Source organism: Anabrus simplex, chromosome 8, assembly GCF_040414725.1.
Source record: "Anabrus simplex isolate iqAnaSimp1 chromosome 8, ASM4041472v1, whole genome shotgun sequence".
In the NCBI taxonomy this organism is placed as follows: Eukaryota; Metazoa; Arthropoda; class Insecta; order Orthoptera; family Tettigoniidae; genus Anabrus; species Anabrus simplex.
Window position 1 is genome coordinate 28,980,575 of NC_090272.1, and position 144,179 is coordinate 29,124,753.

Here is a 144,179-nt window from a genome sequence, read left to right on the forward strand (position 1 = left end):
CATTCGCCATTGCAGAGGTGGTAGGTTGTCATCTTTGATGAACACAAGATCTCCAATTCGAAGATTAGGATGTTTCTCAGTCCACTTGTGGCGCTGCTGCAGAGTGTTAATATATTCCCTATGCCATGGTTTCCAGAAATCCTGGGTCATCTTTTGAAGATGTTGCCATCTGGAAAGTCTGTTTATGGCACAGTGAACAAGGTCATGATCAGGAAGTGCAGTAATTTGTTCCCCAATTAGGAAATGAGATGGGGTTAAACAAGATAAGTCTGTAGGATCATCGCTGAGTCTTGTTAGAGGACGAGAATTCAGGCAGGCCTCTATTTGGGAAGAAAGGGTAGTTAATTCTTCAAAGGTAAGCACCGTGCTACCCATAGTTCTTCGCAGATGGTACTTGAAAGATTTCACCATGGACTCCCAAACTCCGCCGAAATGCGGTGCTGATGGAGGGATGAAATGCCAGGCGATCCCCTTTGTGGTTGCAGCTTCGACAATATTTCTGTTTTGATCAGAATCTTGGAGAAATTCTTGCAGTTCTTTCAGCTCCCTTGCAGCACCGACGAAGTTAGTGCCATTGTCGCTATAGATATTTGATGGACATCCTCTGCGTGACGTGAAACGTCGCAGTGCGGCCATGAATGCATCCGTTGTAAGGTCTGAGACAACTTCCAAATGTACAGCTCTTGTGGCAAGGCAAGTGAAGATGGTGACGTAGGCCTTGCCAGTTCGTTTGCTTCGCAGTGTTCCAATTCTTATAAAAAATGGACCAGCATAGTCTACCCCCACGTTCAGGAATGGTCTTGCAGGGGTGATCCTTTCTTTGGGAAGATTTCCCATCTTCTGTTGATTTGTTGTCAATTTTAATTTGTAGCATGGCAAGCATGAATGAATGCACCCTTTAACGACTTTTCGAATTCTTGGAATCCAATATCTCCCACGTAATGATGATATCAGGAGTTGGGGTCCAGCGTGGAGTAATCTTTGATGTTCACTTAAAATAATAAATTTCGTGAGGTGATGCTTGGGAGGTAATATAAGTTGATGTTTAGCTTCATAAGAGATGGATGATGCATTGTACAGTCTTCCACTAACACGAAGATAGCCATGTTGGTCCAGAGTCGGGCTTAAATTTCTAATTTTGCTAGCTGAGTGAATGTTCTTTCCTTGCTCGAGGCAACGAATTTCTTCACGATAGGATATTGCTTGAACAATCTTGATACATACATTGAGGGCATTACTTATTTCTTGAGGCCTTAACGGGGACATGTCGCGATCATCGGGGTTTCTCCTGCAGTTTGAAGCAAATCTGAGGCAATAGCTAATCGTCCTGAGTAGTCGGTTTAACGAAGAGGATGTGTTTAGAAATGAGTCGTTATGTTGCACAATAACAAGTGAAGTTAATATTCTTTTGTCTGCTATCTTGTTAGGGTCGGAGATAGTTTCTTGTTTCGGCCAAGCTGAGGGGTCTAAGCATAGCCAGGCTGGACCGTGCCAAAGTTGTGTCTGCCGTATCAAGTTCTGAGCTCACAAAGCTTTGTATGCGTGTTAAACCGGCTTTAAGAACGGATCTTTTCTTCATTAGAGCTCTCTTTGTATCGGGATCCATGTTGCATTTGGAGAGATTAATACGAATGACTGGTGTCGTCTTTACGTGTCAATTCCGTCTAATTTCCGCCTTCTAAATCATGTGGCACGAATGTAACCATGTTAGAATTTCCGTGCCATGGATATTAGTTCTCATATGTCACACTAGATGACGCTACTTGTCATGATAACGATGTGCAATCCGTTGTTTTGTACAGGTCGCTTATTCTCTTTGGTACAGGTTAGTTTGTAAACACTACGGTAGATGTCATAATCGAAATGTCCAAGGCAATGCATTGAAATACACAAAATCAACATGTTTCACAAAATTGATGCAGTAAGTAATAGTATTTCATTAGATTATATCCTTTGATACTTTGTAAATACCAAAACTTGCCAGGTTCATGGAGTTTGCCGTTGAAATCCATATCCAGCCCGGAGGACCAATATTGGGAATGTATCTTCGAACACCATATTTATTAACATTCAACTGTTTGATATATGTACCAACACAAATATTTACAAGAAAAGGTAAAAACTTCCCAAACATCCTCTATTCATGAAAAATATAACAAAAACTAGTTACTACATAGTACCACAAACATGTAGTTATAAATAAGACTATAACAACTGCGAGCAGGAATATTAGGTCTAAGTTATACTTCATATATTATATGTTATGCTTGTGCCCGTGGAAGTTAAGGGCTTAGATAATTTCGAACGAACGGAAACCCTTGCAGTATACGGGCTTCGGCGTTAGAATGCCATAACCGTAATATTAAAAGAAGCGTTTTGACAGATTGGGCTGGGAGAAGAAGAATTGCACGGTGTCGCCACATTTCTACATTCCTTTCTCCTTCTCTTCGCTTCCGGCTCACTTGTTCGTTCGTTGAGAGCACTGTGTTTTGTTTAACGTAACTGAGCAGGCTTATGTCCATGGCAACCGCAGTGGGCCCACCCACATTTCCTTGGCAACCATAGCTCCTACTCCCTTCTTCCCACCCAGGCAGGCAGTAAACCGACCTCCCTCTAAGAACTGATATAACGCATCTTTCAATATTGCGACTATAGTTGGCACCTATCAGAAAGTCTGCATCTCAGTAGTGAGACCATGTGATCATTATTAAAGTATTTACGCATGCATTGGCCTTACCTTGCTTTCAAGGCGATGAATTTTGGATATAAAATCTTGGAATTTCATGTAATGATGAAAACAGAAACAGAAGTTTCGGGAGATATATCAACGTCACAAATTCCTACATTCCCACTACAACCGAGGCTAAGATACCTAATGGTACTGTTTTTTATACAGTGGTTTGAGTTTCCCCTCCCCTCCTCCATCAGTATTTGATTAACTGGTCACTGTCGGTGAAATGTGGGTCATGTAATAGCAGTGACTTACACTCGGAAGGTTAAATTACAAGTGGTGCGTTATGCGCAAGAGAATAGAAATAACCTGACAGGACGAAAATTCGGCATCCATGAAAGAAACGTACGAAAATAAGTTTAAGTGAAGACAAAAGTCTCAAAATCAGCGATTTTTTCGGTGAAGAACGCGAAATATCCTGAGCTAAAAGCCAATCTTCTAGGATATGTACGCAATAGCAAATGTATTTACGTTATCTGTTAATGATTGAAGGCTTGAAGATAGCAGTGAATTTAAGGGAAGCTATGGCTGAGCAAGACGTTTTATGGCACAACATGATCTCGTGATTCGGAGACGAATATCAGCGGCTTTCGGATGTACAACTATACCAGGAGAAACTACTCGCATTTCAGACACGTGTCCTAAAGTAACGAAAGACACACGACGACAAAAGTGGGGCAACTCGAAATGCTCATGAAACTCCCGTTTCTGTTCCACGTGCCAGGTGAAAGTATGGTGCTAAGGCAGGCAATAATATTATGGCAGTGCAGAAAATCAGCATTGTTTTGTAAATAATTCTATGTCATTTTGAAACGAAAAACAGTGTTACAGGAAACTCCGTATCCTGGAGTTTCTGCAAGAGAAATGGCGGATGACGAAAGACTTGTACAGGGATTGGTTGAAATGAGTGTGGTTTCGGCATCCAGGTGCACTCCTACGTTGGCGCCCTATGCTGGTGTTAGTTCTATGGCACATTTTACGAGACATGTGAAAGTGAATATGAGGCGGGGAAAGTGTGATATGGTTGTGATATCAGGAGGACTGACCGGTATACTACAAACACTCGACGTCTCCATTAGTCGGTCTTTCAAAGCCAAACTTTGGGGTTACGGAAATGATACCTACTGGCTTCAAGGAACTTCATACCAGAAGCGACATCCATTTCCAGGGTGATCGGCGGGACTGAAGACAACGTGACGCGATGAGACTCGTGGTGACGATGTATCAGCAAACCTTGTCAAGGATTACGTATTTTACAAGACAGGCTGTGTTGAATTAATTAAGTGCAAACATCTTCATTTTAAAAAACCTAATTCCTTGTTTTTTCGAATATAACCCGCACCCGATTACCCCCCTCCAATTTTAGGTGAAAACGTGCGGTACATAGAGTGGTCTAAATTATACCGACAAAAGATCAGGGATGCTCTTCGTGTTGTATAAATAATGATGGCGCAATAGGTTTGGCGATGTATTTTCTCATTCCGAGATAATGAGGTTACTTCCGGGTGCACGATTCAAACTGAGGAACTCGCCGTATTTGCTGTGCTCTGTCTCCGTCTATCATGCACCTCACTTCCCCTCCCTTCCCTGAAGCGGGCAGCAATATGCGCTCTGGCACAGCAAACACGGCGATGTCACGCGCCCGGAAGTAACCTCATTATCTCGAAAAGAAACATTCACTTCTCGAATTCGATTGTTCCACCGTTATTTGTATGACACGAAGGGCATCCCTGATATAGTTTAGCTACACTGTCTACACAGGCGTAAATACGTTTTTATCATCGTGTTATTAAATTTTGCAGTCGAATGGCCGCTTAAAGTATCATCATGCATTCCTATTCGCGATCCTTTTCTTGCTTTCGAATAGCTCTTCATCATTTCACATCGCAATTTCCTCCTCAGTTCCTTCGGAAAACCTTGAATTCTTGAATATTGTTTTGGCTTGTATTATATCTTCCGTTACCCTGGAACTTTCCACGTATTTCTTTATTACTTGAATCCACAGGTTACTATTCTTAATTCGTTTTGTAATTGTTATCGATCTTCATTATGTGACCAAATAACCTTTCTGATCTTGTCTGACATCTTTTCGTCTTCTTCGCCCGTTTATAGGGTTTTATACGTCTAAACTGTTCTTTACGTTATTATGGAATATTGGACTCTCCTAACACTGTTCTGAATGCATCATCTATCTTCAGTCTGGTCTTTTCGCCACTGGCATCGGCTACATGTGCTCTATGACAAGCAGGAGTCACAAGGCGGCTGCACTTGACGAGTGTACGTTGTTTTCGTTGTATTTCTTGGAATGCACAGAAGAAATGACACAACAAAACTAATCATAAAATCGTTTTCTACCTCAGTAAACAACATCAGAGGCGAGCTTCGGGTCGGAATTATTAACATTATCAGGACTTCCTAGACCAGGGATGGCGAATCTTTTCCAACTAGTGTGCCATTTTAAGTGTGGTTTATTATTCTCAACTCTTTACTGTGCCAGTTGTTATTTTCTTTGGAATGGCTACAAACCCCCATCTCCGATTTCTATCCTTAATTCCAAATTATGCTTCATACTACGTTATTACATATATAGTGTAAAATAATACATTTAATTCCAAGTTCCGTGGTCGTATTTCGCCAATCCGCAAAAATACATTTTTAAGCATGTAAGTTTTAAGAATCTTCTTCTTCTTATTCTGTTTACCCTCCAGGGTCGTCTTTTCCCTCAGACTCAGCGAGGGATCCCACCTCTACCGTTTCAAGGGAAGTGTCCTGGAGCTTCAGACTTTAGGTCGGGGATACAAATGGGGAGAATGACCAGTACCTCTCCCAGGCGGCCTCACCTGCTATGCTGAACAGGGGCCTTGTGGAGGGATGGGAAGATTGGATGGGACAGGCAAGGAAGAGGGAAAGAAACGGCCGTGGCCTTTATTTAGGCACCATCCCGGCATTTGCATGGAGGAGAAGTGGGAAACAACGTAAAATCACTTCTAGGATGGCTGAGGTGGGAATCGAACCCACCTGTACTCAGTTGACCTCCCTACGCTGAGTGGACCCCGTTCCAGCCCTCGTACCACTTTTCAAATTTCATGGCAGAGCCGAGAATCGAACCCGGACCTCTGGGGGTGGCAGCTAATCACACTCACCACTACACAGCAGAGGCGGACAAGTTTTAAGAATACCCAACATTATTTGTATAAAAAGAAATATTAGAAGCGTCCATTGTAACACCCTTCGTCATTAAGTATTAATAGATATATAGGTAAGGTAAGGGTTATTCTGCCCGAAGGCAGGTCCGAACCTCCTCAGAGGTGTTCCTGAGCCGGAGTTTACGTGCGGTAGGGTGGCCAGTTCCTTTCCGCTCCTCCATTCCCTTATTCCCCCCCAACAGCGCGTGGAAACCCATCCAACTCCTGACCACGCCCAATGTTGCTTAGCTTCGGAGATCTCACGGGATCCGGTGTTTCAACACGGCTACGGCCGTTCGCAATAGATATATAAATCAAAAATATTAATATTGTAAAAAGACTTTAAGTGGAATATCGTTCTCAACTTTAGCGTGAAACTTGTTGAATCTTCGTAGCCATGTCAGTTATGTTACGTTCTTAACTTGTTGCCTTCAATGACACGCAAGAAGCACTTAGGTCTGAACCAAGACATTGCTAACTGTTGATTTTACAATGTTCATTGTAGAAAACTGCTACTCGTAGGCGTACGATGACCCAAATAAAGTAAGCAGCGCTGTAGCAAGTTTCTTCATGGCCGAAAACATTAGCAGGAGGCTGTTCCACTATTCAAGTATTAAGTTCTCCGGCGTCTGGAGAGAGTATTCACCATCAACAGCACACTCGATTTTCACCAATATACGAATTTGTTCACCCATAAAATGCTTGCTTTAAATTCAGTCAACTTCACTGTTTTTTTTTTTAATATTGGTTTTAAGTCGCACCGACACAGATAGGTCTTATGGCGACGATGGGATAGGAAAGGGCTAGGAGTGGGAAGGAAGCGGCCGTGGCCTTAATTAAGTTACAGCCCAACCATTTGGCTGTTGTGAAAATGGGAAACCACGGAAAACCATTTTCAGGGCTGCCGACAGTTGGGGCTCGAACCCACTATCTCCCGGATGCAAGCTCACAGTTGCGTGCCCCTAACCGCACGGCAAACTCGCCCGGGTCTCCACTTGTAAAATGTCAATTTCTAACAACACGAAAAAATTGACCTTAATATTCCTCATTTGTGCAGTGTGAGGTTTTGAAATAAAGTGCGAAATTTCCTCCAACTCTCGAAATTGGGATAATCTTTTTGCAACTATTTATCTTAAAAAAATTCAAAACAAATAAACGGTTAGGCCTACTCTCTAAGAATAATTACGCGCTACTGGCAACACAAGCCAAAGTTCAGTAATTGACTGATGTAGGCGAGCGAGCGGCTCTCCGGCCGCATCTGGCATTTATCTCACTTGACATCCGGACCTATCAGTGTTGCCATAATGCACTTCCGAATGGAACTAGAATTTATATTTTTGGTAATTATTTCTTAAACCTGAAACACTATGACTGTACGATGCACGAGATTTGTATAGTCTATAATACATGACGTATATAAAAGTGTTAATGCGTGTATGTGGTGTGCCACCGAAATCATGTTCGTGTGTCATCTAGTGACACGCGTGGCATAGGTTCGCCATCACTGTCCTAGACCGTTGTAGATATTGTGCCATATCATGTGTGCCCCAAGAATATATAATATTGCGTAATACTGTGGACTCATTGCAAGAGGGATGGCTTAGTGTAGGAGGAAGTTGCACAACGCAAGCTTTCCGGACCACGTGGAGTTGGAGACCAGCCGTTATCTTGCATAGCAACAGCGAGCAGTTTTGATATTTCAAATACGTTACCTGGGAGTAACACGAAATCGCCTGAGTGCGGTATATTTGAGAGACCAACCGTGAGCTTGGAGGAGGATTTTTTGACTGCAGAGACCCACAGAACAAATGAACTCAGAACTACCAACTTCGATTTCTACAGTGCTGGACATCGTCGTTTTACCTAGGCCATACTCCTCGGTTTTTTATTTACACAAGAAGTAAATTATGAATTTATAACTACCTGTAGACAGGAATCTTCATTAATTTTTATCAAGTATAGAAATAACATATTTTAATGAATTAGCGCTTTTTGCCCAGTAGGCGGCTGGACCAATGAGTCATAGTATCAATGGAATTCCCCGCGTTTGAACAAGGACAGGAAGTCTTGAGGAAGCATGTAGCGTGGGACGCGATCTCACACTCACTCTGTTCCGGATTCTTGGATGTGCTGGTCGGTAGTCGGTGTGCCAGTCACATGTTGAAGTTTTGTACTATTACAAGTGACGCTTTCTTCAAACTAAGTGTAAAGAATTATATATCGCTAATTGTGAGACGTTATTTCAACTAATAATATGAACTATCCCTGTGCAAGTGATTTTAATTAAATACGGGAGTGAACAGTACGATTTATGAAGCAGTTACCTCTGTTATGTGTGTTACGTTGCGGTGTGCCAAGGTGCGGGCTTGGCACAGGAACAATTAACTGAATAAGACGGTATATGTTATCGGTATTACAAAGCCCGTGGACTCAGTTTGCATTCGCGTAATGCATAAACTCTAATCGGATCGCGTGCCGTGGTCGCGAGAAGTGAGTGATCGTTAATTACCGCTCTGTATAATAATACTATGTTGGAACTCGAACCCTGAATTGACGGTGAGAACGGGTATATTTCTTATGCCGGCTGCTACTTAAAACCAGCCGTTCGTGTTAACATACAAAGTATACGTTTACTTAAGCGGAGAAGAGAACATAACAACATTTTCCTTGTAGGAGCACCACATTTCAAAGACGGTGATGACAGTAACCAGAACGAGCAGTGTGTTTTGTAACGCCATGCAGTGTGTTGCAATGATGGTGTAAACTACGAGGACATGGCGGTCTGGGGACCGTTATAGAAGCTGAGATCGACACAAGTTAAGTTCATCATAAAATTATAAGCATGCCTTAAATGAAAGAATTAGCCTAGTTAAAGCCTAATTTAAATTTAATTGTAAGTGTCAGTCTTTTTGTGGCTGGGCTGTGTTTTTATTTAATGTAAAATAATGATTGATTTCAGGGGATTTGCATGTTCGAACCCTGGATTTATCTTGTTATTAATTTTACTTTTTATTAGATGGGAAAGAGGGAAATTGTTAGGTATAGGTAGGAGTGTGTGTCTGTTATATTACTGTTTATTCCAATATGTGTTATAAGCTGAAGGATAGCATATTTATTGAGGAGGCCCCGCAGCCTTAAGATTGAATGGGAACATATTTCAGTAGGGAGATTATGGTTGTTTTAGTGCACGAAGTATGATTTACATGTGAAATGCATGACAGACGTATCCAGCATGAAAGTGCATCGTTGTTGAGTTAGTGTCTTTCAGTTAGGCAAATAGGACCAGCTATTTGGGAATATGATGTTAGAATATGAGAGAAAGGCGAGAAAAGCCTGAGAAATTGAGATTTATTACAGGTGTGTTAACACAAGACTGAGATGCCTGGAACATATAATAATGGGGAAACGTACTTGCTATAGCTGCGTAAACAGAGAAGGGCTTGATTTGCCTAAATTACATTTGATTAATTTGTTTGTAGTATGAATATTCAATGATGTTCTTTGATAATAAATTCATCTTACCCCCTATTTTGCATTTTATTCACGGTATTATGTTGCTGTTTCCCGTTCATATACTTATGGTTCAATGGTAATGCAAGAGTCGAGGTGTAAGGCTGGATGTGCCGTGTGTCTTTTAATGTAGCTGTGTTGAATTGGAATGTGTGATTGAGGCCGTATTAATGCCTAATGAAGAGCATACAGTTGAGCAGAGGCCTAGTTATTTTATGATGAAAAGAGCAGTAATTTGCAGCGTTAAATGTGTACCCCAATATGTTAGATTCTCTCAGGCAAGCAATAAGAATCCCATAAGCCGATGTCATCTCTTGCTAGGCAGGCCGTGTTACAGCTGGAGTAATAAGAAGTGTTAGCAGATATATGCCATGACGTGCTAAGTGATGTGATCTACCCTCGACGTGTATGTAACTGGGTCAGGATCTCCCAGTGGTATCCAATAAGAAGAAGTGTTTTATTTCATGTAGAATTTTATTTCAGATCCGGATACACAGTGATTTTCTCCTGGGTTGATTTTAGAATTTTATTTACAGGTTTCAATTGAGTGATTTTGTGTTTACATTTAATTGTGTACAAGTTATTTTACTTCTGCTAATGTGTCATTGTCAACGTTGTTTAAATACCTGTATCTTAAATATGAGCCCGTAGCTCACTTTGATGGGATGTCAGATTTCTAGCTGTCCAATTTGCGACAGAACGGTCTGTCTGTAAATTCAGTGTAGCTTTAAGTTAGGAACTCCTAGATAAACTTGATTTGTTGATAACGATTGTATATAGATATATGTAATTAGGGATCGGAGCTAGTTTAATTTTCTTCTATCGTGGTATGACTTAGAGGACGTGTATTTAATGCGAAACCCGTACGGGATTAAATATGCTGACTGAGCTTAACTTGGTCGACTCAAGGCGAAGTGTAGTGTTCTCCAAGATTCAATTGTATATATTTTGTCATTAATTCGGGACATTGCCCGATTTTCCATGTAATTTGTAATTAATTTGTTAACGATGTGCGCGGCACATATATTATGTTTTGGCAATTACTTGAACCTATTCCAAGCGTTTTATTTGATTAATTTGTTTGTAGTATGAATATTCAATGATGTTCTTTGATAATAAATTCATCTTACCCCCTATTTTGCATTTTATTTACGGTATTATGTTGCTGTTTCCCGTTCATATACTTATGGTATTCATGTCCTGAGGTATTTGATTTATTTATTGCCCTGATTTTCTTTATGAACCGTTAATATGCAGCTCTCCGACGGCGCCGGTAGACTTTTCTAGGACGGGAACGGTACAATATGATTACCACTCTGTATCCCAAAGAGCTTGTGACCGGGTGAATGGAGGAGGGGGGTAGAGAGTTGGTTACCACAGTCAGGAAAACAACCGCAAGACAGAAAATGTACGCATTAGTTTGTTTTGAATATTGTGAGTTCAATCATGTGAACGAATTTTGTTTTTTCTCTTTAACTTTTAATGAAAATGTTATTCAAACAAATTCGCCCTACAGAAGAAACTCGTTAGAGCAGTGGCGTACACTGGGCTAAAAAAATACTCTGCATTCAGCTCACTTCCAATGAGGGTGGCCTTGGAAAGAGTTGCACAATCAATCAATCAATCAATCAATCAATCAATCAATCAATCAATCAATCAATCAATCAATCAATCAATCAATCAATCAATCAATCATTAATGATCTGCATTTAGGTCTGTCGACCAGGTGGCAGATTCCCTATCAGTTGTTTTCCTAGCTTTTTCTTAAACATTTTCAAAGAACTAGATAATTTATCGAATAATTGGTCATTTTGTCAATCCCTTATTCCTTGCCTATAAATGAATATCTGCCCCGATTTTTCCTCTTGAATTCCAACTTTATCTTCATACTATAATCTTTCCCAGTTTTAAAAGCTCCATTCCAGCTTATTTGTCTCCTTATTCCACGTCAACTCTCCACTGACAGCTCTAAACATACCACTTAATCGACCAGCTCCTCTCCCAAAGTCTGCAACATTTTAGTAACACTTCTCCTTTGTCGGAAATTACCCACAAAAAACCCAGCTGCTTTCCTTTGAAATTTTTTCAGTTCTCGTATGAAGTAGTCCTGGTCAGAGTGCCATACATTGGGGTCATACTTTGACTGCGGTCTTACGAGAGACTTATACGCCCTCTCTTTTACATTCTTACTACAACTCTTAAATACTCTGATAGCTACGTGAAGAGATCTGTAACCTTTCTTAGCAACCTCGTTAATATGATTTCTCCAATTGACGCAAGTATTTATTTATTCGTGTCAGAGGTACCAATATATACAAGAAAGAGATACTGAATATGAAAAATGTACAAGAAAAATTATCGTATATAGTTATGAATCAAGCACTTGACAAATTTGCATATTAAATATAAGAAATGGAAGAACATACATAAATATCAAAAAGGAGAAAGCAAGTATTATATGAAAATATCTACATTATATATACATTATTTACACAAGTTGTGACCAGTATTTGGCTACATTGATGGCATTGTTTCCAGCCAGTGCTAATTCCAACCCTGTACATGAATCTGGACATAGACGACAGTACAAGAGTTGCCTAGAAGTCTGTTCCTCTCCACATTCGCACAATGTGTTCCCATCATGCACGATGCCCCATTTCATAAGATTGTCCGTAGATCTTGCAACGCCGGTCCGCAGTCTGTTTAACGACTTCCATATACACCATCCATCTTCGTGACCAGGTGGCAACTTTTCTTCAATTTCAACACGTTCCGGATGATCTGGGCACCTTTGTTTCCATAGCTTAACCCTGGCCTTTTTTGGGTCAGAATCAAGTGGAACAGAAGACTGTAGAAAACTCTTCCTGGACTTCAGTCGAGCTGGTGGTGGCTGATGTTCTTGAAGGGGATGGGTTGAGATACTGCAAACCTTTTGTCTCTCGATATTAACGGACACCTCACGTCTGATATCAGGTGGAGCTCTACCTGCAAGTGAATACAACTTCTGTGTGGGTGTTGGTTTTAAACAGACTGTGATTAGCCTACAGGTTTCATTCAAGGCAATGTCGACTTTCTTTGCGTGAGCTGATTTATACCACATGGGACTAGCATATTCAGCAGCAGAGTAGCAGAGTGCTAGGGCAGTTGTCCTTACTGTCTGGGGATGGGCACCTCATCCAGAACCAGTTACCTTACGCAGTAGACAGTTTCGTGATGAAACTTTTGCCTTGAGTTTGGTGCATTGTGTGGTGAAGGTCAGTGAACGATCCAGGGTAACACCAAGGTAAACTGGAGTATTGCTGTGTTCCAGCTCCATTCCTTTCCAATTCACACGCAGCTTCCGCAGGGCTTCTTTGTTCTTTAAATGAAAGGCGCACACATAAGTTTTCGATGGGTTTGGCTTGAAGTGATTTTCCTCATAATAATCTGAGAGCATCTTCAAAGCAGCAGTGAGGTTTTGTTCCACTTGCTCGAAGTTTTTACTCTGAGTTGCCAGGGCCAGGTCATCTGCGTACAGGAAGCTCCTTGTGTGAGATGGAAGAGGTTGGTCGTTGGTATATATGTTAAATAGCATTGGTGCTAGGACACTGCCTTCTGTACTCTCCATCTACTCCGCTGTCCTTGGAATTCAACAAAGAAACGTCGGTTCTGCAACAGCGTGGCAATAATCGTTGTGAGCCTGAAATCCATAGTAAGATGGTAAAACTTCCTGAGAACTATCTGGTGTTGTACAGTATCATGTGCTGAAGAGAGATCAACAAAAGCCACTCCAGTAATATCACCACGCTGAAATCCGTCTTCCATGTGCTGTGTCAGATTAAGGATGTGTGTACATCAGTTCCTTCCTGGTCTAAGTCCAGAAGTACCAAGACGCAAGTGTAATAGACTGATATAACTTGAAAACAACATTCTTTAATCCATGAGTAAATAATAAAAATATGGAGCTCGAATCATTATTATTACCGGTATTATTATTATTATTATTATTATTATTATTATTATTATTATTATTATTACTTGCGAGATATGGCCATGAAGTGTTTACATCCATTTATTAGTATTATTATTTACGTAGTAAGGTACGGACTATCATATTATTTGTGAGGTTATGTCATGAAACATGGGCTGTATATATATTAATGTGAGTTTAGTTAATGTAAGAACCCGTTATTGACAGTATATAAATTATTATTACCTGTATATATGATGTATAATCCACTAAAATATTGTGCAACACACTGTAATATCCAGAATAAGGTACTAGACGGTTGTAGAAAGTTCTTTACATTGTAACTAGGCGATTAGACACTCTAGAATTTACGAGAAGAAATGTTGTGACATATCCATCTATAAGCCTGGCCAGGTACTTATATAAGGAGTCGGTCTTGATGGTGGAGTTGAGTTATTGTTTAGTTGGAGTTGTTTTCGTGAGCTCGTGGTGTGATTCTGACGGCATGTTATTGTAACAGTCAAATGTTTCTCAAGATGGCAGTTGCATCCTTCGTGTTTTGTTTATGATGGCAGTTAATTAGGTTATGTGTGTATAATGTGATAAGTGTACACAAGTGACAGCATTTTGTGAGCGTCTTTGTGGATACACCACAATGAAGATCATTCCTTACATCAACTCCTATACCCGTAACATTAAAAGAAGCGTTCTGGCAGATAGGGCTGGAGGGAGGAGCATTACACAGTGTTGCCACATTCCTGCATTCCTTTCTCCTTCCCCTGGCTTCCGCCTCACTTGTTCGTTTTCAGAATGCTGTGTTATGTTGTACATCGCTGAGAAGTGAGAGGTTTGGCAACTCCAGGCAACATGAGCAAGCCAGCAGGCTATCTCCACGGTAACCGCAATGGACCCACCACCGTTTCCATGGCTACCATACCCCACTCCTTCTCCCCGCCCACGCAGGCAGTAATCGTTCCTCCCTCTAAGAACTGTCAGAATGCTTCTTTAAGTATTACGACCTTAGGTAACTACATTGTTCCCCATGATGTACTATCACCCCATCAACACAATAATTAAAACTGAGAGGACTTTTCATCCCATTTACATTCATGCCATTCTCTGCTGTCCATCTCACTACATTGTTTAAGTCCTCTTGCAGTCACTCACAATCCTACAACTCATTTACTACCCTGTACAGTACTACATCACCTACAAATAGCCTTACCGTGATGCCAGTTCTTTACATATATCATTTATATATATAAAAAACATAAAGATCCAATAACAGTGCCCTGTAGGACCCCCTATTGATCATTACACGATCAGATAACGCTTTGAGGATAAGAGGACACCTTACCTTACGTTGTATAAACACATTTATTTTGTGTTTCTTAATTTCTCTTTGGGAAAATAAAATGACCATAAAGTAATACTAGAGGACGCGTACTGCTCCGCAACATTCATTATAAGTAGTTCAAATAACGTGTTTTGGTATGAAATTGTTCCATGAGTTGCCCGGGAATATTTTGAATGTTCACTATTTAGGATTTGTTATTGGATCTTTATGTTTTCTTATATATATAAATGACATATCTAAAGAACTGGCATCACGATAAGGCTATTTGTAGGTGATGTAGTACTGTAGAGAGTAGTAAATGAGTTGTAGGATTGTGAGTAACTGCAAGAGGACTTATGTGTTAAGTGAATTTTTGTAGATTTGTTTACTGTGGCGTTGACTGATAATTCACGAAATATTTTGCAGTTTTAGAGTTATCGTTGTGTGTTTAATTTGAAGTTTCGTATTATTTCATTTCGCGTTCAAGTTTCAGCTCATACTGTCTGATCCCTTGAGTCAAATAATAAAAATAAGTGACAATAATTTACGCGTCGCGCTATGGATATGATGTTCACGGCTGCAATTGTCGTTGGAACTTGCGCCATTTAGCCTAGCAAACACGAGAACTGTGGATTCAACACTTCTGATCCAGACCAGGATTACTTGATTCAAGAACTGGAAAGAACCAGGTGATTTCCGACAAAAGAGTAGCGTTACAAGAAATGGTGCAACGTTTGGGCTGGGAAGACTTGGGAGAAAGGAGACGAGCTGCTGGACTAAGTGGTATGTTCCAAGCTGTCAGCGGAGGGATGGCGTCGAATGACATTACTAGACGAATAAGACACCATGGTGTCTTTAAAAGTACGAAAGATCACAATATGAAGATAAAGTTGGAATTAAAAAGGACAAACTGGGGCAAATATTCGTCTATAGGATGGGGATTTAGGGATTGGAATATCTTCCCAAGGGTGATGTTCAATAAATTTCCAATTTCTTTGAAATAATTTAAGAAAAGGTAAGAAAAACAACAGATAGGGAATCTGCCACCTGGGCGGCTGCCCCAAATGCAGATATGTAGTGATTGATTGATTAATTGATTGATTGGTTGATTGATTGATTGATTGATTGATTGATTGATTGATTGATTGATTGATTGATTGATTGATTGATTTATTGATTGATTGATTGATTGATTGATTGATTGATTGATTGATTGATTGATTGATTGACTTAGAAATGAAGGCTGAATTTGAACGTGGACTTAAACGGCTTCCAGAGTGTCAGGTGGTGGTGGCGGCGGCGGCGGCGTTGGTGGTGGTGGTGATTATTGTTTTAAGAGGCAACCATCTTCTATTCCAGAGTATCACAGTTCATCTCAGCGAGCATGAAAAGTATGGATTCGACACAAGACTAGCTGATTTTCGATTATTTCTCCATGTCACTCGCTTCCGACTCCACCTCCACAGGTACTACCGGTGTCTTACCCCCTCAGTATTTTTCTGCAAGTAGTATTAAGTCAGACGAGTACAATGTTTGTCTGATAGTACAGGTTTGTCTATAGACGCCCGTAGTTTTTAACCGTTTAGCCTCGCCGATATCTTATCGTACAGATATTGCTTCTTAACTGAAAGCAACTCGCTAAATACAGTGATTACTGATTTGATTTTACGATTGCTCAACCTATTCATGTGTGATGATCCACCGCAGGTAATTCTGGAGAGAATAAAAAGAGAATGAAGCAACTCGGTCGGACAGGACAAAGGACAAATTAGGGCCAATATTCATTTATAGAAAAAGGAGTCCGGCTAATGGCCATGATCATTAAGGTGTTGAAGTCTGAACGGTCTGACATCGTGGTCTGAAGTTTATCGAACATGTCCTTGGGAAGTTATCGCAATCCGTAATTCATTTTCCTATAAACGAATGTTTGTTTGTTTATCCAGCCCTTGTCCCGTTTCTCTACGGGGTCGGGTTTGAAAGGAGATGAATCTGTTGTGGGGGGTTTTATGACCGTATGCCCTTCGTTTATAGAAAAAGGAATTACGGATTGCAATAATTCATCGGGGAAATGTTCAATGAATTTCCATCCTCTTTGAAACAATTAGCAGGGAATCTGCACCTGGGCGAGTAGTTTATTTAAATTCATTTTGAGAAGGTATTTTCGGAATGGAGTGGCTTCGCCTCTTAACACGCTATGGCTCTGGAGCCAAGCTCTGCACTAGTGAGACGCGTGGGTTCGAACCCAGAATAATTTCTGCTGAAAGTATAACTTAAATTGACCATGACCGCATGAGAACTGACTAATAGTTCTCCGTCAACGGGGCCCTTCAGATATTCGACTGGAGAGTTGTATGTTCTTTAATCTTTCTTTCACGCATGAAGCTCTGTTGTATGGAAGTTCCATCGTACAATTTGCAGCTTCTTTCTTTAGTAGATCTGATTTTTATTTCCGATTGTCCCTACGTGGCCACGAAACCTGGAGAGACACGCGGACGCACGCGTGGAAGCCTTGCTGAGTTACTGATCTTATGTCTGCAATGATGGGGCTCATACTGTATTTATTATTTATTGACATCAGTGCTCTCTGTTATCTTTACACCACTGTAGTGAATAGCAAACAGATAATTCCTGGTTTTATAAGAATTTTTATTTATTTTTAATTACTTTTCCTTCATCATCATCATCATCATCATCATAATAATAATAATAATAATAATATTCTTCTTCTTATTCTTCTTCGAAGTTGTCTCAAGGCCGGAGAGTGCCTCTGCAGTAAATATGAATGTTTGGCCAAATTACGTAAATACAGAATATAAATATACTGTATATTGAGTCCAAAGGAATTTTCTACGGGCCGTAGGCGTGTTACATGAACCCTTTAGTGTTGAGAGAACAATGCCTGATATATTAATTAATCAACGATGTATTCCTCGATCTATCAAATAAAAGTAAAGTAAAATGGTAACGTCGAAGTGCCCAGAGAACCTCCCACAAGAACAGCATTCCCAACATATAAATCTTCTCTTTATCCAAATGACACTTTATAATGCGCTCGCTTGGGGATTTCCGCGGCATACGAGCGGAAGTGGGAAGTCTTAAATTGTACTCCCTGTATTTTGCTATTATGTGCGCATTTAACTAAGCAATCGTTGTTAATTTACAAACTTAATGGGATATATACTTTCACGCAATTTGTTTCCTAGTGTTGTCGGCACACCAGAGTCTCAAATAGCTTAGGTCAGCTGTTTTCATGGCCATCGCTCATTTAAAGACGTAAAAATGTTCTGTTCCATCCATGATCCTTGCTCACTAGGCTGGTAGGAAGCTTTTGTGGATCGTGATAGTAAAACTGCCCATCTATCATTTAAGTACCTCACGCTTCCTTGTGAGTTCATACAACCTGTGTCTGAAAAGTTCGGTGAATGGTCTCATGCAATAAAGACAACATAAGTTACACTCAAAACTCCTTTACTGGCCTTCAAAGTAATCTCCGTTAGCTACAACACACTTTTGACAGCGACTGTAAAGCTGCTGGAAGCTGGCAGCAAACGCTTCTTTTGGAATCTCCCAGAGAACCCTTGTCACGCATTGTTGGATACCTGCTACACTGTCGAACCGGTGGCTTTTCAGGGCTAATTTAAGACGGGAGAACAAAAAATCTGCCGGCGCCAAATCCGGAGAAAACGGAGGGTGTGGAAGAACAGTCACCTGGCGTTCAGCGAGAAACTGGGTTACACCGATCGCGATGTGCGGACGGGCATTGTCGTGGAGAAGCGTTCACTGTCGACTCCGGTACAGTTCAGGCCGAACCCGTCTGATGTGTTGCAGTAACCGTTTCAAAACTCCCTCGTATAATTCCGCGTTGACAGTTGTACTCTGGGGTACAAATTCATGATGAATGACACCACTGCTGTCGAAAAAGGCGATCAGCATTGTCTTAATCTTTTACTTTGTGCGCCGACTTTTCTTGGGAGGTGGAGAAGACGCTGAACACCACGCCATTGACTGTCTCTTGGTCTCCGGATCATACTGGAAGCACCACAACTCGTCTCCTGTAATGATGGTTTTCAACACCTCTGGATTTTGGTCACAAACGTCAATGAAATCTCCCGACGTTTCCATCCGAGTTTGCTTCTGTTCATCTGTCAGCTCGTGCGGTAAAATCCGGGCAAAATATTCAGTTTTTTCAAATGTTCATGAACAATGGTCCTTACACTGTCCTTGCCTACACCCACTTCATCTGCTATCATTCGTAAGGACAGTCGCCGATCATTGGCAAGCATCTGTCGCACTCGTTCGAAGTTGTCTGGAGATGTGTTTGTGGTTGGTCGACCCGAACGCGCCTCGTCCTCAACACCTTCCTTTCCATCTCGAAAGTGTTTAAACCAGTCATAAACGCACTTTTTACTCACTGCTTGAGCGTTTTAAACTTGCACTAACATTGTGTGTGTTTCCGTTGCCGTTTTGTCTAGGTGGAAGCAAAACTTAATGTTAACGCGTTGCTCCGTTTTCGTTTTGCACTCCATTGTGCAATGACACGAGTCCTCACGCTGACTCCGTGCGATGTGTTGCAGAGTTGACCGATAGGGGGCATGTCTCGCAATGCGCATGCGCGAGCGCATCGTCCGAACTAGCACGGGAACCTAGGCGACCATTCACCGAACTTTTCAGACACAGGTTGTATTTTCCGTTATGGCCGTGTGGAGTAGCTCAGCCACTAGATTTTTACTGGCGGGTTCGATTCTGGTATTTGATGGTGCTACGCCAGAACGGAGAGGAGGATGGGGACGCTGGCTGCTTGGTAACTCTATATTCTTTCGCTTAGCATCGTGTGGGTCAAACCCTTGAGGATTGGAGCACAGAGAGGGATTATCACATCGCATCAATTCGAATTCAGTGGAACGAAGAATGCTGCTCAGAGCATTTAACATGCGAATATTAATTCTGTGACACATAATTCGCACAGGTGAACTGCCGAGCAACACAACCGCTTCGTGATTTAAAGCTCGCTATGAAATGCATTCGTAATAACAGTAAAAGTAAAATTATATTGTACTGTGAATGTGTGATTTATGTATGTTGCAGGAGCTTTGTGAATGTAGGTTAAAATCGTGCCACTATGTTCATGTTCCGGTTCACAAAGGCGTTGAGAATGGTGAACAGCTGTGGTCCAGTGTCACATGTTGCACTTAACTGGCAGTGTTTTGAAGTGGCCGTAAGGCTGCTCATCCGCTGGTCACTACCAGGTCGTCTGATGTAAACGTCGTCCACTGCAGACGAATTATTTGCGACACATACAGAGTGTGTCAGAAATACAAGGACAAACGACGATTATTACAATGATGCTTGTTGTTTGAAGGGGTCCAACATGTAGGTCATCGGGCGCTGGACAAACGATAGGAGTGGATGTCTCACAACAACAAAACAAACAAACAAACAAACAAACAAACAAACAAACAAACAAACAAACAAACGAATAATATCTTATAAACGTACACCCTAAAAATGCTTCAATTTGCAAATAATAATAATATTATTATTATTATTATTATTATTATTATTATTATTATTATTATTATTATTAAGTGTGTGTTCGAGGTACACATCAACAACGTAAGTGTGACATAATAATTTATTGCGTCAGATAATCGAATGTGTTAACGAAAGCTGGCGGCAGGTTGGTGCGTGGTTAGCGAGTTAGACCCATAGCTCCAGTATCGCGGGTTCGATCTCGGAAAATGACAGCGTTGTTTGCGCCGTTTAAAGAATGGGAGAAAATGAAATGATCATGAATAAGTCTTACGCCTAGTATATGTCTCTTGGTTATGACCGTTCATCAACCGTTGCTAATATCAAATGACCATCCATCCATACCTTACATCACAGCCTGCACGGTAGCTAGGTAACATTGTTTGGCCATCCATCTATACCTTACATCACAGCCTGCACGGTAGGTAGGTAACATTGTTTGACCATCCATGCATACCTTATATCACAGCCTGGACGGTAGCTAGGTAACATTGTTTGGCCATCCATCCATACCTTACATCACAGCCTGCACGGTAGCTAGGTAACATTGTTTGGCCATCCATCTATACCTTACATCACAGCCTGCACGGTGGCTAGGTAACATTGTTTGACCATCCATGCATACCTTACATCACAGCCTGCACGGTAGCTAGGTAACATTGTTTGACCATCCATCTATACCTTACATCACAGCCTGCACGGTAGCTAGGTAACAATGTTTGACCATCCATGCATACCTTACATCACAGCCTGCACGGTAGCTAGGTAACATTGTTTGGCCATCCATTTATACCTTACATCACAGCCTGCACGGTTGCTAGGTAACATTGTTTGACCATCCATGCATACCTTACATCACAGCCTGGACGGTAGCTAGGTAACATTGTTTGATCATCCATGCATACCTTACATCACAGCCTGGACGGTTGTTAGGTAACATTGTTTGACCATCCATGCATACATTACATCACAGCCTGCACGGTAGCTAGGTAACATTGTTTGACCATCCATCTATACCTTACATCACAGCCTGCACGGTTGCTAGGTAACACTGTTTGGCCATCCATCTATACCTTACATCACAGCCTGCACGGTACCTAGGTAACATTGTTTGGCCATCCATCTATACCTTACATCACAGCCTGCACGGTAGCTAGGTAACATTGTTTGGCCATCCATCTATACCTTACATCACAGCCTGCACGGTAGCTAGGTAACATTGTTTGACCATCCATGCATACCTTACATCACAGCCTGCACGGTAGCTAGGTAACATTGTTTGGCCATCCATCTATACCTTACATCACAGCCTGCACGGTAGCTAGGTAACATTGTTTGGCCATCCATCTATACCTTACATCACAGCCTGCACGGTAGCTAGGTAACATTGTTTGGCCTTCCATGCATGCCTTACATCACAGCCAGCACGGTAGCTAGGTAACATTGTTTGGCCATCCATCTATACCTTACATCACAGCCTGCACGGTAGGTAGGTAACACTTCCGTCACACATTTTGTTACATGACAATATTTCTCTTACACAAATGTTTTGATGACGCCCAGCTCTAAGACACATTCCTTACATGGTAAAAGGGCAGTAGGCCGTTGTCACAGGGCAATGCACCAAGATCCGCGCTCCGGTTCCCACCCCCAGGAGTCGCCACTGTGGCTTTTTCTGTTGTCGGCTGGTAACAGGTACACGGACATGTTGAACATTTTGTTTGAGTTGTAAGGATATTCTAACATTATAATTTCTTTAATCATGTCCCTCTTAATATGTAAACAGAACTGTTTGGACCATTTGTCCATGTAGTCCTGTAATGTGCTCTGCACGTGATTGGTCTATCTCCTCCCCTTCTTGGTATTACTAACGGGATACGGATGACCTTGGTGACTGTTGGGGCGTAGCCATTTTGCGAGTCGTTGCCTGATCTTTCTACGAGTTAGACGTGCGATGTAGTCCTCGTTATATTTTCGTGGTTTATCCCGGTTTTCACCTCCTTTTGGGGTGGGAATTTTATAAGGTTTATTTATCTTACCTGCTGTTTATCTGATCGGCATGTAAACTTATCGTTTGATCTGCATTCTCCGCCAACCTCCCATGAATTTCCGGCATTCCGGTTAGTTTATATTATATTGTAAGCTGTGTCTGTTTCTTAATTTCATTACTGACTCTTTTTCTAAAACTCATTATTCTTCTGGTTTGTGGATTTAAGTACTTTCCTTGGTCAGTCATTTCCTATACGTCCTTCCGTTTAGGAGGCATTCAAACTTGTACCCTTCCATTGGTAACTCTGTATATTTTATTACGCTGTTTTTAATTCTTCTTATGTCAGGTACTATTCGTATAATATTATGTTTAATGCACACTTTCGGCCGATTCTTTAGATTGTATTACTTCACCTTGATTTTAAATACCGTTGGGGTTTCACTTAGTATACCCATCTGTTCGGTAAGCTAACCTTGAACGTAATTCACCTTGTGATGGTAATCATTAATTGTAATTAAGTATCGTTATGTTATGTATTATTCTGGTGATTTGTCACATGTTTTGATGGCATGTCGTTATTTTTCTCGTCGTCTTGGTGACTCTTTTGTGTGTTGTTTGGTTTTTGCAATGATAAATCTGGGTCTGATTTGATTTGATGCTGTGACACGTTGGTGCCGATTTCGCTTGCGTCCTGACCTGTATATTCTGGCTTGATATTTAATAATTACTCATTTAATCCAAGCTTGTTCTGGATTATCTGTGATAACCTCTAATTCTATTCGGTTACGTTCTTTCAAATATTGAATTAAGGAGTGTTACCTCCTTTCAATTAACTTCGGCCTGGATGATTTGTTCCCATATTGGATATCACCACTTAATGAGTGACTTACTGTGTCAATCATTGGGATTCTGCTGATTTTAAATTGATACGAACCGGGCGAGTTGGCCGTGCGCGTAGAGGCGCGCGGCTGTGAGCTTGCATCCGGGAGATAGGGGGTTCGAATCCCACTGTCGGCAGCCCTGAAGATGGTTTTCCGTGGTTTCCCATTTTCACACCAGGCAAATGCTGGGGCTGTACCTTAATTAAGGCCACGGCCGCTTCCTTCCAACTCCTAGGCCATTCCTATCCCATCGTCGCCATAAGACCTATCTGTGTCGGTGCGACGTAAAGCCCCTAGCAAAAAAAAAAAAAAAAAAATGATACTGAACCCATGACCTTTGTGCCCTAAGAACATTATGCATAGTGTAACAAAATAATTAAAAGTTGGATTCTTGATAGCATGGATTTGACACGTGACGAGGGGGTGATTACCTTCGGTCCCACGCTCTGGGGTACGTGACGTCAACCACACGTGTCGACGGCGGAAGAATCTCAAGTAATTTTTATGAACTATTTCAAAGCGCGTGTACACGGCGTGACCACGCCAAGTCAAAAAAAATATAGTGCCTATCAAAGGAGGTCGATCATCTCACAAATCGAACCCGTAAAAATTTTAAATGTCCATGAACACTACCGCCAGAAATGTAGCAAGCATGTAGTCACTTTCAAAACTCTTGAAATTGCAGTTTAGGTAAGTCAGAAAATTTATAGGAATTTTCTTGGCGGCAAAGGGAGAGATCCGAAGAGAGGGGGTAACTGCTATAAATATGAAGGGACGCCATGACGAAGCTTCCTTCTCCGGCATTTGTGATACAAAGCGGACGAAATTGTTGAGTTGTTCCGCGAAATCAAATCAACGAAAGTAGACTGAGTTCGACTGCAGATTTTAGCCAGTGTGGCTAAGTCTTGACTCCGTGGGGAGATAGTTTTCTTGAGAGAAATAAGTGTATCAGATAGGACGGTCAAAGTACTGAAATATTCTAATGTGATTGAGTAATTCGTGTGCGGGAATAATTGAAATCCATTGTGTGCGCCCAGCAAACAAGTGAAGGGTATTTTCTTTTTTTTTATGCTTTATTCCAGGAAACCTGAAGAAACATAATGAGATGTACAGCCATGAATGTAAAGATGGCTAAATAAATGCCAGGGTCACAGGTGAGCCCTAAGACGAATACTGGCGTGGACATGAGGTAGGTGGCTTTCCATCTTACTACCTCTTATATCTTGTCTCGTGATTTCTTGTATTTGAATGGGGATATACGACGCAGTGGTCGCCCTACTAAGTTTTGTAAATGTGAGAGTACGACTAAAAGAGTCATTGGTTTTATTTTCCACTTGGATAAATTTTGAAGTCTTGCGAAAGCCGTATAATGTTGTAAAAAGTTATTGAATAGGGTTCCGAAGTGATATCACGTCCAATGTAGATCGTCATCCGTGTGAGTGTACTGCCTATATTTTGTGATGTCAAAGTAAGATGTTCATTCGACGTAAAATTCTTCTGACTGCAATTTGACGTTAATAATAATAATCCATGGTTACTCATTTTCAATCGAGAGGAAGCGCGCTGTCGGGTGAGAACCTAGGGGATGAATTTGGTCACGGAGAGAAACGTTTTTCTATGCCCATTTTAAACTGTGTCTGACTGACAATAAAAGATCTAGTAGAACGTTTCAGTCATTTCTCGTAAAAATCAAGTTATTAAATACGATATCATTTATGCAAAGTTATTCATGAGTAATGCATTGTGCGATATTAGATGTTGGGATTTCTAGTGAGGATTTTATTCCAGTTCTTTGTCGATGATAATTGTGGAGCTGGGAAACAGAGGTTAGTTTGTGAATCAGGTTGGACCTGTCATTGAAGCCGGGATACGGAAGCCCGAGGAATGTTTTATATGAGTTGAGATGAGATGTGCGAATCAGGTTAGAGTCCTGTCATTGAAGCCGGGATATGATAACCCGAGGAATATTTTATAATGTTGAGAATGGAAAGAAATTCATAGAAATCCATAGCGGTATAATTGGCGACGCGTATAATTAGTGTGGGCATCTTGAAGCATATCTGTGCATTTTGTTGGTTAGAATATCGTATTTGTTTAATCATGTCGGCAGAGTTTAAAGGGAGCATTTTGAGAAGTCAGTCAGGTAGAACGAACCGGGTGGTTTATGTAACTGCCGAGCGAGCATGGGGTGAGAGACCTAAGCGGACAGCGGGGATAATAACGGGAATAGGAGTGGAGTCGAGATTGTACTGTATTCTCGGCCAGGAAAACGTTAAATGCTGGATTTAGTTGAAATTTCATAGCCGGTATTGATCTAAGTATTGCGAAATACTGTAATTGGGGACGGAATGAACATTTGAAACCATGAACTTTGAGTATAGGGAACAGAGTAACCCAATTTCAGGATTGTCCAAAATATAGAGCGATGGTCGTGATGATCGATTTGTCTGCGAGGGGTGTGCAAAATTCAGTGATGACGAGATATGACATCGTAATGATATGGCGAGTTGTTTGGTTTGTACGTAGATTATTAGGATATCCAAGTGTTAATAACGGTTAGGACTAGATTAGATTTTGAGCATAATATCACGAGATGAGATATATAGCTGGACCTGAATGATGTAACAAATTCTTTTCCAGCCAGATAAACATCGCAATATTGAATTTACATCACAGCTGCGTAGAAAGTTGTGAAGAAACCAGAGTCCGCGGAGATAAAATTTACTGTTCTTTAACATTTCGATAAATCATTTAAATTTATTAAATTATTAAATTCAGTGAAACCGCATTTTGAAATAACTTTAATCAAGCGAATAACTTGGAGATGCATTCTGGAAATTTTAGTTTGTTTTTCTGGGGAATATTAACATGTAAAGTAACGATTAAGGGGACATATCCGAAGGAAATGGATTTTACTGCCACAAAGTTTGTGAGCATTGTTGTTGTTGTGATTATTGAACTTTGATTGATTGAGCAGTGAATGTGCTGGGGATAGTAAAGTGGAAACTTTGGTCATCAACCGATGTAACTTAATTGTGTTTAGCCTTCAGCCTAGAAACTTGGATGGTCAGGGGGTCATCAACCTCAGTGACTTAGATTAGGGCCATATGCCATTGTAGCATCATTTCCTTGCGGTCATCATCCACAATGACTTTAAAGTAACTTAGAAGATTAGATGTCGGTCCATGACATAGACGCAGGTCACATCGATTCAATTAAGGGTCCATGCCGTAGAACCACTGTGTGGCACACACCGATTGGACGGCCTTAATTATACTCAGAGTCCAGAGTTCGTGTTACGAGGGCTGGACCATAACGAATCACTATGATGGTACATGTAGTCTCACATGGAAGCCGAATTTAGGGATTTCCAGACTTTCCTTTCTTAAATGATTAATAATTGAGATAATGGTTTCTAGTAAGATTGCCCATCAGGCAGTTACGTTAAAGTCTCACACCAGTGTTCTGACATTTATGTAAAAATGATTGTGGTGTCCAGTGGACACAATTGACTATGACATCGTTGACATAGTAAATTACTTCAGAATTTTCCTGAATAAATAGGAATCCTTTAAATAGACCTTTCATTCCAGTAGATAGATTAGAATTAATGAACCCTACCTTTACCTCAGCAAGTGACGAAGAACCCGAAACGACCCAAGAGACAGATCTCATGAACTTTGCTGATAGGTAAGGAAGGTAGGTATCCCTCAATATGGACCTAAAGGGTTCAATACGAAAGATTGAATTTAGGAGTGTTCACTCCTTTGGCCTTGATGTGTCCATGACTATATTTTCAGACCTTGTTTTAAAATTTCCATTTCTTTAACTAATTTCGCGTATTTCCCCTTTGCATTCCTTGTACGGTTTCCGGTTACGTGAACGATGTTGATCCACGAAATATCACTGTAATATTTGTCACAAACGAAAGGTAATCACTGATTTACTTAAATAAAGTCTCAAATCCCAGGTTGATTAAGAAATAACATCGTTACTAGCAAGAAATATGTATACGTATTTACTGGCTGTAAATAGGAGTCCATGGTCTTGCATTCCGCTGCTCGCGCCGTCGTTTGTTTTTTACTTGAGGTCCACAGCTCTCTCTCTAGCGAATGGGAGTGCGGGTATTTTGTTGAAAAATAGCATGATCCCTGGACCAATAAATCGTTTAATGAATCAGTTAATGCACATGAAGTGATAGCCCATCAAATTACATCGAATGAGAAAAATCAATAAAACGACACCAAAGAACTTCAGTGTGCACAGACATATCAGACGACAGTGTTGGATAAACAAAACACTCACGGAAGCGCTACGACGTAGCAGAAATAGTTGTTGTAAGGCAGTGAAGTTTGTATTCTCTAAAATAAAATATTTCGTACTATTTCTTAATCAACCTGGGTTTTGAGACTTTATTTGAGTAAAAGCATTTACCGTCTTCCATTTGTGACAAATATTACAGTGATATTTCGTGGATCAGCATTATTTACGTAACCCGGTTTCCTGCTCCAGTGATACTTTAATGTATTTTCACCTTACTAAGATACTGGTTTCCTTTCTCTCTTAACTTCTCTGTTAATTTAACCAATTGTTCCTTTTCTTGCCAATTTATCTTAAAACCAACGTAGATCATTCATCCTTGTAACCCTTATATACCCTTATTAAATTTGTGTTTCCAAAAACTGTGTTATCCTTTCGTGTCAACCGTTGGTATTAAATTCTAAATTTTGGTAAGCTGGTACTGATACATGATCCACTCTAGCTCGCTCTCCACTCATTTACCCCTTTGAGGTAAGTTTTTGTTGTTCTTGCATGTTGATTTAATATTTACTGTTTAAATTTGACTTGAGGTTGGTGACACCATTGTGGGTGTAAGTGTAAACACTGTGTGTGCTATCCTTAACCTAACCTGAAACTGGTACTGGGTAGCACGTTTGTGTTCACCCCTTTAGTCAGTGAATTTAATGTGTATCCTGTTATTATTTACCAAGCCTCTGTGTTATCTTTCATTCTTATAAGTGCACGCCTCAGTGGTTACATTTGATTCATATATACCTTTTCACGTGTTTTCTGTATCATTCAGATATTCACTGCCCGGCACGTCACAGTGTTTTAATTCTTATTTCTTCTTCTTCTTAATCTGCTTACCCTCCAGGGTTGGCTTTTCCCTCGGACTCAGCGAGGGATCCCACCTCTACCGCCTCAAGGGCAGTGTCCTGGAGCTTCATACTCTGGGTCGGGGAATACAACTGGGGAGGATGACCAGTACCTCGCCTAGGCGGCCTCACCTGCTATGCTGAACAGAGGCTTTGCAGGGGGATGGGAAGATTGGAATGGATAGACCAGGAAGAGGGAAGGAAGCGGCCGTGACCTTAAGTTATGTACCATCCCGGCATTTGCCTGGGGGAGAAGTGGGAAACCACGGAAAATCACTTCCAGGATGGCTGAGGTGGGAATCGAACCCACCTCTACTCAGTTGACCTCCCGAGGCTAAGTGGACCCCGTTCCAGACCTCGTACCACTTTTCAAATTTCGTGGCAGAGCCAGGAATCGAACCCGGACCTCCGGAGTGGCAGCTAATCACACTAACCACTACATCACAGAGGTGGACTTAATTCTTATTTACTGCACGCTAATGTGTTTATGACGGGAGAGTTGGCCGTGCGTTCAGGAGCGCGCAGCTCTGAGCTCGCATCCGGGAGATGGTGGGTTCGAACCCCACTGTCGGCAGCTCTGAAGATGGTCTTCCGTGGTTTCCCATTTTCACACCAGGCAATTGCTAGGGCTGTACCTTAATTAAGGCTATGGCCGCTTCCTTCCCATTCCTCGGCCTTTCCTGTCCCATCGTCGCCATAAGACCTATCTGTGTCGGTGCGACGTAAAACAAATAGCAAAGAAAAAAACAAAAACAAAACAGGTACGTTACAGAGTGCTGCCAATGTTAAACAGGTAATGTGTCATTGTAAAATGTTCTTTCAATAATATTTTTCCTTTGTCTTGGCGTGAGGATCCCACCGGACGTTTATCAAAGTATATTTGATACAGCCTTCTTACTGCCATTCCATCATTGTCACATCTATTTTTTTCATTTTTTTTTTTTTTGTTAGTGGTATCAAGTCGGCTGTGCCGCCATACACATTTACTTTAAAATGCCACAATAATGTGCGTTAGCGGACACTTCCTAAGAACATTCATAAGTACGTACACGAACAGACGTGAAAAAATATCAGAAACTTATTATTATCGATAATAATACATACCTTTGCAGGTGTTTTCTGTATCATTCAGGTATTCACTGCCCGGCACGTCACAGTGTTTGAATTCTTATTTACTGCACGCTAGTGTGTTTATGAACGGGCGAGTTGGCCGTGCGGTTAGGGGCACACGGCTGTGATAGTGGAGATAGCGGGTTCGAATCCAACTGTCGGCAGCCCTAAAGATGGTTTTCCGTGGTTTGCATTTTCACACTAGCCTGTACCTTAAATAAGGCCACGGCCGCTTCCTTCCCAATCGTAGGACTTTCCTATCCCTTCGTCGCCATAAGACCTATCTGTGTCAGTGCGACGTAAAGCCAATTGCAAAAAAAAAAAAAAAAAAAGAAATCGAGAGAGAGAGAGAGAAAAAAATAATCGTGTAGTTTCAGCTTCCGCTCATTCCACTTTTGTGACCGGTTGGTAACGCGTCGTCTACTGTTCAAAAGATTTACGGGCTCAGTTCCGGGAGGGCTGTGAAATTTCATCATCTTTCCCTTCCCTAAACTCTACTCGTATGTCCCAACCCATTTCCAATTTGCCTTCCTTCGAAACCTTAGTCGAGACCCCCCTCCCTTAACCAACTCCTACATGATCTACACCCCGCTTCCCCACACTTTATCCAAACTTCTCTACATCTTTGCCGGTCCCTCCCCACACGCTTAATTGCGATTTATTATCCTCCCATGTCACACACAAATAAAAACTAAAATAATTTTTTTTTTTGCTATTGGCTTTACGTCGCACCGACACAGATACGTCTTATGGCGACGATGGGACAGGAAAGGGCTAGGACTGGGAAGGAAGCGGCCGTGGCCTTAATTAAGGTACAGCCCCAGCATTTGCCTGGTGTGAAAATGGGAAACCACGGAAAACCATCTTCAGGGCTGCCGACAGTGGGGTTCGAACCTACTATCTCCCGAATACTGGATACTGGCCGCACTTAAGCGACTGCAGCTATCGAGCTCGGTAAAAGAAAGAAAATTAAACTGGGTTATATGATCCACAATAACAATTATTATGGGAAACCTTGTATTTCAATTATGTTAAACAGACACCTAAAACCAAATGAATCGTTTGTTTCAGAAACGACACTTCTCCAACGTAACAAATTGTTCAGAAAACAGGAAAAACTGCCTGTAGAGTGTAATGTCATTTCTATCCTTCCCATATTTATTATGCTTATTCTACTGTTGAAATGACTATGACAGATAGGTTGTTTGTATGAATTAGTGCAATACGTTCCTTTACAGACTTTCTTGAAAATGGTGGAGACGTGCTGTTTCTTCAACAAACACCATTAATATAAGAAAGTGTAACATTGATTTTAACGTCATTTCAATTTCAAAAGGAACTTTATATGTACTGAGGAAATAAAGTGTTTAAACCCATTATTTAATAGTTATTTGTAAGACTTACTTATTTGCACATATGATGATTAGATCACATTGTATAGACAAATAAACAGAAGAATAGTCCTTTTATGTCCCTTTCCAAAGTTAAAAATATATATAAAACAAAACAACACAATATAATACAAGTAACATGTAAGTCTCTTATCTTTGAACAATGCTTCTCACTTCTATTGCGCTGATGTTGTCCATGCAAACAGTTCATTATAAAACTCATTGTGTTCTTCTGGTATGTAAGATTCCAACTTCTTTATGTCTGCTAATTTCTTTTCATTTAATGGATGACAGCCTTGTGGATAAGCAAGTCTAGTTGGTAACACAGGGAGACGGGTTGCAGAAATAAGCAACTTGAAAGTATGAACGCACAGTCCATCAATACAGTATTTTCCTAAGACATGATTTGCCTCATACTGAAACTCCATAAATTGATTTATATGAAACGCGACTTTTGCATCTCTTTTCACACCTCTTCCTAGCGACTCAAGTGAAAGAACTGACACGACTACTTTGTGAAGCGGGCTGGTTTGAAGTAAAAACAACACCTGTCCGGGATAAGTGTTCTTTCTGCACAAAACGGACACTTTCATTCGCGACTGACAAGCAGTGATATATGGTATAAGTGTTTATTCTGCACAAAATGGTAGCCCTTCGTGCATTAATCATGGCAGTATTAATAACTCATACAGTGTCAAAACGTGGAGAAGTGCTGTTTCTGCAACAAACGATTCAAATGTACTCTGAGTGGCCAAAAGCCATGGTAAGACAGTAAATGTGATGTGAATAACGAGTTTCTCTTCCACGAGCCCTCAAAGCGGCAGCACTACGGCGAGGCAAGGTGATCTGGATCCACGCATCTTGCAATACTACTCACAATTAGTCTTGCATAGTTGATGCCGGGTTCATGGAGCGTACACCGGCATCGACAGCGTACCATAAATGCTCGATTGGATAAAGATCGGGGGATCTGGAGGGCCAGCCCATAGTCCTAACTGCACAAGAGTGCTCCTCCCACCAGCTGCGTGCCACGATAGAGCGGTGGCATGGCGCATTGTTCTTTTGAAACATGGCATCTCCATCAGGGCACTCTAGGGCCAAAAAGGGATGCAGATGATCTGAAAGAATGTTCACATAAGGTGCACCTGTCAGCACTCCTGTAGACGGACAATGGGGCCTAATTGCGTCCACGAGAACGCCACCCAGAGCAGAATTGAGCCACCTCCCGCCTGGACACAACCTTGTTGACACGCAGGATCCATAAATTCATGAGGCATACGCCACACTCTCACGCGCCCATCAGCTCGATACAACTGGAACCGGGATTCATCGGACCATACCACACGCCGCCACTGTTCCATGGTTCATTGCCAACGTTCGCGGGCCCACGCACGAGGTTGAGCTCTGTGTCTAGGTGCCAGCAAAGAGACACAAGTTGGTGGTCGGCTGGTGAAGCCTAGCAGTGCAGTTGCCTCCTTACATTCCTGGTAGAAATAGGTTCCTGACTCCCATTATACAAATGGGCGGTGATCTGACTCACAGTAGCCCTTCGAGCGCCCATAATGGTTCTGCGAAGGAGACGTGATGTTCGTTGGTTAAACACCTGTGGTCTTCCCGTGCGGTGATTCGCAGGTGGTAACATTCTCTCTGCTATATTGAAGATCCGCCCTCGACACTGTCGATCTCGGAAACCCGAAATGTCGTGCGCCGATGATCATCCCAAAAATCGATTGACTCGCGACGTGTTGCCATCTCCAAGGTAATGGTGTCTGTGACTGACTGCTAAGCTACGCCGCAGCTAGCCGCAACGCTCAGGGGTCATACATGGCATAATTTTTAATGGGACCCCCCTTCCCGTAACTTTTGCCCACTCAGTGTACTGATAAAACTTAAATTATAAATAATCCTCACTATGTACATTGAATAACAATAACATTATTAAAAGTACAGATTAAAAGAAAGGAAAAAAGAAAAAAACGTATACGATTAGCCAATAGGCCAAACCACTTCCATCTCTTTACGTTTACATACCCGCTATCCAACTCCTCACTTCAGCTTTAACCCGCCTGTATCTCCTGGCCAGAGAGGAGGTGGCCAGCTCCCCGTTCAGGGGAGGAATGAAAACTTGCTTAATATTAATAATGGGATTTTATTTGGGGGTAGGAGCAGCGGATCTAAAATTTCTGCGCCCCTATACTCAATTTTAGCTTGCCCTTCGACCCACCAAAATAAGAGATAAGAACGATAGTCAAGTAGTGTTGTAACTGTACAACAGGGATACACATGTCATTCATCATTTATTATCATTAATATCATTTATTGCCCTGATCATTAGATTTTATATTCTGATTTTCATTATTTAGACTGTAATATAATTAGGTATCACGCATATTACGTAATTTAATCATAGTATAAGGAAATTCTGTTTGTAATTATTCTGTATATTAATAAGTGAGATTTGTTGGTTTGAAATAGTCGTACTGTAACTTGTAACTGGCCAGATGAGCTGGCATATTTTTTTGGAATCGAGGCTATGTTTAACCGAGACTGTATTAGGCAAGTACATTTTCCACTGACACATGCTATATAGTCATCGTTTGTCCGCGTTGGCAAGCTAACATGACACATGACTGATTTCGTAAAGTGCGTGGCCACATGGTTTCGATCGATTTTCTGTATTCGCTAGCTACCGTGTATCGATGTGGAAGGCATGACCAGATAGCAGGGAGATGACTTGTCATCACAAGTTTATAAAAGTAGAGGTAATATTAGTTGCCCCGTCTAAGTGTTCTAAGTGTAGTGGTCAGGGCTAAGAGGTGTTTGAAGAGGTCTGAGAATCGTCGAAGAGGTCTACGAGTAGTGGTCTGTGCTGATAGTGAAGCGTCATCTACTTGTGAGGTGGAACTTCGTAATGTAAGTTTATTTCAGTAGATTCATCAGAGATTTAGTGTCGTGGTTTGCAGAAGTATAGGAAATATATATATCGAATTTAAACAACGAAATGCAGTTAACAGTCGTCATGGTATTTCGAATTCTTTATTGAATTCTACTATGCAATTCCGAACTTTGTTCGAGAATTGAATCTTACGTAGATACGTCTAACATCACATAGCACTGTTGTATTTATTTCAACAATCTCTATTTTGGTTATCAGGACGTTTGAAACTAGATAGTATGCCTGGATATTACAGGTTCTTTCGGTAAAGTTTTCCAATTTCTTACAATCTATTGAGTGGACGTAACTGCATTGGAGGTCACTACACTCGGACAGGCAATGTAGGTCAACTCCAGGTTACATAAGAAGATAAGATAAGAGCAGGCGGCTTCCGACTTCAACTCACTGGTTTTCCCAGGAATTTCAAGTTCAACAGTGGTGTGTGCAGACATCAGGTAATTATAGCATCAGACATGTTATGCATTAATATCAAGAAGAAGAACGTAATCACAGGCGATATCATATTTCACTTCAAGTTCATGCCAATAGCTTTCTTTATTTAGGTTAAATTTTCTGCTTCTGTAACAACAAATCTCACTGGGTATATTTTTTGTGTTAAATGAAAGTACGGCATTGCTAGTTCATTGTGACGTAAAGTATGTAATACATTCATTATTATTTGAATAATAATAATAATAATAATAATAATAATAATAATAATAATAATAATAATAATAATAATAATAATAGATTCTATTTCCAAGTACAATCCTCAATTGTGGAAATGCAACCGTAATCTACAATTATCCTGATCCGAATTCCTGTATATTGCCAGATGTGTGAGTTTATCACCTCACGCTTTGAGATAATTGAGATGAGGCATGCTCTCCGAATTTTGTTGCTTATTACAGCAACTGGCGCTCAATTTTATTTTGCTAGTAGCTTCACGGTGCACCGACGCAGATAGGTCTTATGGAGACGATGGGATAGGGAAGGCCTAGGAGTTGGAAGGAAGCAGCCGTGGCCTTAATTAAGGTACAGCCCCAGCATTTGCCTGGTGTGAAGATCGTAAACCAAGGAAAACCATCTTCAGGTCTGCCGACAGTGGTATTCGAACCCACTATTTCTTGGATCCAAGCTCACAGGCGCGCGCCTCTAACCGCACGGCCAACTCGCCCGGTCTCAAAAAATGTAAAGTATATTGTGTCAAGGAAATTAATAGTAAGAGTAGTGGTAGGAGTAGTTATAGTGTATTTGTAATAATTTGAGACCTTACACGTAATATTTAAAATTACACAAAACCAGATTATTCGGAACCCGGTAATTAAATAATAATTTCGTGTGGCTATTTCCAGGCAGGTTCAACCCTTGTAAGGCAGACCTTGCAAGGAGGGAGGGTAGCATCTGCTGTGTATTAGAAACTATGTATGGGAAACTACGTGTTATTGTGGTATGAGAGTTGCAGGGATGTTGGGGGACAGTATAAACACCCAGTCTCCTACCTAAGAGAATTAACGATTTAAGACTGAAGTTTTAGACCGAGCCGGTGATCGAAACCGGGGTCCTCTGAAGCGAACGCCATTACGCTGATCATTCAGCCAAGAAGCCAGGGTAGTCCAGAAACATGGGGCCTATTTGAGAACGACACAGAAAACACTTCACCTCAAATCTCCTGGCCAGAGAAGAGGCGTCACCATCTAAGTGTCCTGCCTTACCCCTTCAGGGCAAGGAATGAAAAGACGAAACCCGTCTTCAGTAGCGCTGTTAGTGTCAAGCAAAGGACGTCATTGCCGGTACATATTTTATGATAATAAACGGCTTATAGGTGGAAGGTTACTCTAAAAGAACATTTTCATGCAGACATGTGCTTCGAGAGTATTCTAAGTAAGATGACTTTGAGAGTGCCCTACAACAGTTTACATATGAATCACTTTATACCTCACCGCAAGAAACAAGACAAATTACACTTAAGGTGTTTTATGTTCGAGTGGGTGTTTGTAGTAACCGCACTTGAATGTTTGTTAGGAAATACACATCACCATTGCGAGCGGGACTTGTACTGAGCAAACCCAGCAAGTGGCATATCAGCTTGCATTCGAACCGTACTGTCGACAGCCTTCAACGTGGTTTTCCGCGGTTTCCCATTTTCACCTTAAGGCCACGACCGCTTCCCACTCCTTGCCCTTTCCTATCCCATCGTTGCCATAAGACCTGTCTGTATGGGCGCGACGTAAAGATTGAAAAAATAAATGAGCAAGTGCGTGATCTGTTGGAAACGTTAAACAGTAGGAGGTGAGTGGGCACCAAATAAGACAGCAATGTTGACAAGTTCCGTGATGCGGGATCAGTCTTATGTCAGCAGGAGAGGACAGCAGGGCGCACACGAACCGTCACCACAAACGAGAGTCTTCAATGCGTAATTTACGACGAACATCGCTGAATTTCGCTTTGAGGGATAGGTCTGTTCGGTAGATGTTAAAGCAGAATGGATTTGGATACGGTACCGAATTCAAGTTGCTCAGCGTCTTACAGAAGGGAATACTCTGTGGATGGGGGTGGTAGAATCCCGTGTCCGCCGTAAGAGGCGACTAAAAGGGCCCCAGGTGCTCTCAACATGAGAGCGTGGGTTGGCGATCATGAAGCCCTTAGCTGAGTCCCAACCTATTTTCCACTTGATTGTGCCAAGCTCCTCACTTGCATCTATCCTATCCGACCTCCCTTGGTTATCTTTTCTTCTTTTCCGACCCTGACGGAGTGTTCGATCCCTTCCTTTTTTCTTTCTGATTACTTTTAATGAAGGATGGATGCCCAGTTGTGTTTCTTCTTTTAACATTATTCACCACCACCACAATCACTTACAGAATGGGTAAACAGCCCGATTACAGTATTGGAGACGAATGTTGTCCATGTCGGATGAGGATTCAGATTTCTTTTGCATCGTATGGATTTTTTGTTAATTTGTTTTGCTAGTTGCTTAACGTCGCACCGACACAGATAGGTCTTATGGTGACGATGGGATGGGAAAGGGCTAGGAGTGGGAAGGAAACGTCCGTGGCCTTATTTTAGGTACAGCCTCAACATTTTCCTGGTGTGAAAATGGGAAACCACGGAAAACCATCTTCAGGGCTGCTGACAGTGAGGTTCGAACCCACTGTCTCCCGAATGCAAGTTTACAGCTGCGCGTTCCTAACCGCACAGCCAACTCGCCCGGTACGTATGGTTTCAGAAGGAAACCTTATTTATCTTGGTGTCTATATCGACCGAGAAACAACTCGTTTTCTAGGGTATGAACGGCCTTGAACGTTATACAGAAACCATTTCACAGTGCGCGGGTTACGATTTAGTGCCTCGTGTCCGGCCACGGAATATTGGGCTCCTATTTCGTCGTGGATGTAGCACGGAATCTAAAAACATGGATCAGGTAGTCGTGCGAAATATTTGCTTTTTTATTTTTTTGTTGTGTTAGAAACTTGACTCTCCAATGAAAATGGATGAAGCTACAGCCTACATATTGGGGGAGTCACTTACCAACGACACTGTGGAGGTCGTCTAACTCCATTTCCGCACCCTTCCTGGCGGTCCCCGATCCCTACACGTTGAAAGACTCAATTTTCAAGACAGATGACCCACCTACAAATATTCCCGAATTACGCGAGAAGATAACGTCATTTTCGTGGGTCTATGGGTCTATTGTTCATCAACATGTTTAATACGAATCTTCATAAACCTTATGACCAATGTGTGGCTCACATGTCAGTGTCGTCTGTTTGCCACATAGGCTGGCGCTTGTTGCAAGAAAAGGCACACCTGTCACACAGCGGATGTTCAACGTCTTCTACAGCTTTTTCCACACTTGTGAGGTCGTGGGTCCGAACTGTATGTGGATTTGGACCTATTTTACGGCCGGCTGACCTTCCAGACGCAAAATTTATATGTAGGAAGGTAATCACTATTGCATGATTCTGAGGTGGTGGCTAGTGTAGTGTGTTGTGTGAATATGAAGAGAAAAGTTCTGGGACCAACACAAGAATCCAGAAGAATTAATCAGACGCGATTAAAATTCCAGACCCGGGCGGAAATAGAACCCGGGACCCTCTGAATCGAAGGCCTCAACGCTGACTATTCAGCCAAGGAGACCTCAGCGCATGTTCAACGTCTTCTCGTATAAATATTAATTCACAATGGAGGGTATAATTATCACATACTAGGCTACTGGTGACAACTTGCTTGAAAGACACGCGAGACTAGAGTAAAAGAATTGGCAGCAGATCCTTAACACTGATCAGGGGGGAAATGGAAAGGATCCGACACTTGGGAAAACGGAGGTATCAGTAAAAAAAAAAATGCCCACGAAGGGCGTGAAAATGAAAGACTCTCTACACCTCGTCGCAGTTGGAAAAGGAAAATAGTTGAACAAGGAAGGCCGAATAGCATAGATGAGAGTGAGGAGCCTGCTAGGACTCAGCTCAGGATTCCATGGTCAACAAATCACGCTCCCCAGATAAGAGCCCTGGGGCCATTTTAGTCGCCTCTTACGACAGGCAGAGGATACCGCCCCCTCTCACGGAGGGGAGACATCTGCGTGACTGAAAGCGTGCAGCCAACTGGGACACTACAGGAACTGTTAATGCACTCGTTTGAGATCGACTCTCATTGGCAGTCGTATTTTCATCTCTTTTATACTGGAATGCAAAATAGTATTTATAACGTATTGAGGAAGAAGAGCTGTGTGGGTGGAAGGCCAGCTGCATGTGATTTACCTCAAACAGGCCGCAAATTACCCGGCCTTATGTAACACTGACGTAACCCAATCAAGATAAAACGGATGAGAGACACGAGTCCAGATATGAACCAGTGGGCTGCAACGGAAGTTAAAGCTACACAGGTTCCTCGGAGAACACATTTTTTATCTGTAAACAGTGAAAATCAAAGTTGAGCAGAAAATACGACGGATGATATTTTTCACAGATGTTTATTACTCTTCAATGTTTTAACGATCTGTTTCAAAGCTGTTCCCTTCACTTCCTATAGGTTCTGGCCGTCCTCGACCATGCAACAGACGCCACTCGCATATTCTTCAGTAGAGGAAGGTTGCCCATTTGTGCCTCCTCTTAAAACAATAATCACCAATACCACGCTGCATTCGGGAGATAGTGGGTTCAAACCCCACTGTCAGTAGCTCTGGAGTGGTTTTCCCATTTTCCCACAATGAAAATGCTGGGGCTGTTCTGTTGTTAAGGCTACGGTCATTTCCTTCACAGTCATAGCCGTAAGTCCGATCTGTTTCGGGGCGACAGATTTCAGAAAAAAATGTATACATTTTACATAGTGTAAACCGATTTATAGACGTCGGGACATTAGTATTTTTATATCTATGTGTATCTACAGGAATCTCACAACACCCTTCCTCGATTGTTCAGTGATAATGGACTATGTACCATAACTCCAGACAATTAGGACAGTAGGTCTACATCGACCCCGAAAGTTATCAAACGCTTCCCCACATTCGGAGAAGAAAATGATAACTGTTGGACTCGGTGAGGTGAATTGTACTACAATTTTCTGCCAATCGGCGAGGAAAGGAAAGGAAAATGACGGCTCTCGGACCAGAGATAGAGTGATGGCTTTTTTTTGCTAGGGGCTTTACGTCGCACCGACACAAATAGGTCTTATGGCGACGATGGGATAGGAAAGGCCTAGGATTTGGAAGGAAGCGGCCGTGGTCTTAATTAAGGTACAGCCCCAGCATTTGCCTGGTGTGAAAATGGGAAACCACGGAAAACCATCTTCAGGGCTGCCGATAGTGGGATTCGAACCTACTATCTCCCGGATGCAAGCTCACAGCCTCGCGCCTCTGCGCGCACGGCCAACTCGCCCGGTAGAGTGATGGCCAAGTGTCTAGAAAATACAACTCAAAGTTTAGTGAAGGTGAAGCTATGTCTGATTCAGTAAAGGGGATTCATAGCAGTGTTACTGGACCTGGACGATGAAAGATCACAGATAAGGAAGGCTTTTTGCAGATGATGTTATGCTGTGTAGAGTAGTAAATGCGAGGGTTGTAAATAAACTAGTGCGGATACTCGCAGGAGATCGGGCATGCGCAGATAGGATATGGAGCGGTCAGATGGCGCTGCTGTTGATATGTAGTGTGCATTTGACGAGCATCCAGTTGAGAGTGTTGCTCCTTTGTGGCGTTGAAGTGAAGAGTGTCGACCTCATCGCTCTAAAACATGTTTTCAAAATGTGCTCAGCGCTTGTGGATTAAAGTCGACCGGGCGAGTTGGCCGTGCGGTTAGGTGCACGCAGCTGTGCGCTTGCATCCGGGAAACGGTGGGTTCGAATCCCACTGTCAGCAGTACTGATGATGGTTTTCCGTAATTCCCATTTTCACACCAGGCAAATACTGGGGCTGCACCATAATTAAGGCCACGGCCGCTTCCTTCCAACTCCTAGCCCTTCCCTATCCCATTGTCGCCATAAGACCTATTTGTGTCGGTGCGACGTAAAGCCACTTGCAAAAAAAATTATAATCGAGGTTGCCCGTGGCAAGAATGTATCAGAATGTTATCGAGGATTACGTGAAGCCCGTGGCGAAAATGCGTTACCATATAGGATGGTTGCACGTTGGGTCAAGGCGTTTCTTGCAGATCGGAATTTGCACCGCACAGGTCAGCAGTTCACTCCTCAAGATCAGACTGACATCGTGAATGGTCTCATTTCCGTAGACTATGGACCGTAGACCGGGTAGAGGTTGATTTCAGTCATCAAACTGTGTGGTACATACTGACGAAATGTCTTAACATGAGGAAAATTGCGTCCCGTTGGGTTCGACATCAACTCACCGACGTACAGAAATGGCACTGGTATGCACTGGCGGGCATCCATCTGGTCAGATACAGCAATGAAGAAGACGCATTTCTGTAGCGTAGTTCCGCCATTGATGAGACGTTGGCACGAGACTATGAGCCTCAATTAAATCGTCAATCGAACGAATAGTGTCCACGCATTATGGTATACGACTACGAGGCTGTTATTCTTACGCAAGCTGCGCCTGATGGACCTACCGTCAATAGTGACTACTTTTCCCCCCATCTGGGGCGATACCTGCTTTCGGCTATGTGGGACAAAAGTCCACAATCGTCCTATCGTGTTGCATTAGAAGGCAGGTTGTCATGTCACAAACAATGTCAAATTCTTATTGCAACCGTGTCCGGCTCCATGGATAAATGGTTAGAGTGTTAGCCTTTGGTTCCAGGGGTCCTGGGTTCGATTCCCGGCAGGGTCAGGAATTTTAACCATAATTGGTTAATTCCGTGGCACGGGAGCTGGCTATATGTGTCGTCTTCATCGTCATTTCATCCTCATCATGACGTGCAGGTCGCCTACGGGTGTCAATTCAAAAGACCTGCACCTGGCAAGCCAAACTTGTCCTCGGACACTCCCGGCACTAAAAGCCATACGCCATTTGATTTTCGTCACTGCAACGGTGGCACTGAGAGGTCTTGGAACACCCTCCGTACTCACCAGTCATGAGTCCTTGTGACTTCGACCTATTTGCGAAGTTGAAGGAACCACTCCGAGGCCAGCCATTTCATGATGTGCGCAGTAGGAGGCTCCGTCACTGTCATCTACTCATCAACACAGTAGGGTTGGGCACTATGTCCCTGTTTCGGCACACTGTGCCGGTGCATAGTTATTTTCCGCTGTTCCGGAACACGGAGCGTCAGTTGTTCCGAAACATTCTCAAGCGAGACCGAGACGGTGACTCGCTATCCCGTCAGAAGCGCCACTATGCACTGCCCTTCACCTGCTACCTGACTGTCGATACCGGCAGTGTGCCGCCATGAACTGGACTGTTCGGTGTTCCGTCGTATCTTCTTTGTTCTGTGAGTTCCGTTGCACCGGCAACTGGCCTTCGGTACATGCGGATAACTTCATGCGTTCTGTTTTGTAAGAGTGTTGAAGCCTAGTAATATATACCGTATGAAACACGGTAAACTTTGCATGATGTCGCACCGGAGTCCTGTTTAGGTCTTTTCTACTAGAATAAAACTGGACAGGGTGAAATGCAATTTATGTTATTCTATTTTGTCTCCAAAGGGATCTTCAACCGGCACAATGACGAGACATTTCCAAATTAAACATCCCATAATTTTTATGTTCGTGTTCTGCTTGTATTTTTTTAAATCTCCTGTTCCTCTTGTATATAATGTTCAATTTTATCTTCGTGTTTTGCTTGTGTAGGGTTTTTTTTAATTTTCGTGTTCCGCTTGTATATTGTGTATGTAAGTAGAGTACTGACGAACGTTTCTTCAACTGTGCGAGTATATTTTTAATTAGTGAAAATAATATCGTGACATTTGTAAACACATCTACTGCCAGTGTAATTGTAACAGGCGTATTTCAGAATGAGCAAAAACATTCTTATCCTAAAAACAACATTTAGACATGATTTTCTGGGTGCCTATTTTAGAGTTTCGACTGCTTTCTCACGCGCTGTAAAGTTTTATCCTGGCCCTAATTACTCCCAATACAGGCCGATACATTCAAATGCTGAACATATCCTTAGATTAGTTACTTTTTAAACACCTGTACTGTCAATGTAACCGTGTTACGTGTATTTCATATTGACCGAAAAATCTTCACCTAAAAGCAGTCTTTGAACGTTATTACTGGGCGCGAATGTTAATGTTCCGACTGTTCCTTCACGTTCGGTGCAATTTTACGCTGGCCGTAACTACACACAGCACGTCCGGTACAGCAGCACATTCCTGCTGATGCGGAACTTGTCATGTTGCCTCACGAAGTTCTCCCTACTGTGCAGTTACACTCCCACGTGCCGTGTGCCGGCACACTGTACCGAAAAAGTCCATCTCAAGCTCCTTCTGTTCCGGAACAACTGACTGTTCCGGGCTGTCAAACCCTACAACAGAGAACGCCTTGCCAACGGTCCACAACGGCTTCACGAAATTAGGCAAAAGGTAATCGACTTTGCGAGTGACTACATTGAAGGAATGTTATGCAATTTAACTTGACAGTTCATTAAACAATGCGTTCTATCGATATTGTCATTACTTGATTGACAGCCCTCGTAAGTTATAGGATTGTGAGCGATGGCCAGGAGACCTCGATAGTGTTGTGAAGTGGACAGCTGAACGTAGACGGGATGAAAAGTGAGGTTGTAAGTTTCATAAAGAGGTAAAGTTTGAAAGTACTCAACGGGGATCACGTTAAGTACTTCCGTCTTTCCATTGCGGTAATCACATTAACGAGGTTGTAAAGAAAGTTCACACATCTCTCCACATAGTTATGAGGGTATTTAGGGATTGTAGTAGGATGTAAAAGAGAGAGCATATAAATCTCTGGTAAGACCCCAATTCGAGTATGGTTCGAGTGTACGCGACCTCCGTCAGGATACCAGAATTGGAAAAGATCCAAAGGAAAGCGGCATGATTTGTTCTGGGTCATTTCTGACAAGGTAGTATTACGAAAATGTTGCAAACTTTAGGGTGGGAAGACTTGTGAGTAAGGAGGCGAACTGCTCCACTAAGAGAACATATTTCGAGTTGTCAGCAGAGAATTACATTAGTAGACGAATAAACTTGAGTGAAGCTTTTAAAAGTAGTAAATATACAATATGAAGATAATGTTGGAATTCAAGTAGACAAGTACTTATTTATAGAAAGCGGAATTAGGGATTTGAAGAAATCCAACTTTTAAAATCATTTAAGAAAATGGAAGGTAAACAGTTCACTGGAAATCTGCCACCTGGGTGATAGCTCTGAATGGACGTCACTGGCGATTGGGTATTTAAACACTCCACGTTCACAGCAGAATCATACTCTCGAGAAACTGAGACATGCCTAGCAGTAGCCATACTACTGGACGATGATGCCCGAAAGCTGAACCAACTGGGATACGTGCCACTGGGTTATCTTCTGCAGTATATAGACCAGATAACAGTCCACATTTACCGGAAACTGTCAACCTATTTGGCTGACAAACACTTCGTCAATCGAAACGCCGTAAAAGAAGAATTCCAATGTTTCCTTCCCGTTAGACCTAATGTCTTCATTCTTGAGGGAATCGAACAACTTTTCACTTCGCACATATATTTTGCTATTCATATCACTAACTCACGAACGTTTTGGAAAACATGGTCTGGTGCTGCTTCCATTGACTCTACGTTGGTTAAAAAAGGAAAAGAAAAACATACAAAAACACTGTGAAGCGATACCTAAGCTCGCTTGCTAGCATAATCGAGAGATCCTTCATGCTTGCCATGGCTTCTGAACTGAACTGAAGGAAGTTATTTCATTCCTGTCCATTTTACGTCAGCTAAACTGGTAGCCCTTAGGCCTTTGGTTTGATGGTTAGGTAGGTTTTTTATGTTTGTACATACGTTGTTTATATATTATTTGGTTTTGGTGCAGAGGTTGCCGGACCCCCTGGGGGAACCCCAAGGAGAGACCCGCACCGCCCCGCTATCCCCCGTTTATTGATGTCTTTTATGTACATAGAATTTTCATATTGTACATAGTATTATATACATTGTATGTATTCATTTTTCGTTGGTTTTGTTTGCCTCTTGTTTGGTTTTTAGTCTTAGAGTCCGTTTCTTGAGGTTAATTTACGTATTTTGAAGGCAGTTGGTAGTTAGCGATGGCAAATGAATATCGATATATCGGAAATATCGATATTTTGAGATAGAAATATCGATATATCTACATCGATATTTTGAGGTCCGATATATTGTCGATATCGATATTTTGTGTCCAATATATCGATATTTCTTTCTAATTTAATACTTTTGGCTACGATTTGATTCTTTTTAAGACCCTTTCAGTTTTTTGTGGCTGAGCTGTGTTTTTAGTAATGTAAAGTAATGTTTGGTTTCAGGGGTTTTGCATGTTCGTACCCTGAAGTTGTCTTGTTGTTATTTTTCCTTTTGATTAGATGGAAAAGAGGGAAATTATTAGATGTATATGGGGGTATGTGTTTGTCATGATGTTACTGTGTATTCTACTTTATGTTATGAGATGTAGAATAGATTCTTTTAATGAGGAAGCTCCACAGCCTTAAGATTGTGTGGGAACATATTTCGGTAGGGAACAGTTTGTTTGTTTTAGTGCACGAAGTATGATTTTCAGGTAATTGGATGGCAGATGTATTCAGTATGAAAGTGCATCGTTGAATTAGTGTCTTTCAGATAGGCAAAGAGGACCAGCTAATTGTGAATGTGATGTGGTATAATATGAGAGAAAGGCAAGATAAGCCTGATAAACTGAGATTTATAGATGTGTGTTAAGACAGGACGGAGGTGCCTGCAAAGTATTATAATGGGGAAATGTAATTGTGTTAGCTGTGTAATTAGAGAAAGGCTTGATTTGCCTAGACTGTTCATTGATATTACGAAAGTCGAACTGTTGTACCACGAGGTGTTAGGCCGGGTGTGCCGAGTGTCTTATAATGTAGCTGTGTTGAATTGAAATGTGTAATTAAGGCCGTGTTAATGTGACATTTACAATTAAACTACATAAAGATCGAACTAGGCTAATTCTTTATCTAAGCATGCTTAAAATTTATGATAAACTTAACTGGTGTCGTTGTCAGCTTACATAACGGTCCCCAGACCGCTACGTCTGCGTAAATTGCGCCATCATTGCAACACACTGCATAGCGTTACAAAATACACTGCTGGTCCTTGCTTCTTCCTTCGCCGTCTTTGAAATATGGTGCTCCCGCACACACCGTTAATTTATACCGCGCGGTAAATAACGATTCGCACAGTCTTCGCACTACGCGAATGTAAACTGACTCCATGGGCTTTGTATTACCGATAACATATGCCGTCTTAGTCAAAAACAATCCTGTGCCAAACCGCACTCTGGCATACTGCAACGTAACACATAACTATATACAGCAGAGGTAATTGCTTTATAAATCGTACTGTACATTCCCGTGATAAAGTAGTATCACTTGCACAGGTATAGTACATACTATTTGTTAAATAACGTCTCACATTTCACGATATGAAATCTGTATACTTGGTTAAAGGAAAGCGTCACTGGTGATAGTTCAACATGTGCCTGGCGTAATAAATACCGACAAGCACAGGCAAGAATTCATAGCAGAATGAATCGCGTCTCCAAGCCACACGCGCTCCCCAAGGGTTGGGCACTATGTCCCTTTTTCGACACACTGTGCCGGTGCACAGTTATATTCCGCTGTTCCAGAACACCGAGTATATATTGTTCCGAAACATTCTCAAGCGAGACGGAGACACTGACTCGCTGCCCCGTCAGAAGCGCCACTATGCACCGCCCTTCGCCTACTAGCTGAACTGTGTAGTGGGCGCACGGGACGCGGAACTGTAATTGCGCAGTGTAGAGAGAACTTCGAGAGGCAACATTACATGCTCCGCGCCAGCGGGAATGTGCCTGTACGGAACGTGCTGTGTGGTGTGTGCCTGTGTGTAGTTATGGCCATGTCCAGCATAAAGCTGCACGGAACGTGAATGAACAGTCGAAACACTGAAAATCGCGCCCAATAATCACATTTAAAGGCTGCTTTTAGGTTAAGACTTTTCCGGTCAATATGAAATACACATAACACGGTTATAATGGCAGTGCAGGTGTTTAAAAGTAACTAATTCAAGAATATGTCCACCAGTTGAATGTATTGGCCTGTATTGTTGTGAGTAATCAGGGCCAGGATAAAACTTCACGGCACGTGAGAAAGCAGTCAGAACTCTGAATGAAATACTCACCCAAAAAATCATGTCTAAATTTTCTTTTTAGTATAAAAATGCTTTTATTCATTCTGAAATACACCTATCACGTTTACACTGGCAGTACAGGTGTTTATAAATGTCACAATGTTATTTTCACCAATTAAAAGTATACTCGCACAGTTGAAGAAACATTCGTCAGTGCTCTATTCGCGTACACAATATACAAGCGGAACACGAAAATAAAAACTGTGGGATGTTTACATTTGAAATGTCTTGTCATTATGCCGGTTGATGGTCCATTTGAGGCAAAATAGAACATAAATTGCATTTCACTCTGTCCGCTTTTCTTCTAGTAAAAAAGTCATGAACAGGAATCTGATGCAACATTATGCAAAGTTTACCGTCTTTCGTACGGTTTAATTCCTTCCCTCTCAACTTCCATTTAACTTCTTTAATATTTCGAAAAATTCCCTCAACACTTTCTCGGGGACTGCCGTTAAAAATTAATTTGGACTTTTAAGCCCAAGAAAAATATAGGTCATCGCTTTGGAATTAGAAATATAACTGGATGAAACCATTGTTGTACTTTCGTGTGTTACGCTCTCTGCACTTCGAATTCCTTCCCTCTCAACTTCCATTTACTTTCTTTAATGTCTCGAAAATTTCCCTCAACACTTTCTCGGGGATTGATGTTAAAAATTAATTTGGACTTTAAGCAAACTTTTAAGCCCAAGAAAAATATAGGTCATCGCTTTGGAATTAAAGATATAACTGGATGAAAAAATGTTTGGACTTGAAGGAAACTTTTAAGCCCAAGAAAAATATAGGTCATCGCTTTGGAATTAAAAATATAACTGGATGAAAACATTGTTGTACTTTCGTGCTGTTATGCTCTCTGCACATCGAATTCCTTTCCTCTCAACTTCCATTTACTTTCTTTAATATCTCGAAAATTTCCCTCAACACTTTCTCGGACATTGATTTTAAAAATTAATTTGGACTTTAAGCAAACTTTTAAGCCCAAGAAAAATATAGGTCATCGCTTTGGAATTAAAGATATAACTAGATGAAAAAATGTTTACACTCCAGCACAGGGTGGCACACAGCCGGTATCGACAGTCAGTCACAGCCAAGGCATCTATCTAGTGCGGCCTTGACACAGCACGTTCGGTACAGGCACATTCCAGTTGACGCGGAGCATGTCATGTTGTCTCTCCAAGTTCTCTCTACGACGCAGTTACAGTTCTGTGTCCAGTGTCCCGGCACTCTGTACCGAAACACTCCGCCTCAAGCTCCTAATGTTGCGGAACAACTGAATGTTCCGATGTGCCCAACCTTAAAAATTTCCTGACCTTGTACAAGGGAACTCCAGTGATATGATGACTCAATAATTCAGCCGCCTACTAGGTAGAAAGCGTTGACTCATTAAAATATATTTATTACAGGTAGTTTTAGATACATAATTTATTTCGTTTACATATAAAAATGTGGAGTATGGCTCAATAACAGTTTACCTAGTTAAATCGATGAAGGTGCAGCACTGTAGAAATTGTAATTGGTAGGTCTGAGTTCGTTTGTTCTGTGGATCCCTGCAGTCCGCAACTCCGCTTCCAAGCTCGTGATTGGTCTCTTTCAAATACGCCGCTCTCAAACGATCTCACAATATTCCCAACTGTTTCATATGAAATATACAAACTGCACGCTGTTACCATGCAAGATAACGACTGATTTCCAATGCTACGTGCTCCCGAAAGCTTGCGTTACACAACTTCCTCTTACACCATGCCATCGTTCTTGCATTGAGCCTACAGTATTTCACAATATTATACGTGGTACTCTTGGGGCATATGTGATATGGCACAGTACTTCCCGTCTCTCGTAGAAAGCTACTAAAATGGGGAACCAGAAAGGGACTCTCAACTTGTGACTTTGAGGTGACAACCATGTGGCCACTAGCTGCGTCCGGCATTGCTTTGCATACAAAATCGTCATTGTGTCTGTAATTATTGAATATTATCCTGATACTCGGAGATTTACACAGCACGCGATAAAGATTAGTCTATGTGAAGTTCAGTTACATTTGTGTCTGTTATGGCATCACGGGAGAACAGAAACCTGGTGTCCAAGTCTAGGATTAGAGAGAGCTGTCCACCTCTGTGGTGTAGTGGTTAGTGTGATTAGCTGCTACTCCCGGAGGCCCGGGTTCGTTTTCCGGCTCTGCCACGAAATTTGAGAAGTGGTACGAGGGCTGGAGCGCTGACCACTCAGCCTCGGGAGGTCAGCTGAGTAGAGGGGATTCGAATCGCAACTCAGCCGTCCTCGAAGTGGTTTTCCATGGTTTCCTCACTTCTCCTCCAGACAAATGCCGGATAGTACCTAACTTAAGGCCACGGCAGCTTCATTCTCTCTTCCTTGTCAATCCCTTCGTCTTCCCATCCCCACACAAGTCCCCTGGTCACCGCAGCAAGTGAGACCGCCTGGGAGAGGTTCTGGTCCTCCTCCCCCGTTGTATCACCGACCCAAAATTTCGTGCTCCAGGACACTGCCCTTGAGGCGGTAGAGGTGGGATCCCTCGCTGAGTCCGAGGGAATAAACTAACTCTGGAGGGTAAATGCACTAAGAAAAAAAGAAGGAAAGAAATATCTTAGCTATAATTTCCTCAAAACATTCAGCTAGAGGTGAGCCTTAAACATAAAACTCGATTTATCTCCTTTACGGTTAGTGTTACAGGTAAATTGAAATTGCTGAAGAACAAATTTATTTGGAATATTTTGCTCTGAAATGGCGGAGCTGTTGAGGATCCAACCAGCCTTAGGTCCGAGGACTGAACATACATACCTTTTGTCGATGAAGTGAGAAATAAAGGAAATATCTGTGCTGTTCATGTGAATATTTAATTCCCGAGAAGGTATAACTGTCTTAATGGGGAGTTGCGATGGAAATACCGTGGTAACGTTTAAAGACTTTGTAGATCATAAGCAATGGGAAAAGTACAAAATAAAAGTTCATGGACTGAATTACGGTTGTTATTATTATTTAATCCGCTTGCCTCCAGGGTTGGTTTTTTCCTCGGACTCAGCGAAGGATCCCATGTTTACCGCCTCAAGGGCAGTGTCCTGGAACGTGAGACTATGGGTCCGGGGATACAACTGGGAAGGTGGACTAGTACCTTGCCCAGGCGGCCTCAGCTACTATGTTGAATAGGGGCATTGTAAAGGGACGGGAAGATTGAAAGGGACAGACAAGGAAGAGGAAAGGAAGTGCCGTGGCCTTTCGTTAAGCACCTTCCCGGCATTTGCCTGGAGCAGAAGTGGGAAACCACAGAAAACCACTTCGAGCATGGCTGAGGTGGAAATCGAACCCCGCTGCACTCACTTGACCTCCCGAGACTTTTCCAGTCCTGGTACTGAACCCGTGTGATAGGGGTCGTATTTTAATCATGATTTGATATCCGAAGTAAAATATAGTACGCGTATTGAAATGAAGAAAATTGGTTGACAATATTCAGACCTAGGTAATGTTGAAATACTAGCTGTGTACGTGACATAGAGGAGCCGTGAGGATTAAGCCTTTTAATTTAGCGACCAGAAGGTACGGATGTCCATAAATATGTTTCGTACAAGAAGTGAATGGCAAGCCAGAAAACAATGGGAAAGTTGCAACATTAGCGCTGCGAACGTATATTTGTGTCGAGCAGAAACTTTCCTTGACGTCACGTATTCTCAGAATTGGAGGATGGTAAGGACCAGAGCCCCAAGGCATATATTTGTCAAGTTGTTACAAGGGAAAATTCAAATGAACCGCTTGTTCTAGTCCAACCACAAAATTCATTTGGCCAGCCAGGAGTACCATCTTAAAAGATATGAAATAAAGTGTCAGTTAATTCCGAAAGTAATCATTAATCAATTATTGCAAGTATATGAATCAAATTAAGGAGATTTTTAGATGTCATGCGTAGAAGAATAATAAATAATAAGCTCCAAATTAAATAAATGGAAGACTGAAATTCTTGGAAACAGCGCATCTCAAATGCTATTGGCCGAAGGGTAACCACGCCGTAAGAGACGCTATGAAACCCGCGAAAAATCAGGGAGCGATATCTGTCCATATCTCCTAAATCTATTATCGTTAGGAGATCATATTCAGTCCAGTGTATGTTCTAGATGAGGGGATTAATTTGAAATCAGTTATAATTTCCAGTTCGGAATGCAAATGGCAATTTGAGAAATCCAACCCCTCTCTCTCCAAGACATGACGTCAGCTAAGCCACCAGGAAGGCCTTCATCAATAAATACGAGCGCAAGGAACACTCACTAGCTTATTCTGAAATAATGTTGACGCTAAATCGTTGTGTGCCGCTGATTCAACATTCCTTAGTACGGACGACCGCAGGTACTACATAATGTGCTCACGCTCGGGCGAAGTGACTTGTGATATTTAAATCAGATCGTTGTGTTCCAGTCAGTCAAGTAAAGTTAGATGTTCCGGATTATGTTACGATCTGAGCTTCCGAGTTATGTGTAATATAAAGTCAAGTAAATAGATAGTATTTGCAAGGAGTGAGAAATATAATTCTTCTTTTAAAACAGTAAACGCAGAGGTACGATACTGTGTGACGAACAGTACATGGGAATAACAGTAATTAATTGAGCCTGTACTTTAGGGAGTGGAACCGCCATCATAATGAACACTTCAAGAGTGCGACGTGATTCGGACGTGCCGTGTTTGACACCGTAAACCGCGTCGGGCGATCAAATCGACACTCCGCCGTTTGTGTCTAGTCCTTTTGTGCGGGAAAGGAACGAAGATAAAATAGTGTAAAATAAAGTATTTTGGGTCTAGGCTTAAGTGTTATTATATTATTCAAATATATATATCAATGAATCAGTGTTAATATTTGCAGTAGTAAATCAGTGTCATAATTATTTAATCGGTGTAATGATGGCGGAACGCCAGGAAATCAAATGTGAAATGAAGCCAGCCGTTATCGAGGAGTAAGCACAAAGAGCCAGATGGGTCTCTCGTCTGCTAAGCCCGCCAAGGATTTCAACTACAAGATGAGTACCGCTATGTAAATATATTTGGGAAAGGTTACCGTGATTAAGGGAAGGGAATTAGTTTGATTTTTGAATTGATAACGTCATGTAACAAAAGGATCGCTTCCCGATGCCATTCTAAATTTCTATAACGGACGGGATTAAATGATAATAACGTAAATGTCGGGTCGAATAATATATTCATTTTGTTGTATATATAATTCTGTAGGCGTAGGGTAGTGAGTTAAGTCATGCATGCATTATCATATTTGATAGTCGAGATTTTTCGACATTTGATTTTGTGAAATGTTCAATTCGATCCGGAGTTTGCTTTTATGTCAGTCATTTGACGACAAGTTATATAATAAGGTTTATGGTAAATCCAGCCATGTGTCATACCAACTGTGGTTGTGTTGTGTTAATATTTTCTAATTGACGTTGTCAAAATTTGTAGGAAATGTCACAAACTAATAATAATACTAATAATAATTCATGAGATATCTTCTTTCTATGTGAACAGTGGGTAGTATTAAATTTTGAATGGATAATATATTGAGATTATCGGGAATAGTTAATGACGGTATAGTTTTCTAATTCGGACTTAAAAGGTGATAATTGAAATTGGTGAATTAATAATCATGAGTAATAATATCGGTGCTAATAAACCTTAAATGTTAATTACGTATCGTTTCAATTACGGTCCAATGTTTTATAAATAAATGTCAGATATTTAATTCACTATCGGCAGCCCTGGAAATGGTTTTCCTTGGTTTCCCATTTTCACACCAAGCAAATGCTGGGGCTGTACCTTAATCAAGGCCACGGCCCGCTTCCTTCCAACTCTTAGGCATTTCCTATCCCATCGTCGCCATAAGACCTATCTGTGTCGGTGCGACGTAAAGCCCCTAGCAAAAAAAAAAGATATTTAATTTGCAAATATTAGCCGGAACACGTGGGACTAATATTTACGTGATCATGAATGTCAAATTTTGGCGAACATTACTTCGGGCTGTTCCGATTATTTGTGGAGAATGACCTCAGAAGTAAATTAGAGATGAAGAGAGGTGTAATAACGAACACGCAGTCAGGATATAAAAATGTCGTACGAGGTTGTCGATGAGACAATAAGTCAGTTGAAAACTCTGTGATTAATAAATGAATAAAATAATGTTGAGATAGGAAGAGAGATAAATTCCGTATGGGAACACTTACCGTATAATGAAGCTGTGTTGATAGATAATGTGATACAAAGAAAGGTATGAAATTAATGATAAACACAGATAAATGAGTGTACAAGTACGGGCAATGTAACAGAGTAAAATTGAATTACGTAGAGGGCATAATTCGAACCCGTGACAGCATGTACGGAATAAATAGACTGCGCAGATATTCGTTGAAATACTACGGACCTAAAGATAACGAGAGGTTCAGATTCCACATAAATGATCGTATGTTGTGATAGTTAAGAATGACGAGTGATGATAATCATGATACCGTAATAATAATAATAATAATAATAATAATAATAATAATAATAATAATAATAATAATTGCAGATCAAAAGTTGGACCGTGTTAAATAAATGGGCGATGATAAATGTGATAAAGGGAATATAACTGATGATGTGAAACCGATAATAATAATAATAATAATAATAATAATAATAATAATAATAATAATAATAATAATAATAATTTTAGAACGGTGATAAATCGTCATGGTCAGAATAATAATTATTATGATAATAATGATGGTGATGACATTCTTTTTGTTGATCATTAAATATTTGTAAACGCGACCGATATATTGAAACGTATGCGGGCGTGACCAACTCATAATAATAATAATAATAATAATAATAATAATAATAATAATAATAATAATAATAATAATAATAATGACAGTTGTATTTTGCGTCCAGTAATAATAATGATCATAATCAAAGTGTGGCAGTGTCAGAAATTGTAGATCATAATAACAATAGACGCAATAATAATAATAATAATCATGTTTGACCGGTGCAAGTTAAAAGTTAAACGGACGTCGTTCGCACGAGTACGATAAATGGACGCAAATGATAATTTCGTGAATGAATGATAATTTTAATAATAATAATAATCTAAATTATTGACGGCGATATTCTTCAGTGTAAGAATTGGAACGGAGATGATTATCATGTGGTATCTCGTAACTACCGTAAGACCCGTTTTGTTTATTTTTGTTTGCGGGGTGAGAAGAGGTTATCGGCCGGGATTTCCGGTACATCATTTGTTGTGGCAGAGTGACAGTAACCTAATGAGACCATGTGGTTGAGCTTGGCAGTAATTTAGATCATGTGTAAATAATTTGTATATGCTAGTTCCAGGGGCATGGTATCAGCTGGATGTATAATATAGGACCCGTTCGTGAATTACACTTTCCTAAAATCATCGAAACATTACCCATCCCGAGTGCCGACCTCGGGAAATGTAGATAGTCGGAGGTACTCAATCTAATTTGAGTCGAGAAGCCGACGATAAACCTAGTTTATGCTCGGGCTCTCGATCTGAAGAAGGCTCGTCCTTGTGGACCATCAGGTCATATGGACACGGGTTCGATCCTAACGTGATCGACCAGTGATTTATACCCCACAGTTGTATTTTATTTTCAGGATGAACATTATAAGCGTATTGTCACCTGTTGAGTTAATGTGTTGTCAAATCAATTGTTTTATTAAGTGTATCGAAATTCAGCGCGCCGGATGGCACAATAAACTGCTCCTTCTGGCAATGATTTCAAAGGAAACTATTCTCATAATATTTTATTGTAGTTAGATGTTATGCCCTTTTGAAAGTTAAATGTCACTTCCTAGTCCTATCATGGAGTCCTTAAATTCATGCTTATAACTGAGCTTTCCCCACCTTTTATTTTGATATGCCCCGTTCATCCCTGTGTTCGCTGATGCCTCTATATTTATATTTTGATGACTTAAAAATGAACCGACACCCCTGAGATAAATGGTAGTCTGGGACTCAGAGGATGGACGGGTGCAGTGCCACTTCAAATTTCGTGGCATAACCGTTAATCGAACCCGGCTTTCGGGGGTGACAGCTAATCACACTAACCACTACACCACAGAGGCGGATTATTATTATTATTATTACTATTATTATTATTATTATTATTATTATTGTTGTTGTTACGGAGATTCCGTGGTGGATAGAGGTGAAGGAAGGTGTGGGCATGAATGGGTCTATCTACTAAAATCAATAAATTAATTAAAAGCTTTAAAATTAGAGTTATATATATATTTTGGGCTGGGTTTTTTTTTCAGAAGTTAAATTTTAACAAAGCAAATCACTCAGCGATGGAACAAAATTTCAGGTACAGTAGTCTAAATACAAGGTAGAAGAAATCAGAAAATCAACAAAATTTGTCAATCATCTGAGCTTGAAGCTCCCAATTTTACAAATGTTACGTGAACACCATTGCTCCATCCACTCAAGAATGAAAGAGATAGGTCTCCCACTTTCATTTATAGAGTTTTACTAATACCTCTACAAAATAGAATGCTCTATGAATTATCTAGGAGACTGCGCTCCGAACCTTAAGGCAACCCTCCGCATGTACAACCCGAGCGTCTTTGCTCACGAAAATTTACACTTCCGAGGCCTCGCGAGGCACAACCTACATTTTACAATTCAAATAATATCCCCTCTCTTAAACACTCAACAGCCTAACCACCTAACATTAATGATAGAATTCTACAGGAGTATCGAATACTCATTCTACCGGGCCTTTGTGGGAAGGAAAAACACGGGATAAAGTTATTGGCCCCAAAATCGAAATGGTGCGGAGGTGGGCATTTGTACTCCGTGAAATTTGCACAAAAGATTAAAATCCTACTTGGGCTTCTAGCTCGAAGTTACAGAGGCTAATCCTATTCTACTGAGGTGACTAGATGGAGAAAATTTAAGGTACAAAGCTACAGACAGAAAACGGCTAGAAAAACATAGTCACCTCAAATACAAGTTGATAGGGAACTCGAGCGGGTGTCACACTCACTATTTCCGAATTTCGGCTAAGGTTCTAGGCTAGTTTTGAGATTTACATTTAAAGATGAAGTTTACATTATTGAAATTTAAGGTTACATTCTTAAAGACAGGAAACCTTCCCCTCGAGCTAGCTTTGAGAGGCCACCACATAGATATTAAATAGCTGCCATTATCTTAATCTGCAGTAAAGCTCGATGAAGGGTGAGACATCCCCGCCTCCACTACTAGCACACACTCTTAGTAAACTGGACGATCAATAAGACAAGGTAGTGTAACCGTTCACGACATCGACATATGTATATAGAGGCATCCTGCATAGAGAATATGCCGTTTTCCGCGCAGTTCTACGTTAAATAGCCGCCAAACGAGGATATTCGTGACGGTTCCGGGACTCGAGCTGCTCTCTGTAGAGTCGCGCGCTCCTCCTCTCGTTGCGCGCAATTGAAAAAAAGATGGAGTACAAGCGCTTGTAAGTGGAGTTCGCTCTCTCTCTCTGAGCGAGAGCACCGGAACAAGAAAGATGTCACATGACTGAGAAGTGAGGTCACGAAACAGTCTCAAAGAAGTCGTCTCAACATACCAGACCATATCACCCCATGTATTCCCCTAAATATCTAGTGGCACCAATGCATAGCTGTCAACTGTTTCGAGGGTATTAACATTAATAACTCGGAAATACTTGATGGATAATTTCGAATTACGACTTCGATGAATGAGGAGATTTTATGCGGGTTTATCATGCAGAGAACCATTTTACATAATAAGAATAATAGGAAGTACGCAGATAGTTGATGACATGAAGAGAGTAAAACCAGATGCCCGACTCTGACAGGACCAGGGAAACTAAAAAATCCCCGGAGTCAGGCTCCACCTACTGAGAATTGATACTGACGCTTTGATGATTGCAGAAGAACCCTCGAAGGACTCGGAACGAAAATTGATCAGTGGAAATAGGGATGTACAGGCTTTGATTTGATATCAAATTCAACGTTTAAATATACCGTCTAACGGACCGATGTTTGACAAGGGGGCGTGGACTGACTCCCCCTCCAAAAAAATAAGGCTTCCCACTATAAAGGCGAGTGGCAAGAAGGCAGTATACACAGTATATCCAGTGCATTCGGTCTAATCAGAAGACTTAGTTTTAAGTCAACATTCAGTTTCAATATTCAGTGTTTTACATTGTGAAGGTTCTTATTGAACAGTGTTGTGTAGTGGTAAATTACACCACATAGTGAGTGACAGTGCGCTGAGTACCAGATATTCGTTACGTCTTTAATTCAGTTTGTTATGACTCGTATGTGATAAGACAAATTTTTTCTTCAATTATGTGTCAGAGCGGCACGGGATTGTAAAAAAAAGGGGAGGTGGTCGATTAAAGTGAATTATTATGTGTGTAGCTATGAAATTGATCTGAGCTAGTGTGGTGGATTATGCCAAATTACATGAATTACATATATATGGTTAAATGAAGGAGGTAATTAAATTCAAGATAGTTCAGTAACAGTGTTACAGTAAGGCTTGAACCAACGATAACAGTGAGCGGCTTATCAGCTATCATTTTAGTGGATCGGGCGGCACCCTCCGTGAGTTGTATATCGTATCAATGATTAGTGAAATGGAGTGGGTCAATTAATGACCAGTAAGGAAAATATTAATACCTAACATTCATATCCTGTGATGGTGACCGGCTAGTGTGTGACGCTCCGAGATTAAATTATTTCTGGAGAACGGGAGTATGCAAATGAAAGTATCGATATCGGGCTTCAGGACAAATAATGATATAGGGCTAGGATACTTGAGTTTATAAATATCCTTAGTCATAACAAAGTTATAATGCATGACACAATTAGTGCATTTATGACCAATTAGTTCTTCCTCGTTTGCATATTTGACTTCCGAGAGTTTCAAGTTTGAAGAAGGCCGGTGAGTGATCCGCTGTACAGTCACTCCAACGCAACAGGGACACTGGAGCTTCCGACGCCAGACGAGGATTCAACCAACATGCAGGTGAACCGACGTAGGACGACTCTGGAGGCCATCGCAAGTGAAGACGTCCTGATGGCAGCTTAATACCCCGGTTGTACTCCCTGAGGAAAGCTGATTGCAGACATCTGAGTGTTGAGTACATTTGAACTTCTTATCATGATAGTTAAAGTCACGTCTATTTAAACAAGTAACTTGCATGTAAATACTTTGAATGTTATGAAGTTTCAGAGGGGTTGTGGTTCTTGTAACATTTTTCTGTGAGATTTTCTTCGTGGTTTGAACCACTTATGAAATAACGCTATTATGGGGAGATATTGCATGGTAGTTATAAGGTCCTAGTATAATTTACAAGTGACGTGACGTAAATGTAAAGGGATAAATTTTCAGAGTATGATCATATCGTCCTAAAGCTAAATTTAAATGCTATGATTCATGACAAGAATTCCTGATTAGTTATTCTTGACGGCACGTCACATAATGGTAGAAATTCCTCCTGTATATATTTAAGACTGCAAACTCCAAGACAACAGAGGGTCAACTGTGGGGGTGTCATTGAATTATGTAGATCGCGATTAACTCTGAATTTTTTTATCCTTAAGGCTAGAGTCTTCTCTTTAAATATGCATGGTCTCGGGATATGAGGATTGTGAGGACGGTACTTGATTTGTAGGCTCGTGAATTTGAAAGTACAGTGGTGCTTAAATATGTGAATTTCCCTGTTGAATATATATTTAGCGCGATGTAGAATGCCGCCTCATGAACAAGATAATTGAGGCCATATGTATGATGTTACGATGATAGCGTTATTGAATCGCAGAGAGAGAGAGTGTTTTTGCTATGATATGAATATTTAAGAATAGCAGGTAAAATGAAAGGCTTTGCTTTGCGGGGGAAGAAAAAAAAGGGGGCGAGCGAGCCGACCCGTCTGACAGTTTAATGGGCAAGGGAGCTCGAACGAAGTTTGTTGACCACTTTGTAATAAGATACATTCAGTTCGTTCTTTTCTCTCCGTAGTATAACGAAGACATGCATAAATCAAGAAACTGACATCGTCGTATAAATCTCAGATTTGATAACTGAATGAAATCCTCCCATCTTTCTGTTACTTTTTTATTAAAATAGAAACCGTATAGGGTTTTCAGATTGTTATACCCTCACACGCCGAAGTCCCTGGATTCGAATCCCAGATTCTAACGAGGATTGTTGCTCACCCGTAGCAATTGAGATGGGTCATGCCAGATACTGTTCTTTCCATGGAAATGAAGTGAAGAATGTTATATTATTTTTTCAAGTGAATGTTTATTATACGTCGTATAATGTAATACACTGGTTGTTGAGTTGCTATATGTATCGTTTTTTTAGGGACACCGTTGAAATTTGAATGTCGCGTGTTATATTAACGCATAGGCAATCCCAATGAAACAGGTGTTATGAGGGAGTTAGTACTCCGCACGATAAATTTGACGAGTTCATTAACGTAGACAATGTGACATAACTAGCATGTGTTTTTTTTTGCTAGGGGCTTTACGTCGCACCGACACAGATAGGTCTTATGGCGACGATGGGATAGGAAAGGCCTAGGAGTTGGAAGGAAGCGGCCGTGGCCTTAATTAAGGTACAGCCCCAGCATTTGCCTGGTGTGAAAATGGGAAACCACGGAAAACCATTTTCAGGGCTGCCGATATTGGGATTCGAACCTACTATCTCCCGGATGCAAGCACACAGCCGCGCGCCTCTACGCGCACGGCCAACTCGCCCGGTAGGCATGTGTTTAAAATGCACTCAAGAATTATGTAGTATACCTCAATTAACATGATCTGAATAAATCGAATGAAATAAATCATGCCGTAAAGAAGATATGCCTTTGTGAAAGATATGTATAAAATGTTTTAATATTATGATAAGATCTTCCGTGTGCTAAATAGTTCTGAAAGGGGACGCCCTTTCGATGTATTTTCAATGATTTGAAGGCTATGAAGTGATAAATGCTAATCTGAGAGAGACAGAAAAGGACATTCAAAGCTCAAACCTAATTTATGAGTTAATGTTATTGCACATGTAAATATCTATGTGTAGCGTGTTTCCTTAGCTAATTAAAGGTGTTTGTGCAAAAATAGATGATTTTCCTTCTCATTAGTAGTGTATTCGTATTCCTCTGATATCCGAGACTCTTTCCCCCTACTTAGAATTAAATAGTTTAAAGCCCTTTCCGGACATACCACGTACCCAAGCTCTTGAGCCAGCCGAGGAAATATTCAAGTAGGGGTGATAGTCTTCGACTCCAGGGACTGTTCGAGGGTCTCGACAAATAAATCCTTTCAGCCACTTTATAAGCAAATTAAGATAAATTGCTATGCACTGGAACCCTGGACAGGTGCAGTAGCTCGAAACATTGCCAGCATTTATACCCCAGAGAAAGGTTCTGGAGAGTTCTGGGCTAAGGCCCAACACCTCTCCCCAATTTTTATCGGATAATTAAATATGTACAAGAAAACATGATTGGTTGAAAATTAAATACACAAAATTTCCTATTGTTCAATTTTGGAGTTGGCGAAAAGAGATCGAAGTGTGACAACTGTGGTACACAAAAAGAACAAAGACAGATCAACTCAGTTTAGGAAACCTTAAAATAACAAATTATTTTGCAGTCTTAATCGTTCCTCTTCACACTAGAGGGCTTTTTTTTTTTTTTTGGTAGAGACATCTGTAGAGAAAAGTCCAAACATTTGCACAAGTTGTTGCAAGTTTATATTGAAGATGGCGTTTTTCAAGGCTCTTCATTTGAATGAACGGGGCGGGTGTACCTCGCGGTACAGAGAGCCCTGGGTTCGATTTTTGGCCGGGCCGGGGGATTTCAACCTCGAGTGATTAATTCTTCTAGCTCGGGGACTGGGTATTTTTGTTTGTCCCAACACTATTCCCTTCATACTCAGACAACACACCACACTACCAACCACCACCGAAATACGCAATAGTGATTTCATCCCTCCAAGTAGGGTTGGCGTCAGGGGGCGCATCTGGCCGTAAAAGAGGGCCAAATCCACTTTACCACATTACTTGTTGTAGGAGGCTTGATGTTAAACCCAGACCCTGTTCAACCAGCTTCAGAAGAGGTAATGAACGTGAAGTGTAAGAGGAACTTAAGATCTGGTGCTAGAATGTGGCTTCATTTCAAGTGTGGTAAGCTACAGGCCCTGGACAGTGATAAGGAAAGGATGGCCTGTAGCATGGGAATGTGACTAGCGGCAATGCAAAAGTTGACAAACTACAACAGGAATTAAATGAAGCAAATCTCATGATTGCGGAGCTACGAACATGTTACAGGAAATGTATATGAGGAATGTAGCTACTCATTCATCTGTGGTGAATATAACACCGGTAAATGGTGTGGTGATAGGCGATTGCAGCTAAACTCGGAAGTATTGGTAATAAAATCGCAAATTTCGAAAACTTAGTTGATGCGAGTGACCCTATAACTCAGAAATACTCAAGTCAAAATTTCTAACGTTTAGACGGGATAGAGGGTCGAAAGGAGGGGGAATTTTTATTTGTGTTAGATCAGAGCTAAGCAGTACGTTAAAATGTGTTGTCGATGGCAGAGAAATAATTGAGGTAAAGGCAAATAATGCACCCACCATACAAAATGTAGTCATTATTGGAGCTTATCGCCCGTATGGGACAGGGAAATAGGTATGAAATGGCGTATGGCTTTTAGTGCCGGGAGTGTCTGAGGACATGTTCGGCTCGCCAGGTGCAGGTCTTTCTATTTGACGCCCTTATGCGATCTGCGCATTATGATGAGGATGAGATGATGAAGACAACACATACACCCTGCCCCCGTGCCAGAGATATTAACCAAATATGGTTAAAATTCCCGACCTTGCCGGGATCGAACCCGGGACCCGAGTGACCAAAGGTCAGCACGCTAACAATTTAGCCATGGAGCCGGACAGGGAAATAGCTCAGTGAAACTGATGTGCATGCCGGGAATTCGAGCGGAACAGTTGAACAGGAAAATAGAGGACGAATGCGGCGGGAATGAGGCAGTTAGTAATTCTTCACGTAGCAACTAATTATGTAAAAAGGCAAAGGACTGAATATCTAATGGGGGATATTTATGATCTAGTGAACTCGACTAAGAAAATGTTCTCGAAGACAAATGTAATTAGTGGTTATAATAATGTTCGTGTGGCTATTTCTAGCCGAGTGCAGCCCTTGTAATGCAGACCCTCCGATGAGGGTGGGCGGCATCTGCCATGCGTAGGTAACTGCGTGTTATTGTGGTGGAGGATAGTGTTATGTGTGGTGTGCGAGTTGCAGGGAAGTTGGGGACAGCACAAACATCCAGCCCCCGGGCCATTGGAATTAACCAATGAAGGTTAAAAATCCCCGACCCGACCGGGAATCGAACCCGGGACCCTCTGGACCGAAGGCCAGTACGCTGACCACTCAGCTAACGAGTTGGACATGTAATTAGTGGTATACTAGGGAGACGAGATGTATCATGGAAGAAGATTGGCCGATTGAAAGAAAAGCTTCACTCGGTGGCCGAAAGTTCCGGATCACTCTTTGTAGACGGCAGCGGTTGAATCACGACAGGAACTTAGCAGAGATGGACTTCATCTGAACCAGCGAGGAGTGGCAAAATTGGTGAACTCTTTTCGAGGGTTACCGAGTCCTTTTCCACCCAAGCGGATGACGGCGCAGGACGAGCAGCCGAATGACGATTCACGACGGGAGCAGATTCGATGCAGCTACAACGACAACGGGGCCACCAATAGGATATTGTGAGAGGCAGTGATACCGGGCCTGGTAAGTTTATTATATTGTTGCAGGTAAACTGCGGAAGTATTGATAATAAAATCGTAAAATTCGAAAACTTAGTTGATGCGAGTGACCCTGATATAAATGTGATAACGGAAAGTTGGTTACCGGATAATATATATATAATTCAGAAATACTCAGGTCAAAATTTCTAACCTTTAGACGGGCTAGAGTGTCGAAAGGAGGGGGAATTTTGATTTGTGTTAGATCAGAGCTAAGCAGTACGTTAAAATGTGTTGTCGATGGCAGAGAAATAATTGAGGTGGTGGCAAATGATGCACCCACTAAACAAAATATAGTCATTATTGGAGCTTATCGCCCTCCGAAATCAGGTTTAAACACGATCCCTCGTCTTTCAGAATTGGCATGAGTAAATCTAAGCTACGAGAAAAAAAACTATAATTGCAGGAGATCTAAACCTACCGTCAGTGAACTGGGCTGGGTTAAGTACGGGGGTCCTATCGCAGGAAGCATTTAACTTATTAGTATGGAATAATGGCTTTTTCCAAGACGTTACAAAGAACACACGTAAACGAGGACTTAATAAGAAGTTTCAATCTGTATATGAATGGACTCGGGAGGTAAGTGTGGACAGTTCTGTTGTGTGATTCAAAGGACGCAGTTCTCTAGAACTGTACAATCCCACCAAGCACATCAAGCGCGCTTACAAACTCTGGTGCTTAGCTGACCAGAAGGGATGTATCAGGGGAAGAATGGGTATCTTGATTGAGAGTTCGGAGAGCACAGATTAGGTGAGAGGGTGGTTTTGTCTCTGACAAAACACCCGCGGGCCAAGAATAAAATTGTACTTTTTGACAATTATTTTACCTCTCTCTGACTTTTGGAAAGGCTGAAACCATAAAAGACCTCGGCATGTGACACAGAAGGATCTGACAGGCAGGGTTGTCCAAACAATCTAAAACTGGGAAGAGCCTGATAAGAAGAGAGTATGATTACATATTTTCGAATACTGGTTTGGACTTTTTCAAGTGGCAAGACAACAAACTTGTACATTTTGCATCCAATTACCATGGGTCAGAACAAATTCATGTGCAACAAACTCAGAAAAATGGATCCAAACAGAGTGAAGCATGCTCTGTAGTTGTATATGACTACAATCTGTACATGGTAGGAGTCGACCTTGCCGACCATTTTAGAACTCTGTGTGATGTTGAAGAAATGGTGGCTGAGGCTCTTCTGGGGGTGTCTTGACATCATGTGTGAAAATGCCTTCGTAATTTACTGTGAAATGTTCGGTAAAGCAACGGTCCTCCAGTTTCTAAGGATGGTGGCAAAATGACTTTTGTCAATGAAAACCCCCCAAAACAAGAGGAATTCCTTGACAACACTTGGGTCACCTCCATCCCTGCCTGCAAAATGAAAGAAGATGGGGCACTCTGTCCCAAAAGATGTCAGAATATAAAACAGGGGTATTCATTGGCCTAAATTTGTAGATATTTGTGGGCGATATGACGAGTGCAGTATGAAGTAGTTCCAGTCACGTCTACATTCTCAATGCAGCCACTACAAGGAGTCAACGAGAAGAAGAACTGCTATGAACATTCTCATTTGGCATTTTTGTTAGACAGATTGATTGATTTCATTTTACTTCTTCTTTATTATGTTGTACTTTACATACATGTGAGAACGGAACCATTGTTGTTGTTCGTCATCTCCGTTCATGGCTGAGTTCTTTGAAATATGGTATTATATTACGCTATGATTTGATGTTCATGTTCGTCCATGCGAGGCGATATGAATATATCGCGCAGCGTGCGTATGGTGACTGTTACGATTGTAGTTGGGGTGAGTCTTGTCTCTCTTTGCGGCGACCCAACACTGTATTACGATCAGGCTCATGAGTCCATGCTTAGCCTACAAGAAATACAAGGGCTGCCCAATAGCCACTCATAGCTGTCCGCCCTGTGGATGCTATTTTGCCGCTAGGGGCGCTGCAATTCAACCTCACATGAACATCTCGGTTGGCGGCATTTCTACACGTTGTATGCTTACCGGTGACGTCGTATTGTTAAAATACGTCAATTATATTACAATGGTGTTCTGTTGCGTACCGTTCTGTAAACAAGGCTCTAGAAATAAAGTTCCTGGAACTTGGTTCCATGAATTCCCTTGCCAAGAGCCAAGTAGGGAATTATGGATTAAATCAATACGCAGACAAGGTATGGTACAGTAAACACGCAGACCATGTGACGGCAAAAATTAGGTTACTTATTATTATTGCTCCTGTTCTGATGATAATGATATTATCTCCGATATAAATCTCCTGGCCTGAGAGACGGTGTCACCGTCTAGGAAGCCCGCCTCCCTCTTCAGGGGAGGAATGAAAATATTTAGTAGTTACATGATCCGTCAACATTAGCATATTATTTGGGAAGGTTCAAGCAATGCGAGACTTCTTGGGTGCCATGGCCATCGTATTTGGCACAGATATTATAGTAGGTACCCCAGGACTTGAAGGCTCTCACTTTCATTATGTTCTACATGAAACTCACATTGATAATTGCCAGTGTCGAAACTGTGATTTGAACCTTGGAATATTCGAAGAGTGCAGCGGCCCATTCTTATCACGGAACGTAAGTTAATGTGCTCGTCTATGCAGGAGGAAGAGAGGAATAGTTGTGGAACGTAAAGTGACATAATATATAGGTAGTTCCTTTTTACCTTTCAGTTTTTCGTGAAAAATAACTAGAAAAGGAATAAATGGTCTCCTATAAGCTTCTAAATGTTTTTTCTTATTTTTCGGAACAAAATAAATAAACTGTATCTTTTCCAACTTTTGCAACCGTTACTTACGAGGGAACACATACATGTGTTTCACTCGGATTCAGTTGAAATTTGGTAGGAATATTCGTGGGAGGCAGTAGAATGCTAAGATGAAAACTGTATGTCCCCAGCGCAAGTTTAAACGCCAAAATAGAACAAATAAATAGTCGTAAAATTAGAAGTGCCGCGGGAGTTTGGTGGAGAGGTAGGGAGGAGCGAGGCAGTGGACGTGAGCCAACCGGGCTGTGTCGAGCTGCGCCAGCAGCCAGGCAGCGTATAGTTAGCGCGTTCCCCTTAACTTCCCGATCAAATGTGCAAAACGTAAATATGAAAACAGCACATGAAAGAAGTGTACAAAGGACGATGTTTGAACAACGATGCCAATAAGGTTTGAAGAATTCACGCCCGAGTTCTTGTTACTCGTTGTAATTAGTGCAATAGTGATTGTTTACAAAAAAGTGTACAAGGCACAGATACTATGTGCACCATGCACATCTTACAGCGCTGTCGCTTTCACAAGTATTACATTGATTATAGGAAGGCTCTTCTATGAAACAATAATCGACTGGATCAACAAATTGTGAAGGTTTCTTGTTAACATAGCCACATTTGTACCAACTCTACTGCCACATGGTACGAAAACGCGGAGAGGAGAACTGGTTCTGCGTCAAAGATTGCATTTTTAAAATGTTGTTCCTTAAATGTACCTTGATGTCTAACGAGTTTAACAAAATTAAATCATACAAAATACGTATAAATTGCTTCCAAATGCGGAAGCCCAAGTCATCTAACGGCTGGATAAGTCCAGTGGCTCCTTTCGGAATTGTTTGAACATTAATTATTTTCTTACTCCCAATTTTAGCATTTAAAATATTTTCTTCTTTCTGTCCGGTCCAGGAATCGAGAACTAAAACACTGTACTCTGGTGCTAGCTCACAATAAACATCCCGTAACCATTTCTGTACACGTTCTTTGGTCAGTTTTCCAGACTTTGAAGGCAAAGTGTACGCATTTGATGCGGTAAATAGTTGTTTTTCTATATTAGGGACAAATTTGCTTTTTTTTTTTTCTTTCAACGCCACTAGCAACTTCGGCAGGAGTTGTCCACCTGCCGAAATTATTGGCTGTATTGTGTAGCTATGAGTTAGTGAATTCATAGATTGTGCTTCCGCTAATACGACTTTTTCTCCTCGTTCATTATGGGTTCTGCCAGAATGGAACTCTTCATGAAAACCAGACTGATCAGTATTAAACACGCACTCCGGGCCGTGACTTTCTATTAATTGCGACACTTCTTCAACAGACAGTGTCGCGTTACAATTATTATCTTATTGTTCAAATTGGTACTTTTTAGATACGAATTTGCAAATTTTTCTTGATCCAATTTTGAATTTCTTTTTAAAACTCATTACCCAGGAATGAGACGCTCGAAATGTGTCGTAGTTAACTAGACGAGCGTACTTTAAGGCCCATTTTTTAATATTTATATCGTGAACAATTTTGTTCCGTTGTCTACTTTCTTTGAACTTTTGATAAGTCGTCTTCGTAACAAATTTATTTTTTTTCTCCCATGGTGCCACCGTTTTCCAGTTGTTGCTCCCACCTGTAAAGCTCTTGCCGGAACTTTAATTTACAAAACCTGTGTTTCACTGATGCGAAGCTCCTCTGTTTCCCACCTTTGTTTCGCCAATATTCGACGACCTTCTTCTTATTGGGATTAGGCATCGTTCAGCCGTTGTTGTGGATGCAGGGTCAGGAGCAACATTTTTGGAGACGAGGTCAAATAACGGTTTTTCTCGTAAAAGTAAATATATATAAATATATTGATCTACTTACGATATAATTCCAATCCCAAATTCCTTTCATCTTCAGAAAATGGGGTGTCTTTTTTGTCACACTCTGCAAAACAATTCTGAAGGCACACTACTACACAGATTGAATGACTTCTGTAGTGGGCGTTTTTTTGTATCTAGGTGTAAAAAATCAATTATTACCATACATGGTTAAAATAAATTTACAGTCACCATTCATAAAAATGACTATAAGAACGTCAGATTTTACCTGTCATTGTAAGAAAGTTGTCTCATCGCACGACTAATCAATGTGCACCTCTTGATCTGCTTTGACGTTTCTAACCGGGAAGATACGAGGTTTGTGCGAAGTGCGGTGGAGTAAAGAAGAGTGGCCGGGAGGGTGGGGGTGGATGGTCATTCATTCGACTCGAGCGAGCAGCCCGACTATACGCTGCTCACGTCCGCTGCTTCGCTCCTCCCTCCCTCTCCGCCACACCCAGATACTCCCGCGGCACTTCTAATTTTACGACTACTTATTTGTTCTATTTTGGCGTTTAAACTTGCGCTGGGGACATGCAGTTTTCACCTTAGCATTCTATTGCCTCCCACGAATATTCCTACCAAATTTCAACCTAATCCGAGTGAAACACATGTATGTGTTCCCCCGTTAGTGCACAAATCGCGCACGCAGATGAACAGGTAGCAACGATTCCTGAGTTAGCAAGAAATTTTGAAACACAACTGGAATGCATCGAAAAGGAAGCCGAAGGAGCACCATGCGTTTCTATGTCGAAAGCTGCAATGGAAAAATTTGGAGGGTATTTGGTAAGAGTTGTCGAAGACTACTTGCCATGTCAAGAGTGTGTTGATAAAATTAGTAGTATCCAGAGTCCATCTCCATGAACGTCATGAATAAAAATCACAGGCAGAGGTGGTCGCAGAGCCAAGTTTTGTGTCACTGGGGCAAGTAACGGACGAAATGATATCGGTAACGCGGGGCAGTACAAAAACCGCACAAACATTAACCGAAATGCTCTTGCCACATGTTGCTAAAAATCCTATTCTACAGTGGGGGGAAAGTGATCATCCTGAGGAACTAAGCAGAATAATACTGCAGAAGTTTCTGCGCCCCTCTGTCACTAACTACGCTAATAATAATAATAATTTCGTGTGGCTATTTCTAGCCGAGTGCAGCCCTTGTAAGGCAGACCCTCCGATGAGGGTGGGCGGCATCTGCCATGTGTAGGTAACTGCGTGTTATTGTGGTGGAAGATAGGGTTATTTGTGGTGTGTGAGTTGCAGGGATGTTGGGGACGGCACGAACACCCAGCCCCCGGGCCATTGGAATTAACCAATGTAGGTTAAAATGCCCGAACCGGTCGGGAATCGAACCCGGGACCCTCTGAAGCGAAGGCCAGTACGCCGACCATTCAGCCAACGAGTCGGACACTACGCTAATGGCATGACAGATGAATATCGCGAGAACACTTCTTGAGGAGAAAAACAATTTATGAGAAGAGAATATCAAGGAAAATGGTTAAAGTCCTTCCTTTTCACTGAAAATATACGGTGCGATAGTAAAAATATCTAGTGCAGACCTGATATCCTTTTAAATGCTAGACAGACAGTTATGTGGGTTATCTCAAATGAAAATCCACAGCTGAATTGAACTCCTAGGGGTAAAAGGTGAAAATTTATTATTTTCTACTTCATTCTGCTCAGTAACGTATATAATATACAGGAAGTATAGTGTAGAGGTAAATTTGTGCCGGTCTTAAATTCCGTTAGCACTGCTAGTGAGTGCTGATGTGAGGTGGTATACTAGCGCTGCAGTGGTCAAGACGCGCACTGCCAGGCCCACACTGTTTCTGAAGAGAGCACTGCAAGTGAGCAGGCTTCGCATTCCTTGTAGGCTAAGGTCCATGAAGTTACATATCATACTATACGGATTGTTTCCGTAACGTGCCTTGACGCACTGACCTATCGTGGGTCCTTATCAGTTTGGGTCTCTATTCTCTCTCTCTCTCTCTCTCTCTCTCTGTGTGTGTGTGTGTGTGTGTTTGTGCTGTCCGCTTGTGTGATTTATGGTATTCTCCGCATCTTACGGATGTTAATTTCAATTCTCTTTTATTTTTTCTTTCGGCTATTTTTGGGCCTGACAATTTAATTATTTTGTGGTTTCCTTTAGTTTTATCTGTTTGATTGTTGAGGTTGTTTACCCGTCTCGTAACCATGGTAACCATTCCTTTATCTAACGTTTTCTTTTGTTCTATGAGATGCTGCTTTGGATTGAGACGGTGATTGTTGTGTGTTAGCGTCTCGGGTGATGCTCGCTTGCAGCTCGGTTGATAGTTATTGATCGGGATATGCGAATCCCTGTACAGTTTATTTTGATTTTCTCCCGCACCTGTCCAGCTTCTCAATTTTATGTTTGAAGTATTTCACGTCACGAAATTAAGTGTTTTCCAGGCGAGTTGATATTCTGAGGTGCGGTTATTATTTTTGAAAAGACGATTGTGGCTACTCTCCTTGATACTTATTGAGCCTCTAGGTGTCTACGTGTAACATACTCTGTACATCTTTATATGTAAGTAACTATCCCATGCTTTACCCTTTTTTTGTTCATCTAATTTTCGTGTGTGGTAATAAATCCCTCATGTTTTGTACCCGTTCTTTCATTTGGGGAGGGGTACGTATTTATCTTCTTCCTGTCATTATTTGCCCACGAACGAGTTCAGCTCCAGACTGGGTAGCAGGAGGTCCTCTGTGGAGAGTATTGCGTGTCGTGTGTGGGTGGGTGAGATTTTTATCACTTGTAGTGTAAAGCTAGTGGTAAGTTCAACCTATAGTATTGTAAGCCGTAGTGTTAAGTACAGGAAATAATTAAGTTGCGTATGAATTTGTATATAAAGACGCTGGATTTAGAAAGTTAAACTAGCAATATTTGTTGTCATATTTTCTTTCCATGGAATTGCTTGTTGTAGGCAATTACGACTCAGTTCGCAGCCTCGATCCCAGGGGTTTGGGAAATGCGGTAGAAAGAGTTATTATTATGAATAACTAGCTTCGCTACGGGATTCTCAGAAAGACTGACTTTGTGGTTTTCCTAACTGAAGTCAACATAGGTCATTACAAAAACGTCAGTAGGAATGTAGCGATTGAAAGCAATGTTATCATATAAAACACTCGATCAAATGAAAGACCGAATATTTTCTCACTTTTAACGAACAGTACTACGATGCCGATCTAACAGTCCAAAGTTCCAGAGCTTGACTGACCAGGTCGCAGACAGCCGTGAACACTCTTTTGCCTTATTCCCTTAAATATGCACACTGCTCATTCCAATCAGTGCCTCAGAGTAGGAATTGAATAGCTCGAATGCTATGATGAATCAGTGTGTTTCGTACCAGTAGTATCAGAAAATTTATGAACTAGAGGAATGGCATGCTAAAGAAGAAATTTATCTAACTCCCCAGCTACTTCCCGCCAATATTCAGGCAGGCTATTACACTCGGTACGACCGGGCGAGTTGGCGTGTGCTTAGGGGAACTCAGCTGTGAGCTTGCATCCGGGAGATAGTGGATTCGAACCCCACTGTCGGCAGCCCAGAAGATGGCATTCCGATGTTTCCCTTATTTAAGGCCAAGGCCGCTTCCTCCGCACTCCCTGCCCTTTCCTATCCCATCGTCGCCATAGGACCTATCTGTTTCGGTGCGATGTAAAGCAATTTTTTTAAAATGTACGGTATGCAGCAGTAATCCTATCTATCGGAGATGAGTGGCAACAGAAGACACAAATCACATCACAACAAACAACGGTCAATGTAATGTTATTGTTGATCAATTTTATGAGATTTCTATATTGTAGGCCTTCACATTTAGTTTCCTTTCGACTTTGTGATATTAGTGTGTCTTAAAAAATATGTATAGCGTAGACTGTAGTTCATTATTCTCCGACTTCACATACCGATTTTCATTAAATTCTGTTTACCAATCATTTTGTGAACCGGCGTTGATATAGACAGTAACAAAAATCCAAGTTCATGAATATCTCTGTGATCATAGCCAGTACGGTAACAATGTATTGCACCCGCCCCTACCTAACTGGCACCGGCATGAGATCTACAGGGTCGCTGACAGGTCAAGAAGAAAAAAATAAATAGGCGCTGAACTAAAGTAAGCTTAGAGGCGTACAAGGGAGGAGAAGCGGGGCATATAACTAAAAATGAGAACACATTCGAATTAAAATATTTAACTCACAAACCGGTTTATTGAACCTTAATGATAATGGGAAATGATGCATTAAATAACACTAATGAATTACATTAAAATTTACAAATGCTTGTTGTAGGTTGTTTGTGGACCTCAGTCCGTTATACGTGATAGAAACGAGTACGTTATCGCGAAGCGATGTATCGTGACATATAGCGAATGGAAATTTTATCATAACACTGAGGCTATATCATCGCTAACACATAAAACTAACATGCGTCCGACCACACGTCTGAGCAATCCCTATTCTAATAAAGACCTAGATTTCCCAATGAAATGACAAAAAAATGAAATTACACACATATGATACAACACCTGGGATCGAACCGACCCTCGCTATTCTAGGCATCGTCGAGCTGATGGACAGAACCACCACTGACCTTATGTACAACCACACATGACATAAAAACACATACATGGTACATGATATGCAAGAAAAATACGTAAAAGGCACTTGATCTTCCTTCTGACACTGTAGGCCTCCAATGCCTACGTTGAGCATCGAACTGACAACCTCTTGCGATGAAGGCAGGGTCCTGTAATCCCTATCTAATTATACTCGTACAATTAACAACGATTCATTGGCAAACATTACCATTATCGGCCGGGTCGCTTGCTAATTATTACGCTGCTCTGGTGTGTTAGGTAAATCACATTATTTCGCCGTTGAAAGAAACCAAGTTCATTTCCACAGCCAAGTCCCTCCTTCCTCGCTTACGGGACATTCAAACAAAAAAAAAAAGAAACACACTGGGCCAAGGCCAGACGGCGGTTGACCCTCCCTTAAGGTCAACACCCACATAACCTTCCCTTTCCAAAGGGAACCGTAACATTTCACTAGGAAGTACATCTCCAATATCCTGCGGCCTTACCAGACTCGCGCAAATCACTTTGAATTAAACACATATGAAGGGTACACAGGAAAAACGAACAATGTCCAAAAATTCAAAAAATGAGTTATTAGTCCCATTCGTTAGCTTAGTAGTGAAGCTATCAACACGAGAAATATCAAAGAGAAACAACGAACGATGTCCGAGATATGCAGTAAAATATAAATGGTACACAGAGGAAGAACGAACAATGTATGCGTGGAACTACATTAAAACGAACAGAGTCCACCAACAGCTTGAATGCGCATGCGCGTGTCACCACCATTGCAGTTTAAGGTGATTTATGGCTATGTCAGTTGATTTGTTCTGTCTCTGTATTGTGTAGGTTTGTTACACTAATATTGTATGTAGTACGATGGATGCTGTGATGGACACTCATGTCTACAATTCAAGTGATGAAGAGACCCAAGTAGCGAGCATGGGGAATTCTACAAAGAAGAAACGTAAATTCGGTAGTGTGAAAAGTGTTATGAAGAAGTTACGAGATACTACGTATGAATCCGGTGAAGACTGTGACTGCAAACGATTACAATGTTCTAAGCGGGTCACTGCAAGTGAACGGAATAAGCTAATACATGATTTTAATAAGTTAGGTGACAGAAATGCCCAGAACTCGTATTTGGCGGGATTAATTACCGTAATTCCTGTTAACCGAAGGCGACCACGGCAGCCAGCACAAGAGGCCCATCTGCATGGTTTTTTCTTATGTGTATAAAGTTTGTGTCGTGCGTGAAAGGACACTCGCTGAAATTAATGTTTGTTTTAAAGCAATCTTATCTTTTTTTGGTGTAACTGCCTGCCGTTTACACACAATTAAATCGTCCCTGGCTACAACAGGACACTCCCCAATTGACAAAAGGGGAAAACATGAAAACAGAGGCAAAAGTAAACTTCCTGAAGAAACATATGAAGCAATGACTACATTTCTCAGTTCTCTTAAGGGACGCAAAGCTCATTATAGTTTACTAGATACAGGAAAAGTTTACCTACCTGAAGAACTGAATGTGAAAAAGCTACTTTTCATGTTTCTGGAACGCTATCCGCATGTTCAAATTTCTTATGAGACATTCAGAGTAACATTTGTTACAAAATTTAACATCTCTTTTGGGTATCCCCGAAGTGACACGTGTAGCACATGCGATGAACAGAAAGCATCAGCTAGTAACTTAGAAAAGGCTAAAGAAACGTCATCTAATCTGGAGGAAATAAAGAAGATTGAAGAAGATTTGAAGAAATTGCATAATGAAATGAAATTGCACAAAATTAGAGCTGACTGGTTCTACAAAAGGAAGAGAAACGCAAGAAGAGAAGCTAGAAAAGATGCAACATACGAGGGAATAGCTATAGATTTTGGTAGAAATCTTCCGTTACCAAATATATCGACCAGTGAGGCCTATTATCGTAGACAACTTTCATTTTATGTGTTCAATATACATGTTTTAGCAACTGGTATGTCGGTGTTTTACACTTACGATCAGACAGTGGGAAAAAAGGGAGCAGACGATGTAGTTTCAATGCTACATCATTTCATAACAACCTACCTAGATCATTCTGTCCGTAAACTCCACATTTTCTGTGATTCATGCAGTGGACAAAACAAAAACTTCACGATGATTAGATTTCTCCACTATATAGCAATAACTTTCAATCGCTTTGACCAAGTAGTTGTCACATTCCCAATAAGAGGACATTCGTACATGGAGTGTGACAAAAAACATGGGCCTAATCCAAAAAAAAACTCCAGCAGAAACTCCAGATGACTGGCGGGAAGTAATTAGAAATGCTCGAGTGAAACCTTCTCCTTTTGAGGTAGTCGATTGTAAAACAGATATGTTCAAGTCCTGGGGTAACTTCCTAACACCGATGTATAAGAAAACTTTCCCTGCTGCAACCCGGCCCATCTTGGAACTTCGAATTACACCCAGATATCCACAGACTATTGAACACCATGAAACATACAATGGTCTCTTCAATTCCACCGTTATTACAGCAACAGGGCGTAAGAACGTGTTACACGGCCAACATGAAGTTGCGCAAGCATATTCAGGACCAATTCCTTTGCCTGAAGAGAAGTACAAGGACCTTCAAATACTGAAGAAGTTTTGCCGAGATGATGCACAGGAGTTCTTTAGTCGTCTACCTGTCGTAAAAGGGTCGACTAAGAACCAACCGAACGATGACGATAGTGATGTCTGATAAAGTACTGTGGTAAGGTGATTAAATTAAATCGATCATTACATAAGAGGACAGAGAAGTATTAAAATGTGTATTACGTTTCATATGTGTACGGCCATATTTAGTTATAAAAATGTTCAAATTATTTTAATTTTTGAAGTCGAAAGCCAAACTTTTACAAATTGAACCATTTTTAGAAAGACATTGATACAGACATTTTAATGTGAGCTATTATGTGCATATTTAAAGTAACATAACACATTAAATTCATAATTGACTGTAATGCTTTTATTTCAATTTGTGTTAATTTGAGTTTATTATTATTAATATTCTAAAACATTGTAAAATACCCTCAAAACTATTTTTTAACATATTGAGATATTGTTAATGCTATATTGGAGGAATAATCAGTGTAATATCGTGCAAGTGCCCATTCTTTCAGGAGAATCCAGAGGAAAAACGCACATAGTCCTTGCACTAATGAACTAAAAAATTTATTACTAGAGTACTTGTTAACTTAGAAACATCATATTGGTGGATGAGATACACATATATGTGACAATAATTTAGACACCTACATACAAAAAATTATCTCCTTAGTATTTTGTGTAGAAGTGTTCAAACTTTAAAATGTCTCTCCTGTAAAATTTGCTTTTTGTGACAATGTTCGTTTTTCCTGTGTACCCTTCATATCTACCCAGCAGTATCATATCATTTTTACAACACGACTCCCGTATCATAATGGTAATCTTTGCCTGATTGTTATTATTATTATTATTATTATTATTATTATTATTATTATTATTATTATTGCCGTCCTACATAGCTTACCCGCTACCTTACTTATGCATGGTCATCGTGCGGAATCTATTCAGCAACTACAACACACTTAAGCACTCGCGCAGCAATTAACATCTGATTACTGACTGCTAATTAATCGATGGTCGGCACATGGCTACATTATCATCACACGGCAATACATGCATTAATTAATTAATTTTCACACGAATCGATGTTTAATACACTTATTATGATCACTTCCTGGTATATTTAATCACAGAATCAATTTAAACTTATCACTCCCTATCTAAGTATTTCAAAGGGTGGAGTTGTTGTTGTGGCTGTCAGTCCGGCCAGTGAATCTCGCAGCTGCGTGCCTTACGTACTATTGCACTTACCGTTTCACATACCATACACTTATCAAATTAATGAATACTCTAATAACTACTCTCACTGCACTCCCATAAACTAATTATTACTGGTCTTCTGACGCTCGTAAACAAACAGAATCTCCCAAGAAAGAAATAAATGAATGAATCTCTATCCTATGCAAAGCTAAAGTATTATATTCCCTTAATTATTTACACTCGATTACTCAGACCTGTAGTCGGTTTCCTAAGCTAAGACTTAATTACTACGCGCCCATTCCGGCGCTCTATTTCAACAGGACTACATCTTTAAATCTCTTATAGCGTCAGTTTACAATAAATATTCCCATCCCTTCTATGCATGCCAGATATTAGAACTTTGTACTCATCTCTATCACATGATGATGCCTTCGTCAACTCGGGAAGTCCATTCTGAGTTTACTCCTCCTCCATGGGCACCACGGTGATGACTTCCCTTAACATTCCATCTTGAAGTTGATGAGCCATTGTTTGATGATGTTGGAGCCGCTAACACTTAATCCTGTACAGACACAACGTCACTGTTTAAGTCACACTCCGGTTAACAGCGTTCAATGTGAACGTCCGGTCACGATCTCCTATGCGACTACGTAAGATTATTATATTATAGTAATCATAATAATATGACTTTTCACGTCACGGTTTTCCAAAAAGTTAACACTGGCGTCACAGAGATCAAACTAAACACTGTTTATGCAAAATTGTATTATTTCACTTAAAATAGGAATTAATTTCACTTGAACAAAGACCTAACGAGGGCTTAACGGAGCATAGCTTCGCCGTCGATAAGCCGCAAACCCGGACTGACGCTTGTCCCTTCCTGCAGTAGTTTTTACTAGGGAGCGATACCCCTTCCACTAATTTGCGTAGCGCCTATTCCCGGCGTACTCGAGGTAAAATAGTACGGGTGATCGGTGACCAATATCTAGTTGGTGCGATTGAGACATAACCACTCAATTATCCTTCGGTGAATCTCTTTAAATTAATTAAAATATGTTCTGCTTCCCCTACCACACGGGGTGAAGTCCCTCCGTCGAGGACGTGTCGTGAGAATAACCAGATGGCCCAGTACTTTTCCACGCAGAAACCACACAGTATTCTTTCTTCGGCTGAAAGTTATCACGGAAGAGGACATTAAACACTCTAAATAAATGTCCCAATGACATTTATCCCTTTTAAATCGGGAGATGAGCCCCTAATTCGAGTTTTATTAATTTCTATCTCGTAGGTAATTAAGTTGGCCAGTCCGATTCCAAGATGGCTCCTATATTCCGTTTCGAAAAAGTTAGTTTCCCCTCATTCTGTGAGTCTTGAGGAGGGATGTCTTCTCTCGAGTGATGTCACAGGGAATCCCCATTCATAACCCCTCCCGGGTCTAAGTTAGCTTGGCTTCATCAGCGGGGCCCCCGCTACACAAAGGATAATACTGCGCAATAAGTCGCAGACAAAGAAATCTCGTAGAATGATTTTAAAATACACAATTTATCTATCTCAATGGTATGAATATTAATTAGTTTTGGTATGACCTCTATTAATAATATGAATATTAATCATTTTCAGCGTTCTTTCCCTTTAATAGCGTTGCGTGCGTAATTATGGAGATCGATATCAACCCAAGGTCCTTGGATCATGCCCCTGTCGGGTTCAGTATAAGACATAAATGATCGGAAATTTAATACTATTTAATACTAATAACATAAATATTTGAGAATTACATTTTTCGCCTCCCCCTAAACTACCGTTTCACTCAGCGTGAATAAAATGTTTATGCCCTGTATTATATCGACTTACTCCCAGACTTTGCATAGCGATTTTCATTAAGATAGGACCACTAATAACAAAAATATTAGAGAATTAAATTTTAGGCCTATCCTAAACTACCATTTTTCTCAGCGTGAATACAATTATTTACTGCCTAGAGTATACCGACGTATTTCCCAGCTTTGCCTACCGATTTTCATTAAGATACGACCACTAAATACAGATATTTGAGAATTAAATGTTAGGCCTTCCCCTAAACTACCATTTCACTCAGCGTGAATAAAATTATTTGTGGCCTAGATTGCAGCGACTTATTTCTCAACTTTGCATACCGATTTTCATTCAATTCTCTTCAGCCGTTTTCTCGTGATGCGTGTGCAGACAGACAGACTGACAGACAGACAGACAGACAGACAGACAGACAGACAGACAGACAGACAGACAGACAGACAGACAGACAGACAGACAGACAGACAGACAGACAGACAGACATTACGGAAAATTAAAAAGTGCATTTCCTTGCTACTGTGGACACGACTGATACAGAAATACCATCCTTTTTAAATTCTGAGCAATGTACAGACAAAACTCTTATTTCATATAGGCCTATATAGATAATGATAATATACCTTGTGGTATAGAGGTAGTGCTCCTGTCTCTTATTCCAAGGCCCTGGGTTCGTTTTTCGGCTGAGGAGTAGGACGTTGTTCACTTGATACGAGATGTTCTCAAGCTCTCAGTTACAGGAAGATGTTGCTACTGACGAACACTGGTTACAATACTGTCGGCAGATTGATGACTGTTATTCCAGACAGACTAAAATCTTAGCCATGTTAATAAGGAATCCAATTGCTTATGCTCAGTTACTTCCCGACTTTGTATATCTGTTTGTATTTTGTTGAATATTAACCTGATAATTGGTTTTTATTTCGGAATGAAGAGATCAAATGAAGAGCAGGAGTGATGCAAAATATATGATACTGTGAAGAGCCACAGAGATGGTGATGGTGATTATTGTTTTAAGAAGAAGTACAGCTGGGCAACCATCCTCGAGCTACGAATCTCAGGAACAACTTGCAGGATTTGCCGAAATGTAATCATGAATATGCTAAAGAGAACTTTAATTAATATGGCTCTAAAACGAGTATGTATGAATTAATAATAATTTGGTGTGGCTATTTCTAGTCGAGTGCAGCCCTTGTAATACAGACCCTCCGATAAGGATGGGCGGCATCTGCCATGTGTAGGTAACTGAGTGTTATTGTGGTGAAGGATAATGTTGTGTGAGTTGCAGGGATGTTGGGGACAGCACAAACACCCAGCCCCCGGGCCACTGGAATTAACCAATGAAGGTTAAAATCCCCGAACCAGCCGGGAATCGAATCCGGGACCCTCTGAAACGCAGTCCAGTACGCTGACCATTCAGCCAACGAGTTTGACATGTATAAACTGAATACTATATAATTAAAAAATTTAAAAAAGCAAGGTATAATACAATGTGTTTTCGAAATAGGCTGGAGGAAAAGGTAGGAGGACATTTTGATTTATTGAAGTGGACACTAGTTGAAGAATTTTTGAGAAACACTAAGCTGTTCTCTAACACAGTAGAAGTCAGTCACCATAGCAACCGAGAGAGAACCTTGGTCGAGGTGTATCGTGGGCGTGGCGGAGAAAGTGCTAATGCCTCTCAGACACTATCTGATACCGCGTCACGTGCCAGCACGATGATGAAATGACTTCTTTCCTCAGCCATTTGTTTATCACGTCAGAGCAACTCCATCGTGGTAAATAAGAAATCGTTCACATTTTAAGCATATTATTTTATTCAATTGGTTGCATACTACAAGATTCTCATCCCAGTTACAGCAACGTTCTTTGTGATACAGTGTAAATTTACAAATAATAATTACTTAATGTTACCCAGCCCAGTGTAATTAAATCTAAACTGATCTATCCTGTTATTATGGGTTTCGTCTTACTAAAACTCCAGACTAGCATACACCGACTGTTGTCTGTCAATGCTCCCCGTGAATTCTTTCTTTGCTTTCTTTCTTTCTTAATCTGGTTACTCTCCAGGGTTGGTTTTTCCCTCGGACTCAGCAAGGGATCCCACCTCTACCGCCTCAAGGGCAGTGTCCTGGAGCGTGAGACATTGGGTCAGGGCATACAACTGGGGAGGATTACCAGTACCTCGCCCAGGCGGCCTCACCTACTATGCTGAAAAAGGGTCTTGGTGGGGGATGGGAAGATTGGAAGGGATATACAAGGAAGAGGGAAGGAAGCGGCCGTGGCCTTAAGTTAGGTACCATCTCAGCATTTGCCTGGAGGAGAAGTGGGAAACCACGGAAAACCATTTCCAGGATGGCTGAAGTGAGAATCGAACCCACCTCTACTCAGTTGACCTCCCGAGGCTGAGTGGATCCCGTTCCAGCCCTCGTACCACTTTTCAAATTTCGTGGCAGAGCCGGGAAACGAACCTGAGCCTTCGGGGGTGGCAGCCAATCACACTAAGCACTACACCACAGAGGCGGACTTATTATTTTGTAAATAAAATTTACCGCATTTTCCTGCCTTCGATCTTCTAAATTCTCCATTTCTAAATTTGGCGGAAGGTCGTTGTGTAGACAGTGAGATACTGTTCAAATATTTAAACATTTTAAGTATTTCTGTTGCACGTCGGCCTCAAGAACTCACCATTCTCACGTCGTCCTCAAGAACACACCATTCTCACGTCGGCCTCAAGAACACACCATTCTCACGTCGGCCTCAAGAACACACCATTCTCACGTCGTCAACTGTAAAAGCAATTCCCACTCATTTGTGTAAGGACGTAGATTACAACCTCTAACTCTCGTGAGAGGTGACTAAGGGCTCTTATATTGGGAGCTTGATTTGGTGACCACAAGGACCCTAGCTGTACCTAACTCCTCACTTTATCAGACCTTCCTTTGCCAATTCTTGTTATCTTCCCTTTCCGAGAAAGATAAGTTTGAGAAGCTCAGGCAGTCTTTCTCCCGCACTTCAGGGGTTTTCCTTCCTTTTGCCGAAACCCTCATTTTTCATAACTTTCTTTTTAACGTGGAATACCTACGTGTTCAAAACCGACGCACAGACAGCGTTAACAACAGCCGTACAGCGCATGTGTGTACTCTTCCGTGCTTTTCTTCTTATTCTTCTTCGTCTTCTCTACCGTAAGGTTGCTGGGTAACACGCATGTCTTCGAAGAGTTTCCTTTATAATGCCAACACCTTTAAGTAGCAATAGATGTGCTCGTCTATAATACTGTCTATAAACTGTACTCCAGTTTCCCTTCCAGCAAGGTGTTGTACCAATTAGAATGACGAAACAAGTGGTATACTTTTATGGTATACTTGCTCTTTTGAGAACGTTCTCTTCTGTGACGCCAACCAGGACCACATTTCATACGCGCTGATTTCCGAAACTTCTGCTTTGTTTCCAGGGTCCATGTTTCCGACCGACATTTTATAACAATCAGTACCAAACTTTTCACCTCCTTGTTGATGGGCTTAGATATTAGTAGATACAACTGTTTCGAGGTAGCTTCCTTCGGCTATGCAATTCGGATGTTTATTTCTCTCGTACATTTTCCTTCAGGTGTGATCAGACTTTACTGCAAGGACCGATCTATGCAATGCTACATTTACCGTACATTACACGTACTGCTTATTCTTGAAATGTAATTGCTGTGGACCTGAGAACAGGTCGAGGGTTGTCACGTCGAAATACAACACTTCGTCAACCGCAGTTCAATAATAAGTTATCTAGCACAATTATAAAATGTCCAACTCTTCACTGCACACCACAAACTTTCAGATAACATCATTATTTCGCAGTCCCGACTATCTCATGCCGCACGTTCGCTGATAATGAGGGTCGTTAAACAGAATGTCGGTGGTGTCCTTCGATCCCCGTCAAGGTCCGTGAGAGTGGTTCGTTCCCACCACTGTATTAGGACCAGCCTCTGAGAGTGTCATGTGCCGGGCAGCGGTCTCGTGATACAGTTCTCGAACCACTCATCATTATCATCATGAGGTGCTCTGTCTACTGGCAGATTACTGACACCAGAGCTGTCTCCTGCCAAGTATTTGTTCAAGAACTGTTGTAAGAAGTCCTTTTTCTCTCCATGTACGAGTATGTCCCATCCAATTCGATTTCTTCTTTTTAATCAGATTTAGGAGAGTTCTTTTTCCTTGATTTCTTCCAGTATTGTACTATCCTTCACTTTATCCACTCATTTTATTTTATCCATTCTCCTCCAAACCCACATTTCGAACACTTCAATTCTGTTTCTTTTTCTCTTCTTCAACACCCAGGTGTTCGGCTCCATGGCTAAATGGTTAGAGTGCTGGCCTTTGTTCTCAGGGGTCCCGGGTTCTATTCCCGGCAGGGTCGGGAATTTTAACCATCATTGGTCAATTTCGCTGACACGGGGGCTGGGTGTATGAGTGGTCTTTATCATCATTTCATCTTCATCATCATCATCATCATCATCACCACCACCACCACCAAGACGCTCCGGTCGCCTACGGGCGTCAAATCGAAAGACCTGCACCTGGCGAGCCGAACATTTCCTCGGACACTCCTGGCACTAAAAGCCATACGCCATTTCATTTCATTTAACGCCCAGGTTGCACAACCGTAATAAAACTCCACAGGAAGCAGTTAACCAATCGTTTCCTTTTTTTCGAACCCCTTATCCCTTGTTAAATGATAAGGGCTTGCTTGAGCCTATATCAGTTATTTACTAAAATCCAAACATCTATCTCAGGGGTTTCCAAATGGCGGCCCACGATGGCTTTAACAAACAAATATTCTAAGAAATGTGAGGAAAATTTACAAAGAAATATTTCATAGCTCGTTCAAAAATGTATTAATGTTTATACTTTTTATACACCCAAGTCAGAACTAATTCTTCTTTAATACTATTTCCTTTCTTTCACTGAACACTTGGTCCGATAGATTTTTTTAAAATGTAAAATTTAAACTTCGGTGGTAAACGAGCCCTCACAAATGCCAGTGCTAGTCTTAACCATTATGAAAATGGCTATGGGATCCATACCAAACGTTGAACACCATACCAACCTCACTGTGGATATTTTATGCAATGAATACCAAGAAATACTTTAAGTGTCATTGGTGTAAGACGCGGTTTTAATTCTTCGTTCTTTTCTCATTGGTAGTACTGGCTGGTACACATAGCTGCACACTCGAAGACATTTTCAGGGATGTACTCTTGGAAGTACATTGCTGTGAATTTGAGGCTCTAACAACTGTATATCAATGTTCCCTACTCGCACTAAATTGTCCTCCTTCAAGTTTTGTTTTGACTATATTATTAATTCCAGTTTGTCTTTAGGTATTTTTCGCCTTTTAAACATTTGTCAAGTATTAATTCAAATGAACAGTCATTGTTCTGTGCTCCCCTTCCAAATGCAATTGTCCTGGGTATAATAGTGTTCGTCTAAGGCATTTGATAGGGTGGATAAAGGGAGACTACTGGCAAAAATGAGTGCAATAGGACTAGGCAAAAAGAGTGACTGAATGGGTGGCTATATTTCTAGAAAATAGAACTCAGAGAATTAGAGTAGGCGAAATTTTGTCTGACCCTGTAATAATTAAGAGTTGAATTCCTTTAGGCAGTATTATTGCACCTTTATGTTTTCTTATAAGTTATATATAAATGATATGATCAAAGAAGTGGAATCAGAGATAAGGTTTTTTGCAGATGATGCTATTCTGTATATAAAGTAATAAATAAGTTACAAGATAGTGAGCAACTGCAAAATGACCTCGATAATGTTGTGAGATGGACAGTAGGCAATGGTATGACGATAAACGTGGTTAAAAGTCAGGTTGTGAGTTTCATAAATAGGGAAAGTCCTTTCAGTTTTAATTACTGCGTTGATCGGGTGAAAGTTCCTTTTAGGGTTCATTGTAAGTACTAGGTGTTAATATAAGGAAAGATCTTCATTGCGATAATCACATACATATGATTGTAAATAAAGGGTACAGATCTCTGCACATGGTTATGAGGGTATTTAGGGGTTGTAATAAGGATATAAAGGAGAGGGCATATATCTCTCTGGTAAGTCCCCAACTAGAGTATGGTTCCAATGTATAGGACCCTCACCAGGATTACTTGATTCAAGAACGGGAAAATATCCACAGAAAAGCAGCTCGATTTGTTCTGGGTGATTTCCGAAAAAACCAGTAGTGTTACAAAAATGTTGCAAAGTTTCAGCTGGGAAGACTTAGGAGAAAGAAGACTAGCTGCTCGTCTAAGTGGTATATTCCGAGCTGTCAGCGTAGAGATGGCGTGGAATGACATCAGTAGACGAGTAAGTTTGAGTAGTGTCTTTAAAAGTAGGAAATATCACAATATGAAGATAAAGTTGGAATTCAAGAGGACAAATTGGGGTAAATATTCTTTTATAGGAAGGGGAGTTAGGGATTGGAATAACTTACCAAGGAAGATGTTCAATAAATTTCCAACTTGTTTGCAGTCATTTAAGAAAAGGCTAGGAAAACAACAGATAGGGAATCTGCCACCTGAGCGACTGCCGTAAATGCAGATCAGTAGTGATTGATTGATTGATTGATTGATTGATTGATTGATTGATTGATTGATTGATTTTTAATGTCACTATTTTATGCAATTATAAAATAGTGTAATAAACCTTCATTTCAATGAAATTATGCACGTTATTTCATACTGGCACTAGTATTACCGGAATTTAAAAAATGGCCTCTTATTAAATTGTGTCCCGCGATCATGCCTGAAGTTTCCAAGGTGGCCCTCGGGCCGTTACTAATTATAAACCCTTGATGTATGTGGTATTTCTGTCTGCAATGCACAGTCCTAACAGTGGTCAGTTGTCACGAATGCTCTCCAAGTTTTACGATCTTCAGCATACCGCTTCACACTCACATAGTGGTCCACACCAATGTACCGGGTGTCCGCTATTCAACTGACGATGTTCAGAGCGCCATAGCTCGAAATGTAATGATCCTAGGAATATGACATTTCGTAGATATGCTAACTAAACAATGCTCTCGCGAGTTTTGTCATACAAAAGTTATTATTATTAACAAACATGTTACAATTGGAAAATATCCCGGTGGTAATGATCACTTACAGTACTGTGATAATAAAGTAAAGTTAAAACATAACTAGAGATCCGCGTACTGCTCCTCACCATTGTCTTGATGTGCCTGTCCTACTCATATTGTCTTGCCTGCCGTTTTCAATGGTTCTATGGAACATTTAATAAGAAGCGTGTTATGTTATGCCGCTGTTCATAGTCAGAATTCATCCATTCGGATGTCATCATGCCGCCTGTTTGGTAAACATCTATTCATATATTCGCTTTTTTTATTTTGCAGTTCTTGATGTAAATCTTGATATTGTGTCGTAGAATACAATGGCATTTTCAATCGCAGTTCATCTATATAGAACGGTTCTCTTGTGAGCTCATAGGTTGGTCTCGAAGGAGCGGTTTTTGCCAGCTAGAGAACTTTTTAAAGATACATGAGCTTCACTACTTCTATTGCAGCTAGATTATACTTCGATAGGCGTTCTACGTAGTAAGTTATTAGGAACGTTCCGCCATCTGTTGAATATGTTTGGAAGCTGGGCAAGGTTACAGAATCAAAGACTGTCTAGAAGCATGATGAGAGGAAGAGAATACTCTGTGGCTTGACAGGTAGTAATCAAACATGGCTGCCTGCAATGAATGAATGAAAATTATACATCAGACTCGAATGGAAGTGCTAGTCGCTTAGCAACCTGCTAGATACAGAATGTATTGCGGCCTACGGTAAGCCTTCGCCTGCATGTATTGGAGTGAACATTTAATGATTTAATTTCAAGATTGCTCAGAGTTGGCTAAAGTTCTGTCAATATCTCGTGATTCACCGTTAGGTAATTCCGGAGAGAATACAACACAAATGAAGCAGATCGGTCCAGTGGAATTGACGGTCGGATTCGCCGAAGCTCCTTTTAGTAAACAGTTTAACCGGGCGAGTTGGCCGTGCGCGTAGAGCCGCGCGGCTGTGAGCTTGCATCCGGGAGATAGTAGGTTCGAATCCCACTATCGGCAGCCCTGAAGATGGTTTTCCGCGGTTTCCCATTTTCACACCAGGCAAATGCTGGGGCTGTACCTTAATTAAGGCCACGGCCGCTTCCTTCCAACTCCTAGGCCTTTCCCATCCCATCGTCGCCATAAGACCTATCTGTGTCGGTGCGACGTAAAGCAACTAGCAAAAAAAAAAAAAAAGTAAACACTTTTCTTTTAATATATAGATTACACAACAACAAGAGTACAACAAACAAAACCATGGTTTAACATTCTAAATCCATCAACATCATATACAAATTCACACACAACATAGGCAAGGGGACTTTCAATATTGTCTTGGATCGGACGCTCTGGTAGAGTTACTCAGGTGGTGGTGGTGATTATTGTTTTAAGAGGAAGTACCACTGGGCAACCATCCTCTATATAACACTAATCAGAGAGGAAAAAGGGAGGGACCCGACACTTCAAAAATGAAAGTGTTGACCAAAGGAAGACAAGGGCCACAAAGGGCGTGAAAATGAAAGACTCCCTAGGTCTCGGGAACCTAATACCATCGGGGTCGGAAAGAACGAGAGTTGACCAAGGAAGGTCGGACAGGATAGATGAAAGTGAGGATCCTGGCACAAGTAAGTGGAAGCAATGCAGGACTCAGCTAAGGGGCCCGTGGTTGCCAATCCACGCTCCCAAGTTCAGAGCCCCTGTGGCCCCTTTTAGTCGCCTCTTACGACAGGCAGGGGATACCGTGGATGTTATTCTACCGCTCCCACCCACAGGGGGAAGAGAGTTACTACTCCAAGTACCTAGGAATCCACGTAAAGAGAGATCTAAAATGGGATATCCACGAAGGGAATGTAATTACTAAAGCGTACAAGTTCCAAGTCTTGCGACCAGGCGAAAATATGGCACTGTAAGCAGCCAGAACGTGCAATATTCTGTTAGTCAGACGCATATTGATCCCTTTTTTGTTGCGAGAAACCTTCAGAAATGACCTGATCATCTCTACCATTTTCCAGAGGCGTGACCTTCAAAGCACCCGACTTAAATCCATGTGACTTCAGATTGTTGGGATATTAGAAGTATCGCGCCTATCCGGTCTCTGCCTGATCTAAAGGCTTCCGAGAAAATGGCCGTTAGTACAGGTCGCCGCTAAATTAGGTTACGAAATTTTGGAATCGGGGAAGAGATTTATTTCATGACATGATTATCTACTGTAGAGCCAAAAGTTCATGTGCACGTCTGCGGGTTGTTCAGACTCATTGAGGCAGGCTCATGGTCGGGGGTAATGAACTGGGACCGCACGCAGGTGCGTGGCGACCCACTTACACCAAGGTCGTCGTGGTTAAATGAGTTCGGCGATGATTTTCACTTCTCACTGCCGCCAGAAAAAAGAAATCCACTCCCAGGTTTTACAGCTTATTTACAAGTTTTAAAGTTCAAGTGTTGAGAAACTGCCAGTTAGCGAGGGAAATTTTACGACTGGCCAGCGATATCCTCGTAGAAATAGTCTTTACTGACTGAGAGTTGCTGTGTGTCGTCATCTAACTTGAGTAACCACAGTGACACAGACTATTTGTTGTTGTCGTTCTGCCCTCGAGTAGTGGCTTCGACGCTCGTAGTTGAGCTCTGTAGCATTCGACTGTGCTTTAATATGGATCATCTGTTTACCTTCCAGGGTTGGCTTTTCCCTCGGACTCGGCGAGGGATCCCACCTCTACCGCCTTCAGACTTTCAGACTTTCAGACTTCAGACTTTGGGTCGGAGATACAACTGGGGAGATGACCAGTACCTCGCCCAGGCGGCCTCACCTGCTATGCTGAACAGGGGCTTTGTGGAGGGATGGGAAGATTGGATGAGACAGGCAAGGAAGAGGGAAGGAAGCGGCCGTGGCCTTAACTTAGGTACCATCCCGGCATTTGCCTGGGGGAGAAGTGGGAAACCACGGAAAACCACTTCTAGGATGGCTGAGAAGGAAATCGAACGCACCTCTACTCAGTTGACCTCCCGAGGCTGAGTGGACCCCGTTCCAGCCCTCGTACCACTTTTCAAATTTCGTGGCAGAGCCGGGAATCGAACCCGGACCTCTAGGGGTGGCAGCTAATCACACTAACCACTACACCACAGAGGCGGGCACGTTATTTCTCGAGTTCGACAAATTTCCAAATTCTCTGAAATCATTTAAGGAAAGGCTAAGTAAACAATTGATAGCGAAATCTGCCACTCCTAAGTGCAGATCAAGGATAACTAACTGATTGTTTGAAGGCGGGGAGGAGACGACCGTTGTCATATTACGCTGCTGCTTGGATACTGTTCCTTCATCTATACGTACATCGTTGCCAGCTTCCGCTCGTATGTAAAGCTGATCAGTCAAATATGCGGACAAGTACTCTCATCTTTTTACAGGAAAAGAAAATCAATGTTCTATTTGAAAGAAGGGAATATTTCGCCTCTACTGTCCATTAAAGCTCATTCTTTGCAGAAAACACAGTGAATATGATGTAATTTCATGATGTGCTATCAATTTCGCAATAATTCGTGGGTATACATAGCACAATAATAAGATATATCCTTTATTGAAATACAAAGGAAAAAGAATCGCCCGAATAGAGCACTATTTCTTAATGTATTCACTGAAAGATTTTGTTCTTTCCTGGCACGTCGTTAGATGATACCCCTTTTTTTTTTTTTTTTTTTTTTTTGCTAGCGGCTTTACGTCGCACCGACACAGATAGGTCTTGTGGCGACGATGGGATAGGAAAGGCCTAGGAGTTGGAAGGAAGCGGCCGTGGCCTTAATTAAGGTGTGAAATGGGAAACCACGGAAAACCATCTTCAGGGCTGCCGATAGTGGGATTCGAACCTACTATCTCCCGGATGCAAGCTCACAGCCGCGCGCCTCGACGCGCACGGCCAACTCGCCCGGTAGATGATACTTAGTACGCCTTTGATTACATAGTACGCAAACACATTGGTCACTCGGGATGTGTAATGAAATGAAATGAGGTATGGCTTTTAGTGCCGGGAGTGTCCGAGGACAAGTTCGGCTCGCCAGATGCAGATCTTTCGATCAGACTCCCGCAGGCGACCTGCGCGCCATGATGAAGATGAAATGATGATGAAGATGACGCATACACCCAGCCCCCACGCCAGCGAAATTAACCAATGATGGTTAAGATCCCCGACCCTGCCGGGAATCGAACCCGGGACCCCTGTGACCAAAGGCCAGCACGCTAACCATTTAGCCATGGAGCCGGGAGTAACAATGGGTGAGATGGACGTATAGAATAGCGTCAAGGCTGTAGCTGTAGTGAGAGATCGGGCTGCTAGATTTTTTTATATTGTACTGTAGATGGCATTAATAGCCTTTGCTGGCCTCGCTTGTATAAACACGCTGCACAACGTATAATTTAGTGTAAAGGACTTGAATATTTTATAAATAATTTTTTTTTAACTGCAGTCGCTTAAGTGCGGCCAGTGTCCAATATTCGGGAGGTATCCAGTCCTGAAGATGGTTTTCCGTGGTTTCCCATTTTCGCACAAAGCAAATGTACCTTAATTAAGGCCACGGCCACTTCCTTCCCACTCCTAGCCCTTTACTATTCCATCGTCGCCATAAGACCTATCTGTGTCGGTGCGACGTAAAGCTAATTAAAAAAACATATCTATAGTCCAGGCGTACCAATTCTTCTACTTGCTTCTCTGTTTAGCAACAACCTTTCCTGCTTTGAGCATGGGAGCTCTCCTTGGAGGAACTAATTTACTATCAACACGGCCAACTTAATGCTAAAACGAGCTAACAAGAAAGAACTGACAGCCGGAGACAGCTTTATTTGTGGAAAGCTGTTTTGTTGTGAGGTGACACCTCTGCAGACTTTGTGCATTGAGGGCTAGATAAGAAAACTTTTTTGAATGGAATATTTCATTTGTAATTGCAATTATTGGTGATGTTTTTATGATATAATTCTCCCTGGTTATTAAAAATATACATGTGGTAGTTGATGTTTAAAAGGAAAATCGTAACTTGAAACAGAAGTCTAGTCCAGTGTTAACATAACATTGCATAACTTCACAAATGACATTTTAAAGTGATCATTAATTATTGTCTATGTTTTGAAGTGTTTAAGAGGTTATAACTTTCAATGTCAGGGCACTGGAATGGAAATAACACAAATAATGAACGTGAGAAAAGTGAGTTGAGGAAAGGTCAGTTGTATGTATAGAAAAGTGAATGTTGGACCCGCCAGAAATTGAGGACGTCCTAGAGTACTTTGTGATCTTGTTGTTTGAGTCATCAGTCCATAGACTGGTTTGATGCAACTCTCCATGCCACCCTAACCTGTGCTAATCTTTTCATGTCTATATAACTATTACATCCTGCATTTGTTCTAATCTGCTTGTCATATGGAGGCCTATACCTTGGTGTTCTCCTCTCAGCATTTCAAAAGCTTGTATTGTCTTTCTTTATGAGCTAATTATCGTCCATGTCTCATTTGCATTTCCAGATGAAAGTCTTCATAAACATGTTTTCGGTATCAATGTTCGAAGTGAGCAAATGTATTTTCTTAAGAAAGCCTTCCTTGCTTGTGCTAGTCTGCATTTTATGTCCTCCTTACTTCTGCCATCGTTAGTTATTTTACTACTCATGTAACAATATTCATCTACTTCCTTTAACACTTCATTTCCTAATCTAATGTTTCCTGCATCGCCTGACTTCGTTTGACTGCACTCCATTACTTTTGTTTTGGACTTATTTATTTTCATCTTGTGTTCCTTCTCCAAGACTCTGTCCATACCATTCAGTAATTTCTCCAGATCTTCTGCAGATTCAGATAAAATAACAATATTCTGCAAAAACTCAGTCTTTTTATTTCCTCTCCTCAGACTGTGATCCCCTTTCCAAATTCCTCTTTGATTTCTTTTACCACCTGTTCTATATAAATACTGAAAAGGAGGGGGAACAAACTGCAGGCTCTCCTCGCTCCTTTCTGGATTGATAGATTGATTTTTGTACAGATTGCAGATAGTTCTTTCTCGGTATTTGATCTCGATCACCTTAAGAATTTCAAATAGAGTGGCCCAATCAACATTATCAAATGCCTTTTCTGGATCTACTGAAGCCACGCACGTGGGCTTGTCCTTCTTAATTCGGTCCTCTAAGATCAGACGTAAAGTCAGGATTGCTTCACATGTTCTTATATTTCTTCAGAATAATTAACTCAAAATATTTGAATTGATTATGTTTAAAACCCCTTAAGTCACTCATTTCGTCATTGTCATGTTATGAGAGAAAATGAAAGCTGCAACATAGACGCACCATTCTATGTAGAAATCCCGTAATTGTGATGAATAGAATGAATGTGAGGACACTGGGAACTTTTGATCTGGTCTAAATAATTGATTTGCGGGGTTTCTGAACGTACCTCTAGTTGAGTACAAATCCTGGTGGCCTCCACTGTTCAAGAAGTCTGTTCTGTCCATGGAATTGCATGGAAACGGGGTGCTTCTAGATAAGAAAGTAAAATTTCAGGTGTCACAGTATAACAATTGTACGTATCCTAAGGAGCAGTTATGTATAATACTAGCCCGTACATTGATGGTATTGTGAGCCACAACCTCAGGCTTCTTAAAAGTACTCCCAGTGCGAGTATGCTGCCAAGATAAAAGAGCGTACAAAAGGAATATTCCAGTTAATATAAATAAAATGGAGGATTTGAAAAATTGAAGGATAAATACAGAATAAAGTGAAAATTCAAATATTTTGGAAAACCGTGTATGACTGGGATATCACTGACAGAGAGATTGGTTAAAAAGGATGTTCATTTCAAAATCATTTCTACGGTGTATACTTTAATAAAACAAAATTTTCGTAAAACTTCGGTAGTTTATTTTACAAATTGACATGCGGATCATTTTCTAGATAAATATTATAATTCGCCATATTATTGTAAGGAGCATGAGCCATGTTATCATAAAAAATCTTTATTAATATTTGAAATCCCATAAGTCATGACTTTTAAACCAGACTAGCAACAATTGTAATATTTATACAAACAAATTATAGCCCCATGGCATTCCCAACCAATATTTAAATTTCAGGAGCAATAAAAGCATATAAAATTTCCCCTACGTAGTTAATTATTCAGTTTTCTTATTTTCCCACAAATTTAAAATTCTTGATTTCCGGGGTTTTAAAAGCAACCAATTCATTTATTCAAATAGGAGAATGGGAATTCCTCAACCCCATCGTCTGGTTCCATTCTCGACCAGTAACCACAACAAGCTGCGCTAAATCCTTGGCGCGACGCCTTGCCAGACCAAAACGCAACGATTACAATGTTATGTCAAGAAATAAATTACGAGTAAACAATACATTTTGTGAAAAGTAACGGTTACAAGTACTTTTGGATAGCTGCCCTAATTCTAAGGAAACCACAAAGGTTCAGCTACTGATTAATCCATAAGGACAACAAGAAGACACATTTAATTCATTTCCATAGGAATTAGTTAAATGTTGCATTTAAAAGAAGTTACTGAAAACAGCTCTGGCAAGTCCGTCCGCCCGTTCTACTGGACCTATTTGCTTCATTCCTGTTTTATTCTCTTCGGAATTACCTGCCGGTGAATCATGAGACATTGATAGGTCTCGAAGTTCAGCCAACTTTTGAGTAATCATAAAATCAAACCATTAAATGATCACTCCAGTAATTGCAGGCAAAGTCTCGCCATAACCCGCAATACATTCTGTACTTCGAGCTTGCTAAGCGACTAACACTTCCATTAATATTCTGATGGACGTGATTTTCATCCATAGTAATGCCATTGCTTGCAGCTATGTTTGGTTACTGCCTGTCAAACCAGAATGATGATGAAAGAATACTATTGCCTGCCAGATACTGTTTGATTCTCTGACCTTCCCCAGCTTCTGAATATACTCAACAGATGGCAGAACGTTCCTCATAACTGAAATGCTGCTATGTCGTTGCTGCTAGGAGAAAACAGTCTACACGTACAGACGGGAAGGTATCAAGTTGACTAGCCTTCTATATGACCATTAATAAAGCGCAGGGACAAACTCTTCATAACGTGAGTAGCATACTTACCCGAACCAGTATTTACTCACGGTCAATTGTATATTGCACTATCTCGGGCAAGATCGTTTGTTAATGTTAAGACCCAGATACGGCCGAATGTTCGAAGCACAGGGAACATTGCATGGAAAGACATGTTATAAATACATAACCGGTATAAATGTTCATAAAACCATTGAAAAGGGCAGGTAAAGCAATAAGACTACGACAAGACGAGTTATCTGCTGCGGAGCCAGCAAGGGTTCACTAGAATTTATTAATTTTTGAGCAGCTACCCTACAGCCAACCCTCCATCCGGATGAATCCTATTTATTCAAATAACTTTAAAATTATACAGATAATTTTCTACTATTTCGAGTGAATCACTCAAAATCGCAGTTGACATTTCTTGCAGAACGTTCGTAGGGAGTCGAAACCTTTCGAAAGTATTCGCAGATTGTGATTGTTCCGCACGAACCAAACAACATACCAAGAACTTCCCAGTCATTAATTTTATACTTGTGTCATGTCATGAAAGCAAGACTCATAGTGCCTTTTCTTTTGCGTATGAAACTCTTTGGACTGCTTTTCAACTCGCACAAATCTGAATGTTGGATCGATAATGATGCCTTTGTTGGATGTCCGCTCGTGGTATGTATTCACGTTTGAAACTGCGATTTAGGTCAAAATAATCAATATTTGGATTTTGATGTCAAATGAAAGCCTGGAATTTTTGTTTCCAAATATGTAAGTATCATTGACCTGAGACATACAGAAAGGCCGTAAATTGCATATAAATTGACCACTGCGTTCATGATTTCTCTGCTCTGGGGGCGTGGTCAGGTGCTAACATTCACTAGCTTTTCATACTCAAGCAGATTTTTCTACATAATTACATTTCAATACATTTCACTGGTGTTTCCCCATGTAGTACCTTTTGAACCAGAAGATAGTATTGGTTGTCATATGATATATCTCTGGAGAAGGAATGTTGCTGTGCAATCCAACTATGAATGCCATGTGCTGTGTTATTTGTGTTTATATCGAGTAACTAACTTCTGCTAAGTGAATAATGGGTAGTAACAGACATAGTGGCTATAAAAGAAAGCGCCGTTGCTATGGAAATAAGAATACAATGAATAAACAAAATATTATTGAGACAGTAGTCCAAAATGAGAACAATAAAAATAAACTTCCCAATGTCAGTAGTACTTCTGACTCAAAAACTTTCCACTTCGCATTATGACAGTAATTGTGGTGATTCTCAAGGTAGTTTTAACATTATATTTAGTGTGGAATGTGTAGAAAAATTGTTATCTTTGCTGGTATGTCCTGTCTGTATAAAATGTGGATCAATATCTCTGAAAAACTTCAGTAAACAAATTGGGCTTTTTTTTTGTTAGTTTGGTGTGTAGTAGTAATGATTTTCAGTCTGAACCTCAGTGTACATCAAGGAGAATTGGTCACATTCCTGAAATTAATAGAAGAATTGTGTATGGGATACGCTTCAATGGTTGTGGGCGAAGTGAAACAAGAAAATATTCGTATGTTTTGAATTTACCTCCACCGCCCGCACCTGCAGTATATACTGAACATGTCAAGATTCTGTCTGGAGTTACCACTGAAAGTATCTGAGGAAGAAAACAACTCAAAAAGGGCAAAATACTACAATAAGAGGGACCTACTTATGCACCAAACCAAACCAAACCAAACCCACTGGCGCTACAGCTCTTGAAGGGCCTTGGCCTACCAAGCGACCGCTGCTCAGCCCGAAGGTGTGCGGATTTCGAGGTGTCGTGTGGTTAGCATGGGGGATCCTCTCTGCCGTTATTCTTGGCTTTCTAGACCGGGACCGCTATCTCACCGTAAGGTAGCTCCTCAATTCTAATCACGTAGGCTGAGTGGACCTCGAACCAGCCCTCAGGTCCAGGTAAAAATCCCGGATCTGGCCGGGAATCGAACCCGGATCCTCCGGGTAAGAGGTAGACACACTACCCCTACACGACGGGGCCGGCACGTATGCGTCAGGAGGGTTTTAATTAGCCAAAGTAAGTAATTTCAATCCCAAAATAAACTTCCAAGATTCAAGTTCAATTTTCCACACAGTGAATTTATCCAGAGTTTTCATATTTCAAAAAATCATAGCGTCTTCAAATTTTAAGTTATAGAATACATTTATATGTCTAATTGAAGCTTATTAAAAGTAGAATGTTTTGAACTAAACAAAATAATAAATAAGACTATAATAAAAAGGTACCAAATGAAAAAACAAATTTAAATATTCTAAAATTTTGACCGCCATGAAAAATATATTATACAAAATATGATATCAGTAAATTCTTATATTCTGTTTAGTTCATCACATTATATGCGTTATTAGGATGAATTATGCGCGAAAATAATTAGAATTGAACTATTTTCCAGAAAGCTATAATTTTTGGAAATATATGGAAAATTTTGGAGTTTTTGTCAATTAGGAAACGGTACCTTAAGTGTGAAATTTTTATAGTGTAAATATCTTCCGTAAATGCAAGTATTTCATTGTAAAAATTTCAAAAACATTGATAAAACAGTATAGATTTTGATCCGAAACGTGAATACATACCTTTTAATGGAACCTTCATATACTTCAAGCCAATATTTTGAAAGCAGTCTTAGTTTATGGTGCCTGTTACTTGTTAACAGCTCTCCTTTGCGGCAGAAATCAAGAACATGAGGAGGGGCATCAATCAGCGGTGGCGATAAGGACCCCGCAGCCCGGCGGGGCGGTCCCCCGTGTGAGGGGCCCATGACTGTTTCTTACTTCAGTAGCTGAAGAGCACACAATACAGTATTATTTGTATTACAGAGGGTTATTCCAAACTTAGGCCGTCGCACTGCAAGTACTTCTTTCGTCAACAGGAGTACGGTAGTTATTTCTGAAAGAATGTGGGTTTCCCAATCTGTTCTAATACTAACCATCCCTTGCTGCCATCGAAACAATCAACGAGGCTTTTGAAGTAATTACGCAGTTCTGAGAACCTAGATGTGAGCCAAGATGCGATAACAAAGACATCCTCCTTATCTAAACTCTGATTGCCTACGATGAACGGTTGAGTTGTAAACAGTAGTAAATTATTTGGTCCTCCGAACGAGATTATGATTTTCTTAATATAGTAATGTTCACCGTGTTTTGGTTACTATAATGGAATGGTGTACGGACATTCCGTACCACTTGATTTTTGAGGACATTTCGTACCACCTAGGTCGTTATCTATCTGCGAACGGTTTTCCAGTAATCCTCAGATATTTACACCATGGCAATCCGTACCACTTGATGTCAAATTGGAATTTCATTTCCGTGCCAGCGGGCTTTATGAACCTGACAGAGACACTTGAGAAATCACAAACAAACAAATTACATCATTTGTTGAAGAAAACTTCTACTGTATATTATTTTACTGATTGCTCTTTAAACCATATTTATCACTTATGTTTACGTAATCATTCGTTGAGAATATACATGGGATAGATAATATCCTTAACTTGTTCTGAATCAGTTGATCGTCTCATATCTGTGAGCTATTTCGCAGCTCGTGTTCTCAATGCACTCATAATTTCTGTAAACAATAATTCCTTGCCACATTCCACTAATAAGGTGACTCGCTAGGATGGAATGTTGTTTGAACCGACTGCAAAGTTCACTCGGCTTCGACAGCTTTGATGTCATGGACACGATTTAATTTGCGTTGTTATAAAGGCTATTGTTCAAAGTGTCAGTCACTTTCAATGAAATGCTCATATGGATGTGTGAGCTCAGCAGACTGGACAGAACAAAGTATCTGGGAAAAGGGAGTCGGTGGGGGATACGAACGCGGTAGAATTGACGCAGAAGGTTAGGGGGGGGGGGGGGATAAGGACGCGGTCGAATTGACAAGTGAGGCGAATGCCGACTTGGGAAAAATACCGCCGGAGGTGGAGGTCACAGGAAGACCGAGAAGACATACACTTGTCAGGTGTCTGTCACAATTCAGGCGACTTGGAGAATCCACGGTCTTCAACAACCTGTAAGGCCTCGCGTGTTGATTTGTCTAGTTGATTTCCTGTCAGGCTGAGCGTAAAATAATGTGACACAGGAATTCTGTAATATGTGGACAGACCTTTGAACATAATGCAAACAAAGGTATTAACAAGCTTGTCTTCAATACCCATGGCATTTTACCTATGTATGTTCAATCCACAGCCCTAAAGCTGGTTGGATCCTCAACAGCTCCACCATCAGCTGTCATAGAGGGCCTAGGCATCACTGAAGAGGCGTACTAGGAAAGTGAGGAGTAAGGTAGTTTCCCGTTGCTTTCCTTACCGAGCCAGGAGTTGCGATTACATATCAGTCTGCCAAGCCTATTGAAATGCATGCACCAACTGACCCTATGAGCAATATTTTCACACCTTTCATAATAGGGACAGGCTGCATAAGGTAAGGCGTTACTAGCATCGCTCATACCTCGGTCACTTTCATATTATCAAAGTCAAGGATAAGACAGAGACAGATCAATGAAAGTAACAAAATTGCTCTGTACCAGAAGACATAGTGCACTGTAAACACTAGGTCCTGCCAGCAAAGGCATATTTTTCCCCTAGATCAATCATTCCAAGACCGGGCTAGTTGGACGTGCGGTTAGAGGCGCGCAGCTGTGAGCTCGCATCCGGAAGATAGTGGGTTCGAGCCCCACTGTCGGCACCCCTGAAGATGGTTTTCCGTGGTTTCCCATTTTCAAACCTTAATTAAGGCCACGGCCGCTTCCTTCCCACTCCTAGCTCTTTCCTATCCCATTGTCACCATTAAGACCCACGGTTACTAGACTAGACGGTAGGGGTCACGCGCAGGCTCGCTTTGGCTGCTGACGTCATCTGATCCCCACTGTCGGGCTTGCAGTGAACACGACCAGTTGTAATTGTGCGTTTCTATTAACGATTTGCTTGTTTTTATTTAACCACTTGCTAAATATTTTTCAGTTTTGTCAAATATAATTGCCAGTTGTTATGCGTAGGTAATTATATTGTAATTTATTTCAGTATTTCTCAGAACATTACAAGTAATATAATAACACTGTGCTTAACACGAACTATTCCAGTAGCTTTCTCACTAATAAAGTATTTACGGTTCAGTTTTCGTATTTTCTATCCATCCAGTGATTTTAGAACGATGTTATACGTAGTTTTATTTCTAAAACTAGTTACAAAAATTAAAGAAACATGACCAATCGCGCGGGATGCTTTTTACCGTTGTTTTGGTGGATTGTTGGTATTAGGTAGTATTAAAACATCTAATATTATATTTATGTATAAGTTATTATTTATAAATGTGTATTGGCCGGTGGAATGTTGGTAAAAATTCCCTGAAGAAACGTCAACCTCTTCCACCATATTAGGGGTCACAATTTTTTGGTGGGGAAAGAGTTTTCTACAGGCTTAGGCCATATAGAAATGTGGTGCGCAGAAAAATCTCAGTCAGAAAATGCGATCAAATGTTCAATATTTAAAAACACGTAATGAATACTCCTAATTTTTATTATGGTAGTGAAACTGTATACATATTTACATTATATAGGTTCCACACAAAATATTTACACCAGATCTTTACTTCGTTGTTTTACATTACTTCAAAATCAGTCTATCAAACAACTCTTAATTTTATCACGCTTCATTTTTCATTACGAGTTCGTTTACACCTCTTGCAAGAATTCATGTGCCTATGTTTGTTTATGTTTTTCATCCTTATGAACGTTCTGGTTCTAACGAAACATAAAACAACGAAATATTCAAGATCAGAATGTTTTTCTTTTCTTTTTTCCTTTAAAAACCTAAAATCTCCTGGACATTTCTTAATGTAGTTTCCATGGAATGCACTAAATTCATTTTCCATTTTCTTCTTCTTAATCTGTTTACCCTCCAGGGTTGGTTTCTCCCTCGGACTCAGCGAGGGATCCCACTTCTACCACCTCAAGGACAGTGTCCTGGAACGTGAGACATTGGGTCGGGGATACAACTGGGGAGAATGACCAGTACCTCGCCCAGGCGGCCTCACCTGCTATGCTGAACAGGGGCCTTGTGGGGGATGGGAAGATTGAAAGGGATAGACAAGAAAGAGGGAAGGAATTGGCGTAGCCTTAAGTTAGGTACCATCCCGGCATTTACCTGGAGGAGAAGCGGGAAACCACGGAAAACCACTTCCAGGATGACTCAGGTGGGAATAGAACACACCTCTACTCATTTGACGTACGGAGGCTGAGTGGACCCCGTTCCATCCCTCGTATCACTTTTCAAATTTCGTGGCAGAGCCGGGAATCGAACCCGGGCCTCCGGGGGTGGCAGCTAATCACACTAACCACTACACCACAGAGGCGGACTTATGTTTACTTTTGTTATCTAATTCCTTCCTCAAGATTGCATTATTAACATTTTCTGTTTCAATTGGCGCCTGCGATTGTAACATTTGCCATATCTCCTTACGATGATTTCGCTTTTGTGCCCTTATTTCACGATCTTTACAGAACTGACTCGCTAAATCAATACTACTCAGTGGCAAATTTAAATGTAAGGCCGTAGATCACGTCAAATTTTAAAGTTTCACTGTTCTTTGGAAACGTTGCAATTTAATGTCTAAGTCCTTCTGATGTCTATCGTGGTTAGAGCAACCAGTGGCAGCACAACACACCATGGCACAGCACAGCACAGAAAAATTAAACTCTTACACTGTTGAGAAGGTAAACACCATCACTAGACTAATGGTGTTCTGCTTCGTTTAGCGAACATGGGGAACGCGTGACGTCAGGAGGCGTGGCTTGCTACTGCGCACCCAACTGATGACCCCTACCGTCTAGTCTAGTAACCGTGATAAGACCTATCTGTGTTGGTGCGATGTAAAAAAAACATTCCAAGAACATATCCAAATTCCTGTCATTGACCAGCTATGATTTTCTTTTTGCCTTCTCATCTATGGTGAGAGAACCAATTTTTTCGTAATACAGGTGAAATTATATTTGGAAGTAGGATTTTTAGTTCTGTGCTTACACTATAGTCCGAGACCTTAAAATACCTACTGAAAACAGTGGAATGTACATAGGTTTCCACAGAGATCCCAGTCTGTTTCCTTGACGAGAAATTACCAAATAACATTCAAGTTCCTCGTCTTTCGGAAATCTGTGAAATGAAATACCAAATCCTTTTGAGGTCTTTGATTTATAACTTAATAAAGACCACTACAGTACACCATGTTTTTTTATGTATTAGCTGACGTTCGCATTACGTAAATACGGTAGTTAATTTTAGTCACCAATGCCCGAGTGCACCAACCTCGGTAAAGAGAATACCGCGGTAAACTTCATAATTAGCACCAAGCTCTGTTTCGAGTTTACTGTCGTCGAAAACCTTCGATGTTTTAGTACGTCGTTAAACAAGTAGCAAAAATAAATAAATAAATAAATAAATAAATAAATAAATAAATAAATAAATAAATAAATAAATAAATAAATAAATAAATAAATAAATAAATAAATAAATAAATAACTAGATAAATAAAAATAAATAAATAAATAAATAAATACATTAAACAGTTGCAGTGGTACTCATGGGGACGTAATACGTGTACAAATATAATCAGAATATGGTTGTAACCTATTGTAGGTCCCTTTCGTTTTAAGGACTTCTTCATAAAATACTCATCTATGTCCACTGTTCTTTTCTTTGTGATTTACGCTTAACAGCAAGGTTACGTTCGTGTTCCGAATTTGTAGCCTGTTCGTATGTCACTGTGTGATGATTCTCCTTATATCCTTTTCGAACTACCCTACTTCCGTGGTTTCCCATTTTCACACCAGACAAATGTACCATAATTAAGGCCACGACCGCTTCCTTCCAATTCCTAGGCCTTTCCTATCCCATCGTCGCCATAAGACCTATCTGTGTCGGTGCGACGTAAAACAAATAGCAAAAAAAAAAAAAAAAACTACCCTACAATCAGCTGATCGTGATACTGGCTTCGCGCAATGTGGATGAAGTGGCGTTTTGCACTCTATGATTATCAATGATCTAAGCTTTCTGCATATAGTCTTTAATGTTGGACCAGTGATACTATAATGCGTATTTTCAACATTTTTCGTCATTCAACAGCCACGTCTCCTTGCTTATGTGACCACTGCCAACATGGCGGACGTTCGTTCAATTAGCTTCATCCAGGCAGCGCTTCCGCCTCTCTATGTTGTACTAGCTGGTTGGCGCACTGCTTTTACGACAATACCACGGTAAGAGTTTTACCAAGGTCTCCTAGAGGCTGATATTTACTAAGCTTTGTGCACTCGGAAAAAAATTATAATCACCCGCACTCGCAGCGCTGCGAACAGAAGAATGCGATTACAGCGCTCATCCGATGATCTCCGGTACCACCGACGGAGGCAAAGCAGTTACAGAGCTTCGGTGGTTAACCGGAGAGCCACCTGTTCCGGCTGTACGGACGTATTGCGTTGTAATTTCAAACTTATGCCCATGCATGTAGGCACTACGTACACAGAAATAGATCTCTACCACTAATATTCCATGATATAGATGTTAAATCCCGTAGGGAACCCTGAATTATTTGTCCCGAATGAGTAAATGTGTAATACCAACTATATTGGCGTTACTACTATTCCCCTAAACAAAGAACATACAGTCAGAAGAATGAATGCATCCTCGCATTTAATATTTATCATCAACATATAATTCACATTGCATGTAGATAGGCTACAAGCGCTCTGGATACACACAACGAACATTATATCTACATAGGTTCAATTATTTCTCAGAAAAATGTAGGCTCTACCTGTGAAGAACTAATACAATACCCTGCGTTCATTATTATTATTATTATTATTATTATTATTATTATTATTTGTTCGTATCGGTCTACTAAGGACCACGTTCTTCTCTGGGCTTTGCTCTTTGCCCAGTGCTCCTTCATTCGTTGCGGGGGTTGCTCCTTTCTTTCATCCGTTCATGTCCTTCCTGTCTTCAGCTTTGGCCTTTCTTGAAAACCCTGGTGGTCTCTTAGTTTCCTCCTGAGTGGGTTGGGTTCTTGTATATACTCGTAAGCGAACGCCATCTCTTGTAGATCCTTTTCCACATCCTCGAAGCTAGTTCGATATCCCCCTGTGGGTGGGGGCGGTAGAATAAGACCCACGGTATCCCCTGCCTGTCGTAAGAGGCGACTGAAGGGGCCCCAAGGGATCTGAACATTGGAGCGTGGGTTGGAGACCAAGGGGACCTTAGCTGAGTCCTAGCATTGCTTCCAATTACTCGTGCCAGGCTCCTCACTTTCACCTATCCTATCCGACCTCCCTTCTTGGTCAACAGTTGTTCTTTTCCAACCCCGACGTTATTAGGTTCCCGAGGCCAAGGGAGACTTTCATTTTCACGTTTTTCGTGGCCCTTGTCTTCCTTTCGCCGATATCTTCATTTTTCGAAGTGTCGGATCCCTTCCATTTTTGCCCCCTCTGATTAGTGTTATATAGAGGATGGTTGCTTAGTTGTACTTCCTCTTAAAACAATAATCACCACCACCACCTCCAGTTCGTTAATCGTGTTGGTTTCATTCTTAGCAAGTGGCCATAAAATGAAACTCTCCTTCTCCGCATGACATCAGAGATCTTCTGGACGTGAGTATACACCTCATGGTTATGTCGACATCTATATTCGTCTTAGTCTGGGCCAAGAATTTTCCTTTTAATCATTCTTTCATTAATTTCCAATTATTTTCAGGCCTTTCTTGTCCATAGCATTCCACTGCATACAAAGCCTGTGGTCTTATGACAATGCAATAATGTCTGAGTTTTGCGTTCAAGGATATGCTTTTTGTTGCAAATATCATTGGTCAGTTGATAACCCATTTCCATTTTATTAATTAAGCTTCTTTGTCAGAGATGTTTGGTTCTATCCACTGACCATGATATTTAAACTTATCTGTCCGTTTAATTGCGCCCTGGTGCTGGCTTGATGCTTTTTAAGAATTGCGTTTTCTCCAAAGAGATATGGAGGCCTGCGTTTTCTTTCCTGTATCATGAGGTGGCTATTATTTCTTTATTTATTTATTCCATGGGGCCATCGAGGACCACATCAAGTCTTCTTACATTATTTGGTAGTGAATTTCGATTTATTTTGAGTCCACAATTCCCTCATTCTTTCTGAGTGGGCCTGCTTGCGTTCCTCTGTCCAAGGGACACCGTGTCTTCTTTTCGGTTGTTTGTTTCGGTTTAGCCCGTTCGTCACTATATTTGATTTTTGGAAAAGACCTCTGTCAAAGGCTTTAGCACTTGGAGGTCTTCGTTGGTGTTTCTAAACCAAGGCATCGCTGTTTTATGTTTTGCATCAAATAAGTGAAAGATCTATTTGGTCAACCTGTTTTCGTCTATTTATTATTATTATTATTATTATTATTATTATTATTATTATTATTATTATTATTATTATTATTATTATTATTTTAATATTTCTCTCGTCCTTTCCGCAGTATAATATATAACTGTCTTCTGTATGTATTGAGCCCTGACAGCAATCCCTGTGACCATTTTGCACATTTCAATTCTGTATCTCAGTGTTGGTTAGCGCCGCGGCAAAGCAAAGCAGTCGGAGATCCATGAAGCCTCCACTCTAGGGACGTGCAAGTCCGAAGAGTCGGGTCACAGGTTCATATAGTGGACTGTTATCAGTGTGGTTCAAACGTAGAAAGTAATCGTCATTTCCTGCCTAAATTACGTGAATATTCCGCAACAGAAACGCTAAGAGATCTAGGATATTGGCATATTCATCAAGATACATTGACCATCATTTCATTTTATCCTAAATTAAATAACTATCCTAGTATTCCTAAGCTACATCAAATGAGAACTCTGTAAAAGTTTCATTTATGGAAGGATTTTCCGTTTAATGACTTCAAATAACTCGAATGTCAGTTACATAATGATCAAATTATTAGCAACACAAGCGGATATAGAAAGAAAAAATAAATAAATGTTACGTTAAAATTGAAATAAACACCTAACTTCTTGCTCTTGTTACAAAGAAATTATAACATCGTCAATCAAGAGAAAATCGAAAACAAAAGAGACAAAGTGTCCCACTGCTGAAGGCTTACAGTGAAAGATCTATTATCCAACACGCATTTCGAAATAAATAACTGGGAATTATAGAATCGTCCACTTCAGAATGCAGATCCTACTCAAATATCTCATAATATTCCGTCATTCTAATTTAAATCATCGCATCGTCTATCAGTAAACTATCTGCCTAACAACTTGAAAACACCGTTATTCTAAATTCATAAATCATCACAAATGCAAGAGAAATGTTTGAAAGACACAGGATCGTAACATAATATGTCATCCATCAAAATCATGCATTTAAAAGACAGACTCGATCCTCTCGAACATTCAACGAAGAGTGCACCTAGATAAATGACATCAATAGACATTGCAACATCTACAATAACCTTCTCTAACTACGTTGATTCTGCGCCTCCGGATTCCACTGCGACGTTTGGCCTGAAATAACTACATCAGCACTAGGCATCAACTCAAATGATCTACAAAATATTCAACTAGCAAAGAAATGATTTACTTACCATAGGAGATCATATTCCCTTTGCGACATGACCGAATATCTATACGTTATCGTTTATTTTTGTGAAGATCCTAAACATCCCTTTAATACCGTGCGCTCTGGTCAATCCTGTATTTAAATAGGATAAATGTGACGACCATCTATTAGTGTTCGTGAGTGCAAAAATCCTATAACATTATTCTAAAATACGGCCTCGTGCCTAAATAAATCATTCATCACAACAACATCAAAATTCACGCATGACCAACACAATTCCTAACGCCAATGCCATCATCAGGACCTTCACATTACATCATCATAAAATACGCAATCCTAATGACACGTCTATAACCATCCACATCTCACTATCCACGTACATATTTTCAAAGATCCTACCGTATCAAACACCTTGTCACGTCGCACAAATCGTCATCCACAGTGAATTCACAATACTTAGGAATAATCTATTCAGGCAATTACGTCAAACTACTAAATACGTTGCCGCATTAACACCATATCACCACAAGAATATCACACTTCCATTATCAAACACCGCATTTCGGCACAAGCACATAATATTTGAAGACCACAGAATCGCACGTCGCAAATACTAAGCTCCTCCGGGATATTTTGAGCCATGAGTTAGGATAATGCTCATCACCATAACACCATTACGGTACCAATAACATCGATGCCGAAAAACCATTCCGTAACACCTTGCTAGCAGATATTAAAAGAAAACTTACACGACCCATCGCATATTATCACAACGTAGATTGACTCACTGCACTAGACGCAACGATCATAATTAATACAACGCAATGATTAACAAATAACGGTCGCCTTCAAGTTGAAAATTGAACATGTCTTAAATCGACATTAAAAATAAATACTACTCTACATCTAAAATAAGCAACTACATGGCGGAATATATAGACGATATTCAAGTACTCATCCTGGGTTGTTGCTCCACGACGGTGTCACCTTCCGTGTTCAGCTCTCAACCATAATTATTATTCATTAATGTCCATCACATTCCTGGCCAGATCCTTCGAGGTCCCTCTATTTTAGTTGCTCATGTTAATACGTGCAGTCATCTCATATGTATAACCAATAACTGACGGTTCCATGTTACCTGAAACTCAGAGATATCTATTAGGACAGGGTCATACACCTTGATACAATTTTTACAGTTCAATTGACACACTTGCCTTGGCACTTTCAATAACAAGATATCTTGTTTTACAATATAATAAGTGTTTATAATATGCCAATATCACGCTAATATATCTCTTCAACACAATCTTTTCGCTACGAATTTTTGCTTCCGATCCTTCTAGGATACAGATTGAGAGTCAACTTCCTCAGAGACAAAAATAAATTCTACAACAACATAATAATCGCAGACGGTTTGCTTTTAGAATTCTTCTCTGCTTCCAGCTCCCATATGTTCTTGACAATTGGAAACATTTGACACATAATGCGTAATGATCTCGTATAAATCAGCTGTACTAGCAAAGGAACTTATTTAATAATTGCCGCCTTGTATTTAGGTTAGTAATCGACAGTTTCATTTCTTCATCTCGATCGTCGAATCGTGCGAGACTAGATGTACAAGGTATGGCCCTCTCATATAAACTTATTATTCGCACATTTCATGGCCCTCAGTAACATTCTGTCATTGATATTCTGCCGTTCATGCATTTCAGAAACTTTACTTGAGAAATGTGTATTATTCATTTAATCCTGCCCTATCTTCACGATGTTTAATCGTCTACCAATATTTCCAAGGGACCACGGGGTTTAGAGCTTGTTATCAATCCGCCGCTATCTTCAATTCAGCGATGCCGTTCACATAATTAGACAAGTCAACTGAACTCAAATTCACCCGGAGGTGTGATAACCGAACATAAGATTTCATTGACGTTATTTCTCAACATAAACTTCCAATGTGTTCACCAATCTCATCCTGACATACATTGGAAGGTTATAGTATGGATTTTAAAATTTCAATTTAAAAGGTGAAAACTTAACAATAATACCTCGTATGTATTACATCATCATCATCATCATCCGTTTACCCTCCAGGTTCTGTTTTTCCCTCGGACTTAGCGAGGGATCCCACCTCTACCGCCTCAAGGGCAGTGTCCTGGAGCTTCAGACTCTTGGTCGGGGGATACAACTGGGGAGTATGACCAGTACCTCGCCCAGGCGGCTTCACCTGCTATGCTGAGCAGGGGCCTTGTGGAGGGATGGGAAGATTGGAAGGGATAGGCAAGGAAGAGGGAAGGAAGCGGCCGTGGCCTTAAGTTAGGTACCATCCCGGCATTCGCCTGGAGGAGAAGTGGGAAACCACGGAAAACCACTTCCAGGATGGCTGAGGTGGGTATCGAACCCACCTCTACTCAGTTGACCTCCCGAGGCTGAGTGGACCCCGTTCCAGCCCTCGTACCACTTTCAAATTTCGTGGCAGAGCCGGGAATCGAACCCGGACCTCCGGGGGTGGCAGCTAATCACGCTAACCACTACACCACAGAGGCGGACATGTATTACATTCAATTGATTATTATCATTATGGAAATATTCCTGTTATATTAGTGCCAGAATACAGTAGGTTCTATCTAAATTTGAAATCGCTTTTAATTTCTAGATGTTTATGTAAAAAATCTCAAAAGACGTGACTAGAAATCTAGGATGATAAGTTACGAGCTGACGGAAGAGTTCAAGTCTGTAAGTACTGCGCTGTAAAACATAGAACACTTGAATCGGAAGCTCCGAGTGAAAGTGCACTAGAAACTTTCAGCTGTTCTCAGGAATATGGTTTGAACGTAAGAGTGGGCGAAAGAGAATATAACTACTACTACAAAACGTTGTTCGGGATAACTTGTGACGAGTTCGAAGGCCGTTGGAGGCGTTGTTATCAACGTGAGCACGTCAAAACGGGAGTATGATTCACGTCAGTACTGAGAACGTGCGTGTAGCTGCAACGATGCCGATGCGGATTGACTCTTACTGGGAGGGCTACCTATCAGCCCTTTCCGACGCTAAATGTAGCCATCCTTCAATCCAAGAAATGTGCAAGAAGCGTGATTTCTTGATATCAAAGAATGGGATCAGTGCCGTATTCAATAAAGAAGGCAAAGTCCGATTGGGCTTAATTCCAGAGGGGAAAAAGAACAGGCAAATCCATGACCAGCCACCGCCCGTACACCAGAAGTTGTGAGAAAAGTTAAGGCCCTTGTCTCAGGTGGCAACACTGCCCACCGAAGAACTATCGCACGTACGTTGGGGATGTCTGTTTCAACAAGGACCTGCAATTAGAAAAGTGGCATGAGCGTCGAGTTCACAAGCTGTTGCCCCGTCACATTTCGGAACGTCGCACTAACGCAAGAAAGCTGTATGACGGCTATCTGGCCGGGAAAAATATGGTGATTTAGACGAAATATGTGTATCCTAGTTATTGTAACAAACCCCGCTCGATTTGCTTCCACCCTGAAAAAACCCATCAAACATTGTGTAAAGAATGCCAGAAAAGTTTTCCAAGCGGTTTCATGATCATCGCTGGATACTGCTGCAATCGCAAGTTAACCATTCGCCGTGTCGCTAATAATGTGAAGGTGAACTCTACGCATTTTAGGTTTCAACACCCATTTACAAAGATACCCCAGCACTGTATGGGAGGGCGAAAAATGAGGTAAGGGTTCATGAAGGTAAAGCATCTAGCCACATCTCTCGTTCGACTCGTCTGTTCTTAGTGAGAATGTAGATGGAAATTGGAATCCGTGCAATTCCTTTTACTGACATTCTGGTGAAGGCACAGGATGGGTCGCTCATGGACTTCTGTGCATTTGGATTCCTAAAAAGGTCCTTAGGATATAGAAGTCCACGCACTATCAATGGCCTTAGGAAAGCCTGTCAGGGATAACATGGACGTGCTAGCTCTGTGAAAAGTCTGCTGCAAAGGAAATTACGATGTCTGAATATAGCTAGAAAGGCTGGTTATAAAATTGAGCATGGTCGTTGGTGGAGGCATGGCTTGTCATAAGCTAACTATCCTTCAAACATCGCCCCCAGAGATCACGAACGACCTCCTGTACTACCACTACCACCCAAGTTTCCTGATGGGGACGGCGGGCCTCCTAGACGGTAACGCCGTCTTCCAGACCGGGGAGATTTTATCCGAAGAAGATGAGTGGGTTGGCGGCCGTGGCCTATATTAGGAACTGTTCCGGCATTCGTCTTACAAGGAGGAGGCTATGGCGTATTCGATCCATCTTAGGTACACGTGGCCAGGAGAATAACAGTTGCAAGTAGTAAGACGTCCGCCTCTGTGCTGTGGTGGTTAGTGTGATTAGCTGCCACCCCCGGAGGCCCGGGTTCGATTCGCGGCTCTGCCATGAAATTTGAAAAGTGGTACGAGGGCTGGAACGGGGTCCACTCGGCCTCGGGAGGTCAACTGAGTAGAAGTGGGTTCGATTCCCACCTCAACCATCCTGGAAGTGGTTTTCCGTGGTTTCCCACTTCTCCTCCAGGCAAATGTCATGATGGTACCTAAATTAAGGCCACGGCCGCTTCCTTCCCTCTTCCTTGCCTCTGCCTTCCAATCTTCCCGTCGCCCACCAAGGCCCCTCTTCATCATAGCAGGTAAGGGCGCCTGGGCGAGGTACTGGTCATCCTCCCCAGTTGTATCTCCCGACTCTACGTCTCACGCTCCAGGACACTGTCCATGAGGCTGTAGAGGTGGGACCCCTCGCTGAGTCCGAGTGAAAAACCAACCTTGGAGGGTAAACAGATAAAGAAAGAAAGAAAGAAAGAAAGAAAGAAAGAAAGAAAGAAAGAAAGAAAGTAGTAAGACGCAATTCTCAGCCGTTTACGAGAAATAGATTAATGAAAACTTGCAGTGCGCTTATGTGCAAGCTATGTTTGCAAAGATGACACCGAGCTCGTGCCGCAGCGGCAAGAATTTGCGCTTCGTAAGCGCCGGATCACCGGATCGAATCCCGCCGATGGACGATTTTTTCAAATATCTTTCAGAACACTTTTCCGCGCTAAAAACATTATCGGAAATGATTCGAAAATGAATATTATTGAAGAAACCTTAATTTTTGAGATATGTGAGATATTTGGAAAAAATCGTCCATCGGTGGGATTCTATCTAGCGATCCTGCGCTTACGAAGCGGAACTCTTGCCGCTGCACACAAGCTCGTTGTCTTCTCCGTAAACATTGCTTGCACATTAAGTTTTCATTAATTAATTTCTCGGAAACGGCTGATAATTGCGCCTTACTACTTGCAACTGTTATACTCCTGGTACACGTGTACCAAAGATGGATTAAATCGATCACCCATGCGCCATAGCCTGCCCTTGCTAGTGCAGGAGAATGGAAAACTACGGAAACCATTCTCAGAACTTCCGACGGTGGAGACCAGAACAAGAGGATGAAATTCTGTCCAGTAGCAATGAGAGCAGGAGCCAAACAGTTCCACCAGACGTACGCTCACCGAACAAGTTAAAAAAAATGAAAATGGCGAATAGCTTTTAGTGCCGGGAGTGTCCGAGGACATGTTGGCCTCGCCAGATGCAGGTTTTTGATTTGACACCCGTAGGCGACCTGCGCGTCGTGATGAGGATGAAATTATGATGAAGACGTCACATAAACGCAGCCCCCGTGGCAGCGAAATGACCCAATGACGGTTAAAATTCCCGACCCTGCCGAGAATCGAACGCGGGACACCTGTGACCAAAGACCACGGAGCCAGATACCGAGCAAGTGAGTTTGAGTAACGTAGCTGTCCGTCTGCGTGCACTACCGCGAAATAATTCAAGTATTAACATAACGGAGGGGCGCATTTTCGCGCAATAACAGCGAAATATTATACATTTCCTGTGAAAATGCTCGTTCATTTTTTCCGTACCAAGTTGAAGCTACGCGCTTGTGAAAGTACCCAGGGGCTGTGCTCCGTTAACAGCACTACCAGAAAGCTCACACAGTACTAAAACCAAATGCTTGAATATGACAATACCGGACAGCTCTATCGCAACAACCGAGCTCGATAGCTGCAATCGCTTAAGTGCCGCCAGTATCCAGTAATCGGGTGATAGTGGGTTCGAACCCCACTGTCGGCAGCCCTGAAGATGGTTTTCCGTGGTTTCCCATTTTCACGCCAGGCAAATGCTGGGGCTGTACCTTAATTAAGGCCATGGTCGCTTCCTTCCCATTCCTAGGCCTTTCCTATCCCATCGTCGCCATAAGCACATCTGTGTTGGTGCGACGTAAAACAAATAGCAAACTCTATCGCAACAGCATTGAGCGGAGTGCGAAGAGCGGCGGTGGTGACATCTAGCGTGTAGGTGTGACAAGACTTGTCTGTGTTACAGTTGAGAGGAATCCATCTACTGAACAGACATTGGAAATATTTTTGTTAAAATAATTGAAGAATCTTAATAATTAAGAATTAAATTTTAAAATATGAAATGCCTCCTTCATACACCTCCAAACGAGCAATATGTTCGCCGTGCCTTTCGCTATATCTCAAAAATTAAAAGCAGAATTTATTTGAGGATCCACCCAGCGTCTGGGAGGAATATTTAACTACTTTCTCACCTTCTTTCTAGCCTTTTCCCACTTACCTGGGACAGCACTTTGTATGAACTTAGCCTAGTTCACCAGCCGGATACGTTTCCAAACACCAACCCTATGTAGTGTAACTAGTTCATGATAATAATATATAAATAAAATTACTCAAAAACGTAATAAAATTAATAAGCATAATTAACCGAAATGTCCGTAGTATGGGCGCCAGAGTTCACCAGAATGGATCCCTCGAATTTAGATAAGAGCATGATAAACTTTATATCCCAGGGCGTGTACATAATGCTGCGTACTGGTACATCTGCTGCAGGCCTTACCTAACCTCCTGAAAACGACTAATTAGGTAGGAACTGCACCTAGGTTCATCAATAACACTGATTCTAAAATAGCTAACTATATTCTGAACAAATTCCGTGCATGAGCACCTCATCAACATACAACATTATACATATAATACACACATAAAATATTGCTGGAAGACTCCATATTTACAACAACAACAATAATAATGAAAATCGTGGGAAAACAAAAGCGAGAACTAAGTTACCATTTGTAAATAGTCCGATGAACAATGTACATGTATGAAGCTAAATACCCTTCACTGTCTCTAGATCAATTCGATTTACCGATTCTCATAATCGGCAGTTATCACATCACACAGATACTGTACCTTGTACTACTGTGTTCACATATTTTAACACTTGTTGTAAAGATATATACACACGTCTGTCGATCCTCAACATATAAATTTATGGAAAGTCTGAGATAGCTTTCACCAACATATAATGCTAGGCCGCCACAAGTGCTACAATACTTAATGCGCAAGCACTCTCCACAATCAGCCACTTTCCACAAACATAACACGACTACGCTCCACGAACGTTTGAAGTCCAGTCCATTGCAGCCATGTCAATCCAGTACCGTATCTCAGCACCACTTCCTTCCCGTACAGTCCGTCAGTTGTAGTTGTAGTTATCTTCCTTCTCGTTCCTATACAATCACCTTCACAATCACCCTTACAATGTTTCTCATACCATCTCTCATACAATCATCCTCACAATGTCCTGGTTGCTGCCGTATGATCAACCTTTATAGACATCAACATCCCCCTCCTCTCAGATGAGACGTCTGGATTGGTGCATGCCAGCCAATCATGAGTGATCTCAAATCAAGACCAAGCCCTGAACTACTTCTTCCTCCCAAGACAATAACAAACTCTGGGGAGTTTTCATGAATCACCAAACTTTCCTGGTACAACAACAAGCTTATCTCATCAGGCTGGGATATATACACGAGTAATGGAATTTCCTGACACAAGTACATCACAACAGACACTGGGGTAGCCAGATGACTCATTCAAATTACCAGAGTTATTACAGCAATGTTTTCCCACTCGTGCAAAACAAATTACTCATACCTACATATGTGGATATCTTCCAGCTTACCAATATAAATGACAAAACATACAAATGAAATACTGATAATAATAATAATAATAATAATACTGATAATAATAATAATAATAATAATAATAATAATAATAATAATAATAATAAATCGAATACTGACAATAATATCTCTAACTTCTACATATAATTCGGGGGTGTGATATATGTACTATCACATAACGCCCCCTTGGTGAATCGATGATATCACATATTATGATTCACCATAAAACAGAACTTCATACATAACCTTATAATGGCATAACTGAACACATAATTTACTGTAATAATGATATATACATTGCGTCTACTGCATTGTATTCGCACACACGAAATACAATTTGTCCAAACAATAATAATAATAATAATATGGCTATATACACACAACTCTGATTGTTTCACATACCATTGAACACAATCCCTTCTTGCTACTGTACACATACATTAAAATTGATAATATACACATCCAAGGTGCAGATCCTATTTCTTATATCTGCGAAGGCTATAGATATTAAATGTTCCAAGAACCTTGTTGTCAGTGGTTAGGAGCCTATAAGCACACTTGCCTATTCTACTGTCCACAGTATGCGGACCCTGATATAAATGAAAAAACTATACATAAACTTAACATTGGCATCGATAAGCGAGGAATGCGTACCGTAATAAAATCCGAACAAATCTCGAATACAATCTATCTCACACACAAACATTCATCCCATCCGGTCACACAAGAATCATACAAACTTTCATTCGGAACATTCATAAAAAGGAAATCCCTCTTTCTGAAATATTCGGGAATCTCACTACGTTTACTCTTCCACAAAACCATAATTAATGCAAGCAAACAGATCACATACTTTTTCACACATTCCACATCGATATCTCACAGCACGTCATTCAAATCACTCTCACAACTCTCAGCATTAAATAAAACATTACACACCCGCTTGGAAAGACTTTCTTTCACCTCACGCACACTTCCATTTTCACACACGCTCACTCTATTACAGAAATTCTTACCATAATACACTTCGAAATTGCTGTCATTATTACTTAATGACCCAACAATCAAGTCTTCTTCACCACCTTCCATATCAGCTCCTACTCGCACCACTTTCATGCCAACAACACTGCTACTTTCGACTCTTTTATCAGAAGTTTCATTAATCTCAAAGTCACCATTTTCACACATAATGGTCCTAACTTTACTCTCCTCACTTACACTTAAATCAACGAAAACATCCTCATGATGTATACTCCGTGAACACTCTTCACTCACAAAACAACCTTCATCAACTTCACAAAAAACTTCACTTTCAATTTCAGAAACTTCTACAAGATTATCGATCGCAACACCGCTATTACCATCACCACTAGCACAAAGTAAGTCATCCGACACAGCTTTCTTACTTTCATCACGCCCCTTATTCTCAAAATCTCCCTGAACACAAAACACATGGTCATACAATATTTCCTCCTTCACGTCTACCTCGTAACTTACCTGTTTCATCGCGTGAATAGGAATTTCGGTATCGGACTGCCTATCTGACCCAACTAAGAAGTCCGATTCCGGTTTAAATTACTTGACATGGACTGTTCACTATTATCATGTCTCTGCACTTGATCTGGAGGTCTTTGATCCGTACGCCCCCTACTTTCTGATTCCCCTTGATTAGGTCTTCTGCCATAATATTCCTGGTGATTACCTCCTTGATTAGAGTGTCTGTTTCCCCTTCCGGAATTACCACCCTGATTCCCTTGCCTAGAATGACTGAAATTCTGATTATTCCTATCTCCCGCTACCTGATTACCTTGTCTCCCATTATCCCCGTAATTTCTACCTTCACTTTGCCTAGTCCTCCCCTGCCCTTCTAAAGCATCAAACCTCTCTAACAGCTGCTCTAATTCCTTAATCGTAACAATATTCTGCATACATGCAGCTAATCCGACCTTCTCAGGAAAATGCCTCAACATCTGGCGTACTGTATCTCTCTCCGATGCTAGACCTTCAATATTCTGGCTGATCAGAACATGCGCCAAGAAATATTCCGTCATAGATACACCTTCCTGAGGTTTATACTTGCCAAATAGCACGCGATCTCTTTCCCTTCCCTGAATAGCTTCACTCCAAAATTTAGAACTAAATTTCTCCCTAAATTCCTCCAAACTCGAAATACCCTGTCTATAAACTTGAAACCAGGATCTCGCTTCTCCAACAAATGCAATATCCAACATCTCATCAACCATACTCCACTCGATCAAACCATCGTCAAGATTCTTAGAAAACCGTTTCTCCACCGTTTTCAAGAATTCCATCGGATTAAACTGCCGACCATTAAACTTGGGTAATTCAGAGTCCTTCGTACAAGATACGTACCTATTACATATATTGCTACCTACTTGGATTTGACTGATCTCCTGCCTTAATTTCACATGACATGATTTAATTCCTTCTTCCACTATCATTCTGGCATTTCCTTCTACTGACTTGAGGTCATCTTTTACCGACTTAAGGTCTTTCTCCAATTTCTCATTCTTTTCATCTATACGCTTCGCTAAAACGTTCTGATTGGATTTAATTCTATCTATTTCTTCTACTTTATCTTCCACTATTTTTATTCTCTTATCACATTCCTTGCTGTTTTCAACAAATTCTTTCCTAACTACATTAAATCGGCATTCAATTTTCTCAGTCAATTCCAAGCTTTGAGCTTCTACCTTATTACTGACTTCCTGAATTTCCCTGCTTTGATGGTCGAACTTCTGGTTCAATTCATCTATTCTACCATTCACAGCACTACTTAAACTATCAATTTTACTAGACAATTCAACACTCACTAAATTTAACTCCTTACTTTGATTCTCAATCTTACTGGACAATTCCGTACTAACTGAATTTAATTCACTATTAATACTGTATATTTCATTACTTAAAAAACTCAATTCACTCTTCAACTCTTTACTCTGACTATCAATCTTGCTAGACAATTCAACATTATTATTATCAATTTTACTGGACAATTCAACATTATTATTATCGATTTTACTGGACAATTCACCCTTCAACTCTTCATTTTGGATAAGAATCAACTGTAGCATACTACGAATGGAGGCCTCCTCTAAATCCCCTACATTCTGAGTTTGAGACGGATTGCTCGGTTCCTCACCCATCGTTGCCAATAGATCCTTCCTACTATCAGCCATTTTGCCACTCTCACTTAAATTAGATAAACTCAATGTGGTGGAATTCTTTTGCCTTCTCTTCTCCTGATTCTTAGTACCAGCAACTTTAACAACCTCTCTACTTCTCAATTTTATAATACTCGACTCGCTATAACATTTCTTCATACTCCAACATACATATCACGTACATATAAAACACTTCACTGACATAGTTTGTAGAATTCCATCTACACCTGACAAGTGCACCTACGCTTATAAGCCTAACAGATGTACCAATCATTCAGCCCCACGTTGGGAAGCCAATTGTAACTAGTTCATGATAATAATATATAAATAAAATTACTCAAAAACGTAATAAAATTAATAAGCATAATTAACCGAAATGTCCGTAGTATGGGCGCCAGAGTTCACCAGAATGGATCCCTCGAATTTAGATAAGAGCATGATAAACTTTATATCCCAGGGCGTGTACATAATGCTGCGTACTGGTACATCTGCTGCAGGCCTTACCTAACCTCCTGAAAACGACTAATTAGGTAGGAACTGCACCTAGGTTCATCAATAACACTGATTCTAAAATAGCTAACTATATTCTGAACAAATTCCGTGCATGAGCACCTCATCAACATACAACATTATACATATAATACACACATAAAATATTGCTGGAAGACTCCATATTTACAACAACAACAATAATAATGAAAATCGTGGGAAAACAAAAGCGAGAACTAAGTTACCATTTGTAAATAGTCCGATGAACAATGTACATGTATGAAGCTAAATACCCTTCACTGTCTCTAGATCAATTCGATTTACCGATTCTCATAATCGGCAGTTATCACATCACACAGATACTGTACCTTGTACTACTGTGTTCACATATTTTAACACTTGTTGTAAAGATATATACACACGTCTGTCGATCCTCAACATATAAATTTATGGAAAGTCTGAGATAGCTTTCACCAACATATAATGCTAGGCCGCCACAAGTGCTACAATACTTAATGCGCAAGCACTCTCCACAATCAGCCACTTTCCACAAACATAACACGACTACGCTCCACGAACGTTTGAAGTCCAGTCCATTGCAGCCATGTCAATCCAGTACCGTATCTCAGCACCACTTCCTTCCCGTACAGTCCGTCAGTTGTAGTTGTAGTTATCTTCCTTCTCGTTCCTATACAATCACCTTCACAATCACCCTTACAATGTTTCTCATACCATCTCTCATACAATCATCCTCACAATGTCCTGGTTGCTGCCGTATGATCAACCTTTATAGACATCAACATCCCCCTCCTCTCAGATGAGACGTCTGGATTGGTGCATGCCAGCCAATCATGAGTGATCTCAAATCAAGACCAAGCCCTGAACTACTTCTTCCTCCCAAGACAATAACAAACTCTGGGGAGTTTTCATGAATCACCAAACTTTCCTGGTACAACAACAAGCTTATCTCATCAGGCTGGGATATATACACGAGTAATGGAATTTCCTGACACAAGTACATCACAACAGACACTGGGGTAGCCAGATGACTCATTCAAATTACCAGAGTTATTACAGCAATGTTTTCCCACTCGTGCAAAACAAATTACTCATACCTACATATGTGGATATCTTCCAGCTTACCAATATAAATGACAAAACATACAAATGAAATACTGATAATAATAATAATAATAATACTGATAATAATAATAATAATAATAATAATAATAATAATAATAAATCGAATACTGACAATAATATCTCTAACTTCTACATATAATTCGGGGGTGTGATATATGTACTATCACAGTAGAGAGATATGAATTCACTATTCCGTGCTTCTGTGTTTGTTTGTTGTGTGATGTGCGGTATATATTTGAAGATACGTATGAATACGAACACAAATCCATAGCCCCTGATCTATAGGAGTTAACAGACGCGATTAAAATCTCCGACTCATCCGGGAATCGTACTAGGGTCCTGTGAACCTAAGGCCAGTACACTGACCATCCTTTGGTGGTGGTGATTACTGTTTTAACAGGAAGTACAACTGGCCAACCATCCTCTATTAATACTAATGAGAGGGGAAATGGAACAGGTCCGACATTTCGAAGAATGAAGTTATCATTAAAAGAAAAGAAGGGCCACGAAGCGCTGGCCATTCAGCCAAAGCGCCAGAGGGGGCAAATAACAACATCCATAATGTATGGTTCAGAAACGTGGACTATTAGTGCATGTGATAAGAAACGTTTGGAAGCATTTGAGATGTGGTGCTGGAGGAGGATGGAAAAGATCTCATGGACAGAAAAACTCACCAATGAAGAAGTTCTTCGACGAATAGGTGAAAAAATATCCTTTTTAGCAACAATAAGAAAAAGAAGAGACCAATTAATTGGCCATCTCTATAGGCACAATGGTTTCATAGTTAATGTCATGGAAGGTGATGATGATGATGATGATGCTTGTTGTTTTAAGGGGCCTAACATCGAAGGTCATCGGCCCCTAATGGTACGAAATGATATAACAAAAATATTAAAGGCATCCACTGACCAAAATAAAAATAAAAAATGCCATGAAGAATGAATGGATGGATGGACAGGAACCCAACAAAACACACAAAAAATAAACTAACAAAAACCAGTGGATCAGACTCAAAACAGATCGAAAATAACATTATTACCGACCAAGGAACCACTTATAAAGCAAAATGATGCTTGGTGTCTAAAGGGGTGCAAAATCCACGTCTAAGGCCCCACAGAATGGTACATGTCGCGAGTAAAATAGAACCATGGTATGTGTCATGTTGGGGTATTAATCAGAAGTAGCGAAGACTCACGGTGTTACACAAAAGATGGTACTACTCACAAGTATTGCAATACGTACAAGTAACGCAGACCTATGGTGTGTCTCACAAAATGGCGCAACTCATAGCCAACGCAAACCGAGAAGGTTCCCCACCTAGGTGTACTAATCACAGGCAACGCTGACCCACGGTGCCGCTCATATAGCGGTACAACTCACAGGCTACGCCCAGACCCGCGGTGTTGCTCACATGGGTACGACGCACGGGTACTGGAATCCACCAGGCCAGGCTTTTACTGCTACTAATCACAAACCTTTTTCGTACCGAAGTTGGTGGTACTACTCGCAAGTACAGGCAACCTACGGTGTTCCCCGCGTGAAGGTACGATTCAAAATTAGTTTCATGGTTCTAATTCAGTCAGCCCTTGGTCGCCCCTTTTAGTCGCCTCTTACGACAGGCAGGGGATACCGTGGGTGAATTCTTCGTCTGCCTCCCCCACCCACAGGGGGTGTGTGTTTGGTCCGCGAAAGGTATTTTATTTCCCTCAAGTCCGCCGGCAAGCCGGTTAGGAGCCCCCCTATCCGCCACCTGGGACGCGCCACGTGGGACTATCACCTCTCCCCCTGCTACGCCTGCGTAGCAGGTTCGTGGTGTCATGGAAGGAATGATTGAAGGTAAAAGAGGGAGAGGAAGACCTAGACTGCAATATTCAAGACAGATCAGAGATGACGTAGGAACAGGCTCATATGTGGAAATGAAGAGAGATTAGCGGATTACAGAGAAGAGTGGAGAAGACGAATAGCTGCCAACCAATCTTAGGATTGAGAATTAAGAAGAAGACGAAAGAGAAACTGTAATTAAGGAACAGGAGTTTTGGTCCATTATTTTTACTTCTTCTTCTGTACGGCTGATCCTCCTGAACTCTACAGGGGAACACACCTCACGCCACTATCTCGCTTTTGCTGTAAGTTACTTCGAATTTTCTTTTTTACCTCTGAAGTCAGAAATACATAATATATAAGTATATAAAAGACATATTGGAGTTACTTGAGTGAACTACGATGTTCCTGACAAGGAAGAAGTGTTCAGAATTTCCTAAAGTCTCTTTCACAAATTTATGCATGAAGAATTACCATACGTAGGCCTACGTATTAAATTAGTTGGACTGGTGCTCAAGCCTATGTCAATAATACACTGAAATAATTTTCATACGCCGGGCTGAGTGGCTCAGACGGTTGAGGCGTTGGCCTTCTGATCCGAATTTGGCAGGTTCGATCCTGGCTCAGTCCGGTGGTATTTGAGGGTGGCCAAATTCGTCAGCCTCGTGCGGATAGATTTACTGGCACGTAAAAGAAATCCTGCGGGACCAAATTCCAGCACCTCTGCGTCCCCGTAAACCATAAAAGTAGTTAGTGGGACGTAAATAAAACTATTATTATTATTATTATTATTATTATTATTATTATTATTATTATTATTATTATTATTATTATTATTATTATTATTATTATTATTAAGCCTCCATGGCTCAGGTGGCAGCGCGCTGGCCTCTCACTGCTGGGTTCACCGAGCTCGAACGCTGCAGTCGCTTCAGTGCTGCCAGTATCCATTATTCGGGAGATAGTAGGTTCCAACCCCACAGTCGACTGCCCTGAAAATGGTTTTCCGTGGTTTCCCAGTTTCACACCAGGCAAATGCTGGGGCTGTACCTTAATTAAGGCCACGGCCGCTTCCTTGCAACTCCTAGGCCTTTCCTGTCCCATCGTCGCCATAAGACCTATCTGTGTCGGTGCGACGTAAAGCCCCTAGCAAAAAAAGTGTTATGTGTTTTGTGTGAGTTGCAGGGATGTTGGGGACAGCACAAACACCCAGCCCCCGAGCCTTTGGAATTAACCAATGAAGGTTAAAATCCCCGACCAGGCCGGGAATCGAACCCGGGACTCTCTGAATCGAAGCCCAGTATGCTGGTCTTCAGAAAAGCATTTTTGAGTCGTTGAAGGTTGAAGGTCTGGATAGATATGAAGGACACCCCGGCAGCAGTGATGGATTTGCATCTGAAATAATAATAATAATAATAATAATAATAATAATAATAATAATAATAATAATAATAATAATAATAATAATAATAATAATAATAATAATAATAATAATAATTGTTACGGGGATACCCGTGGAGCAGAAAGAGGTTAAGGAAGGTGCGGGCTTGAATGGGTCTAACTACAATATCAAACTTAATTTAAAATTTGAGCTGAAGGTTATATTTCTTCAAAAAAACACAAGTCAACAAATAAGAGAATTTCAGGTACAAAAGCAATCTTGAAACAAGAGTAGGAAAGTCCAAGATTAGTGATTTTTACAAATTCTGGGCTTCAAGCCCCTAGTTTTTCAATTTTACCAAAGGAAGAGGTATTATTTAGCGAGCGGCAGAAATCCCCTAATTCAAGAGTACTTGCTCCCTAAATCACAATATTTAGCCTCCCAGAGGCACATCTTACAGTTACAAAACTTGAAAAGGAGCTAACAGGCTCTCAGGTTTCCAGGCCTACTCAAGGCAACATGAACTTACAGTCACTGGCCACTCAAGGCACAACTTACAATTTGAAAATGATTGATACAGGGGTATTTAATACCCAACTTACGGGACCTTCATGAAGATGGAACAGGTTAAATAACTGGACCAAACACAAAATGAATGGAGGCGTACACTGCGCACCAAGATAATGAAAACTTAAAAACTTACAGGGCTCAAGGCCGATGAAACAGGGGTTATTCCCAAACTACTGAGGTGACTGGCAAAGCAATTACTTTAACACATTACAGAAGGAAAAACAGTTACAAAACGTAATCACCTCAACCCAAGATGAAGGGGAGCTCGAGAGGGCACATCACTCTCTGTCCACGATTTACAGTTAAAGATTTTATGAAATTTTTACATTAGCCGAAAGAAAGTTACATTTTAGATACATAAGTTACATGGTTAAAGATTCTGACCTTCCCCTTGGAAAGATCTGCGGAGGTAGCTACAACAAGAAAGATGTAGTTTATGTGGCCATTATCTTATAGATGTTCTGCTGCCGACGAAAGAGGCCGCCCGCCTCCTGCTTAAGCACCCACACACAGATAGACGACGATCAATTGGCCAAGAAACGTGGAAAGCCGCAGTTTATAAACCCTCAGGGAAGGTTCGAGATCATTCAAGACTAAACTAGCCACACCCTCTCAATTTTATTGGTTGAGTTCAAAAGTAACACTCAAAATCGAACAAGAAGCCTGTGATAGGTTGAAAATTAATTACAGAAATTTTTCATTGGCCAGATTCATAACTGACGGAAATAAAAAGGAAGTATTGCCACTTCAAAAATAAAACCTAGGAATACAAAACTTCTTTAAGTTTTAAATTCTTTCACCTTGCACCAGGGTGCATGATCATAGTTTTTAGTAGTGTCATCTGTAGGAAAATGTCCAAACTACTTGATGTACAGCAAACAAATCAAGGAGAAATTCAGTCAGTTTAGGAAACTTTACAATAACGAAAATTACATAATATTTCTGTGGTGACATCTTCTGATTAAAGTTCTAATTTCCTGTTGTAGTAGTTTCCACTTAATTCGATAGAGGAGTTCATTTAGGCGCTGATTTTGAATGCGCGGCGTTGAGGTGTACTTGCCGGTACAATAATAATAATAATAATAATAATAATAATAATAATAATAATAATAATAATAATAATAATAATAATAATAATAATAATAATAATAATAATAATAATAATAATAATAATAATAATAATAATAATAATAATGCATGTACAGCACTTAGGCGTATGATAGTACAAATTCTGCTATTATCATAGGTATTAAACTATATTCACGTATGGATTACTTTAGAACATATATCCCAGCTTTCTTGAGACGAGGGGTGCTGTTAATACCTAACCTTCTATTCTTATGGTTGTACATTGAAGAACTTCTATTTATATCAGTGGAATGGAAATGTATTTCACAGACCAGAAAAGCACGAAGAATTTCCATATTATGTACACAATATTTTCAAAACATCTTATTAAAAAATCAAGTAACTTTAACATATCGTAACTTCAAGTCGGTGAGGTTAGGAACTGTAGTACTATACACCATCACTTGGTCACTACATGTTACTCTGTATATTAACAACAGGAGGTTAAACATTCAAATAACACATTGAAAATTAAACTAGAAAACATTTAACTCACCACAGATTGTTTGGAAGGCAGAAAATCCATCCCGATGAATAGCTTTAATCCATTTCTCTCTGAGGTTTTCATCACTCGGAAAGAGAAAAACACTCACTTTTGGTCCGGCCACAGGCTGGGACGCATCATTTACGAGGTATTCTTCTTACTTACCCTGATCAATATTTCACAGTAACAGTACTAGACCCGAGTGTTTCGGTACGAAGATGACATTCACCCCCCCCCCCCAAAAAAACAACGTGGTTACTAGCGCTAGCAATGCTGTGACGTAAGCGTTAGTGTAGCGGCCTTGTATCCTAGGCGGCGTTGCTACAGGGCCACAAGTTTTCAATTGTGAAATTTATGGTACTATTTAACAACGCGGACACTCAAGTTTGAATGTACTAGAGTTCTATATTTGTTAATGTTATTCGTTTTACGTCCCACTTACATTTCAGTAGAGTATTTGTGACGGTCGTAGTCACACCGTTATTAATTTAGAAAACAGCATGCGAAAATATGCAGTATTGTGGTGGTTTTCGCAGTTGTGCACAGTGCTTCTACAGTAGTTTCTTCATAGGAAGTGAGGACTTTTATATTGTCTTATTGTGTTTGCTGGGAGCAATAATTGATTTGGCGGGGGGGGGGGCTGGTGATGTTTAGACTATTGTAAAGGATCGATGGACTGTCCTGGGTTGGATGAGGTGCGTATTGGGTTCGATGGTGGAGTGACTTGGAGGCTTCGTGGTGGGGGAGGTTGTGAGTTAGGACTGCTTCAATTGCCCGTTTGAGACATGGGCAGCCAGGGACTGAAGCGGTGTGGCTGCTGTGTTAAGGCTAGTATACACTTTGTATGGGAACATTTGGGAGACACTGTCCCTAGACTGTTGCGATACAATGTCCCGCGTCCACATCTATAGAGCCAGTTGCACCATAGGAAACGGCGCGAAATGATGCAAGAAATTGCTTTATGTGCTTTAAATGTTGTGAATCTTTTTCTCCATCTCGTGAATGGACATAGTGAACTTTTAAGCCAGATACTCCATTGCTTCCCTCCTTTCGTCTCTGTTTTTATAATCGGTAGACATAACATCCCAAAGGCAAGGGAGGGTGTGGAAATCCTCAATGATTTTTAGAGTAGTTTCTATCGCAAAACAACAGAACACGAAAAACAACACCAACACGTGGCGGCTATCTGCACACTGGCATCGGCGTGTCCCGGGACTTTGTCTCGCGACACGTCCAGACTGCATCATGTTGCGCAACATTCGTATCATGTATCCCATTTCGAATGGGAGACCTGCGACGTGCAACTTTTGTATCGCGACAGTCCCAAACACGGAAAAAATGTCGCAGGACATCCCTGGGACTTGTTGCGATACACGTGTTCCGCAGCTTTGTCGCTTGGTGTGTACAAGCCTTTAGTTGGCACACTTCGCCTGGTCCTTCGGCACCTTACAATCAGAGTAGCGGTGTGGGCCGCCACGTCTGTTGCAGCGGGTGGCTTCTGAGCAAGGTGTTACAGAATGATTTAACTTCAGGCAATTAAAGCTCTGAGTGATTAGGGAGGGGTTTGGACTTGTCCGGGTTTCAGTTCTTGTGCCTGTATTGGGTGTGACCTGGACTCGGGAGCAGCGTTTTCACGCCTGCCTCGAGTCTGCGTGGTTCTGTTTCGTGTATCCGGTGTTGGGGCTAGCACAGTTCCCACTCCGGTGTCTGTGTTGTTGGTGGGTTTGGCTGGGTTTCTATAGGTTGGGTGGGCGGTGGTAGCGGGTCGGTTTGAGCTTCGATGGATTGTGTGGGCGTAGATAGCAGCGGAGGGGTTGGTAACGGTTTAGTTTCACGGATTGGGTGGGTGGTGGTAGGTCAGCTTGGGTTCGTGGGTCTGGGTCGGTTTGAGAACTGGCGTGATGTGTTCCTGGGAAAATTTCAGGAGTGAAATTTGGGTTTGTAGTACAGTATAGTGAGTAGGGTTGCTCATAGGGATGGCAACGATATATTGGTTTTTACGAAATACCGATATTTTCCTTTCGATTTATCGATATATCGATACTGAAATGTTGATTCAATTTATCGCATAATATATAGTTTTTTCCATAAATGTATCGTTTTTCTTTGAATTATTATTTTCATTAACAACATCCGCACTAGAGAACGCCAATAATTCTGTAAGAGATGGTGCTAGTGAAGGTGTAATTGCATCCTGGAAATATCCAGTCTAATCAATACCTTGCTCTGAGTCTCTGATAGGCTGGACTATAATTCGAATACAAACAGTGGAATATGTCACACCGTTGCCTACGTGATTAAATTAGTAATAAGGCCTCCGCATGGCAGTTTTAACAGAGCGAAGTACGTTCTAGTTCCAGAGTCGCCGCTAAGACTTCGTGTTAGCCTTCCACTGTTTAACAACACAGACGTATGTGGAAACTGTGAAGCAAAAAGGAAAGTTAGTGAGTTTTTAGGTGAGATGAGCCTTAAAATTAATTATAAGAGGCGTTGATTTGTGTATTCAGCTTGTGGTGAGTAGGCCTATATGGTTTATATTTAAAAGTAAGATAAAAAAAATAAAAGCCTTAGTGAATCAAGTGGCTGCACGCTAGCCTCTCTCCGCTGGATTTCGTGGTTCAAATCCCGGTCACTCCATGTGATATTTGGGCTGGACAAAACGGAGGCAGGACAGGTTTTTCTCCGGGTACTCCGGTTTTCCATGTCATTCTTCATTCCAGCAACACTCTCAAATATCATTTCATTTCATCTGTCAGTCATTAATCATTGCCCTAGAGGAGTGCGACAGGCCTCAACAGCCGGCACAGTTCCCATTCTCGCCACTAGATGGGGCTTCATTCGTTCCATTCCTGACCCGGTCAAATGACTAAACAAGCTGTGGATTTACATTAAGAAAATGTTTTGTGCATATTGATAAATAAGCAAGAGCCGAGGGGTTATTTATTTTAAACATTATATTCACAGTATGTTTACTGCGCGCGATAAACAATGGTTTATTGCTGTGTACCATTCTGCCAAAGTAAATTTCAGAAAGGTAGTGGCATTTCTTTCCACGAGCAAATGTAGAACTACGAGAAAATGGGTCATATTATATCATGTCGGGGTGACGAGAAAAATAGCATGTGGCAACCTTCCTCGAAGTCTGTAGTATGTAGTGAACATTTTGAAAGGACATGCTTTAGCATTTCTCCTAAAACTAGCCGCAATCAATGCCAACACTTTTATCAGGGTATCCATCGTATTTGCACGGCAAGACTAGGCTATGTACTACTACTAAAGGAAGGAGGAGGCGGGTCTCTTAGACGGAGACGCCGTCTCTCAGGCCGGGAGATTTGTTACGGTGAAGGAGATGCTCGGCGAAGGTGAGGGGGTTGGCGACCGTGGCCTTTACTAGGAATTGTCCCGCTATTCGCCTTAGTGCAGGAGAGTGGAAAACCACGGAAAACCATTCTCAGGACAATCGACAGTGGGGACCAGTCACGAGATCCAGCCCTGTCCCGTCTCCCGAATACAGAGGCGAAGAGCCACAGTAGAGCCGTGGCCACCCCTCCTATGCTTGGTTGACCGGTCGGAGTGCAGAGCTGGCGGACCACGGACCAGCCGTGGCCACTTGAGGGCCGAGACCCACTCTGCATGCATCGAAGTAGGCTATGTGAATACTGCAGTGTTTTAAAACAGACTAGGGAGAATTTTCATTTTTATTAGAACGTGAACTTTCCGGTTGCAATTATGCTACCTAATTCGTATGAGCTCATTTTGAATTACTGGGTGATACATTTATTTTTCTTCATTAAACGTCATAGAAATATCACTTTCCTACTCAAGACGCAATGTTTTATATTTGTAATGTGCTTTTATGTGCAAGTTATTCTCGTAATGCTAATTGGAATCGTGCTGATGAATAGAGGGAAAACCTGAAATCCAGCGGCGTTATTTGAACTGCTGCTACTCTGTCAATTTAGTACTTGAAGAGACAGTGCATGCCGAGGCCATTACTTATCTCGTAGGCAACGATAACACGTAGGGACGTTCCGATATACTAAAATATCGATATTTCCTTCGATATCGACATGCCGATATTACCTTATTATCAAAACAAAATATCGATATATCTCGATATAATTTTTTTTTCAAAATACAAGGATTTGAAAATATATTGAAGTCCTATAAAACGGGGATCACGACAGTTCCAAGAAAAGCAGGATAATTAAGAGAATCAAATATAATGACCAAAATAGTTTGTGTAAAATGGTATCAACAGTAAAGTAGAAAACATCAAAACCTAATTAAACCATGAATTCGAACGCTAAGTGAGTTAATGTTATTCACCAGGAAAAAGACCAATGACATCTTTATTCCCAGAATGCAATGATAACGCCATAAAAACTAGCACGGTAGATGCGACATCATATTCTTAACTATTTTCAGCCATTCCTATTAATTTACGAGGTTTATATGAACTTCATCAAGCATTACTGACACTATTTTTTCACTCTTTAAAAAAGCTATATACTCAGGACCTATGCCTCGACTGCTTGCGTCTATTGACATAAATATGTGTTGTGGCTGGGGGGTCAATGAAAATTTGTTTCAGAAGTATAACCCTAGCAACCGTGCAGGCTGGTGGTCTTCTGAAATTAGCAGCCGTTAATGGATATATTCCATGGATAATTAAACCGCGAATTCCAGCAGCAAGATAAACTCAACCAACCAGTCGCGCGAACAGGCAGAATACTAATATTGATATTCTATGCATTGAGGTCTGATGATATTGTAGTTGGTCTTGGGTTATCATCAGCGATATATCGATATAGTTTGAATATACCGATCGTTGCCTACGCTATAATACAAGGCCTTGAAATGCACTCGTGGAAACGGGTTGCTTCCTAGTTCACCATTCAGCCGCTAGGATCGCGGACTTGTCCCCTTGTATTCGCATGGCCGTATGTGTCAATAAGTAAAGTATATCCTAAATAAAAAGAACTGAATGTTTTTGCGAGTATTGACAGTGCTTTATTTATAGAGCGGTGCTGCATTGGCTTGGATATGTCATTGAAGTTTCAAAACTTTCCTTCTGAGGGGCTTCTTATCAAGTTTCAAAACTTTCTCTCTTCTACTTGAGTGGCTCAAAGCAACGTTGTCCAACAGAGGTCTCAGAAATTTTCATAGTAGAAAAAGAGGTGGTTTGTCGACTTTACACTTTCCGCACTTAATTTCACTGTTGAACATGTCTTTCGAAAAAATAAACGTACACCTTTCAGTAACTCTCTTCGGGACAAGTACTGCGTAGCGGAAGTGACAATTCCGTCGTTCACTGCAGAAGTGCCACAGACGATGTTCGGTATCTGAGGGCTCCTCGATCTTGAAAACAAATAAGACACAATGTTGGACTTTGAGTAGCTGGAGAACAGATATGTTCTAAACAGCCTTTACAGTCTGTTTTTTTCTTTTGCCACACGAACCATAATGTCATTGTATTCCGCTTGGCGTCTTAGGTAGCTGAAAGAGAGCTCGATGTCATAGCTCGTTAGGTTCCTCATCAATGCATAATGAAAATGTATACTTATGAGGAATTTTACGCAGGGCACAGTGGACTGGGTAGTCAAGATCTATGCCTGATACATTTCTCTCATGATTCTTTTTTACTCTCTCTGAATGCATTTTAAGTTTCTTAATATATGACAGGAAATCATTAATTAACCAACTGAGGAGCTCATCTTCAGTACTAAAAGTTGCTTTTTTTTTTTTTGCTAGTGACTTTACATCGCACCGACACAGATAGGTATTGTGGCGACGATGGGATAGGAAAGGCCTAGGAGTTGGAAGGAAGCGGCCGTGGCCTTAATTAAGGTACAGCCCCAGCATTTGCCTGGTGTCAAAATGGGAAACCACAGAAAACCATATTCAGGGCTGCCGACAGTGGGATTCGAACCCACTATCTCCCAGATGCAAGCTCACAGCCGCGCGCCCCTAACCGTACGACCAACTCGCCCGGTTAAGAGATGCTCGTTTGTTCTCGTTCCTGAATATGTCCCATGTGAGGTGTTGCAGACGTTATGCGCACTGAACAATTTAATAAAATGCTCCATAAAACAAATGGCTTATTTTAAACTTTTTTATGCTCTCGGGACTAAACCACCTCCATACTTTACAAACCAGAGATTGTTTCAGGGGAAAATACAATATTTTTAGCTCTTGCTACATTCAGTTTCATGGAATTTGTTGGGCAAATTATTTTCCTCGTTGGTTTCCTAATTTAAGATTTCTGAGTTTGAAGATGCCTCTCAAATGATTGCCGGTCACGGTAGCATAGTTAAAAAAAAGTCAAGTGACAAATTTTGGGATCGTCCGATTCTTATGACGTAACTCGGATCAAAACTTAGGAACATTCACTGGAAACTTGTGAAACGAAATTCCACTACCTTTAATTTCTCGTGAATAAACCATGACTGGAACTGCGAATGCTTAACATCAGACGAATACATAATACATTCACAACCAACTCAGTTAATGAACACGTTTAAAGGCGCGAGCCTGGTCGACAGGAGGCAAGATAGCGATCCTAGCGGCCCGGTATTGAACTTCAGTGTAACCACTTCCATAGCGTTTTACGGGCTCTATTTCCAGGCCTTGTATTATAACGTAGGCAACGATACCGATATATCATGTGCAATAAATATCGATTATCGAAAATAAGTTGTCAATATATTGCAATATCAATATATCGGTATTTAAAAAAAAAAATGCAATCCCTAGTGCTCGTCATGGGACAGGTACGCCTGTATGTCTTTTTGGATTATTTCCATGATGCCCATTCGGCAGACGGGTGTGAAGAACTTCTTGTTAAATTAAATTTTCATGATGTACACTCTGCAAAGGGGTGTGAAAAGAACTTATATTCAGTCGACGAGGCTTAAAAATATAAGAGATGGAAAAAGGTTTTTAATCTCAGAATATAAAGTTAGGTTAACTCTAGTGGACATCTAAAATTTCACTGTAGAAAGAATAATATAAAAATAGTTACATATGCAAAATATTGTCACTTGTTTATGTGAATATTGAAATTTGACATGGTTTCAAACAGCTGCACTACTAGTGCCATCTATGAAGGTAAGTGGCAACAAGACAGGCTTCCCTTTGGCTCAGCAACATTAGAACATGTCTTTTCATTCCTTTAATTACTGAACCTGGGCGTCAGTGCACAGACCAGACCTGCACTCTCCCTGTTCAGGGTAACGTCAGGGTCAATTTACCTCTACAGCCATGTCATAAATCTTCCTTTTCCACCATCAAATGCAAAGCGATCGGCAAATCCGAGAAAAAAATCTTCTCGATCCGAGCTTACACAAACCGGATGCCAAAATGTTTAGTGTGTACTTGTGTGAACAGCTGATTTCTGGAACGTAATTACGTAAAACCTCTGTAGTATAGTGGTTAGTGTGATTAGCTGCCACCCCAGGATGCCCGGGTTCGATTCCCGGCTCTGCCACGAAATTTGAAAAGTAGTACTAGGGCTGGATTAGGGTCCACTCAGCGTCTGGAGGTCAACTGAGTAGAGGTGGGTTCGATTCCCACCTCAGCCATCCTGGAAGTGGTTTTCCGTAGTTTCCCACTTCTCCTCCAGGCAAATGCCGGGATGGTACCTAACTTAAGGCCCGTCCAATATTCCCATCCCCCCTACAAGGCCCCTGTTCAGCATAGCAGGTGAGGAAGCCTGGGGAGGTACTGGTCCTCCTCCCAATTGTATCCTACGACCCAAAGCTCCAGGACACTACCCTTGAGGCGGTAGAGGTGAGATCCCTCTCTGAGTCCGAGGGAAAAACCAACCCTGGAGGGTAAACAGATTAAGAAAAGAAAAAAAGAAATTACGTAAAAGCCGGATTCTTTCTTCCATGGCAGGTATTTACCTCAAAAATGAGTATTTCCGTTGGAATAATGATAATGATACTAATAAGTGTTGTGTACAAAAGCAAACACTTCCGCAAAGACGAACTTAATTTGTATTGACTCACTTTTTTTTTTTTTTGCTAGGGGCTTTACGTCGCACCGACACAGATAGGTCTTATGGCGACGATGGGATAGGAAAGGCCTAGGAGTTGGAAGGAATCGGCCGTGGCCTTAATTAAGGTACAGCCCCAGCATTTGCCTGGTGTGAAAATGGGAAACCACGGAAAACCATCTTCAGGGCTGCCGATAGTGGGATTCGAACCTACTATCTCCCGGATGCAAGCTCACAGCCGCCCGCCTCTACGCGCACGGCCAACTCGCCCGGTTGACTCACTTTAAACTGCACTGAAACTAAAGGTTGTTCTCTCTGGTGACCATGAAAATTAACTATGCACATTATTTACAAAATTATGCTTATTAGTTGCTAGAACACAAATATTAAGGGAAGCCCTGTCTAAAAGCACATGAAATCGAGAAAAAGGAATTAAGTCCTTCTGTGCAATGTATAATTTGACATAGAATTTGTTACGAGTATGCTGAAAGCAGAGAGGACTGCAGTGAGAGGGAGAAAGGGATTCCGTACGCTTGCGCGTGCAGAGATGAAACCTCACGACCTGTCCAGACCACATTTTCAAATAGGGGATACCCTACGTTGCTGCAATACGGTGTAGGCAGGTCGGCGTACGGCAATGTGTTGCAGCTTTTTCTTTTCTTTTCTTTTCTTTTCTTTTCTTTTCTTTTCTTTTCTTTTCTTTTCTTTTCTTTTCTTTTCTTTTCTTTTCTGGTTTCTGGATAGGTCCAGGTCCAGGCGATAGTGTTAGTTGAGAATAGGTGCCATGCACAAGTCATTAACCTTATTCTCGCCAGTCCATTTATCAGGGGACCAGTCTGTCTGGGTACTGCCGTGACTAGTACGGGCCTTACCGGTTGCGGAGCCATGAGTCAATAGCCACCGCAGTGGTTGCACCTCAGTTGGAGCCCACAGCTAACCTGACGGTGGCCCCACAACAAACAGCGGAAAAACTTCAAAAGCTGCTGAGGGGGACGTTCTATTCTCAACTGACTGCCGCTACCCACTGAGGTCCTCTCCTGATTGGCTCCTCGCTCGGCTGCCTTCCTGGAAGCAGTCCTGGGTTGCGGCTGGGTGGCCCTCTCCTGGTCGACCGGTGTCGTCTTCTTCCTCCTAGTCCGGGGGCGGCGTCTGCTTCCTTGCGGCGATGGTCTCTTCTCGGCGGGGAAAGAGGCCTCATCCTGGTAGCCCTCCTCCCGGCCTGGTGACCGTCGTGTAGCAGGTGGCCCCGCTGCAGTGCCGTCTTCTCCCTTCTGACTGGCGTGTCTGTCCTGTAGGGCGCACATTATGTCTACATTGTGAATGGGGCGTCAGCAGACCGGGGGAGGGAGCCAAGAAGCGTGGGTCCGTCCCCACTTGCTTGTGCTTCTGCCTCCTGGCTGTCTACGTCCCGGCCGGCGTCATCTTCTGTGACGTCTGGGTGGCCGCCTCCTGGCTTTCTGTCATTTCTGGTAACCTGGAAGTGTTGAGAAAGCCGCCTCTCGTAGAAGCCGATGTCGTGCGGGACCTCGGAGCTCAGGACTTCCTCCACTAGGTGGAACGGGGCAGCTCTTCCACCTTGCCTCTTCAGTTTGAGGATAAATCGCGTGATGGCGACGATCTCGCAGTGTCTCCCATTGCCCCGTCGGAAGTGCACCAGTAGCGCCGGGAACGAGGGGTCCAGGATACGGGTCTCGTCCTTCAGCCTCTGAATGAACCCCTCTGCAAAAGACTTGTAGTCCTAGTACTTGCCCTCTGTGTAGGTTAAGCCAAGCTCCTCCATTCTTGCTTCCACCTGAAATAAATGCGTGAAACGAGAGAATTGGCACTGAAAAGTGCCTCTTGACTATGCTCTTATGTCCTCTTAAAAGTGCACACTCTCAGACAAATGGTGCTCCTTCCTGTTTGTACTAAGAAGTACAGTTGCCTGACTAGTACTTAGAAAGTACAAGTAGCCTGACGAGGAGCGTGAGTCAGCGGGAAGCACGTACGTCCTTTCACTGTGACTGCCAAGCTCGTCCTCGGTGTTGCAGGTCTGTCTGTCTATCTAGCAATCAATGTTCTCATTCCCCACCCTTAAGGGGTGGGGTGGGCCACTAGAGGATAACACCCTCTCTCTGGCCAGGAGATGGGGGCTAGTTGGGAAGATGCGAGGAAAGAAGTAGGTGGGTAAGTGATGTGAAGGAGTAGATGGGAGGGGGTTTGGACACTTACAGTAGCTAAGGGGTTCAACTTTATTTTATTTCATTATCAGTTACAAAGGATTGCTTTCTTTTTTCCATGTACATTTATATATAACCTTTACAGTTTAACTGTACTTGGGCTATGAACATCAATTATTTTTCTTTTTTTTCACTGGGTCGTTGGTTCCTTCGCCGAGGTGCTCTATTTTGAAGACAGGGTAGCAAATATGTGAAGAACAGCATTTAATTTCCCTGGTGCACTTACAAGCCCACGGTGGATAGAATATAAGTTCAGTCGGTGATTGCAAGACTGGAGACGATACGATGCTATGGCGTAGTTGTTTAGTTGCTTGTGCTGAGGGGCTGTGAATGTGTTCAAACAACAGTTTACAATGGTTTAAAGCTGAAGTGCGAATGTGGGGCCGGAATTGGTGGTTAGAAAGTGAAGATTGAATGTTTGATTTGCTGCAACATGTAAGTGAGTGAGAACCAAGGTCTATTGTAGGGGTGGATATTTAGTATTGAAATGGTGACAAAACGAATTAGATCCTCGACTCCAGGTGATGGTAAAAGGGAACGGCTAGGTGATGTAGGTGGATCAATTGTTCTGATAGGGGCTATAAGTTTCGGTTGCTTTCGAGAAGGTGCAGTGCGGTGACGGCAGCGGCGAGATTACACGGCATGAATAACTTCACAGGTATGGCAGGGGGGGTTGATGCGTGTTGGGACACCTGGGTGTTGAGTGAGCATGATTGCAATGGCCACATTTAGGGGTCTTGGCGGTACCTGAATGGTGGTATGATTGTTGTAGATGGAACAGTGCTCACATCGGATGACTTATTGTGGTGGGGTGCGAGATGGTTCAACTTTATGGTGATATCTATGTATGGAGATTCCGTTGGCCAAGACACGGTCGACATCTACGGGCGATGATAGAAGAATCCTCTCCATATAGGTGGGGCCCGTGGAGTTCTTGATTCTGAATGCTTTCTTGACTGGGATGCCTTCCGCGTGGAGTTCGGAAATTATTCTTTATTATGTAATAGAGGGGTCAACACCTCGTATTACACAGCTGAGAAGGCGGTAGCTTGGCGGAGAGAGGGGAGTTTTGATGGGTTGAGGTGGGAGTAGTTGGAAAGGGGTACCTGCTACAAGTTGGTGAGCTCCTATGTCAGTGGTGAGGTGAGTGTCCGCGGTGTCTCCATTAACTTGAATGATGACTCCGGTTGTCGTTCGTCGGATGCACGCTATATCGTCCCGGTGCATATTAAATCTGAGCAGGATGGAGAAAATGGCGTGTGGAAATTGGAACTCGGGGGCAGGGTTGGGGAGTAGAAATGAGTGCGTTCCTGAGAGGGTAGGTTGGAGTAAAAGGGAATGATTGATGGGGCGTCCTGTGCCGGATACAGGTGAAAGTCCGAGGGAGAGGATGGTTCTGGTAGGGGTGGAATTGGGAGTAATCTGCTGACTGATGGCATCTGCGGATGGCGGCGGCGCACTTGTAATGTCTGTCGATGGTGAAGATTCCGGGTCCAAACGAAGGTGACGTGGAGCTTGTTCTTCTTTTGGAGCAGACTGTGGAGAAAACATCTTAAACTGGAAGTGAACTCTAGTGTTGTCCTCCAGCGGAGCTGGTGTCAGAGGAAGAGATCTGGCCTCGTAGTCAGGAGCTGCGAAACTAGACATCTCGGCCAAGTGGCAAGCTGCTGCGGCTGTTTGACTGAAATCTGTGGCGGCGATGGTTGTGGTAGTTGTAGTGATGACTGGAAAATAAGGTGAATGGCGATACATGACGGAGCGTGAGTTTAGTGGAGTCTGAGGAAATACGGTATTGCTGACGATGGGCTCGTCCTGAGGTGATACCTCTCGGATACTTTTTCTGTCCACCTAGTCAGAACACTTTTTTTATAGGAAATGCCCTGCGTGACGAGTGCATGCCAATTTATACTGGAAATTGGCGTGACGCCATTATCCAGCACTGCACTCTGCCGTGTTGACTGCAGCAGATGTAGGGGCATGGCGCACAGTTTGATAAGGGCACCATAACTATAATAATAATAATAATAATAATAATAATAATAATAATAATAATAATAATAATAATAATAATAATAATAATAATAATAATAACAATAATAAAATAAAAAACACATCAGTGTTTACAGAACTACGTACCGGCACATCAGTCTGGATAGCCAAGCGTCATGCGTAGACAGACACAGGTAAGATCTAAGCAATAGCTAAACCTTTTTAAGGCATACAAACCGATGTTTTGTTAAATGTGAAAACTTGTCTAATTCGGGGTAAAATGTTGGTCCTTTGCGATTCCGCTTAGAGCAAGTATTACTGTAATACGAAATGAGTTGGTCGCGCGGTTAGGGTCACGAAGCTGTAAGCTAGCATTTGGAAGAGGGTGGGATCGAAGCTCACCGTCAGCATCCGTGGTTTCCCATTTTCACACCAGGCAGATGCTGGGACTGTAGCTTAACTAAGGCCACGGCCGCTTCCTTACCACGTCTTGTTGGACGTAAAGTACCATGTAACTGGTGAGCATTAAATAAAATCATCAGTCGCCATGTTTTTGGAGCATCTTGTATTCAAGATAGCTGTGCGGATGATGTGCTCTGTCATTGTGCTGTAAGAAATAAGTTCCTGGTCGATTTTTAAGGCGTCGTTGCCAATTTGTGCTATTCATTCGTGAGTTTTAATAGTGCACTGATGTTATCCGGCGGAATTGTGGCTCTTTTTGTGAGTTATTTTACTTGGTTATAATAGATTTGGTACCAACGATAGTAGACATTTTAATCCAAGGAACTTAGAATACTCAACAGGTAGGCCATTCCGGGCATGAGTGCTGCCATTGGTCAGCGGCTTGTGACGTCATCGGGAAGAACACATCTGCGGTCTGTAATATTCTCTTGCATTAAATGCTGAATGCAAGGTAATATTTATTGTTTCTTTTGCGATTTCACACTGGAATGTTTTTCTTTCATGGCTTGGAACATTATATTTAAATCATGAAAATATTAAATAAGAGAAAAATAGAAAATATTTATCGTAGGGCAAATTATAGTGCATAATGTTGTGCCAGCCTCGTAAGCCTTAGTTAGACATGGTTTCTTGTTAATAATCATATTACAATGAATTAGTAGTTCTTAAAATTGTTTCAACATTTTTCTTCTTTATGAGACAAGACGGATGTGGATTTCGCAAGGCTGTCCTTCCACTATCTGCAGGCTACCACGACTTAGCAGGCTACGGTGCCCAGCGGGCTGTTTTTGCCACGGTATATTTAAAATATCCTTCAAAAGGTGAAGTTAGCGACAGTGTCATTGGCTAAAGCTTAATGTTTTATGTTAAGGCAGGAAATGTAATGTATGGCTGTTAATGAGATACAACCCAGAGTAGGTTCTTCTTTACTGCATTCTTCTTCATTGTTTCCCATTTGGCCGTTTTGTTCAAATGTCTCATACGAATGAAAGTCCTTGTCCTTACATATAAGGCAATAATTTTCCTATCGACTTCGGGAAATTTCAAGTCTATAGTCGATGTTAATGTGTCCATTACTTTGTAGCACTTGAAATACAGTGCCCGTGGAAGGAAGCAAGAATAACTTCAAAGTCCATTGTCGGAGCCAACCACTCACGGGAAGGAGAAGTGATCCGGTCTTGTTCAGAGGATGGTTTCGGATCAAGACGACATATATCCGTTTTTGTTCCCAACGAACTGTCAATGCTTTTACACTTGAAGGCGACGTAACCTGCCAAGTATTTTAAAGCATCGTCTGTTACATCTTCATTGGGAATCGTTAAACTGCTCAGGTCAGTATCAAGTAGCAAGTTTTCATCACTTCCATCAAAACTCAAAACATCGGACGGGTTGTCAGTCACTTCGATGCAAAGTTCGCTGGAAAGGAAATTCTGTAATTTTCTTTCGTTCCTTCGTCAGGTGTCAGGGGGTCAGAAAATGTAGAAAGTTGACTTCTGTCCTCAGCAACAGAGGCTCCACGAGATGGAGGCATGTCGTTCGCGTTCCCAATTAGTATTAAGAGGCGCATTCTGTTCTTCACTTCGAAAGGTGTGGGATTGTTATAAAATATACCGAGACCCCGAAGTCTAGAGAAATAATTTTCCAGACCGTCTTGATTCAGTGTGGAATTCAAAATGTACTTTGCCCCAATGTCTTTCACATCTCTAGAGAGTCCAGTAAGAGAGTTTATGGAGCTTACAAACCTTTTCTGCAACGGAAGAAGACTGCTTTTTACCCACCCGCAGACTCGAGGAAATGTCAAAAAATCGTATTAAAGTGTTGATGGCGACGATGGGATAGGAAAAGCCTAGGAGTGTCAAAATGGGAAAACACGGAAAACCATCTTCAAGGCTGCCGACAGTGGGGCTCGAGCCCACTATCTCCTGAATATAAGCTCACAGCTGCGTGCCCCTAACTGCACGGCTAACTCGCCCGGTAAGCATAAAACAAAAGCCGAGATTAAGGAAAGTTAATGTGACTTACTACACTAGCCTCAGTTTTATTTCCATGCCAATTCGGTATTTTCTGTGAAGGAACAGCGTCCGATTTCAATATCTTCCGCACTGGGAGACCCAGTAGTTCGTTTTTCAAGTTTCGTTCATAATCATCCGGAAGAAATTGTTCGGAACATATTCTTGTATTATTAATATTTATCTTGTCCATTCGCTTACACCGAGCTACCCATGTATTCTGGAGTTCCTCATTCTTTGGGAATCGATGGTAAACTATGTCCTGAGTTTTGTAACCAATATTATTGCACAGAGCAACGGCACAGTTAGTTCTATCTTTACTCGTTTCACTTAAATAGCCTGTTAAATGATTTACACCGGTAAGTTAGATTTTATAACATAGACCTCACTATTTATCACCCACAAACTTAACACAACCAGGACTTCAAACCGAGTGGCGAGTTCAAGGCTCACTGTATCTTCCCAGTGACGTCACGTTAGACTTGACTCGTTTGCCACCAAATGCGCGGGAAGCCGGAATACACCCCCCGATTTTAATCGATCTTGTTACGTCAATCATAGATTGCATGTTATCAAGCAAACCCTCCGTTGAAAATAGCGCGCGCATTACACTACGTTTAACTCAAATAACTGCCAATAGCGGCTGGTGAAGGGGGCCGCGATAATATGGTCCTTAGTTTTGGCGTTGCCTACGAGATACACAAGGCCGGGAAATACAGCACACTAGACTCGTCCTCGAGATACTTCCGGCAAGTGCCGCTAGAGTTCTCTTTACTGATCTGTCTCGCCCGCTCATTGCAACACGTTCGAATATGAAAAATTATAAAAATTCATTAAAACTAGTAATTTCAGAAGGCAGCAAACAGATATAAGATCAAAGATAGACCAAGGTCAATTGTTTGACTTATTTTCTACGACGTATTTCTTACAATATGCTTAAACGAAATAAGTACTTCACGAAAGAAGCAGAGAAATCAGATAGCGAGTTTGTCACTTCTTACCGATACCTTTAATTGTGCCTCAGAGTATCCGATAAGCGGATCGAGATTGCGGTCATAAATAACTTTGGGTTTAATCGCCCTTTCACCAATTATCAGCGATCCAATCTTTTCCTCCGCACATCTGATATTTTGACATTCGTATTGAAGCCGCTGTTTGGTGAGCGATGTTATGCCCCTTACCCAAATATTTAGCGTCGTTTCACCGTATTTCTCTTTTTTTCTTCCCGTAAAATTAAATTTGTGTTCGCCTCTGTGGTGTAGTGTTTAGTGTGATTAGCTGCCATCCCCGGAGGTCCGGGTTCGATTCCCGGCCCTGCCACGAAATTTGATAAGTGGTACGAGGGCTGGAACGGGGTTTACTCAGCCTCGGGAGGTCAACTGAGTAGAGGTGGGTTCGATTCCCACCGCAGCCATCCTCGAAGTGGTTTTCCGTGGTTTCCCATTTTCCTCCAGTCAAATGCCGGAAAGGTACCTAACTTAAGGCCACGGATGCTTCCTTCCCTCTTCCCTGCCTGTCCTTTCCAATCTTCCCATCCCTCCACAAGGCCCCTGGTTCAGCATAGCAGGTGAGGCTGCCTGGGTGAGGTACTGGTCATCCTCCCCAGTTGTATCCCCCTACCAAGAGTCTGAAGTTCCAGGAGACTGCACTTGGGGTGGTAGAGGTAGGATCTCTCGCTGAGTCCGAGGTAAAAACCGACCCTGGAGGGTAAACGGATGAAGAAAGAGGAAGAAAATTAAATTCGTTCTAACAGGAATAAAGCTCCTAAATTATCAATTTTACCATGCTTTTCAATTTGGTTTGCTTTTTGGTCAAGTTCAGATACCGTAAAACATTTTTTTCTGATTTCATTACCCGTATGCTACTTCTCAATTTACAGATTGTTTTCTGTAATCTGATATTTAATTTTTACATCCATATATTTTTTTAGATTTAACAGAGATACTCGTAGACTTTCCTTGATATAGAAACGAGACTTGTACTCCTTTTTCGCTTGTGGCTGACGTATGAAGATATGGTATGTTTATCGTTATCTGAATCGGAACTTTTACTAAATTTTGATGGCAATGCATCATTTTTAGGAGCTGAAGGCTTCCTGCGTTTGACATTTTCCTGTTTGTGAATAGGATACACAATGAAAACAGAAGGAAGTTTGATTGATGTGATTACACTGAAATCTGTTTTATGAGAAGAATTGCTAGGTACCTAAAGAGATCCTACTATATACCTTACCTAGAAATAGTTTGCTTCCATTTCTCCCTTAAACCGCACTCGGAAGGGAAACTATGGAACGTCAATTTTCATGCTTTTTTAGTGTCAACCGAAATACAGAGTGGTACACAACAGTGCACCTTCTTCTCAACCTCAGAGACACTCACCGACAGAAACAATATTCGCAATAAATTGCACAAAATCAACACAGCATCCGCATATATCACAATGTTAAAGTCCGCCAAGAACAGAACGGAAACCTGACATCTAGCGGCCAAACCGTGAATACGGTCGGGCCGCTTTTTCAGCGACAAATTAGTAGCTATGTCCCGGCCTTGTGTATCTCGTAGGCAACGGTTTTGGAAGAGTCCAGGCTGACCTCTCCGTTAATCGGTAATACTTCCGCCGCGATCGCTGTTATCTGGTCGCTATGGTACTCTGGCGTCAATTGTCATACCATTAAACTTTGGCATTCCGCTTAACCACCGTCCTCATTCAGAATGGAGACCGATTTAGAAACAAGAAATAAATGCCTTCACTGTGATAAAACCTTTTCTCATAAAGGCTTGCTTGTCCACATGCAGAAGAAGCATAAACATAGGTTAAGCCAGAAAGAGAATCAGTACTACGCCCCGACGGAACAACCTACTACGTCTACGGGCTCCACGGGAATATTGTCTTCGTTAGGACGAAACTTTAGATCACAATATAAATATTCGGACTCTGAGACAGAGAGCGAAGATGTACAGGATGAACAAAACGAGGAGGCTGTGAACAGACCGGAAGATAATTCCGATACACGAAGAACCCAATGCCCTCACTGTGGTGGAGATTTTCAAGGAGCAAGATGTGTAAACGTTCACATTAGTCGCCCTCATCCACAAATACATCGAACTATCTTGTTAACCAACTTCAATCAACGCGTATCTTAGTCAGAAGATGATATTATTCCCATTGAGCATGAATATCCTGTTCAGGAGGAGACTATTTTCCAGTCAGAATTAAAGAAATGGAAGAACAAATTCATTCAGTTCTCCACTGAAAACGCTTCTGAGTTCGACACACTCGTGTGGGAGTTGTCGGAATTTCTGAGTAACTCTATGCATCTCTGACCTGGTCCAAAACACCCTGCTACGAAATATTCGAAGCCAGGAGAAAACAACGTCTCGGACATCAAGGTAAAACATATAGCAAGTCCTCGAATCCACACCATGAGACCAAGAAAGAAAACGTAAATATGACTATCAGCTCACTCAGTTTCAGTTCGTCAATCAGCGAAGGAAAGGCGTGCGGAGGGTTCTGAATCCAAAATCTGAATATTGCAAAGTCGAAATTTTCAAAATATCTGCCGCATACTCCGATTTATTTTACATTGAAAACTCCAATATAAGGCACGATTACTGCTCCAAAATCAGTGACGTAGACCGTGTAGAGCTAGATGAAACGTACAGCTCCAGAATCACAAAATAAGAAACCTCCGCAGCAACACGTCAATTGCAGTAGATATCGCTCCTGGTCCTGACCGGGTCAGCAGGGACGACAGCATACCAATCATTTCGACTCGATTGTTTTCAACAGGCAAAACACCCCAGTGTCTAAAGAGTGCTAGAACTGTGTTGATACATAAGGAAGGCGATGTCGAATGTCTGTCAAATTGGAGACCGTTACGATTTGTTCGGTAATTAGACGTGTCATTGAAACGGTATTAGATCAGCATTTGCGCGCCTTTGAAACTTTCAGTGAACACCAAAGAGGCTTTAACGACCAGCCAGGATGCCTTATAAATACTTCCATCCTCAGAGGACTCCTCAGGACAGCAAAGACAGATAAGCAAGATGTTACCGTGATTTTTTAGACATACCAAAAGCCTTCTAAAACATCGGACATCAGCACCTAAATCTATCACTAGCTGGCGAGCCACTTCCATCTAAACTGAAGGAACTAATCATCAATCTACAGACTGACAATCAATCAATCAATCAATCAATCAATCAATCAATCAATCAATCAATCAATCAATCAATCAATCAATCAATCAATCAATCAATCAATCAATCAATCAATCAATCAATCAATCAATCAATCAATACTGATCTGCATTTAGAACAGTCGCCCAGGTGGAAGATTCCCTATCCGTGGTTTTCCTAACCTTTTCTTAAACGATTTCAAAGGAATTGGGTATTTATTGAATATCTCCCTTGGTAAGTTGTTCCAATTCCTAACTCACCTTCCTATAAACGAATATTTGCCCCAATTTGTCCTCTTGAATTCCTACTTTATCTTCACTCAAACATATTCGTCTACTATTATCATTCCACGCCATCTCTCCACTGACAGCTCGGAACATACCACTTAGACGAGCAGCTCGTCTTCTTTCTCCCAAGTCTTCCCAGCCCAAACTTTGTAACGCTACTCTTTTGTCGGAAATCTTTGGATTTTTTCCAGTTCTTGAATCAAGTAATCCTGGTGAGGGTCCCATACACTGGAACCATACTCTTGTGGGGGTCTTACCAGAGAGCTATAAGCCCTCTCCTTTACATCCTTACTACAACACCCAAACTTCCTCTTAAAACAATAATCACCACAACCACCCCCCATAACCATGTGCAGAGATCTGTGCCCTGTATTTACAATCCCATTTATGTGATTACCCCAATGAATATCGTTCCTTATATTAACACCTAGATACTTACAGTGATTCCCATAAGTAACTTTCACGCCATCAACGCAGTAATTAAAACTGAGAGGACTTTTCCTATTTGTGAAACTCACAACCTGACTTTTAACCCCATTTATCAACACACCATTGCGTAACTGTCCATCTCACAACATTATGGAGGTCATTCTGCAGTTACTCACAATCTTGTAACTTATTTATTACTCTATGCAGAATATCATCAACATCTGCAAAAAGCCTTATCTCTGATTCCACTTCTTTACTCATGTTATTGACCGTAAGAGAAATTTCAAGTGACAACGTCTTGTTTTAAATGTGACCAACTAGTTGTGATGTTCTTATCGATGCGCTGTTGTCGAGAAAAAATATAAACTGAACTAATCGATCTTACATGCACGATCTCCTCATTTCTGCCGTGTCAACTTGACCTCGATCTTTCTCAATGAGGTAACGGAATACTGAACCAGATAACAAGCGACAATCATTCAACAAGTTCAGGCATTGTTACCTCACTGAAAGCTTCAAGTACTTAAAAAAACCCTCACCATACTAGAAAACAGAAATAAAAGAACCATACACACTACTACTCTAGATGCACTCTTCAAGCAAACATTGTAAACATGTGTAGGTAGAACATAGGAGCACTTTTTTCCACCATTTGCTCGAATCTAAACCCCCGTTGTAGTGATTAGAAATGTTGTACTACCAACCATCTTCTCCTAACCCTGCCGGGCAAAATTCTGATGGTAAAAATATGTTCGACACCTTAATATTCATAGTCACCAGACGGACTGCGTGCTTTGTACATATTATATCACTTATGAGGAATATGTTTCATACGTCACAATTGCAGTATTCATGCCACTAACAGAATTTTATGTAGTATTATGAAGAGATTGTTTATGTGTATCTAGCTCTCAAATCACGTAGGGTTAGTTTGGTGTCATGAGGCCAATTTACAATGAAATTGACCTGTGGTGCACTTTATTCTATGAAATACAAATATTGGAGCTGTACTTCAATTAAGGCCACAGCCACTTCCTTCCCACTCCTAGCCCTTTCCTATCCCATCGTTGCAATAAGACCTATCTGTGTCTGAGCGCCGTAAGAGCCATTTTTATAAAAAGGAAACTAGAAAACCGGAATAGTAAAACAATAGTAACGATGTAATCAAGATGCCGTTTTAAGTCCGTGGCATAGGGAGCGTGCGTGATATCCGGACTTGTTTGTCTGTGTGGATGTTCAGTGCCAAGCGAAATCTACGGGACGTGGAGATCTGGGGGCACAGCATTCCACTGATCACTCGTGGCGGTGTCAAAGAGCAACTTTTGCTCCAAGAAGCTGTCAGTGTGTTCGGCCCCACGGTGTAGGGGCAACGCGTCCGCCTGTCACCCGGCGGCCCCGGGTTCGATTCCCGGCCGGGACAGGGGGCTTTTAATTGTAAATGATTAATATCCCGGGCCTGCGGACTGGGTGTTTGTGTCATCCTTAACGCTCGTTTCCTCACATTCAACACTCTACACTTCCACAATTCCAATTACACGCAGTATGGTGCAAGTAGGGGCAAAAAGATCTCTATAGGTCGACTCCTCGAACAAATAGCATTTAAAAAAAAGCTGTCAGTGTCTTCTCCAAGCAACGTTTACAAGAATTACCCGGTGTTCTACATATTTACAAGTCTATCGACATGACATGCAATACAGCTGAGGCTGTCAACTTGAAGAAGTCACCTGGAGTACCCTCGAACATCTTCAAGCGGATGATTGTGGTACCGATTGTCCTTCTCAGGTATATTAATCTTCCTTCCCTCTGCAACGGGGCAAGGCTCTCAGTCAAGGAAGTGATGCCGAATATTGTTGAAGCGACCATCATGATTGTACGTTCCATGGATATTTAAACGTCTGCAATTCTCTGTTTGTTTGATTTTCACTAAGTGTATCCAAGAGGCACAAGGGCAATCGCTTAGAGTTGTAGTCTCCCTGTAGGTGGGGGCGGTAGAATAAGACCCACGGTATCCCCTGCCTGTTGTAGGAGGCGACTAAAATGAACGCCAGGGGCTCTTAACTTGCGAGCGTGGGTTGGCCACCACGGGACACTTAGCTGAGTCCTGTCATTGCTTGTGCCAGGCTCTTCACTTTCATTTATCCTATCCGACCTCCCTTCGTCAACTCCTGCTCTCTTCCGACCCCAACGGTATTAGAGCATTCAAGACCCTTGTCTTCTTCTGGCCGATGTGTTCATTTTTCGAATTGTCGGATCCTTTCCATTCTTCTCTGTCTGATTAGCGTTATATAGAGAAAGTTTCCTCTTAAAACAGTAATCACCACCACTTAGAGTTGTAGGACTCGATCTTCGGAAACGGTGCTTCACCCTGTACGTGGGTTGTTCAAGAGTCGAAGGCAACACACTATAGCCTAT